The 126,283-nt window shown below is 40.6% G+C and overlaps 15 protein-coding genes, 2 long non-coding RNA genes and 2 pseudogenes across 35 annotated transcripts; 9 read left to right on the top strand and 10 right to left on the bottom strand.

The window, feature by feature from the left end:
* Positions 1-2,657: 2,657 nt before the first annotated feature.
* LOC115737571 (protein WHI4) lies at positions 2,658-5,824 on the top strand. The gene is made up of 10 exons (XM_030669757.2): positions 2,658-3,012; positions 3,474-3,536; positions 3,787-3,868; positions 4,000-4,077; positions 4,242-4,320; positions 4,439-4,481; positions 4,931-5,034; positions 5,158-5,227; positions 5,422-5,504; positions 5,612-5,824. Exons 1-10 carry the CDS (start codon positions 2,797-2,799, stop codon positions 5,640-5,642), a joined length of 849 nt encoding a protein of 282 aa, XP_030525617.2. The 5' UTR covers positions 2,658-2,796; the 3' UTR covers positions 5,643-5,824.
* Positions 5,825-6,922: 1,098 nt separating this feature from the next.
* Positions 6,923-12,650, bottom strand: LOC115737569 (inactive protein kinase SELMODRAFT_444075). The gene is given in 12 exon segments (XM_030669753.2): positions 6,923-7,284; positions 7,286-7,390; positions 7,638-7,787; positions 7,933-8,080; positions 8,160-8,236; positions 8,413-8,573; positions 8,763-9,805; positions 9,935-10,029; positions 10,112-10,266; positions 10,611-11,325; positions 11,416-11,682; positions 11,968-12,650. Coding segments are annotated over 10 exon segments (2,247 nt in total). The 5' UTR covers positions 10,795-11,325; positions 11,416-11,682; positions 11,968-12,650; the 3' UTR covers positions 6,923-7,155.
* An 8,397-nt stretch (positions 12,651-21,047) lies between these two features.
* On the top strand, positions 21,048-36,045 carry LOC125313780. Its single transcript, XR_007197389.1, has 3 exons — positions 21,048-21,061; positions 32,825-32,830; positions 35,915-36,045. It is a non-coding gene; the product is annotated as an uncharacterized LOC125313780 (long non-coding RNA).
* Positions 34,645-63,202, bottom strand: LOC115737303 (inorganic pyrophosphatase 2). 3 transcript variants are annotated; one of them, XM_048274046.1, is made up of 6 exons: positions 63,159-63,202; positions 47,339-47,345; positions 36,407-36,568; positions 35,994-36,115; positions 35,703-35,904; positions 34,645-35,243 (listed from the first exon to the last, which is right to left on the bottom strand). In XM_048274046.1, the coding sequence occupies exons 3-6, from the start codon at positions 36,542-36,544 to the stop codon at positions 34,875-34,877; spliced, it is 831 nt and encodes a 276-aa protein (XP_048130003.1). In that variant the 5' UTR covers positions 36,545-36,568; positions 47,339-47,345; positions 63,159-63,202; the 3' UTR covers positions 34,645-34,874. The 3 variants fall into 3 exon arrangements, with proteins under 3 accessions (XP_048130003.1, XP_048130004.1, XP_048130002.1); XM_048274047.1 differs by lacking the exon at positions 47,339-47,345 and adding an exon at positions 59,010-59,017 and having other exon boundaries at positions 63,158-63,182; XM_048274045.1 differs by lacking the exons at positions 47,339-47,345; positions 63,159-63,202 and adding exons at positions 44,792-44,801; positions 48,327-48,365.
* Positions 50,685-57,101, top strand: LOC115737302 (serine/threonine protein phosphatase 2A 55 kDa regulatory subunit B beta isoform-like). Of its 3 annotated transcripts, none has more exons than XM_030669351.2 (14): positions 50,685-51,236; positions 52,102-52,205; positions 52,290-52,388; positions 52,480-52,599; positions 53,273-53,479; positions 53,660-53,751; positions 54,234-54,352; positions 54,665-54,788; positions 55,033-55,156; positions 55,630-55,698; positions 55,787-55,878; positions 55,962-56,039; positions 56,144-56,211; positions 56,355-57,101. In XM_030669351.2, exons 1-14 carry the CDS (start codon positions 51,134-51,136, stop codon positions 56,489-56,491), a joined length of 1,536 nt encoding a protein of 511 aa, XP_030525211.1. In that variant the 5' UTR covers positions 50,685-51,133; the 3' UTR covers positions 56,492-57,101. The 3 variants fall into 3 exon arrangements, with proteins under 3 accessions (XP_030525211.1, XP_030525212.1, XP_030525210.1); XM_030669352.2 differs by having other exon boundaries at positions 53,273-53,482; positions 56,147-56,211; XM_030669350.2 differs by having other exon boundaries at positions 50,686-51,236; positions 53,273-53,482.
* On the top strand, positions 58,122-60,141 carry LOC115737305. Of its 2 annotated transcripts, XM_048274060.1 has the most exons (4): positions 58,126-58,276; positions 58,423-58,538; positions 58,734-58,921; positions 59,743-60,141. In XM_048274060.1, the coding sequence occupies exons 2-4, from the start codon at positions 58,506-58,508 to the stop codon at positions 59,927-59,929; spliced, it is 408 nt and encodes a 135-aa protein (XP_048130017.1). In that variant the 5' UTR covers positions 58,126-58,276; positions 58,423-58,505; the 3' UTR covers positions 59,930-60,141. The 2 variants fall into 2 exon arrangements, with proteins under 2 accessions (XP_048130018.1, XP_048130017.1); XM_048274061.1 differs by lacking the exon at positions 58,423-58,538 and having other exon boundaries at positions 58,122-58,276.
* An 816-nt stretch (positions 63,203-64,018) lies between the features above and the next one.
* Positions 64,019-64,958, top strand: LOC115737304 (dof zinc finger protein DOF1.7-like; the record flags this gene model as incomplete). The annotated part of the gene is made up of 1 exon (XM_030669354.2): positions 64,019-64,958. A coding segment is annotated over one exon (663 nt), but the record flags the coding sequence as incomplete, so codon positions are not given.
* Positions 64,959-67,082: 2,124 nt separating this feature from the next.
* LOC115737497 (ubiquitin carboxyl-terminal hydrolase 7-like) lies at positions 67,083-83,283 on the bottom strand. 5 transcript variants are annotated; one of them, XM_048274026.1, is made up of 19 exons: positions 83,264-83,283; positions 75,495-75,515; positions 74,306-74,451; positions 74,147-74,182; positions 73,184-73,291; positions 72,662-72,762; positions 72,423-72,549; positions 71,734-71,793; positions 71,580-71,647; positions 70,409-70,459; positions 70,008-70,116; positions 69,137-69,225; positions 68,949-69,018; positions 68,748-68,828; positions 68,566-68,661; positions 68,432-68,480; positions 67,834-67,950; positions 67,652-67,726; positions 67,083-67,471 (listed from the first exon to the last, which is right to left on the bottom strand). In XM_048274026.1, the coding sequence occupies exons 2-19, from the start codon at positions 75,502-75,504 to the stop codon at positions 67,416-67,418; spliced, it is 1,449 nt and encodes a 482-aa protein (XP_048129983.1). In that variant the 5' UTR covers positions 75,505-75,515; positions 83,264-83,283; the 3' UTR covers positions 67,083-67,415. The 5 variants fall into 5 exon arrangements, with proteins under 5 accessions (XP_048129983.1, XP_048129984.1, XP_030525508.1 ...); XM_048274027.1 differs by having other exon boundaries at positions 83,267-83,283; XM_030669648.2 differs by having other exon boundaries at positions 83,270-83,283.
* On the bottom strand, positions 76,476-83,441 carry LOC115737342 (RWD domain-containing protein 1). Its single transcript, XM_030669420.2, has 11 exons — positions 83,309-83,441; positions 82,494-82,559; positions 82,320-82,387; positions 81,740-81,773; positions 81,539-81,608; positions 80,221-80,278; positions 79,482-79,607; positions 78,720-78,811; positions 77,742-77,820; positions 77,075-77,153; positions 76,476-76,970 (listed from the first exon to the last, which is right to left on the bottom strand). The coding sequence occupies exons 1-11, from the start codon at positions 83,313-83,315 to the stop codon at positions 76,891-76,893; spliced, it is 759 nt and encodes a 252-aa protein (XP_030525280.1). The 5' UTR covers positions 83,316-83,441; the 3' UTR covers positions 76,476-76,890.
* Positions 83,442-84,833: 1,392 nt separating this feature from the next.
* LOC115737335 (uncharacterized protein At1g51745) lies at positions 84,834-90,599 on the top strand. Of its 2 annotated transcripts, none has more exons than XM_030669406.2 (4): positions 84,834-85,169; positions 85,349-85,715; positions 87,005-88,041; positions 89,143-90,599. In XM_030669406.2, exons 2-4 carry the CDS (start codon positions 85,522-85,524, stop codon positions 90,228-90,230), a joined length of 2,319 nt encoding a protein of 772 aa, XP_030525266.1. In that variant the 5' UTR covers positions 84,834-85,169; positions 85,349-85,521; the 3' UTR covers positions 90,231-90,599. The 2 variants fall into 2 exon arrangements, with proteins under 2 accessions (XP_030525266.1, XP_048129969.1); XM_048274012.1 differs by having other exon boundaries at positions 84,834-85,177.
* Positions 90,600-91,373: 774 nt separating this feature from the next.
* LOC115737346 lies at positions 91,374-93,031 on the top strand (annotated as a pseudogene).
* On the bottom strand, positions 92,819-93,421 carry LOC125313778. Its single transcript, XR_007197387.1, has 2 exons — positions 93,360-93,421; positions 92,819-93,101 (listed from the first exon to the last, which is right to left on the bottom strand). It is a non-coding gene; the product is annotated as an uncharacterized LOC125313778 (long non-coding RNA).
* A 281-nt stretch (positions 93,422-93,702) lies between these two features.
* On the bottom strand, positions 93,703-99,567 carry LOC115737337 (anoctamin-like protein At1g73020). Of its 3 annotated transcripts, none has more exons than XM_030669408.2 (17): positions 99,067-99,567; positions 98,791-98,966; positions 98,176-98,245; positions 97,975-98,090; positions 97,451-97,577; positions 97,278-97,378; positions 97,115-97,206; positions 96,910-97,014; positions 96,494-96,775; positions 95,548-95,680; positions 95,335-95,448; positions 95,187-95,254; positions 94,952-95,082; positions 94,583-94,665; positions 94,391-94,513; positions 94,136-94,294; positions 93,703-94,047 (listed from the first exon to the last, which is right to left on the bottom strand). In XM_030669408.2, the coding sequence occupies exons 2-17, from the start codon at positions 98,962-98,964 to the stop codon at positions 93,937-93,939; spliced, it is 1,989 nt and encodes a 662-aa protein (XP_030525268.2). In that variant the 5' UTR covers positions 98,965-98,966; positions 99,067-99,567; the 3' UTR covers positions 93,703-93,936. The 3 variants fall into 3 exon arrangements, with proteins under 3 accessions (XP_030525268.2, XP_030525269.2, XP_030525270.2); XM_030669409.2 differs by having other exon boundaries at positions 94,391-94,498; XM_030669410.2 differs by lacking the exon at positions 99,067-99,567 and having other exon boundaries at positions 98,176-98,259; positions 98,791-98,922.
* Positions 99,568-99,820: 253 nt separating this feature from the next.
* LOC115737345 (ESCRT-related protein CHMP1B-like) lies at positions 99,821-101,564 on the top strand. The gene is made up of 2 exons (XM_030669422.2): positions 99,821-100,301; positions 101,045-101,564. Exons 1-2 carry the CDS (start codon positions 99,977-99,979, stop codon positions 101,329-101,331), a joined length of 612 nt encoding a protein of 203 aa, XP_030525282.1. The 5' UTR covers positions 99,821-99,976; the 3' UTR covers positions 101,332-101,564.
* Positions 101,565-101,740: 176 nt separating this feature from the next.
* Positions 101,741-104,045, bottom strand: LOC115737341 (jacalin-related lectin 19). 5 transcript variants are annotated; one of them, XM_030669414.2, is made up of 5 exons: positions 103,382-104,045; positions 102,717-102,944; positions 102,299-102,621; positions 102,100-102,233; positions 101,741-102,053 (listed from the first exon to the last, which is right to left on the bottom strand). In XM_030669414.2, exons 1-5 carry the CDS (start codon positions 103,382-103,384, stop codon positions 101,932-101,934), a joined length of 810 nt encoding a protein of 269 aa, XP_030525274.1. In that variant the 5' UTR covers positions 103,385-104,045; the 3' UTR covers positions 101,741-101,931. The 5 variants fall into 5 exon arrangements, with proteins under 5 accessions (XP_030525274.1, XP_048130001.1, XP_030525277.1 ...); XM_048274044.1 differs by having other exon boundaries at positions 101,886-102,243; positions 102,282-102,621; positions 103,382-104,039; XM_030669417.2 differs by having other exon boundaries at positions 101,956-102,255; positions 103,382-104,035.
* An 11-nt stretch (positions 104,046-104,056) lies between these two features.
* Positions 104,057-107,380, bottom strand: LOC115737336. 2 transcript variants are annotated; one of them, XM_048274016.1, is made up of 4 exons: positions 107,198-107,380; positions 104,920-106,478; positions 104,630-104,803; positions 104,057-104,383 (listed from the first exon to the last, which is right to left on the bottom strand). In XM_048274016.1, exons 2-4 carry the CDS (start codon positions 106,468-106,470, stop codon positions 104,120-104,122), a joined length of 1,989 nt encoding a protein of 662 aa, XP_048129973.1. In that variant the 5' UTR covers positions 106,471-106,478; positions 107,198-107,380; the 3' UTR covers positions 104,057-104,119. The 2 variants fall into 2 exon arrangements, with proteins under 2 accessions (XP_048129973.1, XP_048129974.1); XM_048274017.1 differs by lacking the exon at positions 107,198-107,380 and adding an exon at positions 106,692-107,127.
* A 1,837-nt stretch (positions 107,381-109,217) lies between these two features.
* Positions 109,218-112,060, top strand: LOC115737340 (IAA-amino acid hydrolase ILR1-like 4). The gene is made up of 5 exons (XM_048274031.1): positions 109,218-109,699; positions 110,168-110,293; positions 110,766-111,080; positions 111,276-111,404; positions 111,582-112,060. The coding sequence occupies exons 1-5, from the start codon at positions 109,340-109,342 to the stop codon at positions 111,987-111,989; spliced, it is 1,338 nt and encodes a 445-aa protein (XP_048129988.1). The 5' UTR covers positions 109,218-109,339; the 3' UTR covers positions 111,990-112,060.
* Positions 112,061-112,296: 236 nt separating this feature from the next.
* Positions 112,297-116,225, bottom strand: LOC115737339 (glycosyltransferase BC10-like). Of its 2 annotated transcripts, XM_030669412.2 has the most exons (3): positions 115,962-116,225; positions 115,186-115,879; positions 112,297-113,263 (listed from the first exon to the last, which is right to left on the bottom strand). In XM_030669412.2, exons 2-3 carry the CDS (start codon positions 115,693-115,695, stop codon positions 112,619-112,621), a joined length of 1,155 nt encoding a protein of 384 aa, XP_030525272.1. In that variant the 5' UTR covers positions 115,696-115,879; positions 115,962-116,225; the 3' UTR covers positions 112,297-112,618. The 2 variants fall into 2 exon arrangements, with proteins under 2 accessions (XP_030525272.1, XP_030525271.1); XM_030669411.2 differs by having other exon boundaries at positions 115,186-116,225.
* A 1,019-nt stretch (positions 116,226-117,244) lies between these two features.
* Positions 117,245-120,338, bottom strand: LOC115737343 (annotated as a pseudogene).
* Between the last annotated feature and the right edge of the window lie 5,945 nt (positions 120,339-126,283).

The following is a 126,283-nucleotide window of genomic DNA, read 5'->3' as shown; positions in this document are numbered from 1 at the left end:
GCTGGAGGCAATAATAATTCAAGCATCTTTTGTTGCCTCCGCAGTTTAAAAGGGTCCCCTAAGTATCTCCAACATCATTGACATTTTAAGCTCGGTAGCTTTAAACTCTCGTGAATATATATATATAATATGAAGCATTTAAAAAAAAATTCAAGGTACTCGAATAGAAAAAATATCTCCTTTTTCGTAATTTTGTAAAGCTAAAAGTCTTTTTCTTTTATTATTTTATCTTTCTCTCCGGACCGATCGGAGGAAAGCCGATGAAGTCGAATCTGTATCGAATAACAATGAAGGGTTACGGATTTCATATTTGGTGAAAGATAAAACAAAAGCTAAACCAAACCACGTTCGAACATTTTAACCAAGTGGGAATAAAATCATTAACATGAAGAGGTATTTTAACATGATGCTATAATTTTCTAGAGAGACTTAGCAAATTATTTATTTGGGTTTTTTTTGGCTTTAGTTTTTACTATACACTCTACTCTATAAGTGCTTTTGAAGCATAAATTCGTCAGAATAAAGTAATTTTCAGAGCAAAAATTCGTTAACCACGGATGATGCGGGAGCGAAGCAAAGCCTCCCTCACATGGCTCCTCTAGGGATGGAGGTAGGCCCAACCCATGCTTAGGCCAACGAACCTTTATCGTCTAGCTAGCTAGTACCCTTTTGTAACAAGAAGACCCACGATAAGGACTAATAGTCTAATAGATGTTCCTAGAAAAGCCCAATCAAAGCTATCTCTTGCCGGTCCTTTCCCCAGATAGAAGGATTCGGTTATTGAGGAAAAATCAATATACTTTTAATATCGAATCAAGATCAATTAGGACAGAAGTAAAAGCATTGGATCACTTTTGGAGCATTTATTTACTCTAGAAATAATTGTGGAGCCACTTGAAGAAGTTAAAAAAATGTATTTCCTTCAGGAATAGAAAAATTAACTTGTAACAAAAAATTAATTTCTAGAACAGAAGTGTTGCCATGTGCGCTTTCAACGTTTAGAATGTGAATTTTTGTTACGCATAAGACATGTTAGAATTCAGAGAATGCACAGTTATTTACATGAATAATTGTAAAAGAAACAAAATTTAGTTTTTCTTCGGTAGAAAGATTGAATAAAAGTAGATTGAATGTCATATGAGCTTTGCCCCCAGAGACACATTTGGACTAATTTGATAAATTGGCCCAAAAAAATCGTATTATTCTTCGCGCAATTATTGGGTTTTTTTCCAATTTAATTTTTTTAAAAATATTTACGAAATTATTTTTAAAAAAAAATTATTTACCAATTTGAGCCTCACTCGGCAACCCAACTACCGAGCGGGGCTTCTTCTTCTTTTTTTTTTTTTTTATTTCGTATTTTTTTAACATGTTTATATTTATTTTATTTATAAGTTTTTTTCTTGTGAATTTTATCTTTATAACATAATTAGCAATAATTAATGTAAAAATTTATTAAGATCTATAATTAATAAATAATGTTGTAATTATGTAATTAATTTAAAATATTCATAAAATAAAATTAGTAAAATAAATATAAAAAAAGAGATTTTCATGATATATTCATCTATTGGATAGACATAAATCAATCGAAGGCGAAACGGTGATGTGTCAAGAACCGCGGATCGGGTCGACGACATTGGATAGGGCTCAAATTCGGTCGGTTGAAGCGAAACGCATCCTCTAATCAATAATCACCCCCTTTGGGGGAGAAAAAAAAGATATTTTCATTCGAGATCGTCTAGATGAGTTTTCCTATTTTTTAGTATTTTCGGGAAAAGTCAAAGATTAAAAATCGAGAAAGAGTGGAAACGAGAAAGAAAGGCAAAACTTTGGAAGAGCATATTCATCGCTGGCATCCGTTTGAGACTAATTTTTTTTATTTCACGTAATTTTGAGAGGAATCAAAAGAAACAAAACTTTTCTTTCAATTTTGCATTTTCTCCTCCGTGCCACTTCGATATCGAACGAACCCTCATTTCCCTCTTTCCTCTTTCAATCTTTCCATTCCGACTCATTAAATCACATATTTCGTAGTGGGAAAGGGGTCTAGGCAGTTTTCATGTCCAAATTAAAGAGGAGAGAGGGAAAGGAGGGTTCGTTTGATATCGAGAAGTGCATGGAGGGAGAAAATGCAAAATTGACAAGGAAAACGGCGTTTTGGGAAAAGTCGGGCCAAACCGCCTAATCCTCTTGAAAAATTACGTGAAATAAAAAAATTCAAACGAGCAGCGATAAGATATGCTAAAATTTTGTCATTTCTTTACTCGTTTCCCTCTCGGACTACATTACATTATATCAAACATTATTTATTAATTATATATCTTAATAAATATTTACATTAATTATTGCTAATAATGTTATAAATATAAGCTTCACAAAAAAAATTATAAATAAAATAAATATTCTAAGTATCAATAATTAAAAAATATATAAATTTTTTTAAAAAAAGAATCGGGCCGGATTTACGCCTTGCTCGGCAGGCCCATTGCCGAGCGGGCCTCGCTCAGCAATTCAACCGCCGAGCAAGGCCCAAATCAGTAAATATTTATTTTTAAAAAATAATTTTGTAAATATTTATTTTTAAAAAATTATTTTGGAAAAAAACTCGCAATTATTCCGGTGGAAACTGAAAATATTAAAAAAGGAAAACAACTCTTGAGCAGCTGAGCTCTTACTTCACCGGAACCTCGCGACTCTTTTTCCTCCCCTTCAAAACCCCTCGCCTCCACCGCCACCACTACCACTACCGCCACCGCGGACGGCGTTGCCCAGCCGCGCGATCTCATCACCGGAATGTCGCACCAGCCGTACGATCCCTACTACCTGGCGGTTGCGCCTCCGATGCCGGACTACGGCGCGACCTTCGCCGGGGGCGAAAAGGGGCTGATCAACACGCTCTTCGTCTCCGGACTCCCCGACGACGTGAAGGCGCGCGAGATTCACAACCTCTTCCGCCGTCGCCCTGGGTTCGACTCCTGCCAGCTCAAGTACACCGGCCGTGGCAATCAGGTTGATTTAAGTCTCTATTTAATTCTCGAGGAAAAATTGCGTTCCTTTGTTTTCAGGTGACCATGCGGGAATAAGAGACGACGAAGATGTCTTTAAATAGATGTTTTGTTAGTGGGTATTCTTTGTTCTCGAGATGATTTTGTGTGATTGTCTTCTCGTATGAGGATGGATAGATAAAATGCACTGCACGTGTTTGTGTTAATTCAGCTTCTTATTCACTGTCATCACCCTCTAATTTGACTTAAGACTTACGAGTTTGGTCATTTAGTGATGGAAGATAAAAGAGTGAGTCCGCACGGATACACGATACATATGTGATACATATGTTGTAGTTGCTAATTTGCTTGAGTTGGTTTTTTGTACAGTTATGTTTCTTAAAATCAGATTAGGGAGAAAAATTCACTCTATTGGGGTAATTTGCTATTCGTATGCTGTGGCTAATATTTATTCTTTCCATGCAGGTGGTTGCTTTTGCTACATTCTTCAACCATCAATCAGCAATAGCAGCATTGCACACCTTAAATGTGAGTGCCATTTCCATTTGTTGGATAGTTTTGTATTTGGCAACCTCCAATGGACGGCTGTGTTTGCTGGCTTCATGTTGGATAATGCAATTTCCAATTACCACTTGTCTTTTGTTAGTAAGTAGGAGTAATAATTAACTTGTATTGGATTGCCTTGCTGAAAACTGTTCTCAGTTTTGTTGTCTGTTTAGCAATCAGATTGTTTGATTCCTTGTGTTCTTACTGCAACTCATCTGGATGATGCATATAGGGCGTCAAATTCGATCCTCAAACTGGATCCACTTTGCATATTGAGCTAGCCAGATCAAATTCAAGGCGAAAACGTAAACCAGGCGAGCTTTTGTGTATCGCGTACTGTTTATTGAGCATGGTTTGCTGTTTTTGCTACTTTTCATGGTGATGTTTCTTTCTTCATCGGAGGGTCATTTATCGTTTTTTTTTTTATTTCTTTTTGTCTGCACAGGGAGTGGACCTTATGTCGTTATAGATAATAGAAGTAATGAGGCATCAAATGCGCAGGAACCTTCAAGCAATGATGATGGTAATATGCCCCTTTAGTTTCTTTTTTCCATGTCTCTTTTCCTTCAGGCTGTCCTTTTTAGTCCTTAACATGTAACCTCTTATCCTAATGGGAGGTGGAGGTTCTACTTCTGGAGCTTAATTCTATTGCTCAAAAGATTATCCTGTATATGCTTGTCCGTTCAGGAGACTCTGAATCAGAGGATCCATCTGAGGATGATAATCATGAATCTGGCAACGAGGATGATTCAGAGACTGCAAAAAGGTTGGAAGCCCTCTATCATCACAGTAATTTCCTTTGACATGTTGATCTTTTGATATTTTGTTTTAGGATCTAGCTAGCGCCATATCTCCGCTGCTAAGTCTGGCTTTGTTTCTGGTAGCGGTGAGACACCAGGTGCTGATGGCACTGCAGAAGCTGAGAATGTAAGTGAAAGCATCTGTCTGATCATGTGCATTTTATGTCCTAAGTGGTGACTCTCTTTTTCCTTCGTTGAATGCCCTGGTGTCCTCTGGATGTAAATATGAAATATGTTACTCTTTTTATTCCTATGACTTTCTTCACTTTTTTTTTTTTTCCTTTAAGAAAGTTGTCTGCTTAAATCAAGTCAAGGTGCTTTTAATGTGGTGGTATAATTGTCCAGTGATCTGATATTAGAACTGTTGTAGTCATAGCAATTCGTCACGATTTGAGCCGCAAATTTCCAGTTCACCGTTGAACATTTAATCTTAGCTGTGGTGTCTTCAATTCTGGTTCTTTTAGATAAGCTCAATTAAATGATCTAGCTCATCTAGACCTCATTCTTTTGCCAGCAATGCTTTTTCCTTTATATTTATGAATTTAACTAAGCTCCCTGGTTTGTGCATCATGGCAGTCAGAGAAGCCCGTGGATGGGAATGTCAACCCATGTTCAACTTTGTTTATTGCGAACCTGGGTCCAAATTGCACGGAGGAAGAACTGACGCAGGCTCTCTCCCGGTAAGTTACTGCATGCCCTCTCGATTGATTTTAGCTTTTGGATATTATAATATCTGCAGTTCTTGGGATAGTTGCAACATCTATCTCGTTGCTTTTGTCAAAGACCCATTTCGTTGGTGTCAGATATGCTGGATTCAAGATGGTTAAACTACGTGGCCGAAGCGGAATGCCGGTTGCGTTTGCTGATTTTGAGGTATCCCGTATAAAATTATTTTTGAGTGATAACCATGTGATCAGAAGCATGCTTTTCCATGGCATAGACATATAGCTAGAACTAACAAGCTTATGCGGCAATTCTATTGCTTTTTCCCTAATACGACTAAATATTGGGCACCCAAGAAGGAGGATTGATTTCAGATCTTACCCTGCTCTTCATATTACTGGCAGGAAATCGAGCAAGCTAGTAAGGCGATGGAGGAGCTTCAGGGTAGCGAGTTAGCATCGTCAGACCGAGGCGGCATGAACATGGAGTAACTCAGCTTTCGATTCTTAATCATTTTTCTGTTCACTCATTGGGCATTTCCCAGTTACATAGTGAGTCAGTGACTGAACCATGGCTTATAAATTTCTTTTCAAGATATGCGAGGTCCAAAATGAGGAAGCATTAGAACTTCTGGGAGGATGACGACAAAGCCTTTGGATTCTTCAAAGTTCAGCCAAATGATGCATGAAGCGCAATTGAAAATTTTGCTCGGATTTTCTGCTGCTCTTTTTTTTTCTTAAGGTTGTAATATTTTTTGGCGTTTCTGGTATGATAGAATCATTTTCTGTTTATGCCTGCTTTGGTCAACACTTTCGTCCCATAGCCATTTTGGTATTTCTTGCCATGTTTGCGAAGGCATGAAAGCGGTAGAACTCAGAAGGTTCGAGCTGCCCGTTTGCTATGGTCGATTTCATTTAATTCTGTATAATTTGGCCATAGGAGTCTCTACTAGAAGAGAGATGACGTTGATTATGTGAAACCGCAGTTTCACGAATGTTTAGGATGGGAATGTTTACTATTCTTGCTTGTGGATCATGCGTTTGTCCTGTTGGAGAAGAGTTACGTGCATCCATTAAAGCGGTGTCCCAAGACAAGATTCATGTCACAATGTCTAAGCCCACCTCTCCGATCCAGTCAGAGGGCAAACGACGAATCTAATCCATTGGGTGTTCCATTTGTTTTGCAAATTGCTTGGAGTTGGCATCAAAAACGAAAAAAGAAAACGAAACGAAACGAAACAGATTGAATGGAATCTAATCTTTGTGTCGTGCTAAGACACCTTGGCGGAACATTCAACTAGGCCAGCCCCAACTTGAACAGAGCGACAGCAAAGACGAAATCAAATGAATTGAACTGTTGGGGGGGGGGCGGGGGCGCTCGCTGACAGCATTTTCAATTCCCGCAACAGTGCCTACAATTTAATATGGTCAGAGGACGATATGAGCAGAGACGGTTGGCTACTCCTGCAGATTTAAAAAGGAAAAAAAACAATGGAGAAAAAGATTATTGGGGGTGAACTGGCGGCAATGGCATAAGCTGTACATGTAATAATGACAATGCCCTGCATGTCCTGTTTGCGTCGTGAAACTCGGCCTTGCTTTGTCGTCGTCGAGACAAGGACTCACATTGAATGTCCTGCATGTCCCGGTTCTGTTTTTTGAAAACTCACGGGGCTTTGTCAGTGTCGGTTGAATATTAGTGTCCCATTTTTAAACGTTTGAATTTTACTTGGGACTTTAAAGACGAATCCAAGAAGCAGTCAATGGATGTCAGCTTGCAGTTTCCCTTCGTTCGCTTCTTGAGGTAAAGACAAAAATCATATATTTAGAACCAGAGCACTGGTCAGCCCTCAGCGGCCAACACAGAGAGAGAGAGAGAGAGAGAGAGACAGAGAAATGCGTGTTCTTGATTTAACCATTTAACTAGAGAATTTGATATACTTCAAACATTCACATACTAGCATACGCTATTCAAAGAATTACACCAGCAGGCTATTCCCTGCTCTCCTTAAGAGACTATACACAACCAAAAATTTTAGACGGCTTCTACAGAGAAATTCTTAAGAGCAGACAGGAAAAAAAAAAATCATGCAAAATGGCAAATTACTCCACCATATAAAAACCTGGATCAGCCTTTCCTCATATCTCATCTTCACAAGATATCGTCCCGGCCATCTCCAGCTCCTTAATAGAAAGCCTGTGTGTTTTGCGGCACAGCTGCCCGCTAAATGCTTCGGTTGCCTCGTTCAGTAAGGAACGGCTGCCGTGGCTGCTGCTCTGCCCAAATTCGTCCGCTCCGGCTTCCCGCATCAGACCCCGGAGTCGACATGTAATTGGCGTTGACAAGCATGTCACCTTCAAGAATGCGCAGCACCTTCTCACATAAACAGACGTGAAAACTATCAGTTCGAATGACAACTATCATTACCAATTCAACCATTACATCTTTACATTTATAATGGGACAAATCCACAAAAATTCAAAGCATTTGTTCCTGAAACCATTACGAATTCTCAAGTGCTTAATTTTGATTATCTTCAGACTTCCATACAAATTCCACTCAAGGTCTGAATGCTGTGAGCTTGTTATCTGTCCATCTTTTCTGATGTATTTTTCCTTACCTGTGACATGCGAGGCCTAGAATGAGGATCACGCCGTATACATAGCGATGCAGCATGGAGCATGCAGCAAACCTCTTGCTCGGAATAGTGATTTCCCAATCGTGGATCTATCAGCTGATCAATTGCATATTCTTCCAACAGTGGTCGAGCCTGGTGAATACTAAGATATAAGTTAAGAGCAGAACATGGAAAGTTACCAATGAAGAGAACACAATATCCTGTACGTTGATAATACCGTATCAGATTTGTTTGAAAGACACCAGAAATATAACATCACTATTTTCCAGAGTCATACCCACTCAGTTAAAAACTGCTGACCCTTGGGCCGATCAACGTCCACAGCTTTTCTCCCAGTAACAAGCTCCACCAACACCACCCCGAATGAATATACATCAGCTTTCTCTGTGATTTGTCCACTTTGAGCATATTCAGGAGCTAGATATCTATCGATGAAAGTAGGTGAATGAATATTCCAATCCCGCAGAAGTCAAGAAAACAAAGCAACTGTTAACAAATACACACCCAAAAGTTCCAATTACTCTTGTTTCAACACCAGTGCGTCCATCAGGCTGCCACCGAGCGAGGCCAAAATCCCCTACCTTGTCAAGGAAGCAATCAGTTAAGCATTAACACCCCACATCCTCAAAGTATGAGTACTATATCTAGAAATCAAGAGCAAGAATATCCTCTGGAAGATCACAAAAGGAAAGGCCCGCAGCTTCAATGACAAAGGTGAAAACATCAATAGATCCAAAATAAAAGATCATGACTGTACCAATGGTTCAAAATCATGAGTTATGAGGATGTTATTTGGACGCATATCACGATGGACAATACAACCCACTCTGCACTCTTCATGAAGATATCGCAGACCTCGAGCGGCCCCAACAGCAATCTTTTGCCGTGCTGACCACTCTAATGGCTCTTGATGACGTCCTGAAATAGAAAAATCATCTATTAGTCACATAGGCACATTGAGAATATTAACCTCGACAGTTCATTATTCCAGTCAGCAAACAGGTGGACAAGAGGTTAATGCCAATGTAGCACTTGGAAAGTTAAGAAACAACATCTTCCATTTCGACATTCTTTTGGCCATCCACTGCAATAGTAAAGGAAAATTACCGTAGAGATGTGAATCCAGGGAACTGTTGCAAATATACTCGTACACCAGTAATCTTCTTTGGTCCTCTATACAGAACCCAATCAGCATTACAACGTTTCGGTGCTGAGCACAGCTGAGGACTTCAACCTCTGAGCAGAACTCGTGATCACCCTGAGAACTAGCCAATTTGTGTTGCTTGACAGCAACTATCTGACCGTCTGGAAGTACCCCTCTATGAACAGATCCATAACCACCTTCAGCCAAGAAATTGGCCTGTGAAAAACCACCAGTTGCAAGCTCTAGATCAGCATAGCTGAACCATCTTGGCGGTTTCCCGAAAACAGGAGACTTGTTTTGACATATTGAGCATAGTGGAGGAGGGCCACTGGGCATATTTCTGGAAAGTGAGATTGCTTCTCTCAAATTTCCGCCTATGTCCATATCATCCCCATAATCCGGCAATTGAATCAGATCATCTTCATTGCTTCTAGCAAACTTACTTGGCATATCCTTGGTCATTAATGCTTGCATTGTGTCATTAGATCTCTGAAAGTTTTGTCCAAAATGAACAGAATCGTGACAATTAGAACCAAGCAATTCCGCCATCCATGGTTGAAACCTCAAGCTCGTTGAAGCTAGAGATAAATTTTCACTGTCAGAGTCTGAGCTACTACATTCATCGACATCCCTGGTTTCCTTCACCGCATGAGGCACATTCTTTTTTATGCCTGCATTCACCTCTGAAATGAAAAAGGGTGAAGTTCCTGGGTCAGAGCTCGACACTGATGAAGTTCCAGCTTCAGTAGAAGTGAATGGCGTCCCCAACTCTGGACTACTAGCTGGAGTGACGACTGGTCCACGGACAGAATTCGGGTCTTCATGCTGAATTTTGCAACGTTTATCAGACGCTTCATCCAGCTCAGATGGTGGCGGATGAGCTTCAGTTTCCTTTTTGGGCAATCCTGTCAAGTTCAAGCGAAGAACTTTCGCCTGAGACCGTTTCATTACAACAATGTTGCATTGTAGCTCTTCCATGCATCGCTTTTCCTCAGGTTTTAGCTGTCTGTTAAATGAAAGCAAGAGTAGACCAAACAATGTCAGACTTACGGGGACCACCTGCATCAGTTATCCTGTATTCAAAACCTCCTTAACTTTTTCCTTATTTCTTTTAACAGGGAAAATAGATGATTACTTGTCCAATACAACCCAACTTGCATGAGCTTTCTTTGCCTCCGCAGCCACTGCTCCACACGGTGATCCAGAGATAACTTTTATCTTGACGTTTATCTGTGCAAAAGAGGGGGGACGCGTTATGTGATGAGAAGAAAACAGAAAAATACCATAAACACATTTCACTAATGGCATTGACCTTATTCGGATCGTACACATCATGGAGCTGCAGGATCATTTGGGAGCAGGAATCCGTTAGATCAATCTTCTGCTCTGCACTTGACCCTAAATGGGACTTCCGCTGCCCACTGGCACAGTCCCCTGCAAACCTTGGGAAACCCCATAACTTTCGTCCTGGAAAATTTGCAATGGAATTGCTGTTAGGAAGTGTGGTTGTGACGGGATTTGAGTGGAAACACGGAATGCAGTGATTGAATTCAGTAAGAAATCAGCGCGCAAAACCTATTTGGGGAGAAAATCTCAATCTCATACCGCTGAAAAATCGGTACACACATTGTTCCAGGAATTAAAACCAAGTGTTACGTTACAATGAAAAAATTTAGACAAGCTGCATCCATCAAAATTCATTAGCCGCTCCAACCAATTTCATAAACTATGATGAGCCTGAAGAGAAGTTCACATAATACAACCGAAGAACGGGAAGGAGGGATGTTTGCATCGACATAACAGAAATTTACCTGAACTTTGGGAAGAAACCACAACCAGCAGGGTAATGCAATCCCCAGGTTGAACAACATGAGTCAAAGCCCACTCGAGTGCTGTCTTCGGAATCTCCTTCGATGCCTTAACAGCAACCACGACCTTTTCAGCAACATCCCCGTTGCCCTTTTCCAGCTTCCCTCTCTTCTGTTCTCTACTCATTGCGAAATAAAATCTCAGTTCTCTTCTGCCGCAGGGTCGCTCACTTCCCAAACCAAATTGCACCTCAATAAGCTCGAAATGCACGTATTAGAGGACAAGGGGGAAACTTCCACGTTGGACGCGTCTGATCCAACCTTCTTGTTTGGCAAATCAAGCTTGGAGTAACCAATCGAACCCTTATCGTTATTGCTCTGCCCCCACCATGGCGAGATTCAGTGACATGTACCACCGACAAACAAACTATTCCAATCAAAAACAGCAGATTCTTACAATGACAAGACCCTTTTCACCCGTTGACAAGTAACCTTCAAGAATCACGGAAAAGCCGGCAATGAAAAAAAATTGAAGTGGAAGAGGAACTCCCTTGCTCCTCCTGGTGGTGAAAATCAAGCATGAATATTCCCAATGTGGAAACGGATGAACTGGGAAGCATAGGATTACGGATACCTTTTTCGGTCCTGGTCTTGCCAGAGAAAGGGACGAAATCCTCGAGCTCAATAAGCACTCATCTGGTGTAAACTTTCCCTTTGGCTGGTACACAGTTGTGCAGGCATGAGTTCGAGGGAAAAAGCAAAAAACGACACCATGAGGAGTTAAAACTTCACGGAAGATAAAGGACACCTGCGTTGCTGCTTTCAGCCTTCAAATCACTCCTCAGCAGACAACACCACCCCAACACAGAGCAAAAGAAACACGTGAAAGCGAAACAGCGAGGCGGGAGATGCGATTGGGATCCGGAGCTTCCTCCTCCAATAGAGTCCAAGCACAAGCCCCTCCGCCTGCTAAACGCCGTGCACAGGGGAAGCCGCTATCATATCAAATCTCCATGCGACGCCAAAGGGGACGATCCAACCCACGGACTGGACGAGAGAGATTAAGAGCACCCACCTGCAGAGTGAAAGATCACAGCCCAGTTGGAAAAGAAACCGAAGGAGGCAAATGAAGTTGATTAGACTTTTCGATGTTTTTTGAATGTATGCTTTCGTTTGGATTCCACATCTCAAAGCGCCAAAACCCAGAATCTAAATCAACCCAACCACTTTAAGGAACTCGAGAGAGACTGCCAACTTTAAAAATTTTCCTTTTTCCCTTTCTCTGTTTTTTGGCCTCGATTTTTCTCATCAAACAAGACAGGAAGGAACATCAAAAGTGCACGAAACTGCATCTACCCACCAGACGACTCTATTCAAACCCGAATCCCCATTACTGAAATCACGTGGAAATCCCCCTCACTCCACCGCCCCAAGCAAAATCAGCTCAAACACTCAAACCCCCACCCCAAAAAAAAAAAAAAAATTGACGTTCGCTTTCATCGTTCCTCTTTTCCTTCGTTTGCTTTTTTGGGGTATTATCAGCTCCCGGGGAACAGTACTCACGTTCGATCAGGATCGCACCAGCAACGAAACGCCAAATGGGCACCGAGACGTTACGAAAAGAAGGGACTTCGAGATAAGAAAGAAAGGAAGGAGACGAGACTGAAAGCGAGAGAAGAGCGCGAAAAGTTGAATCGAAAAACCCCTCTTCTCTTTCTCTCTCTCTAGGGCCTGGCCTTCGTCGTCAACGACCAGGCCACCACCACCTCCCCCCATCTCTCCATATATGGCTATGGGGCTCCAGAAAGGGTGTCCTGTAGCGACGCAATCTGTCGGCTTCTGGGCAAAAGCAACCTCACTCTCCAAGTCCAGAGAGAGAGAGAGAGAGAGAGAAAGATGGATCGATCAAGAATCAGCTCCGTTGTCCGTGAAGGAAATCGCGGAGAAGATAGCTCGGATTTCAGCGTTAATGGCGACACATGCAGTAACCCCTCCCCATCAACTCAATCAAAAAACTGGAATTAAACTATTCTTGAAGTGATATGAATCATATGATAATGCGCATCTCTCTTCCCTGTACACTTCCTCTCTCTTTTTCTATTCCTCTCATGAAATAATTTAAACAAAAAAAAAAAGGGGAAAACTTCATATTATAAGGAATCGGAAAATTGACTTCGTTATATATTAAAAATTCGCCGCGACAGGGATCACGAAACACGCGACTAATCACGTCGATTAATTAAGACACGAAATCAAGATTTTACTATGTCCGCATTCGAAATTTGCTTGAAATCAACGTCTTTCGGAAATCAAACTAGCGCGGCGACGTGTCTCAAACATGAGCGATTCGGCCGTGTCGCAAGTCTTTCGATGAAGTTCCTGTTTTTTTTTTTTGCCTTGGAAAAAGTAATTTAGTATCATATCGAGACATTTGGATGGTTATACAAAAGAAGATTAGGACACACCTCAATTTTCACAAACACGGAGCATGAATTGAGGGAGAGGGAGTGTTTTTCCCGCGACGCGGACAGAGATCTCTTACCGTGCGAATCGCCGCTGGGATGGATCGTTACCGTCGATTTTCCGGGTGTAATTTCGAGAGTGGCCTTCGAGTGCGGGTCGGATTTTTTTGTTATAATCGCTGAAAACGAGGGGGAGGTGCGGATGAAAAAGGATTTCAGAGTAGAGTTAGAGTGTGGGAGAAGCATTTGTTTTGATATTTGAATCGGGTCATGGCGCTAACTTTAGGGGAAAAGCGAGGGGTTTGGCTTTGCCTAAACTTATTTTAAAGGCCTTTTTTTTTTGGAATAAAGACAAAGCGTCTCGATCTTCTTGCCGATTGAATTGCGTAAAAATGGATTGCTACTCAGTCGCTAACTTCGATGTTTTTCTCGTAGAAATGATTCTCGTGCATGTCGATGTCGAGGCATTGGGATACCTAGTTTGTTTTTCAACACGACAACGAGAGCGCGATTCGAAACTCATTTAAAGGCGTCGCAGGTATCCAGGGTATTTTATAGAAAAATTTAGGGTATTTTTCGAATTTCCATGCGATTATGCATATCCGTCGTATCATTTTAAATAGTTATTTCATGCTCTTTGTTATAAGAAAACTTCCCAACTTTAAGAGAATACTTCAAATAAAGGCCCGAAGCACCCTAATTTTTTCAAATAAGAGCTCGAAATTAACTTTATTTCGAATAAAGACTCGAAATGACCATGTCGATATCGGAAAAAGAGCATAACCTCAATAGCTGGGCGGGACGAGGGTCGCCACCTTTGGGGGTGAGTATAGCTCCGAAGTAGAATCTAGTGGGGAACCGGTTCGGTTCCAAGTTTCAAGGTATGCATGGTAGGCTCTAAGTTCGAAAATTTAGGAAACTTGTTCCAATTATTAGTGTAACCTGCAACAATTTCTTATGTTTTTCTTGATACGTGTCATTGAGCAATCTTGTGGTATTTCATAGCGTTCGATGATGAATACATAATTTAGAACCACTAGCCTGAGTTTTCATTTTCGGCCATTTTATGACCGAGACTTTTATTTTGTTGATATTTATTCATGTGTCTAAATACGAGTTGTTGTCAATAGATTGTAATAACAAATGGTAGTCATTAAATGTAATAATTTTCAATTAAAAATATAGGCATAACACGTATAGACCCTAGAACCTATGGCAATGTAGGTTCCCGATTTCGAGGTATGCAAGGAAAGTTACATGTTCCAAAAAGTGAAAACTTGTTCCAATGAGTATGTTATAGATTTCAAGTGAAATCTATATAGAACCTAAAACCCGCTCACCCCTTGCGCTGGCTCTTGTCTAGGCCCTTGTCCAGTCCTCTCGGGTGGCTAGCCATCGCCTGAAATCGGCAATCGGAGAAAAGGGATGGAAGTAAACAAAGAAAAAAGGGAAAAGGAAAGAAAATATAAAACAAATTTTATATATATATATAAAAGGAAGATAATGTCCTTTGTTCAGCTGGAAAGGTGAGGCCTTTTTTTGTGCCCGGTGCGGCTACCGCATGCATCACTTCCGATATCTAATTATGTCAATAAATGACACGGAGTAGGTACCCTGAGAGGGAAATTATTAGACGAGACGAAGATTTTGATGTTATAATTCCAAGTGGCTCTAATGAATAATATCCTAGTCCGATTCCAGCACGTGGTACAGTGGCCCGGACTATTCAATGACCATGCCTTGGTCGCGGAGTCTTAAATGAGTAATTAAAACTTCAGCATCAATAAGTAACGTTTAATTCTTTTCTAAGTTTGCATTAGCACCTTCCTCGTACGGTATGCTCGAGATCTCTTGTAGGGTAAATAATTGCCTTTGTCTTTTCGAATCCAGCTCAATTCGTCCACCTAAAAAACGGCTCATGAAAATAAAGAAGGATCCGTATCCGCTTTTGAAAACACGTCCGAGTACACCCCGTAGTCACGTGCTCGATGACGAATTTCGCGGCATCGCGCTGTTAGGGAGGAAAGGATGGGGCCGTAATGTCTTCGGGGCTATAGTCTTAGACTTGGGACTACTGCCTCCGTCACGAGCTGAATTTGAAAAATATGAAGTGCTCTGTTTTATAGGTGTTGATTTAATTGATAGGCATATCAATCTGGGTACCGTATCTTTCTATCGGAGCATCTTGTATTTGTCGTCGAGCTATTAATCCATCGTTTCGTAAAGCGATTAGTCGATTTTTCTTCCGTCATCTCTAAAGTGATCTATGCTTAATGATGCAAATATATCCTATAATAATAATTCAAGTGAACTGTTTAGTTCAAAGCATAGTTTTTTTTTTTTCCTCACAAAATCATGGATATTTTTTACGAGACGATAGCATCTTCAAACTCGGAAATACTCTCCCCATGCACGGAGAAGCATTGAAGAGACGACCCCCACGCCCACGGGCCACAACTCCAGGGCACTATTAAACGGCACCACGACACGGCGTCCAATTGGGTGGGACCCGCATGCTGTCACGTGGGTCGATCCGACGTGTCGTGTCCTTTCCAAGGCTGTAAAACATCTAAACCCCAATGCACGAACTACGTACCCCTCCGACCAAAAAAACAAACTACGTACCCCTCGACCCAAAAAAAAAAAAAACCCTACAATATTCGGCGAATATCGGGAGTGTCAAGGGCGCGCATAATAATACTTCTACTTCAAAAATCAATTTATGATCATAAATTAATTTTTTACTTCTTCTCAGAAGTAGAAGTTGATTTTTTTACTTCTATTTCAGAAGTTGATTTTTGATAATAAAAATTCGTTTGGTAACGGTTAAAAATTTTTACTTCTAAAATATTATTAACAGAAAATCTACTATAAAGAATTATTGTCGACGGTCGAAAAATTTCTACTTCATTTTTAAAATTTTAAAATTTATTTTAAAATAATAAAATTTACATTATCAAAAAATATTATTTACTTTTTAAAAAATTAATATTTATTTTTTACTATGGTGGTCGGAGACAATGGCTCGGGGATGGTAGGTGGCGACGGTGGTGGTCGACAATCACGGCCGGCGGTGGGGTGCGATTGGAGATGGGCGGCAATCACATCAAGCGGTGGGCGGCAATCACGACAAGCGGAGGGCGGTCACGATTGACTACGGGCAATGGGAAGCGACAATCGATGGTCGGCGGTTGGCGATGGTTGCATGCGGCAATGGGTGGTGGGAAGCAACAATCAATGGTCGGCGGTTGGCGATGGGTGCATGTGGCGATGGGCGGTGGCGGTGGCCGCAATGGTTGGCAATAGTGGTGGTCGGCGGTTGTCGGCGACGACGATGGGTATCAATGGTCGGCGATGGCCGGCGACGGAAATCAACGGAGGCGAGCCCGATCGAAAAGAGAGCGATGGCATAATGAAAAGAATGTGAGGTAAGAAGTACTTTGTGAGATCTTTTTTTTTTTTGTCCAAAAAGTATTTCTTGAGTTGAGAAACTACTTTTTTTAACTTCTAAAATTGGAGGAAAAAACAGTTTCATAAGTAAAAATTCACTTTGATAGTAGAAATTTCTTTCAGAAGTAAAAGTTTTTACCAAATGGATTTTTACTTCAGAAGTTACATTACCAAACAAATTTCTACTCCGAAAGCACTTCTAGAGCATAAATCAACTTTTAGAAGTGTTACCATGAGCACCCTAAGTTATTCAAAATTATAAATACGTGACCATCTTTATTTTTATTTTTAATTGGAAGAAAATATTTCATTTCACATGAAAAAAATACATAAGTTCAAGACAAAACAAATCTCAAAGAATTAATTTGAAAAATAAATATAATACGATCTACGGAGACTTGCACATTTCACAAGAACCGATTTGTCATAGCATCATAGCACAATTGGCGATCAATCACAAAAACTCGCATCATTAGCGATAAACACACATCAAGATTTCATTATCAATTATCTACGGCTTTGCTAAATGATAATGCACGCCTAAGTTTGGCATCCTAGTACTATTGCCATATGGAGATAACAACAAAAAAGAGCATAACCTCGATAGCTGGGTAGGACGAGGGTCGCCGGCTTTAGGGGTGAGTATAGCTCCAAGGTAGAATTTAGTGGGGAACTGGTTCGATTCCAAGTTTCAAGGTATGCATGGCAAGCTCCAAGTTCGAAAAATTGGGGAACCTATTCCAATTACTAGTGTAACCTGCAACAATTTCTTGTGTTTTTCTTAGTATGTGTCTTTGAGCAATCTTGTGGTATTTCATAGTGTTCGATGATGAATGCATAATCTAGAACCACTAGCTTGAGTTTTCATTTTTTGTGATATTTATGATCGAGACTTTTATTTTGTTGATATTTATTCATATATCTAAATATGAACTGTTATTAGTAGATTGTATCAGCAAATGGTAATAATTAATTGTAATAATTTTCAATTAAAAATATAGGCATAACATGTATAGACCCTAGAACCTATGATAATGTAGGTTCCCGATTTCAAGATATGCAAGAAAAGTTACATGTTCCAAAAAGTGAAAACTTGTTCCGATGAGTAGATTATAGATTTCAAATGAAATCTATACGGGACCTGAAACCCGCTCACCCCTAGCGCCGACTCTTGTCTAAGCCCTTGTCCAGTCCTCTCGGGTGGCTAGCCATCGCTCGAAATCGGCAGCCTGAGAAAAGGGATGGAAGTAAACAAAGAAAAAAGGGAAAAGGAAAGAAAATATAAAACAAAATTACAAAAAAAAAAAAACATAAAGGATGATAATGTCCTCGGTCGAAAAGGTTAGGCCTTTTTTTAAGATTAATATAATATGACCACTTCAGTATTTTATTTGAAATAATGTCTCAGTCTCCTATTTTCTTCCCGCACACAAAAAAGAAAAAGAAAAAAAGAAGGGACTTTGGAATTTTTCCCCAATTTTAATAGTTATCAACATTTGTGTACCATATACACCACGCAAGTTGTGAGGGGCTATCCTCAAACACCACTTTAATAGGGCATGCGTGTATCAACATATGTGTACCATATGAATTATCTTCAAAGTCAGTTCTTTTTGTGCTGGTGCGGCTACCGCATGCATCACTTCCGATATCTAATTATGTCAATAAGTGGCACGGAGTAGTAGGTACCCTGAGAGGGAAATTATTAAACGAGACGAAGATTTCGATGTTATAATTCCAAGTGGTTCTAATCAATAATGTCCTAGTCCGATTCCAACACGTGGTACAGAGACCCGTACAATTCAATGGCCATGCCTTGGTCTCGCAGTCTTAAATGAGTAATTAAAACTTCAGCATCAATCGGTAACGTTTAATTCTTTTCTAAGCTTGCATTAGCACCTCCCTCGTACGGTATGCTCGAAATCTATTGTAGGGTAAATAATTGCCTTTGTCTTTTCGAATCCTGTTCAATCCGTCCACCTTAAAAACGGCTCATGAAAATAAAGAAGGGTCCGTATCCGCATTTGAAAACACCTTCGAGTACACCCGTGGTCATGTGTTCGATGACGAATTTCGGAGCATCTCGCGTTTGTCGTCGAGCCATTAATCCACCATTTCGTAAAGTGACTAGTTGATTTTTTTCGTCATCTTTGGAGTAATCCATGCTTAATGATGCAAATATATCATATAATAATTCAAGTGAAGTGTTTAGTTAAAAGTATAGTTTTTTTTTTTTTCACAAAATCATGGATGTTTTTGGCGAGACAATCGCATCTTGAAACTTGGAAATGATAAAAGCAGAAAACTCTGTCCATGCACGGAGAAGCATTGAAGAGACGACCCCCCACGCCCACGGGCCACAACTCCAGGGCACTATTAAACGGCACCACGACTCGGCGTCCAATTGGGTGGGACCCGCATGCTGTCACGTGGGCCGATCCGACGTGTCGTGTCCTTTCCAGGCTGTAAAACATCTAATCCCCAATGCACGAACTGCGTACCCCTCCGACCAAAAAAAATACGTACGATATTGGGCGAATATCGCGAGTATCAAGGGCAGGCATTATAACACTTCTATTTCAAAAATCAAATTTATGATTAGAAATCGAATTTTTCATTTATTCTCAAAAGTAGAAATTAATTTTTTTACTTCTACTTCAGAAGTTGATTTCTAATCATAGAAATTTATTTGGTAACTGTTAAAAGTTTCTATTTCTAAAATATTATTAACAGAAAATTTGCTATGAAGAATTTTTATCGAACGATCAAAAAATTTATACTTCATTTTTAAAATTTTAAAATTTATTTAAAAAAATAATTTTTACTATTTAAAAATAATAATTTTTACTTTTTAAAAATTTATTATTTATTTTTTACTTTGGCAATCGGAGACGGCGGCTCTGGGGTGGTAGGTGGCGGCGGTGGTGGTCGGCGATCACGACCGGCGATGGGGGCCGATCTAGCGAGTGGCGATCACGGCAAGTGGAGCACGGTCACGATCGGCTACGGGCGGTGGGAAGCAACAATCGATGGTCGGCGGTTGGCGATGGTTACATGCGGCGATGGGTGGTGGGAAGCAACAATTAATGGTCGGCGGTTGGCGATGGTTGCATGCGGTGATGGGTGGTGGGAAGCGACAATTGATGGTCGGCGGTTGGCGATGGTTGCATGCGGGGATGGGTGGTGGGAAGCAACAATTGATGGTCGGCGGTTGGCGATGGTTGCATGCGGCGATGGGTGGTGGGAAGCGACAATTGATGGTCCGCGGTTGGCGATGGTTGCATGTGGCAATGGGCGGTGGCCGGCGAAGGGTTGGCGATGGTCGTGGTCAACGGTTGTTGGCGACGGCGATGGGTATCAATGGTCAACGGTTGGCGGCGACGGAAGTCGCCGGAGGCAAGCCCGATCGAAAAGAGAGCGAAGGCATAATGAAAAGAATGTGAGGTAAGAAGTACTTTGTGAGTTTTTTTTTTTTTTTGTCCAAAAAGTATTTCTTGAGTTGAGAATCTACTTTTTTTTAATTTCTCAAATTGGAGGAAAAAATAGCTTCATAAATAAAAATTCACTTCAATAGTAGAAATTTCTTTTAGAAGTAAAAGTTTTTACCAAACGAATTTCTACTTCAGAAGTTACATTACAAAACGAATTTCTACTCCAGAAGCACTTTTAGAGCGTAAATCAACTTTTAGAAGTATTACCATGCGCACCCCAACTTATTCAAAATTATAAATACGTGACCATCTTTATTTTTATTTTTAATTGGAAGAAAATATTTCATTTCACATGAAAAAAATACATAAGTTCAAGACAAAAAAAATCTCAAAGAATTAAATTTGAAAAATAAATATAGCACAAGTATGCGAGACTTGCACATTTCACAAGAACCGATTTGTCATAGCATCATAACACAATTGGCGATCAATCACTAAAACTCGCATTATCATCGATGAGCACACATCGAGATTTCCTTATCTATTATCTACGGCTTTGCCAAAGGACAGTGTACGCCTAAGTTTGGCGTCCCAGCACTATCGCCATATAGAGATAACAAAAAAAAAAAAAAAAAGTTGAAAAAAATACAAATAATATCATGTGAATCTAAGATCTATTTCAAGATCAAGATAAAAGAGCACCCAAATCGAGCGAGAGAAGCTGCAAAACAAATACATGCTAAACAAAATCTACACGGATAAGCACACCGTTAAAATCGCGAGAGAGGAGTTTTGTAGATTTGCAGAATGCACGACTTTTAGGAGCGAGCGGACAGAGTCGAAGAGAGCAAATTCTTCATACACCCTCGCCCTTCGATCTTCAGAACCCACGGAGAGTAACTCTCCGCTTCCGTGGAGGAAGTCGACAGCGCGTTCAACTAAATCAACAAAAAGGTTTAAAGGATTATCGAGGATGAAGCGATAAAGAGAGGGAGAGGGAGAGGGAGAGGGAAGGGGAAGGATCACTCTCTCCCCCTCAGAAATGGAACTTCACAGGGCTGGTGGCTGGGTTGGAAAAAGAGAGAAATCCTTGGAAAAGGAGAGAGAGAAAGTCGTCATATTCTACCGTTTTTAATTCGTTGTGAGATTATTAATTTTTTCAAAATTACTAAACAAAAATAATTTATAAATAATTAAAACTTCTTGTGAGTCTAACTCCTTCGAAAAATTCGTGTCTTACGAAGTTTTTATAAGTTTTCTTAAACTCTCCCACCTCATTTAGTTTTTCAAAAAATGTTTCCACAACGCTTAAAGCATAAAAGTTTGCATCCGGTATCGGCACCAACATCCTCATCTTTTCGTCTTTACTAAATGCAGGTCCGAATTATCTTATTTGTGCATTCTTTTTAAGGATCGCTTCGGAAAGCACGGACCCCGTGTGCCTCTCTAGTAATTAGCCTATGCGCGTGCAAATCCCTCGCGAAGCTTATACAAAGTTGTAGAATTACGAGTTAGAAAGCACAGACACTTTTCAAGGGCCTCCGTATCATGTCAAATACCCACATGCATATGACATTCACCGACGGGTATTAGACGTTCGACACATGATCAGAGCTTCGGACAAATTAGCCTCACGCGGCTCCAACATCTTCACATGCATGGAGTCAATTTTAAATATTTTCAATAAATTAGGGATCAAAATATAAATCGTTCATGTAAGTCGTTTAGACAGTTACCCTAAAATTATTATACCCAACCGGAACCAGTCCTAGAAAAATTTTATTGTGAAGAAAAAGAAAAATGAAAAGAAAAAAAAGAAACTCATTATTAAAAATTTTATATATAAGTGATATATCATGTGTGTACATGTTTTTAATATTCAACGTGTCCGAATGTGTTTGAATTCTGTATTTTTTTTAGAAATAACGTGTTTGCGTGTCATGTCACTTCTCGATGTCGGTTCTATTTAGATATTGAATTCTTGTTGTCCGTGAAACATGCTATTTCTGAATTTTGAAGATTCGTTGGTGAGTTTGACAAGAAAATTCGAGCCACGTAAGATTAATTAATAGTGATTATGGACGGAAGGTTGACATTGGTAGATTGGGATAAAAGTAATAGTAGAGGGGTTTTTTATGAGATAAAAAAAATTTAGATATAATTTGGAACGTATGCTACAATTTTTTTTTTTGTGTGCTAGGTAGGTAAAAATCGAAACAAAAGTAAAAGTTGAAATTTTGTATAAGAATTTTTTTAAAAATAATTAAGACATATCTTAAAGTTGAAGAGTTTTTTGAGTACTAGACTGATATTTTTGGGAGACAATGGCATCTCGAAACTCGGGAATAAAATGTTCAAAAAGGAAATACTCTCCATGCACGCGAACGAAACTTATTCAAAGTCGTAGAATTATGAGCTCTATTATTTCTGACGTTGCCCTTTCGGTGGTCATGCACCGTCGCCCATCGGGTCGATCGAGCATCATACAAAGATCATCTCATTTATGTCAACGGCGCGAGCGGGTACGACGGGCCGAGCTGTCGCGTCGCGTCGCGTCGCGTCACGTCGCAGGAAATTAATTGACCCCGCCACTTGGGTTGATGGGGCGTGTTCCCGGAGACGGCGACAGCACGACGGCGCTTCCGCTGATGGAAAGAAATCTGTTTATTGAAGCATAGATCACGATGGTGATTTATTGAGAACCGCAAATCTTTCCCTTTTTTTCTTTTTTTTTTATGGATCACGATGGAAAGAAATCTCCAAGTTTGAATGGCCCGTCAACATCAATCTGGAAATTCGAAGACGATCATACGGCCGCGCGGGGGGGTAGGGAGATGACGCATTGAAGGAGCCATGAACGCCGAGCACGTTCGCAGGCTCCACCGCACGTAACATCCGACGAGCAAATGGCTCTGTGGATCGCCATAAATGGACTGCGGGCGGTGGGAGATTGAATGAATTCTGACAGCTCCACGCCCCCGCTCCTCTCCCCTCTCCCCAAAACAGGGCTTTCATATCTGTCGAAACATACTTGACGAAAACCATGCTGGCTTTCGATTCATTTCAGCCTCTAATTCTGCAATTATCCAAACTCGAAGGTCCAAATCGGCAAATCATTCGAAGGGCGCGCATGCCGGTCCAAGGTGAGTTTTTGTCTTCAGCGCAGGCTAGATGGGGACAGGCAGACCCCCTAATACGGATTGCATGGGGAAATGCACCATCAGATTCACGAGCTTTCGCTGCGGTGGTGGCCGTGGGTATGGGTCCAGGCGTCGTAGCCTCGGCATCGTTGTCGGAAAAGAGCGAGGGAGAAGGAAGCACATGCACGATTCAGTTGGGCAAATTTGGGGACCATTGCGGCACAAGATTGTTAGTACGGTCCCCGAAAAATGAACATGGGGATTGTGCGCGCGCCTGCGGCTAGAACTAGAGACGTTGGGACTTCTCTTGCATCCTCCTCACGGCATCATTAACTTCTCCCGCCAAGTTTGGTTGTTGGCCATCTTCAGATTCTTCACCACCACTCCAATAGCTCATTGGCCAAAAACTACTTCTCGAAACATGGACCTAAGTATGCTGCAAGTGTCAAAATTTGTATACGACGTTCACTTTAATATCAAAACTTTCAAAACGATCATTTAAATGTCAAATTTTTTGAAAAATGCTTACTTCAGTGCCAATTTCAATTCAAATATTCGAGTTGACACTGAAGTGAATGTTTTTAAAAAATTTGGCATTTGGGTGATCGATTTGAAAGTTTTAGCATTAAAGTGAGTATCATACATAAATTTTGACATTTATAATGTACTTAAGATTCGAAATATCCTTGCATTTCTAGTGCCTGGATGGAACTTTCAAGCGTGGGTCCCCGGAAAAGTTTGCCAAATCCAATTCTCGTGATTTGATATTCGCCCTAATCATTCAATTTTTTCCTCCTTCCTTTGCGAGAAACAACCTAATAGTTCGTTAGCGGTACCGGAAACTAAACAAGCCAATCCCTCATTTCACGCAGTCAACATGCACATGGATGTGCCGGTCTTCTCTTGCTCTTTCCCCCCTCAAATGTGGCAACTGCACATGGACGTTGGTTGGGTGGACCAAGATTGATCATTAGTTTTCTTACAGGTTAATAAATTGCACAAGGAATCTGAACAATAGATGCTGCGATCTAGCTGGTATTTCTGCCATATTAAGCCTGAATATACAATGCTGTTCGCACCTTCGTCCGTCTCGGGAGAGGACATATAAGAGGAAGCAAATGGTACGAGGCTTGGGCCAGAACGGTCTGCAAAGTGCATGGATTTCCATAATACGGACTCTGTGCTTAACCAGAGGCTGACAGGTTTCTGCAACAAACCAGTAATTGCAATCCTGCACGAAACTGGTTCGCCAAAAACAGAAGAACCGTGACCATCTCGCATCAGTTGCAACTGATTCTAGTGAAGTGGGATTATTTCCTAGGAGCGTTGGCTGGTTAACCATAGTTATCGTCTCGCCCTTCGCTCGTGGAGAGATCTTTCGACGGCCTGTCGGGGCGAGGAAGCAACGGCGGGCGGTCTCCAGGATCATAATCATGGCGAGGGTCGTTCTGGCAAGACAGCGACAGAGCAGCATCTCGAGGGATCTTCCTAATCGTTAGTTTTTTTCTCAAGGGTATGAATGGGGCCGACCAGCCCCGTTAGACTTTTCACCGAAACAAACACAGCCATGTTCTTGAACTCGACGTGGCGACAAAGTTCCCCGATAATGCACAAACAGATATTACACGAGAATGGGAAAGAGGCAGCACACCCTAGCAGGAAAAATAATTGGAGTGGGGTTGGTTGGTCCGGATGGTGATTGGGTCGCGAAATTTTTCCGGGTTCGTACACAATCATGAACGACCGGAGTTATACATGTTGGGAAGGGAGATGAGGTTCTTCTCGCAGCTTCTTTTGCACGAGCTTTTTGTGTTTTGTCCTGATCTCGAGCGGATCCGGGATGCTTTTGAACGGGGAAGAGGGACGTGTGGTCGTTCGTGGTCACGTTCCATCTTCTTTGGGCCTGATTGGTTCTGCGTTAAGCCATTCGAAGCCCGACCGGTTGGTGGTTTGCGCTACGATAAGGCCTCGGTAGCCATCTTATTAGCATTAGTAATCGGTCCAGTCCGAGTCCATCATGACGGGAATGGATAGTAAACCGCTCGAATAAAGGTCGGTACTTTCATGATAGTTTAAAACGTTGCGGGTGTTGATTTGGCTAAGCCTAACAGCTAGAGGGGGTAAATAGATATTTGTAAATTAACTCGGATAAATAATGCAGAATTAAAATAATCAAGTTTAAAGGGAGCAAAGGTGATAAGCAGAATCGGGCAATGCTTTTACTAAATAATAAATAGAGGCGGGTAGAGAATAGAAGACAATGCACTAATAGGTTCAGCTTTTGAGAAGTCTTCGTCTACTCCCCCACACTAATAGCCTACCGGCTAGATTCCACTAAGCGATCAAATGAGAGATTGCAGAAAGATGTGACTGCTTGACTACAAGTACTTCCAACAAAAGCGAGTTGTGCCTTTATCAAGGTCGTCTTACTATACTCACTTGACTCTATATTATAAGTCTCACAAGACTTCAAGTAAACACTCAAGTAGACAATTTTATAAATAAAAAAAAAGCTGTCTTAGAATAAGGACAATGAACTCTTGATCTATCTTATTGGTCTTCGAACTTAGTGCTCTTTATACTCCTCGTCTTCTACGCTTCTCGCCGAACATAACCACTTCGAGGATCAATCTCCAAAAACTAGCCGTTGGTTGATTGATGAATAAAGATCATGAGCCGTTAAGGTAAGAACAATCATAATTTTGAGAGGATTTGTTCGCCCACATAATCAAATCCTAGAATCCTTAAACTAAGCATCTAACAAAGATAATTATCTAAAGAGTGATTGCCAATCAATCAAGACTCTTTGTATGGAAAGTCTCAAACATATCTTTGAGATTGATTAGTCAATCAATTTAACTTAGCAACGCAATCCTAAACAGATAATTGACCATTATTGGGGAAATTAAATTTGCTAAAATAAGCAAGAGAATGAAATTGATTAAACAATGAGGATAAATTAAAGATCAAAATATATCTCGTCATGATTCTCGTATCGATCCGCCTCTACCACGAATCGTGCTTTCTATCAAAATAAAAGCATTAAGTATATTTGAAAGGCATAGAGATATATTTCGTAGTGGATCCTCAAAGTATAAATCAAAGTACTTTTCAACAAAGTATGGTAATTTTATTTCATTCAAAATCAAACATAATTTCCTAACAGCGGGAAGGTAGATGGATTTTGTCAAGAAGATGGTACGTTTGTTTTCTATTGGAGAGAGAAGTTGGTAATTGTAGAAAGACCAAATGGATGACCGGTAGCTTACTTAAATAAAAGTCTGTAGCGCAGAACTAGTTGGTAACCTTGCACTGCGACAACTTGGTTATTACTCTAGTTGAGCTTTATAATTTCTGAAAAGAGTTGGTAAATTTTGACGAAATGGGTAAGCAAGACAAATAAAAGTTGGTTACTCGATAGACAAGTTGGTAATTTACGTCGATAAGCAATTCAAAGGACAGCTGCTCAACCCAAAATTAGTTAGTAAAATATTCGAAGAAAAGTTGACAAGTCGCTCAAATGAAAATGGGTAATTTCATAGAATAGTTGGTGAATTTGAAGCGTTGTCAATAAAGGTTAAAAAAAAAAAGTTCGTAAAGAATAAGAGAAAAAAAATAGCAGAGATAAGAGAATTTTAAAGGCAAATAAATGTCGGTAACAAATTCAAATAATAGCTGGTGAGCTCCTTAAATGGGGGCTGATAACCCAAAATTAGTTGGCTGACTAGGTTGGTAACTATTGAAGTTAAATGTGATAATAATTAAAAAAAAAGTTGGTAAATCTAATAGGTTGGCAAGCGAGGCAATAGTAATCCGATTGAAAAGCTAGTAAATTAAAAAAATATGCTGGTAAGAAAATCAAATAAAAGTTGAAAACTCAAAACTAGTTGGTAACCTAATGAAAGAAGGTAAATCACACAAGTATAGGTTGGTAAACTCGTATAGGAGTTGTTCGACACAAAAAAATAAAATAAAACTCATATAGGAGTTGATAAATCAAAGGCATTTGTGAGGAAAGATGAATAAAAGTTGGTACATGATAACAAAAACCGATTTAATTCCAAATGAACGCTGGCAAGTAACTCGAACAAGATTTACTAACCCACTAGCCGGTAATTTCATCGAACAAATAAAGTTGGTGGCCACTCCAATAAGGATTGACATATAAAAAGTTCACGAATTCAAGGCGCCGTAAGAAAGACAAATAAAAACTGGTAAAAATAAGAAAAATTTGGTAATCGACATGATGTCAAAAATAAGAAAAAAAAATCATCCAGATGAATTGAAACTCTTCTGTGGCATTAAACTTGACTTTACCAAATCGACATATTCAATTTTGAAGAATCTCAAGCCACCCTCATTTCGATTAGGAGACCCCAAGGATACCATCAAACACGTAGAGTATTGTACCGCCACATAGTCTCAGTTGGCCTTTCCATTCAGATCCTCAGCCATAAGCACTTGCCTACTCAGATACGTACATGGGGTTTCTGATCTCCCGCCAAACTCCCGTGTCGGCAGTGGCATCGGAGACAGGGTCGCGTTAAGGTTGGACCAAGCCGATGCCGTGTGCCCGCACCCTTGCCCGTTTCGATGTGAACGGAAACTTGCGGAATTGATAAGGGAAGTTCATGATGCTCGTCGCGTCATGATCGATTAGGCATACCATCACGTAGAGCTATGAAAGAAACTAAAATTGCTGTAGAGAGTGGAGACTGATTAAGCTGCCGCAAACTTTAGCCTGACCCGAAAAAGGAAAAGATTACGAGTTTGCGCCATTTTTATCCATTAGAAAGAAACGAGGGCATAAGAATCAACGCTCTAGGCGGATTTTTCCCACTAAGTGCATGAATGACGGTGATGCATCATGTTCCTAGAAATGACAAGATCATAATCATTACGTTATAGAAACAGAATCGCATCGATCGGGAAGGTTTAGAAAACGCAACTTTGAGCATTTGAACAAACTAATTAGGACTACTAACGCGAAACAATACGAGTTTTACATACGTTTGGTGTACGCGTCATAGAGCAAATACTCGAAAAAGACCGGTAAATATTGAGGGGAGTGGATCTATTGTGCTCTGATTATGCTTGGGGATTAAGTGTACTAGAAGACTTAAAAATTTGCTATAAAATTACGATTGAGCCCTAAAATTTTTAAAAAATACAGTTAAGTCCTAAAACTTGTTAAATTAGTACCATCTACTCTTTTAGTTTGCTCCGTCCAATTAGGCTAACCGAAAATGATGACTTGTCCAAATTATAAATTTTTACCCCAAATCTTAGTTAAATTAGATTAAAAATAAATAAAATAGGTTAAAATTTTTTCTTTTTTCTTGGAAAAAAAAACACTAAAAATAGAAAGAACAAAAATACAGAACGAGGGCATGTTGGCCCTCACCTGGTGGAACAATGCTGCCACCCCATCATCACTGGAGACATTTGGTGCCCGAAGTGACTTAGGATGGCCTGCGTCGTGCTTCCGCCAAAGCGTGACTGCAAGAATGGAAGGGATAGAGACCGATGTGATCGAAGTGGACCAAAGGGAAACTTAGAATTGGTCGGTGGTTGGATTTGGGCTAGTCCGCTTTTGTTAACATTAGGGCCACGTTCTATAGAGGAAATAAAAAGAAAAAATCATATCATTATTTTTCGTTAGTCAAATTAGAACGAAGTTAATGAAATGACTCGATTGTGTAGTTTTAACTAGTTTTATGACTTGATTGTACTTTTTGAACAAGATAAAGTAGTGATCAAACGAAATGGTAGCTGGAAAAATCAGCTAGAAGGCTAACGGGCCGAGTCAGATTTGCTTGAGTGTTAGCATGTACATGCCGAACAAATATGCGATTATTTATCCGCACACCCGGTGCCGACCTCGCGAAAATTAAGTACTGGACCGAGGTACATGTATAACTGACGAGAGAATATTAGGTCCTCCCGAAAGGCCACGACACCGTGCTACCCAACCAATCAAGAAGCGACATGTGGAGCAACGTGTCTCTGTGATACCAGTTAGTTTTTTCCAAAAAAAAAAATATATATATTCACTTTCCCTTTTTTATATGAAAATTTGCTTTGCTTAATAGACTTGCTGCTTCTGAACGACCCTTTTCTCTTCTCTGTTTTATCACTGTTCATTTGAGTAGCCTACTGCTTTTCTGTACGCAGTAATGGCAATTTCTCTCTCCCCTTCAAGAAACTCACGCCACCTCTTCCTTGTTCAAAAATTTGGATCTATCTTTTCTCTCTACCAACCTCTTTCCTCTTCAAAAATTTGGGTCGATTTCTCTCTCCTCTGTTCCTCAAAGCTCGTTGCGTTGCTTTTCTAGCTTGCTTCGGCGCTAGACTGTGGCTTCAAGAGGATGCTTTCTCTCACATTTTGTTGCTCCGCGCTTGATGCTACTCCGACTTTCGTCAAGCGACTGTTGCCTTGCCATCACCAAACAAAGCAGAGGCCGAGGGGATGGTGAAGCTAAATGGGGCAGCAACCCCGAAAGGGAGTGAGGCAAAGGCCGAGGAGCCGGGTGACCATCGTTGACAAGAGCTTTGGGTTCTTAAAGTTCATCAGGAGTAAGTATGAGATTGGGTATACATTCAAGATTGCACAAGGCTACGTCACGCCATTTCCTCACAGGTTCTTTCTCATGCATGCATAAACTCGTATGTCAAATAACTTGGAACACATCCTCTCGAAGAACAAAAATGAAAAGGGATTTATTTACGTATGTGTTTCATCTCCTGGAATTGCCATCAAATTGATATTTTAATATGTGTGATTGGTTCCGCCGTAACATTAATAGTATTTGACAATTCCTTGTTAACTGATGATGGGGAATGAGAATGGTAGAACTTAACTAGAATTTGATGTTGTTCCAATTTTGTAAAAATAAAGTGTGGGTGACTATAAAGAACGTTTTCCCAAGTGATTTTAGCTTTTCTTTCGAAAAAGAAGGGTTGTATTTCCACGGTTGGTTTTGGTTCAGTTAGTATTTATAATATAATGGTCTGTTGATTGAAGGTTAAAAAAGTCCATGCTAATCAAACCATTGCTCGCACGGATCCATAATTCAAAGTGTAGTTCTAATTGAATCAGCCAGTAAGTGGCTTTTCTTTTAAGAAAGCACCTTGTTTGGGTCGCACCCTCAATCGGCGATGCTGCATTCTTCGTTTGCTCGTCAGTTAATTCGCATGTATAAGATTATCTCATGGCTGAATTAGAGCTAATCTATATCTCATATTATTTGAAAGATATTTGCTTTCTCAAAATATTAGAGATGTTTTGGTTATAAAAGCACTACATTAAATATTTTTTGTTTTTTACTTGCAGCATGAAACTACCCATCTAGCACATGTAACTCGTGATTTGGGAAAAGATTTTGAGTTTGCAATAGGAATGGTTTTTGCAAGTGTATAGAATACCCCTCACAATTTCACACAAAAGTTCGTCGAGTTATTTATCCTTTACCTTTTTTCTAGTCTTATCCTTCCTCATTCCAAATCATTTGTCTATAGCATAGGTCACATATTTATGATATGTTTCAAGTTCACTTTAAAAAACCATTCCTAATACAAACTCAAAATCTTTTTCCAAATCACGGGTTACATGTGCTAGATCGGCAGTTTCATGATGCAAGCAAAGAACAAAAAATATCTAACATAGTGCTTTTATAAGCAAAATACCTCCAATATTTTGAGAAACAAATATCTCTCACATAGTATGAGATCAAGATTACCTCAAATAATCATATATTTGCAAATTAATTGGCGAGTAAACCTTTGTTAGCCAAAGTTTTTGCAGGCGAATCGAGGAGAGACTTCACAAGATGAAGAATGTAGCATCGGTGATTGAGGGCCCGGCCCAAATGAGGACCAACCTTTTTAAAAGAAAAGTCACTTACTATCCAATTCAATCGGCACTATACTCTAAATTACGAATCCGTGCGAGCAATGGTCTGACTAGTATAGAGTCTTTTAGCCTTCAATCAGCAATGACAAAACGAAAACCAACCATGGCAATACAACCCTTCTTTTCCAAAAGAAAAGCCAAAATCAGTCGAGAAAATGTTCTTTATAGCCAACCCCACTTCATTCTTGCAAAATTGAAACAACATTGAATTCCAGTCAAGTTCTACCATTCCCATTCCCCATCATCAGTTAACAAGGAATCTTCAAATACTATTAAGGCTACAACAGAACCAATCATACATATTAGAATATCAATTTGATGGCAATTTCAAGAGATGAAACACAAGCGTTGATAAATCCCTTTTCATTTTTCCTATTTGAGGGGTGTGCTCAAGTTATTTATCATACCAGTTTATGCATGCACAAGAGAGAATCTGTGAGGAAATGGCATGGCGTGGCCTTGCGCAATCTTGAACGTATACCCAATCTCATGCTTGCTCCTGATGAACTTCAAGAACTCGAAGCTCATGACGATGGCGGTTACCGGCCCCTCGGCCTCTACCTCATTCCCTTTCGGGGTTGCCACCCCATTCAACTTCACTGTCCCCTCAGTCTCTACTTTGATGGCTACGGCGAGGCAACGGTCGCTCGATGAAAGCTAGAGCAGCAACAAGCGCAGAGCAACAAAATGTGAGAGAAAGCGTTCTCTTGAAACCACACTCTAGCGCCAAAGCAGGCCGGAGAAGCAAAGCAACGCGGAGAGAAATCAACCCAAAATTTTGAAGAGGGAAGAGGTAGAGTGAGTTTCTTGAAGAGGGAAGAGAAATCGCCATTAACGCGTGCAGAAAAGCAACATGCTACTCAAACGAACAGTGATGGAACAAAGGAGAGAGAAAGGATCCTTCAGAAGCGTCTATTCAGGGAGGCAAATTTGGGAAAATACCAATTAATGGTCAATGGTATTTTTCAAAAATCTTAATTTTTAAAAAAGGAAATTTTCTTTACTCTTTTTACAATTTTTTTCTGCTTTCCTTTCCTTTTCATTTTTCCTTTCCTTTCGCTTTTCCCACCCCTCCCTCCCCTCACCCGGCCACGGTCCACCGTTGACGTCCACCTGCAATCCTCCCAAAAAGAAGAGCACGGCTCGAGACAACACCCTCCTCCGAGGAAGAGCATGACGTCCACCTTTTTTCTCAGAAGCAATGCCGTGAGCTGGTCAAGAGCAACCACGAGAGGTTCCAGAAACCTCGATTTTCATCTTGATGCTTCAACTCAAGCTGAGATTTTTCCCACGTTGATCAGTGGCAGAAGACTATTACCAATTGTTCGACGATATAAGGGACTAAAGAACCGTGTTGAGTCGAACTAAAAACCAGAGTGATAATTTCTTTAAAACACGTGGACCCGCAACGTTGAAGACGACCAAACTGCTCAGACGAACGTACGTTGAGCCTCGTCTCGTGACGACGATCAATGGGTAGGCGACCAATCGGATGGAGGAGGAAAGAGTAAGCAGAAGAAAAAAAAAGGAAGGCTTTGAGATGAGTTGGAAGTTGGGGGAGAGAGAGAGGTGGTGGGAAGTAAACAGTAAGAGGAAGAATGTAGATATACAAGCTCTGCAAGCAAACCAGGGCCATCTCGGATGGGCGCGTAGTCTTCTGCACGTGACGAACATTCTCACCTCATGTGCGTGTCCTGCTCCGCTCCTCCCGGTTCGGCACGAGCAGGTGCGGGCCGCATATCAGGTAGTACGCCACTAGCATGACAGACCGCGACCATGCGCAGAGCACGAGCATGAGCATGGCCATCAGATCCGAGAGCAGTTTCCAGTAGCGTGAGTCGCCGTGGCCATCTGTCATAGGCGTTGCGGTGGATGTACGCAGCGAACGCTTCTGAGCTCGGCCAGGTTCTCGGCGTGGCCTCCGGCTAGCTGAGGAGGGTGGTGTCCTTGTTGGCGGGGTGGTGGGGAAGAGGTCTTGAGCTCGCTTTATGGCGAAGGGGATTTGCGACGCGGCGGGGGGTTTCATGGAATGGACACCAGTGGCGGCGGTGCATGGAGAGGAAGAGAGGAGTGCTGTCAATGGTGGACCGTGGCTGGGTGAGAGGAGAGGAGGAAAAACAAAGGAAAATGAAAAGAAAAGGAAAGCAAAAAAGAATAAAATTATAAAAGATAAAGACATAAATACCTTCGATCAGCCATTTTTAAACAAAAAACTTAGTATAAAACAAATTCTATTTAGGGCCCTTATTTGAAAAAATCAGGCTACTTGAGACCCTTAATTGGAATTTTCCCGACAAATTTTCAAATAAAAAGGGGAAAGTAAAATATTTTTTGGAAAAGCCAGCTTGTATCGCAGAGGCACGTTGCTCCACGTGTTGTGTCTTGATTAGTTGGGGAGCAGGGTGATGTGGCCCACGGGAGGACCTAATATTTTCTCATAACTGATCCAACCAGCCTATCCTGACATTTGTAAAATCTGGATAGACTAGATTGTGCTACGTTTCCACAAGTTATGTTCTCTTTTGAAACAACTACGTCAAAACAATAATAACATGATGAGTCGTAGCCTGCCCCCGAAACTTAGAGATCTCGGGTTGTATTCGGAGGGCGTGAAGCCTGGAAACAACCGGTTGGGAGGATCACGACCTCGACCGGAGGACATCCAGCAAGACTCGGAGCCCTAGATTGGGTCCCTTCTCTTTGTAATGACTCTAGCAAATCCATATTGTAAGTACAAAAACAATTCGTAATCAAAGGGAACCTATCGATGAAGGAGGAACCTGTCACGAAGGTGTGAGCAATACGATCTTACAGAGCAATGATGAAGACGGCACGTTTGAATTCATATGATCTGGACCGTTTGAATTAGCTACAATAGCATGTTGAACTGGCAATTATGTAGAAACGAAGCACTGTCCCCGAGGAATACAGAGAGTAAAAGCGGGCTTATCAGCTTCCGCTTTCCAGGGGTATGTTGCAGACCGGACCCCATGCTTGTCTGCCTGTAAAAATGGATTTCCTTAAGGTGACAATCACTTTCGGAGGTCAACTCTAGATATGACTTCATTTCCGTCTCTCTTAGAAAACCTTTTGGTCGCTGTATAAGGTCGGCCATCTACTCCATTACCCTTTGTTCTCAAAGATCACTTGCAACCTTCCCACATTGCGAATCTTCTTCTTTATGAAATGTTCCATTGGAATATTCCTCTTTTCGTTAAAAAAAAGATTTGCTTTTCACTCCCAGGAACCCAAAATAGGCCACAATTTACCCTCGAGACTGCTGTTTTTAGTTGGGTGCTGTTGAAGAAAGAATATCCTCAGAATCTCCCAATTTTGTCTTGTGTGCTAGTTCACTGTTTATCTGGCTTTCTGTTCTTGCGTCGATCAGATCAAGAAAAGATCTTGATCCCAGCCATAACTCATTTTATTGGAATTCCTCTGTGAAAGGTATGCATGTTGGTGAATCAGTACAAGAAATTTAAGTCTTGAACTCGTTTTCACATGTACTCCTGTGTGACAGTCCCATCAAGATGGTTCAGCCTCGACCTCCCCAACAAAAGAAGCTCCAACTCACTCAAAAAAATTAGGACATTGCTTAGGAATTGCCAATTTTTCACGTCAACAGCAGAAGCAGAAGCAGAACCAAGATGGTGTATTAGTAGTCGTCTCAATCAGTTCTTGACCATTGACAGAATCATAAACATCCAAAGCTCTACAGAGGTTCCAAAATTATTTTTCTCCACTTTCACCTCTGGCTGAATCACATCCCAAAGGAGCTGCCCCCAAAGAAAGTGCAGCTGTACAAAAACTAAGTCAAACTAAGTTATCCAATAAATTTTCTTTCCTCATTTTGCCATCGATTTTAGAAGTTCCTATTGAGGAACACGGAGAGCTGGAAGGCGGGCTTCATGGGCAGACAAAGCAATGTTCTGCAACTTGCAGTCTGACGAAATCAACTGGCCAGATTTGATCTTCTCTTCGGTGATTATCGTGTTAATCAATCGAAGCAGGACTCGCTCCAGCTCTTCGCCGTCGGTCCACTCGTGAATCCCCGCCTTCAACAGCATGGGATTCCTGCAGATCAAGTCCCAGACAGGGTAATTCTTCCTAGGCATCACGAAGTCACCCTCCAAGAGCTTCAGGCTCGGGCAGTAGTCACCGCTCCCATCTCCCAGATAGATGAACCGCTTTTTCTTGCCCTCGGCAGATACAGAGGCTTGTATTCTTTCAATCACCACTCCCTGTGAAAAAATACACATGATATAAGTTTATCATTATGATCGCCCCCCAAATGATCCAATCCTTCTGTCATCATCTTTTTTGTGTCTTTCCATAGATGGGAAGATCGAGGATTGAAGTGGGGTCAGAGAAGAAAACGCTGAAACCAATCATGGATGGTGTGGTCAGAGTTAGACTAAGTTTGGAGACTCCATTGACAGATTGACCAGTCGACCTCCTGATATATTTCTGTTTTAAAATGGTCCCGAATGTGCGGTTATTGTTTTCTGAGGTTTCATGCGACTTGATAGAATACTGTTCTAAATGGTCCCTGTCAAAGTGTCCGGATTTCATCCTTAATTCTTTCAAAGCTGGTGTGAATTTTGAAGAACCTTCTCTTCTCAAAAGCAGGCAACAATCGAAGATGGAAAGAATGGAAAACGTGAATTCGCTTGCATGTTGTACGTGTTTCATTATATTACCTTGCACATGTTTGGAGGGCAGAGACCGCATCCATGAGAAGAGGACTTGAAGTCGTGGAAAGGCAAGATCCTGAGCCTCCCTTCTTCATCGACAAAGCCCGGGTTTGTGTTGATCTCGGAGAAACACTCCCGGATGCCCAGATGGTTCAGGATCGTCTCGATGAAGAAGAGATTGGCGTCACTCACAACCCTCAAATCACACCTGAGTAGAGAGAGAGAGAACCCACTTAAATTTCGTTGTTCCAAGACAACGCTCTGAGCAGAGAGACAGATTGCTTGGTAATAATTTACCCCAAAGCATGGATTGATTTGATGGCGGGGACGATCCTGGGATGGACTGGAGCTCTTTTGAGTACGTCTGCAATCTCTTCGATCGTTCTTCCTCTTGCATGAAGCTCTCCCATCATCTTGTCCTGCAAGGTTGTGTCCAACAATAGCGTTAGGCCTCTGATTTCAAAAGCTTCATAAGAAGCAGAGCGCGAACATCAAAACAAGCACTGGAGGGAGGGGAAAAAAAAAGCGGAACAATTTGTGCTGCACAAGATTTTGTCAAGGAAACAAAGAGACTGTTTACGAAAGTGGGATGTTTTACAGTGCTCAAAATCCAGGAAAACCCAATGAGCAGAGGCAGATTCAGATGAACTCAATATGCCAAAAGAAAATCACCCAGAAAAAAGATTTAAAAAAAAAAAAAGAGTACTGACTATGAGAGAGTTCCAGGGCATTGTAGGAAGGAGCTCGTTGAACAGATCGGTGAAGCCCAACTCGTCGACGACCCAATTGTCGCTGTCGCAGTCGATGATCGTCTTGTCGAAGTCGAACAGCACCACGATGTCGGCCATTCTTCCTCGCAACAACAAGGACAATGCACGAGGAAGAGAGAGAGATTGGGAGGTGGCGATTCTGAATAATTCTAGTGAACAGGAGAGGATTTCTGTGCGTGGAGACACGAGAAGGGGAGGAGAGGAGAGAGGGTATTTATAGCGCGGGGGGAAGGGGCGCTCGGCGCCCTGAATCGCTATCGCTGGTGTATTGCCGAAGAGTCGCGGGCACTTAGGGTGGTGCCATGGGTAGATTCCATGGAATATTACGCGAATCTGTTCGATACGTGCGCGTGTTCCTCCTCTCCTTGTGCGTGCTGTTAAAAAGAGAGAGAGAGAGAGCCGCCGTACGCTTGAAAGGAGTCCGACGGTGATGACGACCCTTAGACCAACACCCAATAGAAACAACATTCAAATTAAGTGCAACCAACGTGCGATCATGTTCTAATCACGAAAGTTTATAATTATCCTCCTGGTGTCGCGCTATCCGACCCAACTTCTCGATCCAAATCAAGATCCCCGATCCAAGTTTCGGAATTAAAAGTCGAGACACGAAGCCCCCTTTTTTTTCATTTCAATACGTCCGATCGATCGCCGCTGTGGGTGCAGCGTAGTTTGGTCTCATGTGATAATTCCTATTATTATTATTTATTTTTTTTTTGTCATACGTTTGGGAGTTGAACAATCTCGTGCAAAGGATCCACGGTCACGTGACCCGCTTTTAAGAGATTCCGACGGGGGACAAGCAACCCGGGCCGTTGGATGGGATGACCATGGGGCGCAACGGTCCGAGACAAACAAAGCTTGGTCGGAAGATATCGAGCGGTTAAGGATCGTGTGGTTCGCGATTCGACGAGATTAATGAAAGTGGGATTTGTGGGAATATGAGGAGGGAATATTCGCGGGGGAAGGGAACGGAGAGTCGGATTTGTTGGGTGGGCTGCACCTTTTGAAGTGCACCCACCACTAACCCATAATAGCCGACGAATATTCCAAATCCTTTGTTCTTCCAAAGTTTCCTACGCTTATCTAGTCATCTTTATGCCTAAAGCTGTCATCACTTGTTTTGCTTTCTAAACAAAGGATAAGTTTCCCGCACCGAGTGTTTTTCGTTAACCCAAGAGGAAAATTCGAACTACTCCCGTCCGGCAAATTCGTCGGTATCGTTTTGCAACCCCGTCGCGACGGCACGAGAAGTCGAGCCCTTGAGAATTGAGAATGAGACGATGAAATCGGGCAAGAATCGTGGCCTTTGGGAGAGAGAGAGGTGAGTTCTTTTGGTGCTTATTTGGCGTTCTTCCTCCCTCTTGCAATAAAAAATTTCAATATAAATTGATCATTGTGACATATGTACATATCATTATGTACTACGATTGATTTCGAATTTATTTATTTATTTATCATATGGTGAGATGATATAAAAGCCGAACGGCATTATGACAAATTTTTATTGAGCAATGAATGTGGCTCCTTCTTTTTCTATTTAAAGAACGTTTGCCATCTATTATGTATTTCAATATGCTAATTCTTATAGATCGATCTTGACAGACCTACCTTAGCTTACATTGTCGTAACTCACTGCTGCATGACAACCGTACCCATTCGCCCACTACTGAAAGTGTAATCGCATGTATCGAAAGAACTTCCAACAACGAAATCATTCCCTTCAAAAATAATTCTAAATAAAATGAAAATTCGATAGTTTATATATATATATATCTTTGATCAGCAATGACACCACTCGTGTTTGCTTTTGGTCAATTATTTTTCTAATGCAGGAAGAGAACAATTCCATATGGCTAACCAGGAATCGGCACCTTCGTGGATCTTACGAGCTCCCAACATGCGGGGCGTCATCGTATCCTGTCATCCACGATTGTCCCCGTCGAATCAATTCGGATTACGTACCAATCAACGCCCCACTTTGGATTTTGTTATTATTTTGCTCCCCTTAAAAAAAATAATAAATAATGCACGTGCATCAAACCATGTGCATTCTTAAACAGTTTGCGGCTAAATGGTGTCCCCATGCCATGGATGTCCACTTTACGAAAAGAGGGGGTGGTGCTCGATGAAATTTTTGACCAGTTCACATTGGTATGACTTTCGAAATACTTTGTTAGACTTACTTAATAGGAGGTTATTTTAATTGTCCCAACGTCGGTCGCGTACTATATGAGAGTAATGAAATTTTTGACCAGTTCCAATTGGTATGACTTTCAAAATACTTTGTTAGACTTACTTAACAAGAGGTTATTTTAATTGTCCCAATGTCGGTCGCGTACTATATGAGAGTAGATAGTTACAAAACAAATGCCTAATCAAATCCCGAGATTTTGTAGATCCGTCTATTAATTCTCCCTACGATCAATTGAACTTCAAATGACTTGAAACCGGAAAAAGTACCAAAAAAAGTCATAAACCCATTGAATTGATACTATTTCAGTCATAAACCTTTTAATTTGATCAATTCAGTCGTAAACCTTTTTGAATTTATATCAATTCAGTCCATCGGGACAATTTAGGCAAGAAATTACCGACGTGGACACCGGTCATCCTATGTGATACCAACGACAATGACGTTGATATTTTTAATAATTTTTTTGAATTTTTGTATGCTTTTCCCTATTTTTTTTCTTTCCCATTTCTTTTTGTCGGTGGCCTGTGATGGTTGGCCTTGCCTACACAAGCGTCGGCGAGGCCCCTCTTACCAAATTTGGTGAGGCTTACCCTCGTCGAGCCTCACCCGGGCGAGGGTCAACCTCCTCGAAGGCGAGGCCAACCCTTGCCGGCCGGCCATAGACATATAGAAATAGAAAAAGAAAGGGAAAAAAATAAACAATTTTTTTTAAAAAAATATTAAACATATATCCACGTTAGAGACAGCGGTGCATCGGCATCCACAACAGCCCTTTTTGGCCTAAATTGGCGGAAGGACTAAATTGGTACCAACACACAAAAGTCTAGAACTAAATTGGTTCAACCGAAAATTTTATGACTTTTTATGTACTTTTCCTCTTGAATCCGATATTTTCCAAAAAGTTGAACTCAAAACCATCTTTTATTACTCATTTCATGTATATATTATGCGATCATTCACCCGCATAACATCTATTTTTCAGATTAAATATCACACATAGCATGATTTTTCCTTCATTTAAATGGTTCCCGAACTTTTAATCCAATATGTAATATGGTCATTTAACTTTTAATATATTCAACATGGTCTCAAACATTTACCCCAATGCAATGTGATTTTTAAAATTTTAAATTATTCAATGTGGTGATTGAACTTTTGGTATAAGTTCAATTTAGTCCCTAGACTATATGAATGAAAATGATCAATGTTCGCTCGGGGACTAAACTGTATATGTACAAAAAGTCCATGGATTACATTAAACAAATTAAAAGTTCAAAGACTACATTGTGAGACCATTTGTATCATTTTTCCTTGAATTTTCTTCAAGCTATTGAATATATCTAAATATAAATAGACAACTATTTGGAATAGCTGATTTAGGAAGAACCAAATTGAACTCGTGATGAACTGTTTGGTTTCGGAAGTTGGCGAGTTTCGTATACTTTCCAGCTTGAACGGGATCTCAAAATGATGATGCGAGTAATTTGGCTTGAAAGTCTCCATCTCTCTCCTCGTCAACGTCGATCGTTAGGCTGGTTGGGGTCCACGTTAGCAATTTTCAGTCAAATTTGGCTGGAATGACTACATTCACACATCATCAAAAAGTGAGAAAAGTTCTAAACTTATTGCATTGCTATCAATTAAATCTATCCCGTCAATTGTGATCAGAAATCGTTGACTTGGACGTCAACCGTTTTATATGGCACGATCGATGTTGATGTAGATAATTTTTTACATCATTTCATTTCGTTTTTCTTTTTATTATTTATTTTTATTTTGCAAAACATGGTCGCCCCATAGCCAGAAGTGTCAAGCCAAGCGAGGGCGAATCTCGCTAGAGGCCACGAGGGCTCGGTGCTCGCTGGTTGAGGACTTGACCGTTGCGGCCGACAATGGCTTGGTAGCCCTCGCACGGGTGGATCGCCAGCCCAAATGCAAAAAAAAAAAAAAAGGTCAAATTGGTCCATGTCAACGCCGGTTGTGCCCGTGGGACAATAGACATTCATGTTAGTAATTTCCAATCAAAATTGGCCCGATGGACTCATTTGGTACTAATGCAGTAGGTTTATAACTAAATTAATCAAATTGAAAAGATTATGACTAAATTGAAGCCAACCCAAATTCAGTTCATACTATTCTATGCTGACATTGCCGACACCCTTAGAGTACCCAGATGATTGTTTGAGGTCACATACACACCCCACGGCATTCCCCAGCACGTCGGGTTGGGACTCTATAAGAATCCATGCCCCTCCACGATACTTTCAACTTGGAAGTTCTCGGTGTTGGGTAATGGGGGGTGCCTTCAGGCATTATACCACGATGCATGTCAAACTGATGATTTTTCAATGGTCAAAGACTCAAAATCATAATAATTGCCATCTTTTCAATTAGCCAGATTAGTAAACGACAGAGATTAAGCGTGGGATCCTGTGGCATCATTGCCCATCGTTCTTGTCACGTCGCGATTAGTGCATCCTAAAGGCGAGACCTTAGCGTTGCGGAGCGAAATGGGTTCCTTTAGCTAGAAACTTTCCACTTTTTTTTTTTCTTCAATGCTTTCCTTCAGCGAAATATGAACTCTCTCTAAGAAATGTTTGCACATTTGCTAGAGTGTTGGCATTTAAGATTGGGCGGTAGGCATTGGATCGTAAAAGCAGGTAAAGCGGCTCGTCTGCCTACGTGAAAATGAAAATGTCGAATCGCCGGCTAAACTGAGTGAAAGTAAATTTAAAACTTAAAAGAGAATGAGAGTATACTCACTTTTGGTTGGATTTTCAAAAATCCATCGTCATTATACCATGAAAATATTGCGATGACCCTTCTTTAATGTATGCTTTCCATTCACAAGGGAAATGATTTTTTTTTCATTTTTGCATGAGAGTGTCGCCCCCCGGCCAGAAGCGGCGAGCATCAAGCCAGGTGAGGGCAAATCTCGCCAGAGGCCACTAGGGCTCAATGCTCGTTGGGCGAGGACTTGACCCTCGCGGCTGACGATGGCTTGGTAGCCCTTGCCTAGGTGAATCGCCAGCCCAAATGCAATATATATCTAATTTGTCCATATCGGCGTCGGTTGTGCCACGTGAGACAACCGACATCCATGTTAGTGATTTTTAGTTAAAATTGGCCGGATGGACTCAATCAGTATTAATGTAGTAGGTTTATGAATAAATTGATCTAGTTAAAAAGACTAGGACCGAATTGGTGCTAATACAATAGGTTTAAGACTTTTCCGAGACTTTTTCCTAAAAAAAATATATATTAAAATAAACACATTTAAGATGGTGGTGGACATGATAAAAGCGTCACAGGAAAATGAAAGTTGAATGTTGGTGATAAAGTAAATTTAAAATTGAAAGAGAATGAGGATGCTCACTTATTGGACTTGAAATCCACGTCATTCTTAATGATCTTAGTAAAAATAAAATCAACCGTCCATCCCAAAATCTTTGTCAGCAATCTGTCCTTCTATTCCATCAATTCTTTTTTTTTTTTCTTTTTTTCCGTTTTTTGACCCATTTAAAATTGAGGACCAATTAGTATCAATGTAGTAGGTTTAGGAATAAATTGATCTAGTTAAAAAGACTAGGACTGAATTGGTGCTAATACAACAAGTTTAAGACTTTTCCAAGACTTTTCCTAAAAAAAATTATGGCTAAATTTACAAAATTAAAAGGTTTAGGACCGAGTTAATAGTATAGTTATGATTTTTTAGATACTTTTTCCATATATTTTTCCATCCTGGTCACCAAATAAGAAAAGCTCTACGTAGAGACATTGAGACCCAAATTAGGTTCATGCTATTCTATGCTGATGTGGCCAACACCCTTAAACTTAAAGTACCCAAATGATTGTTTAAGGTCACATACACACCCCACAATATTTCATAGCATGTAGAGTTAGGACTCTGGATATGATTGGATATAATAGGAGATGAAATTTCGAGATTTTGCCATATCCTATAAATTGTTTGATGAAACACAGTAATAAAGTTGGATATACTCATATCATATGATATTTATTGTGTGGTATTTACACATATCATGTAAATGAACTTGAAAATGCACAAACATTTGACTATAAAAATACCTCATAATTCATTGCCAACTCTAATAAGAGAGAGAAAATATGATCATTCACACTTGTAATTACAAAAAAATTTGCCTCTCTTGCTACTTTAGTTAACCTTCAACCACAAAATTACGAAGGAAAGTGAGTTTTGACTCTCTTTTTGCTTTCATACTTTTGACGTGAACCAGAAACCTACGAAAGAGAATAAATTTCAACTCTTTCACCGTTTTGTAGAGTTTTGATGAGAACTAAAAAATTAAAAAGGAGTTGTGAAACTTTAACATGCACCATAAATACATAAGACAAGGAGATGGAGATTTCTAGATTTTTTTTGAGAAATTTCATTATCCCACGTTCTTGGAGAATTAGAAAGCTCATTTTCAAGTTCAAATTTATTTTTTTAAAATCTAGGTTCTGCTACTTCATTTTTTATGCACTTGTTTTTTTACTTTCATATCTCTTTTTTTTCATTATTTTTATTCCGTTCCATTATTCTTTAATAAAACTTTTACTAAATAGTAACTATACTACCATACCTAAAATACATAATGATATAGATATCAAGCGTGTTATAAACATATATACTCAAAATATATTTTATAAAGTAGAAAGAAACTAAAATTTGTAAGTACATATAGGAATAAATTTAAAAAATTAATTTTTGTTTTATTTTTAATAGCAGAATTCATATATTATTCATATTTAAATTTAATTTTTATTTTTATTATTTAGTAGTTTTGTTATTCGAGAAAAAATTGCTACTTCCCTATAGGATAATTTTATTCAAGTTATATTTCTCTATATCCCATTTTATCCTTTATCAGAGCCAAATAAAAAGTATGATAAATTTTATCATATCTTAATTTTTGTCCCGCTGATCAAATATAATCTATAGGAATCCATGTCCCTCCACGTTCTCCACGCTGGGTGACGTGGGATGCCTTTAGGCATCACAGCACGATGCATGTCGAATTGATGATTTTTCAAATGGACAAGATCATAATAATTGCCACCTTTTCAATATGCCAGATTAGTAAACGACATAGATTGAGCGTGGATTTAGTGGCATCATTGCCCACCGTTCTTGTCACGTTGCGGTTTGTGCATCCTAAAGGCGAGATCCTAGCGTCGTGGAGCGAAATGGGTTCCTTTAGCTAGAAACTTTTCCGCTCACTTTTTTCTTCAATCTTTCCTTCAGCGAAATATATGATCTCTCGAAGAAACGTTTGCACATCTGTTAGACCGTCGACATTTAAGATTGGATGGTGGACATTGGATCGTAAAAGCCGGTAACGCGGCTCGTCTCCCTGAGGAAAATTGAAAACATCGAGTCGCCGGTTGGATCGAGTAAAAGTAAATTTAAAATTTGAAAGAGAATGAGAGCATGCTCACTTTTGGTTGGACTTTCGAAAATTCATCGCCATTCTTTAATGTATGCTTTCAGTTCATGAGGGGGAATGATACGAGATGGTTCAACAACTCCAGTTCGAAGTGTAGCCCCATTTTTGAATTTTTTATTCATTTTCATAGAGTCTAGCGATTGTATTGAACATTTATTGAGAGTTCAAAGACCACATTGAATAAATTAAAATATAGGAACATGTGACGGCATTGTATATTGGATCAAAGTTCAGAAATCATTTGTGCCGATTCGCACACGATTACATATGCGCGCATGCGTACACCGAATTGCTCCCCAACCCTGCTTTCAACTGCACGTCGTCGTATAGGGTAAAATTCCTCGCTTTCTTGTGGCTTGTGGTGCCTAATTTCCAACTTTTAATGACCACTATTCTCGGCACATCCCCATCGATGTGGTCGGCATATGTACGCACGTTCCTTTCGCAGTTTGGTTCGATCCCAGAGACATTCGAGATTCTTGAAGAGAGGTGTTGCTTCATCCTTTAGTGCCACGTCGGACGTAACTTCAATTTTGTTCTGTCCATGAATATACTCGCAACTCGACACGGATATATCTACGTGGCGCGCAAAGCAAGTGGAATATTCTTTCATGTCGTCTCGATAATTCATTTAATATTCTAATAGAAAAAAACTCAATGCAAACAAATTCCCTTCCGGGTATCGCTCAATTTCGTGATAAGGTTCGTTTCATTCCATGATAGGCAGTCTTTGTACCCGAGCAATCTTGTCCTTCTATTCTCATCAATTGTTGTTTTGTTGCCAAAAACAAAAAAAAATGGAGCTTCAACGAGAGAATACTTCTCATCGGTGACGGTGGATGGCGAAGTTCCGTGAGTGGCGGCTGTTGGTTTTCGACAGTGGCGGCAATCGGCAACAAAGCCCGCCGGTGAAGCCTATATTCGGCAACTAGCGGCGGAGTCCAGCGGCAAAATATAAGAATCTGCGATTGCCAATTGGCAATAGAGGCCTGAGCGTGATGGTGGCGGTGGTGGCCCTAAACCCTAAACAATCAGCGGTGGTACTGAGTTTTTAATAGTTTTGTGGTTATAAAAGATATGGAATGAAATTTCACACGATGGTCCTTAAATATTAGTCCAATGTGCGATATGATCACTAAACTTTAAATTTGACAATTATGGCCCATAAACTTTAGCCCAATGTGCATTGCAATCCTTGAACTTTTAAATTGTGTTATGTAGTCATTGGACTTTTAGTACCTGTTCAATTTAGTTTCCGGACTATATGAAAATATTCAACGATGTCCTTGTCCATGAACTTGAATTAATAGAAAGACGACAACGAACATTTTCATATAGTCGGGGACTAAATTATCTTGTACCAAAAGTTTTAGGGATCACATTATATACTGGGGTAAAGTTCATGGACCACATTGCACATTGATCAAAAGTTCGGAGATCATTTCTGTCATTATCCTTTTGAGAAATGTGATTCCAGCAGCGGTTTCCTAACAAAATTGGCCGAAATGACTAAATCGAAAAATCGTCAAAATGTTTATGACTAAATTGGCCAAATTAAAAGGTATATGCTTGAATTGACACAAATGCGGTACGTTTTGGATTTTTTTGGTATTTTTCTTTTGCTATGCTAGACTGAAGGCCTTAAATCCGTCATGTCAGTTTTTAGATGAGTTTTTTGTTTCCCTTTTTTTTTGTTAATGAATGCTATATATCTTGTTAAACATATGCAATAACTGCAATCAAACAAAATTTGGATATTGTGAGTAATTTGATAAGACACAACACAAACGGCTGTTAAAAGAATATTTTCAGGAAATATTAAAGTTTGAGGATTTCCAGGAAGTCTTGATGGGAGTGGGCATTATGAAAATAGTTTGACCTTACATCTCTTTGTTTCTCGAAAAATAAATATTTTGAAAAATATTGTATCACTTGCAATAATTAACTAGTGAGAGATATTTTTATTATTGATAACAATTCACGTTCAACCATATTCGTCGACGATGCAAATATTTTTTGTCCATTTATTTTTGTAAGCCATACGAATAATTATTTTTAGAAAATATTATACAAATAATTTATTTTTCACGAAATAAATTATGCTTATATCTTTCTCCCAACTTTTTAAACTTTTACTGATTGAAGTCATTGAAAGTGAGATTAAACTCACTTTTGACCATGATTAATAGGGAATGAAGAATATATAAGTTACATAGTAGTATATAGGGAAAATTCCAAATAAAGGTATGAAGTACTCTCATTTTCTCAAATAAAAGCCCGACCAAAGGTATTTTCGTAATCGATATTTTCTATTTTTTCCTTTTTATTTCCCTTCCTCCTCGCCGGTGGTCATGGCAACACTTGCTTGCGGTAGTTGAGGGCGGCCCTCGCCGGATCGAGCGAGGGCTCGCCACGCCTTGCCCGTGCAAGGCTACCCTCGCCAATGCCTAGGATTAGCCTTGTGGCATAGATAGCGATTCCTACAGAGAGTGGGGCATTTGGCATCGCTCGAGATCGGCCATCGGCGAAAAGGAAGAGAGAAAAAAAAAGAAAAAAAAAGAAAAGGAAAAAAGGAAAAAAAATAGAAATTATAAATGGTGAAAATACCCATGGGCATGCCTTTCCTTGGAACAACAAACACATTTCATGCCTTTATTTAAAACAAAGTCTGCTTTAGGCCTTTATGTGAGAAAAAAGATGGTACTTCAGGCCCTTATTGGAATTTCTAGATGTATTTATCACTTTCTATGTCACGGCTTTGTATCGACAAAACTGGGCCGTGGAGAGTAAAAAGAGTTTGGGTTAGCCCGGGCCAATTGGACATTCTGATTTGCACTTTCTCTTCGTTCCAATGTGTATGAATTTGTCCAAGCCTTCAAGGGTCAATTAAAAGGCTCAGATTGAAGATTGGGCTGTTTTCCGGATCAGATTCGCGCGGCCCCAGCGAAGAAGCTAGTGATACTACGTTTGCCGTTTGATCTTCGCTTTAGACCCGAAGCGCGTGTTCCGATCCGAAAAGACGACGGTAAAATGTGTAATCCGAGACGCGCGGGTTAAAAAATTTAACAGTACGACCTAGGCCCTTGTCATTTGAGTATAGATCGCCGGACGGCTCTTTTCCCGCGTAATCCGACAATAGCTGCGAGCCTCGAGTCCTCGTGAGCGATCAGAACAGACCACGTGCCGTTGCGCACCCGCTGGGTGATGCAAAGTCTAACCTGCGATGGCAGGAGGACACTCTGCATGGACTAGTAATACAGCGAACATGGCATTTGGTCCAAAACCGGAACCGAACCCCGTCTTTAAGAATCAGTTCCACGACATCCTATACGTGTCGTTGGAAACACGTACACACTAACTAAACCCATTTCCATGTCGTTGGGCTTTAATTCCAACTGGGCTTTCTACGGGCTAAAGGCTCACGGCCAATCCGGTTGAGCGTGGATGGGCCTTCGGATACGATGTGTTCGAATTCCAAGTCGCGTGAATATTTCTAAGCCGAAGGGACGCTGCTTGGACTTTAGTGTATCTTGTAGCCCATCGACTGCCGAAGCCGTAATCCCACGAGAGCGATCGAGTTGCGAAGTCCGTAGCTTTATGTCTTTAATATTTGCAATCCGGCGTTTGGTTTCGTCTCGGCGTTATGTTCCAGACCGCTCGATCGTGACATAAAAATTCGACATGTTAAATTAATTTTTCAATCTCAATCAATTGGGCCAAACACAATTGCAAGTAGTCTTTAGGAATCAATTTGGTAACAATTGCTTCCTAAGACACGATTAGATCCTGAACCATTAATCAATTCAATTAACCTAGATTACCTATACTCTCTCTCTCCCTCTCTCGTAACCCTGGCACACTCGATTAGGGGTGATTGGTTCCAGGGTGGGAACTGCTCACCCTGGAACCAAAAATTATTCATTAAGGACTAATTCCAAAAAATTGTTCCCATTAGTTCCATAGATCTACTTGAAAATTGGTCCGCTTCTTTCTCTCTCTCTCTCTTTAAGCAAAAAAGAATGCCCTGTTGTTTGTGAAAAAACTTCAAACAAGTGCAGTGAATATTTCACTTTTCTATCAATACTCTGAACAGTAAGAAGATTGAAGAAGCTAAAGAGGGGCAAATTGTAGCAATTAGGGTTTCTAAATTACATCAAATGGAGGTGATAAAGAGGGAGAGAGGAAGACGGCTGAGAGAAAGAGAGAGAGAGAGAGAGGCAAGGTCACGAGTCATGTTTGCGAGGAACGGCCGGAGGCGCAGCCGTGAGTCAATCAGAGTTGAGAGTCGAGAGACGGAGAGATCAAATAAATGCTTAAGAGAACCGAGATGAGACAAGATGACTGACGAGTGAGATTACGAATTTAAGGTTTTAATTACATATTTTTTTATCGGGCCGGGTGAGCGGTTCCACACTTTAAACCAAAAACCGGTTTGTTGCCGGTTCTAGTTATGGGAACCGTTGGGACCCACCGGTTCTAGGCCGATCCGATCTGATTCTGGATGGTTCGGGCAGTTTTCGATTCCTTTGCGCACCTGTACGTGCATCGCTGCACGACAACCCGAAGCGAGGCGTGCAGATTCCCGTCCCTTTATGGCCGTCCGATCGTATTGACCTCTGACCACCTCCCCCCTCCAATTTAACGTAATCGATCTCGACGCCCAAAATCAAGACCATTATGCCTCACCAGAAGGGCAGAAGTTGAAGAGGCTCGAGGGGCATCCTCATCATTCCACCCCTGATGCTCGGACACGACCCGATCGTGCTTTGTGAAAATTTCGTTCCGTACATGGCCGCTGGCCAAGCGCGATAGCCGTGTGGGCGAGGAGGATGCGAGCTTTTCTTTCTCGAAGTCGCGAATTTGATGCTCGATGGGTATACTACACGGACAGTCGAGTCTGGGAGCGCCGAACCTAGAATCCGAAATCCTTTCTCAATGTTAGAATCATCTTGACGGAATCGATCGAGTTTGGGCGCGTCAAGATACCGGTCCATTTCGCCAGTCGAGCTTAACTGAAATCGGCTTTTAGTACGTGGGGTTTGTAAGCCCGACCTTCCTCATAAAGAGCTTTTCCACACTTCGCATTGGCAGTGTGGCGAGGATGGTGTGGGCCCTGCGAAGTCGGGGAGATGGAAATCCTCCGAGGATCGAGACTTTGCACCAAGAATCCACTGTAGGACTCGAGTAGTCGCAAGAGCTTAGATTAACAAGATATAGCGTGTCTTAATGAGTTCTCTGTTCGATCGCGTCGTGTCTTGATAAGTTCTCTATTCTCGATTTCTCTATCGATCATAAAGCTCGATCCTTCAGCAAAGATTGCTTCTTCCAAATAGGAGTTAATTAACGTAAGAAGCCAGCTCAACCCGAGTTCTTCAAACATCAGGCATAAATGCTGCGAAACGAGAAACTAATTATGACCCACGAAATTGATTAGAGCCCCACCTCCAATAGAAGAAGAAGGAAAGGCTTGCATCCACCATATTCACGCCACAGTTTTGCAAGTATAGATATTATACAGTCCAGAGAGGTGATTAGGGTTTGCCTCCAATGAGCTGCTGATTCGTGCGTGAAAGAGGGCCGAGCCGTCGAGGCGTGAGAAAGTAGAGGGAAAGAAGAGGCGTGTGTCGTGGGCGTAGAGATTTCTTGGCTGCGGAATAGCCCGTGGAGCGCCTGGCGAGGCGTTTAGGTCAGGCCAACCCTTTTACTTTAGTCGTTCATGGAATACTCAAGCAAAATGTCTATCTCATATCGAGTCATACCATGTCCGGTTTAGCTCTAGCATCCTTTGTATCGAGCGATAGAATACTACTTTAGGCACGACAATTGATTTCGGCTTGCCATGACCTCATCGGGAGAGCGACATCAGCTTCAAAAAATTCAATTTGTACACGGGAGGCGAACCCCGCCTTTAGAATTCCTAACGGATGTATTTTATCTAATCCTATAACTTCTAGCACAAACCGCCCTGACATCACTCCCATAGACTCGATTGTCCGTTATCCTTTGCATCGCTCATTTATTATGTTTGACACAAACAATCATCACTTCAAGGTTTACGAGTGTGGGAGGGCCTAATGACACCGGTCATTTGATCCCTCGCATTGTTCGAGGGATACAAAATTCCCAACTCATGTCACGTGCATGTGAGATTGCTTGGGAAAAAAGATGAAAATTATTCGATCCAATTTGATTCGAGCGGTCCGATCAGTCCGATTTCCCCTTCGAATGGAGAATCGGATCGAAAATCACTAGTTTTAATTTAATGAATCCGGAAGGCGATCCGAGCAGGTTCCCAATTTGATCGGTCCGTCTTGCTCACCCTGAATGTATGAAATGTATATGGGTATGAAACACAGGTCACCACACGAATTATTCATAAGGAAAATGCAATTACGTGAGGAGGGGAGCTAAATATACTAGGTAAGAATAAAAAATTTTTTAAAATAAAGCAAAATAAAACGATGATACTACATGATTGAGATGAGAGCAGGAAGGGGAACTACCGGACAAAAGAGGAAAAAAAAAAAAAGGAAAAAAAAAAAGAGCAGAAGAAGGGGAAGAAATTAGACAAGTCCATTGGTGTTTTTAAGCTTCTCTTCCCCACCCTTAAGAGCGGTTCGCTCTCAGTCATTTCGTTTCATCTCGATCCTCACCTCCTCTTCGCGACGCGAGGAAAAGAAGAAGTGAAATCCCAAATCTACGCACATAGTCGAAGTTCCCCGGAGGTTCATTTTTGTCTGGGCGATTGATTGGGTCGTCCGTCCAATGGTTGAATCGGAAGCTTCGGAATCACTTCTCTGAAGTTCGCCTCCTCTCCCTCTCTCTGTGCGCGCGCGTGTGGGTGGGTTCCGAGTGGTTACGGGAAGCGGAGCTTGTTGGTTATGGTGGGTCGGAGTGGATCTCCGATGCGGAAGTGATTTTCGGCGTCGCTTCGGTCCGGGCTTCGATTCTGTTGACCGTCGGTTCCGGCGATTCCAGGCCTGTGTGTGTGTCGGGGAAATGAACGGTGGCGATGAGGTCGTGGCGGGCCCACCGCAGCCTCTCGAGTGGAAATTCTCTCAGGTCTTCGGCGAGCGCACCGCCGGCGAGGAAATCCAAGAAGGTAAGGAGAGAAGGGAAGAGAGGAAAATCGGGGTGAATGTGGCCTGTGCTGTGCTGTGTGGATAGGGCGTGCCATAGGTTTTGCGCACTTGGATCCGATCTGTGCGGTGTGTCTTGCAGTGCGATTGCTGCTTTGTTTCGAGCAATTTCGATCTGTTTTGTTGAGTTTTGAGGACTGTCGGATTCGATTCGCGTGACACGTATGGGTAGTAGTGGGTTTCTGAGGTGTAATTGATTCAGGACTGCGCATGCTATGCTTCAATGAAGGCTGATTTAGTTCAGTGTACTAGTTTGATTCAGATGGGGATGTTAGATAAAGCTGGGGAAGTCAGTGAGTTGCATGCGTTTCTTTTGCAGTCAGAATTGGTTCTTCTCAGCTCCAAAAATTCTGCCTTTTTACATAGTTTCCGTATCTTCTAATCCAGCGCCATGTACTTAAATTGGTCAAGTTTGCTTCCTCAGTGCATCAGAAGTTGTACAGTTTTTAACTTTGTACTGGTGTATCTCTACTTGGTCTTGATGTGGTGTGGCTGGATATTAGTATATGGCGTGGTCAAACAGGGGAATGAGAGTGGAGTAGCTGAGGAGTGAGGCATAGCTATTTGTTTGGGAATTTAAGATTTTCTTTATCTATTACCTTTTGTAATGATCACTACGCATACCATTTAAATTCCCTAAGTTTTCATCTATGCATTGAAACAAATGAAACCACTGTGCAGAAAATAATGTATTTTGACTAGCATTTAGAGAAGAATGATTGATGACTGCATTGATGAAGGATTACTCTATTGTCCTATGCTCACCAGTAAACATTTATCTCGTCAATGCATGTGATGATCATCATGAACTTCGTGATACGTTTGCAGTTGATATAATATCAGCAATCGAGTTTGATAAAACTGGTGATCATCTCGCCACGGGTGACCGGGGTGGTCGGGTTGTTCTTTTTGAAAGGACTGACACAAAAGATGTGAGTATCTGTGTCCTAGTGGGTTTTGCCGCTTAATTTCATCTCTGTCCTACACCACAGTCTAATTAATGCCATCAATTTTAGGTTGGTGGATCCAGAAGGGATCTGGAAAGAATCGACCATGCTGTTAGTAGACATCCCGAGTTTCGCTACAAGACAGAGTTTCAGAGCCATGAGCCTGAGGTAGCAGGCTTTAGTACATCCTTTGTCTCATAATCGGTTTTGTCTGCCTTTTTGTGTCCTGATCTGTATGTGTCTTGATTTGTCTTGTCAGTTTGACTATCTGAAGAGCTTGGAGATAGAGGAGAAAATAAATAAAATCAGATGGTGCCAAACAGCCAATAGTGCTCTATTTCTCCTATCTACCAATGATAAAACTATTAAGTTCTGGAAGGTAGGAATATGGCTTATTTCTGCTGTTTCCTTTTTTATTTTTAGAATTATAGTAGATGAGTGTGCAATGACTTGCGCCGGCATGTTGTTTAAAGTTCTTGATGAAGTGAGAGTTTTTTGTGGGATTTGTTACTTGCTAATGATCTGTATGCTGACTTGTATATTCTCATTTTTAAGTGTCATACAATTTTAGAGAGTCAACGAGCTCTCTTTGTCTCTTTCTCTCTCTCGCATTAGCACTAGGGAAAGATATCTCGTCTATTGATCCTCCAATAAAGTTAAACTTGTAAACTGTAATCATGATGCTCTTTTCGAAGTTGTATATTATGCTTTCATGTAGGATAGCTTCTCATGTATAGTGTAAAGGATCTTCTACATGTATTAAGATAACTACAGGACTGTGCTTCCTCTTGTACTCTTCGTTTCACAGAGTTATGACTCACTAACATTCTATTGTTTTGTGATGGTAAGGAGGCTGTTGAAGACAAACCCCTGTTTTTAATGCAGGCAGTATATACTGTTCATAAGTTAGGGAAGACATGATTGTCCAAATTGTTATATTATTGGCTGTAATGTTTTGAGCTTTCATCATCTTAGTTTTTTCGTCTGAAGTTGTTTTTCTGCCGGCATTTTTTGGAATTGGCTTTTTGTAATTCCTATTGAGAATTGACTAGGTCCAGGAGAAGAAGATCAAAAAAATTTCTGAAATGAATGTGGACCCTTCTAAAGCTGTAACCAATGGTACTATTGCGAGCTCCAGCAGTTCAAACAGCCACAGAACATGTCTGGCAAATGGGGGATCCCCAGAGAGATCACCCAATTCTCTTAGCATTGATTTCTCATTTCCTCCAGGAGGCATCCCTTCACTACACTTACCTGTGGTAGTTGTGCTCAACCCGCTCTATTCATGTTTCTGTAATTTCTGGAAAATTTTCACCTTATTTGTTTAGTTTCTCGTTTGGGTGAGCATGTATATTGTTTGCTCTTGGTTGTCTCTTTGTGGTCCTGTTGTTTGGAATGTTTGAACCACATGTGGTTTGACCCTGGAAGTCTTTTTACAGGTGAACAGCCATGAGACTAGTCTGGTTGCCAGATGTCGAAGGGTGTATGCTCATGCTCATGATTATCATATCAATTCCATTTCAAATAACAGGTATATTTTTTTAAGGTGGTACCTAGACTTTTGTTGTCATGTATATTAACTCATGCTTTTTTCCACAACTCAAGCTTCGTGGCCTTGGCACTCAGCTTCACTAGGGCAGAAAAATAAGAGATGAAAAATTATGCCCTAGTACTTCCAATTTGAGTTCTTTTCTTGACTGAAGTTGACATGGTGGAAGTGCAATGTGGATCTCATACTTATAGCAAACCTTTTAAAATTCTTAGGCTGGTGAAATGCTGTTTTGCTATAAAATAAATGATGACAGACCATTCTCCTTTACTTAAGGTGTGAACAATCGATTTTTTTTTTTTTTTTACGGCTTTAGATCAAAGAGAATCTTTCTATAGGCATCTCTTATTATTTCACTGAAGCATAATTTATGTTTGTGCCGATATTTTCTTTAATGTTATGCAGATTGTCTATTTTTGGTTTTTAGCTGGTTTTATTGATACACCTCTTCTCATGTTGGTCAGTGACGGTGAAACGTTCATCTCTGCTGATGATCTGCGTGTAAACTTATGGAACTTAGAAATTAGCAATCAAAGTTTCAACATCATTGATGTAAAGCCAGCAAATATGGAGGACTTAACTGGTGAGCTTGATTTAATATCTCTCCAGATCCTTTTTTTCTTGGTCACCTTCGAGAATTGAGATACTAGCAATTAGTAAGGGTTTTTCCAATGATAAAGCTTATTGTGGTGCTCTTACTGTACATTACTATTGTGAGTTTTCTAGAGGTTGGCTGCAAAAATCTTTTTGGCATAGAACTGTCTCTGGATTCTGATTGGGTAGGTTGAGCTGTGAATATTTCAGCTTAGCCATGAGATACCGCTTGATGCTTATTTTGTTCTTTTCCCTTTGCTTACTTTCACTGAACTTTTGGATCTATACATGAACTTCACAGAGGTGATAACATCAGCTGAATTCCACCCTACACATTGCAATCTGTTGGCTTATAGCAGTTCAAAGGGCTGCATCCGCCTCATTGATTTGCGACAATCAGCTCTGTTGGATTCTCATGCCAAAATGTGAGTAATGCCATTAGTTTGCTTTGATCTATGTCCTGTTGCATGCATAGAGCTTTTGTTACGGAAAACTGCAAACAACAACTTTTGAACTACTTAAGATGACCTGTTAGAGTAGTTTCCATTTTCATTTCTTTAGTTTATCCAGTTGTTAATTTGTCTCCTTGTGGGATCATTGCTTAGTGAGGAAAATTTGAAGAATTTCATGGTCGGTCATTGTGGACTTAACGGATTTCTGTCCCTACAGATATGAGGAGCCGGAACAACCAGGATCTAAATCATTTTTCACAGAGATTATTGCTTCAATTTCAGATATTAAGTTTGGAAGGGATGGGAGATATATACTTAGTCGTGATTATATGACTCTAAAGGTTGGATATCTGTTTTTTTCTGCACGTTCATGTTTGGCACGAAGTTTTCTTTGATTCAGCAGCTAGAGATTAAAACTCTAAATGTGATAAAAGTATCCCTTTATGTTACCTTGTGTAGTTAACTCCCCTGGTAATCTATATTAAGTATATAATAAGCCCGCATGCTGAAGCTAAATTTTGATCAAAGTATGGAGTTCCAGAGTGTGTCTTTTTCCACTAGAAAACAAAGGATCCTGAGATGACCTGCTCTAAAGGTCAGCTGAATGCAGCAGTTGAATTTTTCTGAATAGGTTCAAGCTGTGTCCCTTCTTAAGTGAGGAGAAAGTGAATAGGTTTACCTACATCTCTTTTTTAACGACCCTAACACCATAACACTGTTGTCTGCATGCTGCTGGTCAATTGATCAATTTGCAACTTGTATCGTAAACTGATCTTCTCGCACTTCTGAATAAGTCGCTCTTTTTTTTCCCCAGTTATGGGATATCAACATGGATTCAGGTCCGGTGGCAACCTTCCAGGTCCATGAATATTTGAGACCCAAGGTGACATTTTCTCTTTAAGAAAAACTACTCAGGAAGTGATCGTTACATTGTGCTGTTTAGTTTCTAACTTACTATTTTGTTTTTTCAGTTGTGTGATTTGTACGAAAATGATTCAATATTTGATAAATTTGAGTGTTGTCTAAGCGGTGATGGGTTACGAGTGGCAACAGGTTCATACAGGTTTGTGCGACTCTGCTTATCTCTTTCCGTATGAACTGCATACATGATTTCTGGTTCTCAGATGGATATTTCTTCATGTCCAGTAATCTCTTCCGGGTCTTTGGTTGTGTGCCGGGGAGTACTGAGGCAACAACTTTGGAAGCCAGCAAAAATCCAATGAGGTAAATTAAAATTCACTTGATGAAGAAGAAGAATATTGATGGTTTCTTTGATGGTGGCACATGGAGATGCATTTCAATTTAATGACGATGTATTTTGTTCCCAGAAAACAAGTTCAGACTCCTTCACGGCCTTCAAGATCCCTCAGCAGTATCACACGAGTAGTCCGACGAGGTCTGTTGTTTTCACTTACTTTCTTCCTTTACTTTCAGCTAATCGTTCCATCTCTTCTAGTAAGTAGCTGCTGTCGTTTGTTGTTGTTGCTTTTGTTTCTTCATGACAATGAGGTTAACATTGTTTTGGGGGATCAAAACCAGGAGCGGAAGCCCCCGCAGTTGATGCCAACGGAAATTCATTCGATTCCACAATGAAGTTGTTGCACCTTGCATGGCACCCGTCTGAAAACTCGATTGCCTGTGCTGCTGCAAATAGTTTGTACATGTATTACGCATAATGATGGGACAGCGACAGATAATCTTGATGGTATTGGCTCGGGTTGCTCTTGGAGAAGAAGGCTGCGTTGCCGATGTGCTATTCTGGGGACCGAATTGCATCTCGCCTCCCAAGTGCCAGTTAGATTTGTAGCATGTGGTTTCAAAAAAGTTAAAAGCTGTATCACAGGGTCTTTGCCCCGGAAATCAGTGAGAGGAAGCAACTCATTTTTGCTCCTGCTGTGGCAGTTTGCTTCGCATGTTTCTCCACCCACTGCTCTTTAACCCTCTCTGGAATTTCCTTTTTCTTTTCTTTCCCCAATTATTTGTTCTTTCTTTTTGGGCACCTTTCTCTTAAAGGGAGGGTGCCGTGTTCTGTTCTAAATTTGTTTCTGGGTTGGAGTCGGAAAAGGGATGTGATTGTAGCTCTCCTACAACCGAAAAAAAAGAAGAAAGAAAGATAGAAAAAGAACTGAAGAATGTTCTATAACTTCCACTAGGTTTAAGATTATAATTGTAGCTTTATTCAAATTCTGGTGGGGGAAGGAGCTGTTTGATACAGTCGCTGCATCGATTTTTTAATTGATTCTTTTTGTCTTGGCTAAAGATTTCATAAAAGGGTGGTTCTTGACATTTTGATGTTGTATTTTGTCTCTGTTCTTGGCAGTCCCACAGTTGGAAGCTTTCTCCTCCATTTGATTAATTTCTATTTTTGTCGGGCCAAAGTTTCTAGTGCATCAGAGTTCTATCCTACCCAAATTGCTCAAACGTTAAGGCATAAATACAAACGTTGTCTGGTTATTAAGGATTCTGTGCTGAAATACAGAGTTCTATGTCTGAAGAAGCGTGGTTTTCTTTGGGTTATTTTTGATAAATTATTATTCGGCCTACTTGAATTAGGATCTAAACTAACTTCGGGTGGATCTCATCTGAAAAGACCGGTAAAATCAAACTCAATATTTGCACTAGCTCAACTCGACTTAGGATGACACTAACCTATCGAATCGGGAAAGTTATCAAAATGATTTTAAAATTAAAGCATTTGTGCCAATTTAATTCTATAAACAAGTTTTATGCTTTTTAATTGGTTAATTTAGTATTAAATCTTTTAACGATTTGCCAATTTAACATGTAAGATAGCTGACCCTGTGGATAATTTAAAAAAAAAATCTTTAATTTTTCTTAATTTATACACATTTTATTTTTCTTTCTTTTTTTCTTTTCTTTTGCTTTTTCTACAATGTTTGACTAGGATTGTCGGCTGACCCTCACCAACCTCAAGCTAGGTTTGTTGACCCTAGCTGGCTCTTGCCTATGGTTGACGAGGGTTAGTCGGTCATCGCTTGTGATCGACAAGTGTTGGCTAGCGATGTTTTTTAGGCTTAGGAAAATAAAGAAAAGGAAAAAAAGAAAAGAAAAAGAGAAGAAAAAATAAAATCGGCATGTAGGAATGCTAACCGGCGTTTTCAAGTAAAAAATTGATCGGAATAATTAAATTGAGAAATAGTCAAGAGATTTTAGAATAAATTGTCACAATAGATGAGATGATTGGAGCACGAGCGGGTTCGAATTAGTGACGTTACTTTTGACAAATCTTGGATTTTGTTAATGCACACATCGAAGTCTTATACGACGCTAAAGTCGTTAAAAACGATACAGAAGTGTCCATACACACACCGGAGCGCCGGCGTTTCGTGCAGCGAAAGTCAACAGTCAAAACCCCTAACCCCTTTGTCGTTGGGTCTAGCTGCGTCTCTCTTTCACGTAGGAAGGAGAAAAAGAACGCAAGTCCCCCAAAGTGATCGGAGGTAATGTCGATCTCACTTCTTTTTTATTCTCCTCTCCAATTCCAATTCGCTTCTTCCCATTGTCGCGATTCTGTTTCTGACGATAATCTGGTGAAAATCGCCACTCGTTTTGATACTTGAGTTTATGGAATTCCGACCGATTACAGCCTCGGAGCTGCAGAAGTTGCTGCTCTCTGTTTCGATGGTCGCCACATGATGGCGGAATTCGGTTTTCGAGCTTAAAATTCTGATGGGGTTTTTAGTGACGGGACTGCGAGTTCTGGGGTTGCGGCAATTCTCGCGATTTGTCCATCTCGTCTTGAATTTTTTTCTTTTTTTTGTCGTTGTTGTTTGTAATCGGGTGTCTTCTTGTTGCGATTTCGAGATGTATGGAAGTGATATTAGGCACCTCAATGTGTGCATGACTTTTGGGAAGGAAGGTTTATCTAAACGGTCTGCGTATGCCGGGAAAATGTAGGAAGCCATGGCATCGAAGTTGCTTCAATTGCAGAAGATGGCAGCTCAGGCGACTCAATATGCTTCGAAGCATGGGAATGCCTACTACAAGCAGTTGATGGAGCAGAACAAGCAATATGTTCAGGAGCCGCCCAGTGTGGAAAAGTGCCAACTGTTATCCAACCAATTGCTTTACACTCGTCTTGCCAGGTCCTTTACAAGCTTTAAACAAGTTCTTACATATGCACTTTTTTTGGCTCGTTATTTGGATTTTTACACGATCGAATTGGGCTTTGTGATGCAAACCTCGTTTTAAACCTTAGTTTGACATCAAAAGTGATCAATTTCGATTTCCATCTAGGGTGTGTTTCTCAAGATTCTTGGGGAACAAATCCTCAATCCCTTGGTGGTCTTTTAATAAAGGAAGAGTAAATCTCTCCGGTCGAGCTTAAAAATTTCAGGTTCTTGTGCATTATGGCATTCCGTATCGGAGTGATGAAAACACGTAGGATCTAGGACAAGTTACAGCCGAGGGATACATCCCCCTGGGGACCATAGAGCTTCCCTTTCAGCTGATCTTGAGAGCCTGAGACATTGATATTGAATTGCAAATTTTACATTTTGGCTCTTTCAAATAGTCTGATCTGCCGCACCTGTCATCTATGAATAGTTTACACATGTCACAGGACATACACAGAGTACTTCAGCCTTCATCTTATATTCATGATGGTTTTGTGAAGGCTCTGATGGTGTGCATAGGATAGGATGAATTTCGAATTGTCAAGATTGGAGGTATAACATCCTAGGGGTTATCATGGTTTTAACAAGTGAGTGTTTTTGTTAAAAAATTTCAATTACGACATGGCAGAACTCCACGTACAAATTCATAGTGGTAAATTCATTCGAACAGCTAAAGTCATTGAACATTTGGATTTGTAGTGCATATTTTCAGAAATGCATTCTGCTTAGAGTGCTTGTCAGTGATGGTATTTTATAATGTTGAAATTTGTTTCTCTCTATGTTGCCTACAGCATCCCTGGGAGACGTGAGGCATTTTGGAAGGAAGTAGATTACCTCAAGCAACTATGGAAGAACAAGCAGGAGCTGAACATTGAGAAAGCTGGCATAGCTGCTTTGTTTGGTTTTGAGTGTTTTGCCTGGTACTGTGCTGGTGAGATTATTGGAAGAGGGTTTACAATCACAGGGTATTATGTCTGAGAGAAATTGCTTTGGTAATAAAGGATCCACTACTTCCTGTTTAGATTTCCATAAGTGGGTGAGTGAGGTCACCGTAAGGGTCCCCAGTGCGAGATTTTTCCTTTATGTACTTTGAGCTTCAGTATAGACGAATCTTTGCTGTGGCACTAACCCATAACTGCAGTCTTATGTACTTCCCATCTCAAATTCAGTTGATTCATTTCTTTGTTTTCTGTGCGGCTCCAATGACTCTAAAGAAGTAACTAGTTCGGTGCCTAAATACCTGGATGTACTTTTACCGGACACCACGCCAGGCGCAACAAAAGCCATATCTATCATGGGTGAACACCAGATGTAGATAATTCGCACCAATACCCGTCTGATTGTTATTAGCTACCTATTCTCTATTTCCTTAATTTCCTTGAAGTCTCACTGGCTGATCTGTGGAAACAGAAACCCAGCTCAACTTGACTGATTTCATGCCAAACCAGTTCAACTCAACTCTGTAAATCGGCTCGTTTTCCAGGTACCTCTCTCTGATTTCTGTTGTCTGAGTGAAGGTTGCCTTGTCATTAGCTGTTGCTCTGAACTCCTCGACTTTGATTATGGCCTAATCACCAGAAGCTTAGTTTATATTATTAAGGGAAAATACCACTTAAAATCCTAAACTATGCCCGCTATAATACCAATACTGCAAACTCTTTTTTTGTTGTTGCCAACACTCCCAAATTTGTACTGGTGTGACAAAAATGCTGTCCGTACGACCAAAAACCCTAAATTTTTTTCTTTGATGTGACAAATACCCCAAACTTGTACAAGTATCACAAAAGTTTGGGGTAGTGGGTTGCAAAGAGCACAATTTAGGGGTTTTTGTGAGAAAAAACAGGTATTGGTGTCACAGTGGCGTACTTTAGGATTTTTTGTGATAGAAAAAAGTTTGAATTATCGTTGTCACGGTGGGTATAATTTAAAGTTTTTAACGATATTAACCCCTTTTTTTATCTACCCTGTGGCAACAACATCTTGAGGATAAAATAAAAGGCGAAAAGGAAGTGATCCTGCCGATCTCCTGTGTCACCCACCAAAAGCAACAGAAAGCTTTAGAATTGTTGGGATTCATAGTCATGGAACTTTAGCGAAGTTCGGCCGGTGCTTTCTCGGAATATAAAATGGGGACTCTCTCTCTCTCTCTCTCTTCACTGTCAACATGTCATTTTTACACCATGGGAGATGGTTTGTGGCTCTGGTACTGCGACCTGCAAAATGTTGTGGTTTCATCCGTAGATTATGTCCATGTACAAGGCTACTAAGTTCACTTCACCAATCCAATCGCTGTTCGAAAGACCCATCCGTGTTAGAGACTAAGAGAGTTTGTTGCAATTCCTTCCCCTCGGCCTTGATCTGGAGATGTGAATGCCGAGTCGGTAATGGAACTCAACAGCTCAAAGCTCGAAATCCTAATCTTTTGATTAGCTCGACCAACCCTGAAGGGAGTTTCTCCAGCACAATGACAACATATGCTTCCTTGGGAAGAACAATTCTAGACTTAACCAGGAGTGTTCTCCATCTGCAGAACCTGGAGAAGTGAATCTCAGCACAATCTTGTGCCAAGCAAATCCAGAAGCTAAACAGAGTTTGGAACGATTAGTTCCATTTCGGTTTTGCTTTCTTTATCTTTTTCCTGTGCCCTCTCTTAATACGTGCAGGTATTTGATTAATCCTTCCAGAAATAGGCCTTCGTTTATTAAATAAAACCCATCCCGATGTATCACGACCTGATTTTTTTCATGCCGTTCGAATCTCGAATCGATGAATGATTTAGCCTCAAATTGTGCACATTAATATTTTTTATCCTAGCGTAACGAATTCGGTTTTGTCGAAGTTATCGAATAATTCATACAAACCATTTCATCAGGTTATCCCTCTCCTAGGGTCCGGCCCCTCACCCCCCACATGATGTTTACATTACTCTTATCCTATTTGTTCTTTCCTATCGACAATATCACATTATTTTTCATTTCTTATTTATATCATTAATATTTATGTTTTTCCTTGCTTGCCTCCAAGAAATTTGAATAAATGATCAAACGAAAGCAAGTTTATGCTGGTTATAAGAGTGGGCATGCATTCAATAATGGACAACGAATTTGAAAAGTTTAGGAGGATTTGGATTCTGTGATGGATTTAACCGACCATGGAGATATAGTCCAATCTTTTGGGACAATAATCCGTTAGTTCATTGGTGTTTGTAACATGATAAAGAAGTACTGTGCAGTTTTGAGTGCATATCGGTTCTTGTAAATATGTAATGTAAGATCATAGCGATGAAACATGACGTTCGAAATGAAAATCTTATATTATCTATACAGGTAAATTTTCGAGAAGAGAGGGTATTCAGAATTAGTTGGCATAAAATCACTGGTAATACATCTCCTCTTCTCTTCCGAGTCTTGCATTTAGTGAACTTTTCGATCTGTATAGAGCATCATCAACTCGAACTAGGGAACTGTTAGCGCTCGGGCCTAAGCTCCCGAATCGGCGGGGACGGAGAAGCGTGGCCACACCCGGCACTAGCGACCGATTTTAACTTTGGGTTTTGGCTTCTTCCTGCTGTACCTCTCTCTCTCTCTCTCTCTCTCTGGGGTATCAGGTTCTTTCGGTCAACATTGGTCGGCGACAATCTTGATCGAACAGTGAGAGGAGAAGTGTTTTTAACAACTCCGTTCGTTGCTAACATCTGGGGTATCAGGTTCTTTCGGTCAACATTGGTAGGCGACAATCTTGATCGAACAGTGAGAGGAGAAGTGTTTTTAACAACTCCGTTCGTTGCTGACGACATGTTTGAGGATTCGTCCAGTAATTAGGGGCCTTGAATAAAGTCTGAGGGGAGTCCTCAACAAACCCTGGCTTTCCTCCTCTAGATTTGATTGATATTACTATCTTACAGAAGTCACGTTTTCGTCTGAGTGCTAAGCATCATCGAGTTGAACTCTTCAATAATTATTGATGACAAAATCATCTGATCAAGACTTAAAAAAAAAATCAAGCCCATGACATCGGCTCACGCCAGGCATCCTGTTCTCGTCTGCCTGACCAGAGGAGTGCTCTTTATCAAGTCAACTTGGCAGACATAGACCAGGTTGCGCTTTTTAAGTGGGGTTCCTAAATCAACATGATTTAAGTAAATACCAGTAACTTAAAGCAAAGTATGTTTGGTCTGGTCTATGTCCTTTTCGATGAGGAGAAGCAGAGAGAGAGAGAGAGAGAGAGAGAGAGAGAGGGCCCCAGCCCACAGGGGAGACTTTCTCTCTCTACTTGAAGACAGATCGCAAGAGTCTTAAAAACTAGAGGGAGGGAACAGTCGTTTGGACTCTTTTTAGGACACGGAAAAGGATGGTGAGGATGATAATGACGGTGACGATAGTAATGGGATGCACGGAGCACCGCTCATCGAGACCGCAAGTACCTTGTACTATAGACCTGCTATAAAAGATCGTTTCACCATAGACGAATCGTATTTCAAGAGTTCAGACCCCATTGACTTCTTCCCCTCCTTAGCTCAAACTGTCATGGCATCTCACCTCCTAGATCAAAACAGCATCTTTGAGCTCTCTCTCTCTGTTCGTTCTTGAATGGAATTTGAAGAAGGTGATATGGGTCCAGATCACTCAGAAAGTCCAGCTTCATCTACGTTTCGACCAGAAGAGTTTCTTTAAATGTTTTGGGACCAAACCGGTTCTCTCTCTCTGTCTCTCTCTCTGCAGCTTGGAGCTCTTCAATTGTCCGTGGTTGTGCTGAAATGGTGTTCCATTTCCATAACTTGTACCGATAAACCAGCCACGCCTCTTTCTGTTTTTGCTACTTTGATCGTGCGTCTCTCTCTCTTCTTTGCCGAAAAGCTCCTTAAAATTGACGTGTTGCTGGCTGAATTTTGATCTGCTCATCTTAACCAGTTCTCCAAATTCCCATCTTTAACTCCACGAGTTTCTTCTCCAGCCACCAATTCTTGACTTGACCATTCTCAATCTATCTTTTCTGGGTCTCTAAACTTGGCTGATCGTCAGGATCTTCACTCCTACCACTTCAAACCTCAATCACCCATGACTCCCTTGTGATCTCAAAACCGATATCGTCATTACCATCCATCACAAAGTCCCAGACTTTGGTGGCGCTATCACTATCAATATCACAAAGAAAAAGAGAGTGCAAGAGACGACAACGTTTCAGAGCACGAAGCTACAGTTCCTAGAGCAAGAGAGGCTGACCTGCCCACGTTGCGATTCGACCAACACCAAGTTCTGCTACTACAACAACTACAACCTCTCTCAGCCCCGCCATTTCTGCAAGGACTGCAAGCGCTACTGGACCAAAGGCGGCTCTCTCCGCAACATCCCCGTCGGCGGCGGAACCCGCAAGAGCTCCTCCACCAAACGGGGCTCCAAACCGAAACGCCAGAACCCGGATCCGGATCCCGACCCGAGACCCAGTAAGCATGGTCTGCAGCTCCAGGAGTCAACCCCAGCTGACTCCTCGCAGTGGAATGCCACAGAAGGGGCCCTGTTGGAGGGTCCGCACCGATCGGGGGCGGGATCCGGTGAATGTGGAGGTAGCCTGAACCCGGGCTGGAGCTTGGGTTGGGGTTCTGCCATGAGGCCTGAACCGGAACTCGACTCTCGACAAGGCGGCAGTGGGCGGGAGGATCATTTTGATCATGCAAGTTGGTCTTGCTATCTGGAGTACGCTTGCTTCAGATACAACTCCAGGGGAGGATAGATGGTAACTTGTGGATGTCATTCAGCAAGCTTTGAACAGGAGTTCAGTGAAATTGCTTTTGAGGGGAACAGCAGAGATTGTGAAGGAAGATGAGAGCATCATCATCAGCAGCAGCTTGCATTCTTCGCATATCAAAGGCTAAAACACCAGCAACCAACTAAGGGATGATGATAATTCCTAGCGTAATTTTGCGATTTTACTACGTAGGTTCTCTTTTCTTTTCTAGCCTAGAGTGTAATTTTACCTAAGGTTGTGAGGTGATTAATACACGCCCGCGCGATTTCGAACATTGCCTGAGAGAGTTAATTCCGAAAATAAGAAAACCCGCTGGATAAAAACAAAAAATTAAGTACAATTTGTAATCTACATGCTACTTTATAATCTCGAGTCCTACAAAGTCCATCTTTATCTAAATCTAAATAATCGTGCAGCAAAACCTTCTCCATTGCTGAGACACGGAGTCGGTTCTCGGGTCGGGTGCGAAGCATGCACGCCCGGTTTTTTTTTATGTTCTCTGTAAGCACGGGAACACACGTTTAAGGGTTGGACAAGTTGTCGCTTTTGGGACAATTGAAAAGAATTGAATCTGTTTGGTTTGAGGCTTTGAACGAGAGAGAGCAGCCACTCTTCCAATGCAATCTTGCCTCGCCACTTGCTGACAAGGACAAGACAGGTTCCCTTGTTCCTTTTATTTATTTATTTATTGGAATTTCTAGTGTCTCGACAAGTTGTTTTACGAAATTGGTCAATCTAGCACTCGATGTTGAATCTTTGGATAAGATAAGGAAAAGGCATGGTTCGTCAGACATGCTTGCAAACCCGATTTTCTGTCCGCGAGTTACCGAGGAAGAAAACGACCAATTCGATTATTGCTAACAATAACACGAAAAGATATTTTACAAATTAACTTAAGTTACATTACTGTTCTTGTGTAATCTTACCGACAACAAGACTCGGAGAAGATACGACCTTTGTAGTGAGAAAAAGAAAAAGGAAGTTACAATCCATTTTGTTGTCTACTCACATTAGGAAAATGTGATGACTATTTTTCTTTTTGGGACGCCACGAACTATAAGAGCCACAGAGTTACGACGGCAAAAGAGAAATTATGACCCGTGAAAAAAAATTGGGAAAGCGATATGTAGCCGACGAATCACTGTTGCAAATGTCAGAGGAAAGTTAGAATCTATTAGGTGTGTTTTGGTCCCGTTTTTCTCTTGTGGGACTGTGGAAGCCCCCCCATGTTTTTTCAAAGTTTTGGTCAATCTCTTTGCATCTAGTGTGGGGTCGATTGGAGTTGCCTCTTGTCCAAAGACTTGTTTTGGTATCTCTTTTACGCAACAACTTGGAAATTTGAATGATGGGCCTGCCATTTTAGTTAACCATCAAATCAATGCCCCGCGAGAGGCAGAAAATAAACCTTTGACAGAATTGACTTTTTTCTTCACCTAGAAGGCTAGAACTTCTTAGAGGGTTGTTCAATCGGTTGGTCATGCATTGGATTGGAAATCCACGTTCGGTCCCGATTGATGTGTTGTTATTCAGCTTAGAGGGGAAGAACTTGCCCCTCTCTGTATCTCGCGATAGTTGTGAATTGGACCACTTCAATAGTCTCATCATAATCAACTGCCAACCTAACAAGTTTGTGGGGTTATCTATTTAGCACGAGGGAACAATAGATTTGGAGGGCTAAAAGATGAATGGCCGAAAGAAGAAAGAGGCTCGTGATTGGCAATCTCGAAAGATTGCTTCATTCATTTCTAAAGATTGTTGGAAGATGGAATACAGTCTGCACTCTCTGGTAATAGAATAGCACAACGAGGACAAAACTTGTTTCCGTGGAATCTACCAAAGGTTGGGGTTTGGACTTCGATCTCGATTCGATTCCTGACTTAGTTATTATATTGGGTCAAGTCGCGTCTGTTATTCTATAAATCAAAGCCGCATCGCTCTCCTCCAGGGTATTGTTAACTTTTGACTCTGCTGCAACATACCCATTTCCTGCTACTTGAAAAGAAGGAAGGTACTGGGAAATTGGAAAGCAGAACAACCATATCAGACTGCTTCCCCCAATAAAAGAGGCATACTAGTGCTAGTAGATCAAGGCGACCGCATCTGACCTCGCTAGAAATGACTACATACAATTTCATCTGAATCTTAGCTTCGAGAGACGGACAAACAAGTACCAAGACAAAGGGATGCAAGAAACTATTGCTGGTGTCGGCCGACTCTAGTTGCTAGTACGAAAAAGTTGGATCTAGTTTGGTGGGTAGTACGACTCGAATCATGTAGAAGCGAGACTTGTTCCTTAGTTGGCTAGGATCGTCCTTGGGCTAGGCTAGCCCTTAGTAGTAGACCTCCCTCGTTTTCTATGGTTCTACGAATCGGGGCAGAGAAAATGGCAGCCTGATTGTCCTGTTGCGTTTGACAAGTAGAGTTTGAAGTCCCTATCAAAGTTCGACGTCGGAAACCCTCCACCCATTCAAGATTCGAAACGTCTGGATGACTTGGTGTCCAACATTTCCAACATCCCCTCTCTAACTAGTAGTGTGGACGCTACATGGCCAAACAGAGCCACACTTCATAAGGTACAAATAGACACGACTGTCCGTCAGAGACTTTCTACAGCTATTTTCACAGTTCCCGAGAACTACCGCGGAGCTTTTCTAGCCAATAATATAAATCCAAAGATGCCCGGAATCAAGCATTGGACGGCGGAAAATAAACGAAAGAATCACACGGGAACAACTCGAGCCTTGTACATGCATATGTACGCCATATGCCAATCACCTGAAAAGGAAGAACAAAAAAACACCAATGAAAGTAAGATTTTTAATAATCTGGAAAAGAGGACAGGCCACAAGCACCCCGGTTCTCCTTGCAATCGCGCAGATGCGGCGTACAAATTTAAAGACTGTGGACCAGGTCCATAGTAAGATGGAATTTCATAACAAATCTGGATGAGCTTACCTCCTCCAGATAGTTTCGTGATGTCCTCCTCCCGCTGAGGAATAGGATTATCATCATCAAACTCAATCCATTTACCTACAACCGACATCAACTCTTGGTTCAAAATCACATTGAACAGAAAGAATACCAGAATGAAATAGCAGATTTTCCTTGGCTGGAAAGTAGAATAGCGGATAACTAACCACTTTCTTGCTTGACCCAAGCAACATAATGTCCTGAATCAGCACTCCGGCCCTTGTGAGTTAATACAGCAACCAAATCATAAATTCCTGTCAACTGTTTCTCCTCAACTGGCGCATCTAAAGGTAAGATTGAGAATAGAGAGGGTCATCACCAGCCGGAGCTAGTCCCACGGAAACAGGAAGAGGGAGCACGCGTATGCAATCACATGGTAGATCACATCTTTTCTTAGTATTACGAGGCAATTTGGAATCACAAAAGCATTTTTCTTTTGGCTGAACAAATTATAGCAATAGCAGTCTTTAATAGGGAGAAAACCACAAAAAGCCTGATATCAACGTATTGCAAATAGTCTGACCAAACAAAATAAATAAATAAATAAACATATTGCAAATAGACTCTGACATAGGAGCTACGACCATCACTTTCCATAAACAAAATTCCCTCAAGAGGCAAAGAAGTAACTAGGGAATCAGCATTAGCATAACTTCATCCCCAAAATACAAAACGATGTTGCAAGCAACCAAATAAGGAGACAAGCATCAAGTGTGTCAGGTACTAAAAGCTTATAAAGATATTTGAAGTGTTGGAAAGGCTTACCATCCTGTGCAGCAGCTAAAGATGATTCCACAGCTACATTTGATGAACCCTGTCCAGCAGTAGATACATCAGACATCCAAATGTAAAACTTCATTTATATACATTTATTTGCATGAGTATAATCATTCACTCACCTCGGCATCAGACATCTTCACGTCATTCTCTTTTGAAGTAGAACTCTTCTTTGTTGCTTTCAGACCAAGCTTTTTCCCTTCTTCATCCCTAAGAAGCTGGTGCTCCAATAACAAATGAATGATCAGCATAAGAAAGAGTAGAACTTAAAAGGATTATCGCTGAGACCAGTAATAGACAAAACCTGGCGAGGAGCTTCCAGCTTTTTCTGTAGCTCATCTGAACAAAAATCATAAACATCCAACTCCAATGGATAATCTACTTTCTGAGAGCAGGTGAAATTTAGTTAGTCAACTTACGTTAGAGATCTTATACACCCCCTCAATAAAGGGAAAGGCTCTAACACTGATGAATCCCTTAAAAGAAAGCTTGCAGAACATCTTACCCGCAAAATTTTGGCCTTCTGATTTGACTCCCTCTTCCAGAAAAAACGAACAAATTGAATGGTCAAGTATCTGCAAGAAGACGTTGAATGAGAACTGTAAATATCTCAAAGGGCACGTTTCAGTATAGTACATAGTGAAAACCCAGAAATCCATTACAATCATATATAAGAAAATCAAGCCAAGCTACCTCGGTAAGCCATTGATACGAGACTCTTTCAAATAGATTGCACTCCGCCCCAGGGATGGGGAAGCCTTCTCCAATTCTGATTTCAACCCCTACATGAATTGAAATAATTGTAAAAAGATGCTGGTATCTACCGTCTCACTACTGGAAAAGAGAGCACAGATAACTCATTCAACATGTTAAAAAAAATACAACGAACAATTCATACCTCTACTCATGAGCATTTGACAAATTAGCAAAGATCATTCTCTGATTTGGTTAGAAATGTAAACTGTAGCTACTCCATAAAAGCTCAGGCCATCTACCAAATTCTGCTTATCTTTTACAACATATCAAGGGAAGTTTTCAGAAGATAGAAAAAACAACCGAAGTTCTTCCAATTTCTTCAGAAAAATGGAGCAACATTTTCAGCTAATCTTGTTTAGACATTGTGTTCACAGAGTAGGCAACTAACTACGCAATCTATTCTCTTTAGCTTGCAATTTATAAGAAGTCAAAGCATTCGAAACTCATGAATTTTCATCCTAGCTAAGTTACATACTGACGGCCGCAGTTATTTTCGAATGGAGCCAACTGTGAATAGTAACATGAAGCAGGGGAGCAAGAGACTCAAACCCAGGAACGGGCCTGCTAACAGACTGGGCCGACCCTTGGTCTCAATGCCATACACATAGCCTTGGTAACTATTGCCTCACCAACTACATAATCAGACACAAGCCCCTCCTTGGTATTGGAAGTGTCTACTAATTACCAATTAACAACCATTACATAAGGATGATTTCAAACAGTAAATGTTACAGTTAATAACAAAATCCTTGAAACACTGGCATCCAGTGATCTACCAGAACAATTTACTAGGGGGGAGACAACTTACATGTCTTAGACCTTCATGCAAATGGTTCACTTCATGTGATATATGGCATTTAAGTGAATAAACTGTCTCTGATTCTGAGCTTTCTTCACCACTTTCTTGGCAATGCATCCTAGATATCCAACATTATGAATACATATTTGAGTTCAGAATTTAGGGTTAAAAAAACTGGAACAGAGAAAGATTTGCCAAGCATTGAAATGTAGCCATTTTGGAAGAGAATATTGATGTCCGAATGACATGACATTTGCAGGGGAATTCCAAATTGAAATCCTAATTAAAGTAAAAGCTAAAATGAAATATGCGAAGTCCATAAATTAATATTGCCCAACAAGGTGACCCAATGAACATGCTAATCACGGAATAACTCCACAAATATAGCTTTAAAAACGTTGATTGCACACCTGCTAATGAGTTGAACTCCAAAAAGTTCCTTCACAGTCTCTGGATTTTCGCTGCAGTTAACAATTAACATGTATAACTACCATGAGTTGAAACGGAAGAATGACTAATAAACATGTAAACCAGCACATAATGATAAAAAAGACAAAGTGAGAGTGATAAATCATCTGAATATACATGCACATAAGAAGCAGCCTAGAAGTTGTCGAGGATGGTTTTATGAAAACAACTATCATATTTTTCGTTTCCCAACTTGTAATGTTCCAATAATAATGGTACATAAATACTTTAAATACTCAAGAAACATTAATACCGGACTCTTTGTAGTGACTCCTATTTTTTACTATTTTACCCTTTTCTTTGCCCAAATCTCACAGCTCTCACAATTTGACGTTTATTGAATGCAAACCATTAATATTTCAAAACATAAAAATATTGACATTTATGATCATATATACTTTCAAAACTCAATTACATGTTTTTTCCTCTTTGTTGCAACTTTAGGGGGGAAAGTAAATGTAGGAAAAAGAAATTAAAGTATAGACCAACAGACCCTAAAGTCTTATGCCAATGATTCAAAAGCTCTATTTCTAAACGACATTGACATGAATATGAATGGACACTTATCGTCAGTTAAGTGATCGCAAATTTGACTAAAAAAAACTGCCCAATGCTACCCCTGTATAATCTATTCACTCTTAACAATATCATACGATAAAACTCCCTCAACTCAAAGCCAAAAAACTTCTTACCTCAAAGCCTACAATAATAACTTGCAGCAATGTGAATCAGAAGCTAGAATCTTCAGATAGAGGAGGAGAAATAATCTTCTGATCGGCTCATCCCAAACCATTCTAAAAAATGCCTTTTTAAGATGTCCTGTAATTTTTCTTTGCCATTCAAGAAATTTACAAATACCCATGCTCAACCAACTCTAGTTGGAAGATATTAACACAAGTTAAATATGCCCAAAACTGAAATTAATTTGCCCTTGTCAAATTCAAATTCATAGTCAATCAAATGGATAGCTTTTAGTAGAAAACACCTTCAAGTTGTTTTTCTTTCAATCTCAAAAACAGCTTATAAGACCAAATTATCAGGGAATACTTCCAATGATCACTAAGAACCTTGCTTATGGCCAATTAAGATGACAAGCTGAAACAAGCTACATACTTGGCACCTGGTGATCTAAGGGACTGAGAAAGAGTATATAATATTTGAGTCCAGCATTCTTCAGCATCCTGTTCAGAAAAACAAAAAAAAAAAATTCTATAATCACTAATACATTTAACAATGAGACGCATTTAAATTCTTGCTGCGAGAGAACCTGCTGCATGAAGACACCATTATGTAGCTGGCCGAATTGAGGATACTTTTTGCGCAACAACTGCAAATATGAAAAAAAGAGATGATAATGCCTGTTTCCTTATCCTAAGCACTGTGAAGATGTACCAGCTAAATAAAAGAGTTTGTAACGTTCATATAAAATCAACTTTGCCTATAGAACAGCAAATCGAAAAAGTACGAAAACTTTGTGATAATCTGATTCATGGATACAATCTCTGTTTATACCTATAAGTTTAGCTGTTGTAAAATCAAAGCAGAGATTCCAAGAATCCTCTATCAGCATTCGAATCACTAGTTACAGCTCGTTTTATTTCATAAAGCATGGCATGCTTAATGGTATAAAACTCAACCTTGTCTATAAACCACAAACTTAAAAGAGTGAAAACATTTTTATCATAGTATTATACAAGAATACATCACAGTAGGCATATATTACTTTCAGTTCCCTGTTAACTGCCTACAACCTACAAAATATCACGAAGCAATTTCTTTCCTGAAGAAACAAATCAACTTATATCTCACCCAACAATGAATAACACTGCTTTGTTTCTGTAAAAGTATGTACCCATTGCAAAACATGACAGATGGCGATACTCAAAAGAGCCAGCAAAGTAAAAGGGCCAAAGAAAGATGATATTAAAATAAACCACAGAGGATCAAAGCCCAAACCATCCAAAATTGCATTGGTGCAACTGGTTTGGCAGTTTTATCGAGTTCATTGAACAGATCGCGGGTTGCAACAGTTAACATGTGAGAAGGGTGATCCAAATCACTCCTCCTTTCAGATTGGGGATACCTAGTCAAGATTTACAGCATGAAGAAGAAAATATCAGTCATGGTCAGTGGTTAAAAAATAAATAAAAATGAATGAAGGGTAAAAAGAGAAGTCAGAAGAGTAGATGACTAACTGATGCAAAGCAAACTTCAATTCTGGAACTGAATGCAAGCATTGAATGGTAGAGTTCATGTAGCAGGTGTTTCCTAAGTTCAATAATCCTGCACTATGACCCTGAAGAAAAAGCATTGGTCAAAAAAGCAGAAAGGCAAAAAATTTATGCTTATAACAGAGGGGAAAAAACACTCACTAATATCGCTACAGCTACCATGGAAAAAGTTTTGATAGTTCCTCATAGGTCACAATGGATGCATTATAAATTCCAAGACATGGGATGTAATATTAAAATAATTGAAAGTAAACCAACGAGCAATGACAAGAAATGTGCGCCATGGTGGAAAAATATGGGTACATATACTTCCAGACAAACCAGTTATGGTAAGACCTACGGAAACACGTATGGGTTCAGGTAAAGGATTTACCGAATATTGGGTAGCTGTCGTTAAACCAGGTAGAATACTTTATCAAATGGGTGGAGTAAATTATCATTTTGCTTAATTGCAACTAGAAGTATGCCACCAAGCTAAACAATTACCAATGTGACAGCTTGTTCTTCCTCTGGAAGATCTTCCATGAATACAGGACCCTTTTCTGGGGCCTTCACTATCTCATCTGCAGTTCCCATCATCATCAATTTTTGGCCCTATACAAGTTCATTTCGATGAATTAATATTTAGAAAACTAATTACACAACAAAGGATTGCTAAAGTTCATCGACATGGTTTGGGTCTTCAAACCAAGAAACTGAAAGTTACGAGTGAAACAGAAATATTATAAGGATAGTGAATAAGAGAGGTGCTAAATCCATAGTCAAACAAAAGAACAAACAGACTTCAGTGCACCTGCTATTTCTCAGAGGATACACAGTCACACAAACTTGACCATAACACGGCCCTTTTTTTTTCTGTTGAATGATGTCGATACTTTATTTTCCAATTTCCCATATAATTTTGGCTCATTTGCTCCCTTGATCCAATCCATCCCTATATTTCTTCCGACCACATTTATGAACAAGCCGATAAGAAGAAAAAAGGATACTTGGCTGAATAAATCTATTCTAACAGAATTGATAGACCAAGAAAATAAGTTTCTCCATTTCTGAAACAGTGAAACAACATTGACAAGGTACAATTGTTTACTTCTACTAAAAAAAAGTAGGTAAATAGTAAATCTAGGATAAGAAAGAGTACATCAAAACAGAAAAAAAAATGAGCCTCAAAATGGAGAAAACAATATGCCTCCATATAAGGAAACCTAATGCTTTGACCTAGATGTGCGTCAATAGATAGTTGTATATTTTCTAAACGTTCACATAAGTGAAAATGGAAACATCTTTCACCTTCTGATCCAGTTTTCACCATCTACCCTTATCTAAAAAAGTAAAGTAACTAGGTAGCACACACTATCCACAAGCACAAGGAAAAAAAAAAAGGAAATTTATGAGAAATTCTCATGTGAAAAGCAAATCCAGAAGGAAAAATGCAATTAAGCTTATTACCTGCTTGACTCCTAATGTACTCCAGTCAGCATCATCCTGTGTAACAGAGTAAAATACTTTCAACCATATGTAGTGTAGGGAACGAAACTCAACAGTAAGGACAATATACAAGAATAAGGAGTGGATCTACTAAAAGTGTATGCAAGGAAAAGTAAGTACCTTTAGTAAACCACCCTTAACCATGATCTTCTGCCTCTCCGGTGGGACTCCTGTTAGATCATATAACTGGCACTTGAAAAGATAAGGTGGCTGGCTAGTGTCAATTTCGACATCTGGAAAGACCTCCTTTTGCCATTTAACACTCACTATAGATGGCAGAAAAATTCAATCGTCAGAACAGAGAGATGCATTATGTAGATCAGAAACATGGTGAAAGAGGCAATTAGGCGCCAAGTATTATTAGCAGGTAGGTGACAAAAAAGGGAACCATTAACAGGCAAGCTTTTGAACAAAGACAAATCTGAAACCATGGTCATCTGAACACAATCCACCCACTCCAACTATTACTTTGTATTTCTCATAGATACTAGACAAAGGTTATTACTTACACACGGAACCCAAGTATACATCTGCATATGATGGACTGCTTCACTAATGAGTCATTTCAGTTTCTGCTAGAATCATACCTTAACCATATGCCTCTTAAATATTGAAGTGAAGGATGGAGAATACGCTTCACTCTTCTCGAAGTTCTGTCGGAAATTATTTGTGTTTTATTGATTAACCAAAGTCTCTCAGACAGTTTAAGATGATCTCAGAATGAAGTTTTTGCATTGACTCGTTATGTAAAGTACAGTAGTTGACAGGGCGCAAACATCCTATACCATGATCAGTGTTCCAGGAGGTATCAAATGGCCAACATCAACTGAGCTGCACTATATACATGATTGTGCAAATCACTGAAAGAAGAACTGATGAAGTGAACAGAAGCCTAGATTCTCCACGAGCATACATAGAACATCTTGCCGATTCAAACAAGCATTCAAGAAAATCACCAAAGCAGAAGGAGATTCACCAGTCGCCCACAATTAAACTAGTTCACATCAGAGCGACTACAAATCATACGGAAGCGTATAGCTTCCAAATTCCCACGCACTCAAATCGCAGTACAAGGATCCGAACCATATGAGCGTGAATCAGTCGCTCAAACATCACAGAAAGAGTTCGTTCACGAATCGATGATTGCCCAAATTATTAGCGAACACAACGCATGGAGCTCAGCGGTTGCATCAAGCCTCTCGGCAAACAACGTGCTCGTAATTGTGCAAAGTAAAACAGGAAATAAAAAAGAAGAAGAAGAAAGAAGAAGAAGAGATTTCGATGAGAACGAGCGTTGAAAGAAGCTAACCTCTAAGCATGGTTGAAGAAGCAGACGTAGAGCCCCGAGCTACGCTTGATTGATTGAAGAAAACACAGAGAGAGGGGAGAGAGAGAGAGAGAGAGAGAGATTGAAGGAAATGAGAAGGGACGCGGAAGTTTTGCTTTGCGATGTAAGATTTGGGTTTAGCTTGAAGAAAGGGCAAGCTCTTCGGGCTTGGTATGGGCCTTTGTAAAGAACAAGGCCCAGCCCAATTTGACTAAAGATTAAGCACGGGAACACATGATTTGGCCCCAACGTTAATGTTTGAAAAGAATCCCAATTTCATTTTTTTAGCAGCATATTTATTAGGACATAGTTCATGCTCTCCATCGATAACAGAAAAATGCCAGAGAGCTTCTATAATTTGAGCTCATAATTTTTAATTAGTAGTTTAGGCTTGAGCCCATGAATATGTATTGCCCTATATACTCTTTTTTGTTTGTAATTGAGTGATATAACATGTTTTAATTATAATGAAATCTTCTGCTGGACATAACCCGCATACTTAATTTAAGGGCGAATCAAGATAAAATCTCATCACTCAATTTTTTGTGCTTTACTTCTTTGTAATTGTGTGCCGAATCCTAATAATATTAACATCGAAGAATCAAAACAGGATGTTTTTTGCACTTTGAATGTCTTTTTCTAATTTTTCTAATTCGCTCGGCAGAAAAAGTGCGGTTTTGAGTTTCCTTTTTTCATGTGCTGTAATAAATAACAGATTCGGTGAAAATCATGAGAAACAGAAGTAGGAGAGTCAAAGGTCTCTCCAACAGGCGCCCTCTCACTTTGGAAAGATAAATGCATTCTTCGGTTCAATATCAAAGTCAATCTATGATCTCTCTCATTAACCCTGATATGAAACGACGGACACGATCGTAAGCTAAATGTATCGCCACAAATCCTGCACATTTTGGAATCGAGTACCCCGTTATGACTTGCATTACCACCGACTCCGGCACGAATTCGCCTTGAAGAAATTTTTTTTAAGTGAAAGAATGACCACTGACCCACGGCACTGTTGATCCACATATTTGTCCCCAAATCCAAGGAATAATCTCAAGGCCGGATGCAACAAGCTTCCAATACTAATGACCCCCCCGAGTACAGCGAAAAAGATTATGGTTCCCCGTTACAACACAAACTGCTCTGGCTTTGTAATTCTTACCAGTTTGCAGAGAGGAGAAATGAAAAAGGAACCCATCATCTGCATAGTCTCGCTCTATCCGCTACCATGTTTCTTCTCATGTCACAACTTAATGCCGAGCAGTCGAATCGTGTGGCTAGCCTCGAGAAATAACTAATGCCGAATGAGCAAGTTACAAGGTCGTGCACATAGGTCCTTCCGTCCAGATAATTCACGACTCCCCCCGCAACTTTTGGTTTAGCTCATTCTCCTAGATGAATGAGCGGATGAATCTGATTTCTCGGCCAGATAGTGCTCCAGCATGTCTTCTTCGTCATCTGCCATTATAATTCAGAGAGAATTACAACCATGACCATCCAAATATAAATCGATCCACAGCAACAAAAATGCTTGTCCAAGAAAAAAGACAAATACAGATTACCTTCAAAATCATCGTCATCAAAGTCAATTTCTTCCTCATCCTCCTCATCAGATTCCTCCGCAACCGTGGCTGTACCTTTCTGTTAAAAGTGGAGATTAACTATAATTTTAAGGCTTTTTTTTCACACGGAAATGCTATTTATGCAAGATGACGGCCCACGTCTTATTTAAATGCAATTCTACTATTCTCAGCAGATAAGCACATAAACACTGACAAACTAAATATATCACAGGCTAATCCACAAGTTCTATCATTTCAAATTTTAGTACTGGCATGCAGCGAGATTCAAGAGTGACTGATGCTGCTCATAGTTTTTCTTCCTGTGACCCCACTGGCCCACTGTGGACTGCCCACTGGTCAGTCCAGCATCTCTTTTCTCTCAGAGATCAAAAATCTTCGATTTTATAATTTCTTTCCTTCCTCTTTCACATGAGTATTACTGATAGGGAAAAACTTTCTCAGTATTTGAAGAAACATCAGTCCATCCTCAGAATTTACTACCTCATAGGCTATTTTTGTTGGACCACATGAACCAACTTCAGGAATCATTTTAGGCAGCCTATGCATTTTTCGCACCGTTTGCAGGCCATTATTCAGTTCAATAATAAAAGACGAAAATCAGGCATAAAATAGAACGATATATGAGAACCGTGAAGAAGTCAGTTACCGCTCTTCCACTTTCAAACCACTGTCTTCCAGTGAGCCTTTTTTCCTTGGTTGCTGTGAGTACAGACTCGGGCATTAGCCTGAAATACATGTTGCCATTATCTGTCAAGAATACTAGGACAAGGGCTGAACTGAAAAGCATAGGCTCATAACTGTGAGAAATGATGACCCAGAAACTACTTCAGGTTCTATGTGAACACGTTGCTTTCAGTCTAACTTCCATTGTGACAATATACAGAGGTATTGAGAAACTAATCTTGGATAATAAGTAAGAGTCTTTCCCAGGATGGAGTAGCTCTATCTCTCATAACCAAGGCACCCAGCCATTGCTGTCATTAATTGAAGATGAAACATTTGCCCCCACAGGGAATTTCCGCATTAGTAGGCTAGAAAGTTCCCACTTTTTACCGATCTTCTATTGCCCTATCATCATATCATCACACAAAATTGGTTACACTAGCAGGTGAAACAAAGATCTAAAATTGTTCTACGGATTTGCCTGCTCACAACTAGAAAATCCTATAATAGCAAATCAGTCACAAATAGGAGAACTATTTTAAGTTCCTGGACAGCATCGGAGTAAAATGGAATCTCGTTCTTCTCTTCAGGAAACCCAAGCGAAAAGGAAGGTACTGAAAATAAAAGAATTCTTTCTATTGGGCCCTCCATCGACCCAAAATACCAACGAGCTCCTAAGCCCTACAACCATAACTACCCATTGGGCTCTTCCATTGGTCGTTGAAGGATGTCGTAGTCAGTTTACATTGGAATTTTTCCTTTCTTCAATTTCTATTTTCTCCCAAACAAAAGTAAACGAAATGCGATTAAGAGCAGTTCAAATCAGCTCTTTCCGCATAACAGTAAATCATCAACTATGACTACAATTGGCAAAAGGAAATGATGCAAGATAAGAATCTATCCCTAGATAATGCAAAGCTGACAGTAGGAGAAATGGACAAAATATTGTGTTGAAGCTTACTTTGCTCGCTCTAGTGCCAACTCTGCTTCAAACCTTTCTCTCCATGCAAGAAACGTATCCACAGTGACTGGTTCTCCATGGGGCACAACTATCTGAGAGGCAACAAAAAGTAAGAAAAACTCTGCCACCATCTACTGAATGACAATCCCAAATATTTGACCAAGATGTGCATTCACTTAGCCATAACTGAAAATATCAACAGTATAAAAACTGCAGTGTCTTTCGAGGTTTTGTGATGCATGGATTGAATAAGACAAGACAAGAATGTGATCCTTTCACAAACTCCTGAAGAAATTCTGCTATCATCTTTCCACACATTCTCAAGCTAGACAGTCTGCAGAAAAAAAAAAAAAAAGTTTGCAAACAATAGGTCCACGTTCACTCCGAACCATTAACAAAAGGAATGCTCTTTCTAAGAACTTACAACTGGAAGATTTTATATACATAATAAGCAGTCAATCCTTCTTCATCAATATATAGCAATATAACGAGGGAAACAGGAGTCAAATATCTAATCTCATGCTAGATTCAGCCAGCCTATTTTCCCTTGATGTCAGTACCAAGGGTCATTATAAAAAACCAAGCTTTTCCTTGCAGAATCATGATTCACACTATAGCTGCAGCAATCCAGAGAGACTCAATTTCCAAGACAAGGGAAGGTTCAAAATATCAGTAGCACTTTCACTTAATTCCCACACGTATGGTCTTACTATAGGATATTAGCCAAGGGCCGTGGATTCTGAAAGATGGAAATATAGTTACCTCATCCTTTGCTGCCTCTTCTTCAAGGTCCTCAGTGCTGTCGTTTTGACAAAATCTTTCAGACAACCAGTCTTTTGCAGATGTAACAAGAGTGTATACCATAGCCATTCCCAGGTTTTCAGCTGCCTGAACAAACAAAAGCATTTTGATCGAGTCATACAAACTCATGTTGACGCTGGTCATTGAGTTACACTTAAAACAAGTGGATTAACAGTACCACATAAAGGAAAGAAACTATAATTTCCAAAAGAAATGTAAATTTTACTCTTTATAGGGTGTTATGGCAATTGGGAAAAACGTAATGCATACTTTGCTCCTATCTTGCAAGGTATGACACACAATATTTACCCAAAAGTGTTACTGTTCGTATTTAAGCTACATCATCTAAACCAATACCTTATTCGTTCAGCCATTGCACACATATTGGACATGTTCATGCAGACAGATCTCTTAGAATCAGGCTAATTCGGAGGAAGAAGGTGCAGAACTGCAGAACATCTCAAACATGTTTGTAAATCCCCAAGCAGGCAAGCATCAAAAGATTTGACAAAGATACATAATATGACTATAGTTTCTTGACGCAATAAGATGGGCTTAAGAGGGCGGGAATTAGGCCCTCTCACGGATAAATTCATAGTGCCCTCCTTATCTCACTCTCTCAGAAGTAGTGACACAACCAAAGCTGATTACGCGTATCAATGTCCAAGCAGTGTAGCCATACATAAGGAAAATTATTTACCTCTTGTTGGAGCTTTTCTTTCAATGTCCTAAGATCTTCACTTGGTATTCCACGTAAACTGCAGGATTCAAACAACGTTTCCAATTTTACAATCAAATATCGCGCATTTATGTCAAAGGACATAGTAATGTTACTTATGATGATCCACATAAATAAGAATGGTGCAGCAGATAAATATTGACCAAGTAAAATAATGTCATTTCAATTCAGAGAAATCCAGAAAGAACCTACATTAGCAAGACACGAGGGATTTTTAGGCCACCAACCAGGAACAATTTTTACAAGCAAACTCAGTTTTGCTATATCATATCATTGTGATAAAAAGCAAAGTTATAGTATCAGCAACGTCTGAATAGAATTCTCTATGAATTTCCTGAACTTATGACAACATGAATCATAGTCTCCTGCACAGTGCAAAGGCTAAAAACCTCTTAATGTCTCGATACTCCATGTAAGCAGACAAATGAGCTACATCACATTGACCATTTGCATGACAGAACCAACAAGCCAAATAGAAGCTGATACTGACGTTGTTTGAAATTTATGAAGTTAACATTCAAACTAAACAACAGAAACTTCATGGAAACGCATGCGGAAATAGAATAACATACTGGATCAAACAGTATTGTCAGCTGATACTCTTCAATTTTGACACAAGAATTAAGCCAAGAATTTATAAAAGTGAAAAATTCATAGAACTAGTGAATAAAAGGCAAAACTTACGGGAATTCAATTGCTGTAAACAATCAACGAGTAAACTACTCAAAGTTTTATTTTCCAATACTGATTCACATTCACAAGATATAACTATATAGTTTGCAGAAATATGATAATCTTAAAAAGGGGGCTTTTTTATGCTGAGATTTTGTTTACATCACATTGCAATAACAAGTAAAGCATTGTGCAAACCCAGCAGAAAATTAAAATCATTAGAGGACAAACCAAACAGAGAACTGCTATGAAACAGACCACACATGTAGAATCCATGACACTTGAAAGAAGATTAAGCTAGGAAGCCATTATCAATTTGAAGTTGCACATCACGGGACAGGAGTATTACTCAGAAAGGTGCACCTTTAATGCCATCCAGCGAACAAAAACCAAGAAGGCAAAAAAAAATACCCTTCGAGGACTTACTTTCACTGTTTCCTACTATTGCAAAAGCCCAAATTAAAGAAGCGTTCTTCTAAATAATGTGAAAAATTACATGTCAAGGACAGAGCTAGCTCCACTAAAAAATGTGAGAACAATTTTATCCCAGTTTATGGATAAACAAGAAAAGAAAAGCAACTCTTCCTTCCATGGAAGTATCATTAACCTTTTGGTACTTAAAAGTGGAGGTTCATCTGGATATCTTTCTGTGTGGGAGAATATCAAGGCCAGTTCAACTGCATATGATGTCAGAGAAACATATTAGCTCCACGCGAACTAGATTCTGAGCTCCAAAAAAGCTCATTGCTCTCAGTTTCAAACATCAAATCAAGCAAACTGAAAAAAAAAATTATAAATAATCAATCACCAGGTGTAGTTGTTGACTCGTCTAAATCGTCTTCCTGACAAATAAAATATGATAAACAAATTAGCGAAATAATGATTAAAAAGAAGGGCAAAAAGGACAGTGCCGGTAGAAGACGAATAGCATGTAGTTGCAAAGTGAGATGTCCCAGCAATGTCTTCTGATGACAAAAGCAAAATCTGATAATGCTTTCCTTTTTGCCATGGGATTGCAAAAGCTTAAAACTAAAATGTTCATGCCCGTTAGTCGAAGCCTTTAAGAGAAGACAAATTGGGATTATATTGTTGTATGATTTTTCACAACACTAGCTAGAACCTCAGCTTGTTTTTAGCTAATGCACTTATCCGCGTAAGTCTTGCATTAACCTCAAACCCTGAAAATCAAGCATCGTAGTATAGCTATCTGAACCCCCCATAAACCCATGTCTTAGCTATTAAATGCTAAGCCTCTCTGAGCATATCAAATCTGGAAAATAAGACCATGTTTAACACCCAATGTGAAGCATTCATAACTTCCTCAGAATTCTCTAGCTGATAATCACAACATATGGTGCGAGATGTATGATGGGGAGAATAGTGGGTACCTGTGGAGATATATTGATTTGGAAGCATTTATTGGATGTATTTAACCCACTTTCGCTGGGATGAATCTCTGGCATTAAAAGGAAAACAGCAAATAGCATCCCTCACAGGTCGAAACAAGCAAAAAAAACAAAATAAAAAGCATGACAATGAAAATAGATGTTGGAAAAATATACCTTTAAAATCATCCATAAGTATAGCTTCCAATGCTTCAATTTCCATTGACTGCTCCAGCTCATACTCTTCATCCACAATTCAAGATTGCCATAAATACAAAAGGTGACTTCAGCTAAACAAAAAGCCAAAATCCATCTATGTGCCAGCGATGGCCCTTCACATTACATCGTGTAATCTTCTTTTGGTTAGTTTTTTCATCTCAGGATTCAATATCCACAAAAGCATAAGCTTTTTAACGAAACCATCCATCGCAGGAATGAGAAAGAAAAAAATCAGAACTTTTGCAGAGTGCCAGCAATGAATTGTCCTAATTGAATACATCTAGCAATCCACATTCAGTATACTATATAATTGACGCGAATTCAAAAAGAGAACGTAATTTTGCGGCTTTCGTGCCCAGCAATTTCCTCTCACGTGAGCTTTAACTGCACACGGTGTGCAGCGATCATAATACTACGCATCTAGCTTCTTTGACACTTCAAAACTTGTGTACACTATTCAAGAAAAGCAACCAAGGTTCTAAGTTCTGTGCCCCCGTGATTTTCAAACAAGCTAAAGTTGGATCAAAGCTGCGCTTAACAGCATCAGAATCGAAAGCGGCAATCCACCTGCGAGCAGAAAATACCACCGCCCGGGCAACTGGAGAAGATGAACGAATAGCAGCCGAAATCAAGTGGAAGGAACACCAGCAACAACAACCAACAGAAATCAGCGGATGATCATGCAATCGCGATTGTGAAGTAACTTTTCAACAGCCGATGACAAAAAGAAGAAGAAGAAGAAGAAGAAGAAGATTTTCAAGTCGATTGATTACCGGTCATCGTCGCGATTTCTTGGGTTCTCGCTGTAGCAAGACGCCGGAGAGGGAGCAAATTGAGCTCGAGCTGCGAAACGCCTTAACACTCCGAAACAGAGACCTGGGACCGATAAAAGACCCTTGAGCGGCGTCGTATCTGGGAGACATAATACTTGAGCATTTTATCATTTACATGATTTACGTTTCCTTTTTAATAAGTATTATTATCATAAGAAATTAATATCAGTAATTTATAGGTGTGATTTACTTAGCCCACTCGAGCCACATGGCTCGAAGGGTTCTTTTGGGCAAGCTTATTCATCAAATTATATTTGACTACTAATCGATTGATCCGTCTATGATTATAAAAAGCAACAACGATTTCGATTATGATAGGAATTACGATTTGACAACTATTACTAAAGCAAAATTTGCATCATAAAAAAGATGCAATAAATCCATAACGTGGTTATATATATTACAACCAAACATGTAACTAATAAATACTTTTGAAAATCGTGTTTAAATTTCTTGTAAATCTTTTGTATTGTAATTTAGTGCCCTACCTATGTTTCTAGGGTCGATAGTACCTCGCATTCGTGATAAGTAATGACTGTGATTTTAGTGCCTTGGGAGGTTCATACCTTGTGAACTCACCATAAAATCTCTTTTGATTGGGTGGGGATTCACGGGATGCAGAAAATCCATGCATGTTATATTTATTCTTAGTTAATATGCGATGCATATTAAATTTTAGTTTTTTCATAAAATTATAAAAAACACTTAGAATATTCAGGATAGGGGAAAAAGAAAGTTTAAACTTGGATTGCATTTATTAGAAAGTGCTTCTATTTTCTATTAGTATTAGGTTATCTCTAAAACTAGTCAAAATTCCGATTTAAAAGATACTTTTCAGTGTAAGTGCCTTTCTTGCTATTTTAAAGTCGACAAATTCTCGAGGACCGGCGGTCATGTTTAATGTCAATCCGTTTATTCGACGAATCGGAGTAGAAAGAGATGAATTTATTCATTTTCAAAGGAGAAAAAGCTAAATAAAAAATGTCTTTTCGATTATTTTGTGAAAGAAAAAGAGAATTTTTGACATTTTCACTTCGTTTCGATTGAATTATGGTGTCGTACTTTATCTTGAATGTAAAATAAGAGGCTAAATCATGAAGTACAAAATGCGACTTTAGAAAAGGAAAAAAATATACAAAAAAAGAGGTAAAAATTGAAAACAAAACAGATGGACGAGCGAAATGATTTCTGCTATTGTCTTTTTGTTTTTCTTTTTTGAGGGGGGAGGGGCGAAAATGGAAATTGGAATCCACGACCGCATCGGATGAACTGTCCGAACCGTATAAATCATATATATGTATAATATATATATTTATTTATTTACATTTCTTGCTAAAGAGAAGAAACATTTTTTTTTTTTCTTTCATATTTATTTTCGAAAACGTACGTCCGATCGAAACAAACGTAACAAACCTATTTTTTCCACTTCTCTCCGACTGACCTCACCACCATCCCCACCTCTCTCTCTCTCTCTCTCTCTCTCTCTCTGCCGTTCTTCTTCCTCTACCTCTCACTGCGAGCTCCGCACGCGCGCAGCAGGGTTCTACAGACCTCTCTAGCTCAACACATTTTCCTGGAAAAATTATAAAAAAAAAGACAGCAAGGGGAAAGAGAGAATCCGCATGGCGTGGCACCTCTAAATCTGCAAAAGAAACTAGAAACCAGAGGCTCTGAAAGCCGTTTCTGAAGCAACGCTGAGTTAAAAAAAGAGAGCAAAATAAAGGAGGGAAAGGGAAGGATTTTCTCGGCTGGCCGTTTCTCTGTGGTCTTCGCGATCCTTCTGCAAGCTTCTCCAATCTAGGTTTATTGGTCTTTTTGCAGTTTCGTGTTTTTTTTCCACCGATTTTTATATTTTCTTTACGATTTTCAATCTACCCCGCTTCAAATTTTTTCTGCGTGCCAGATTGTGCCTTTGTTCATCTGGGTTTTTTTGATTTCGTGGAATCTTGATTCCTTTTCCTTCTCCGGGTTTTTGGGCAGGTTTTGGGGGGTTTCGCGTTTTGGCGTGAAGCGCATGTGCGCTGCACCCCACGCGGAATTACTTGGTCGAGTATTTTGGGAGCCTGGGAGGTTCGCGGATGAATGGTTGAAGCAGATTTGTATCAGAACCTGGTTGTTGTTATTGTCGGCGGCGGTGGTGGAGATTTGGTGGCATGAGCAGTTCTACTGGTGAGCCCTGCAACAAGGGCATTGACGGGAGCGTAGGAGGGTTGGTTTGGGTTAGGCGGCGGAACGGTTCATGGTGGCCCGGTCGGATTATGGGCCATGACGAGCTGCCCGAGAGCTGTCTGGTCTCACCGAGATCGGGTACTCCAGTGAAGCTCCTTGGTCGCAAGGATGCTAGCGTGTGAGTCCCTTAGCTTGCCCTGATTATGTGGAGTCTATATGTTGGTTTTCCTTCTCATCGGTTGGCGATTTGTTTTTTTTTCATTCTTATTTACCCGAAACACTTCTGTTTCCATAATCGCATGAAGAATGTGAACCTATGGAGATGCTGTTTTTGTTTTTCTTCTGTTTTTTTGTCGAGGTTGATGGATAGATGTGCTTCGGATAGCTTGATTTAATTTAAATTCCTTAAGGTTCTTCAGACTGTTGCTCGAACACCACTGTTTATCAACAGCAGTATGGATGTGTTTTGATGTCAATGTTATTTAATGTGTGGAACATGGTTGTTGGAGCATTTGACATGGTGAAACACTTCACTAAACTTGAAAGCCCTAAGCATTAGGCAAACACTTGCATTTCTGATTTCAGCAGTGACTTGATTTTGCTCGTCACAACATCTGCCTGCTTCTGCTTGGTTGTAGTGTTTGATTATGGCTCATTACTTCATGGGCTGTAGAATGTGACTTCAAAATACTGGACCTTAGCTTGCATTGTGTTAATTCATGCAAAACTGGAGAGGTTGGATCCAGTTAATGTTTTTTTTTTTTTTTCAAATACCCTGAGTGGATGTACACTCCAAAATGGTTTACATGCTTTTCATAGACATAAACCAGAACTTACCTTTGCTGTTTGCAGCCGCATTTGAGCTGATTTTGTCCTTTATGTTCTACATAATTAAGCAAAATATCTAACATCATCTTTTACCTTTGGTATGTGGATCAGAAATCAGGTTGCATTTCAACTAAGAGATTCTTGATAGCAGTTTAATTCTTGTGAAATAATCCTAAACTGGTCTATTCTGCCTTATGTTGCCTCAGAATGCAGTATCATGTTGATGGTATCTGTTCATGAAATATGCATGGAATGTTTTCAGGAAATTTGGTTAAGAATTACCCAACCATAGTTCTGATTGAGATATTTATGGGTAACCCCATAAATCTTGATTTGTGATTCGTTGAAGGAAGATGTGCCAAAGTTTTGTTTGTAATTGTTCATGTTTGCATGCAATGAATGACTATTTTGCTCTTTGAGATTCTTTATTGTCTGGTAGCTTGCTCATAGAAACTTGCTTTGGAATATTTTTCTTGACAATGTTGCAAGATTGAGCTCTGGGTATCGTTTCTTGATTATGTTTTCCCCGTCATCATTGTCGTTATCAAAGGACCATGAAGTTGATGTTTAAAACATTCTCTCTGGTGAAACCACTCAACTTATCAAGTATTCTCATTTTCTTGACCGAATGTGATGCAGGGACTGGTATAACCTCGAAAAATCCAAGAGAGTGAAGGCGTTTCGTTGTGGTGAGTATGATGATTGCATTGAAAAGGCAAAGGCAGCTGCCGCCACTTTAAGTAAGAAAGTGGTGAAATATGCAAGGAGAGAGGATGCAATCTTACATGCTCTTGAGCTTGAGAGTTCTCGATTGGGGAAGGACCATCCAGATTTTTATTGTGGAAATTATTCATCAGGGAGAGATGGTGCTTTGGCTATGGAGTCTCCTACAATCTCAGATTCTGGTAGAGGAAGTGATGAAATTTTTGGAGATGAGAGTGACTGTGATACTGATTCACATACGGGGCCTGAGTTATCTCAGTCTGTCATATCTTTTGAAGAACCAAATCATGTCTGTTCTTCTAAGCTGCAATCTGCACAGGGAAGAAGGAAAACCCCAAATGATTCGGAAGACGATGGAATTGAAGGAAGCAAGCGCATGAGAGGGCTTGAGGATCTAGGCATGGGTGTGGTGTCTAACAAAATGGTTCAGGTTGTTGCCGTTGACGAGTCGGTTCACCAAGATATAGCTCCTGGCACAAGTATTGTCAATTTTGTGCCAAATGGAAGTCCTGTTAATGGTTGCAAAGGCTATTCTTCATCTCTGAAGAGAAAGAGATCTCAAGTGACAATAGTGCATGACTTCCTTAAAAAGAAAAATAGGCGTCGCCCTTTGACCAAAGTTTTGGAGAGTACAGCGATGGTGTCCGTTCCAGTTACTTGTGACCAGTCAGCCTCTTCAAGTGGTAATTGTCTTGGCACTGCATCTGACTGCAAGGGATCTGGCTTGGAACATCTTGATTCAAAGAAACCGTCTCCCATGGTCCCAGCGAACTCAGAAAGCCCTGCAGTTTCACATGACAATGAGCCAATGGTAAATGATTGCAAGCATGCTCAGAAAACCAACGATTTCTCGAAGACAAAGGAAACTTCCTGCTTGTTGGGGCTACACGAGAATGAATTATCTGATGTGTTATTTGATGTGCCATTTGTTGGAGATGATAGAGACTCTACAGGTAAGCTGTGTTATGAAGTTGGTTTTTGTATGTTTCCTTCTTATCTAGTGTATTTATCCTCATTGTTTCGATCTTGCTTAAGATCTGTTGGCTTTCTATCATAAGCTGGGAAGTACTAGTATTTTTAATGTCGTAGTATTCAATCTCGTTGGTGCAGTGGGCATTTTCCCTAAAGATACTTGGCACTTTCCTGTGCTTCATGGTAGATTAAGGAGCTAACGTGCTTAATCCTAGCTGGGGAAGCATGCATCGTGTGACATATAAGGATGAGATTCTGGACGGTGTATCAATGCGGTCTTGCTGTGAGCTTTTTGATTAGACCAAGAAAGTCTCAGGGCTTTTCTGTTACACAACTTAAGTTTAATCAATAAGTGCTTAATGAGTTTTCTTTACAAAATTTACGAAAATTTTCTCCATGATTGCAAACGGCTCTAAATCTCTATATTTCTTAGGATTGTAAAGATTTCGAGTGGTCAACATCTCAAGCTTCAAGAGGCAAAATATCATAATCACCCCACACACATGCGTAGTATCATCTGGGGGGACATTTGCTCCTGATGTTTGCTTTGGCCCTTGGCTTTCGACATTCAAATTGATCTTTGGAATCAAAATGCGGCTAGATTTCTACTTATAAATTTTACAGGGGTAAAATCCTCTTATACAAGTCGGAGATTGACAAAACTACTTTAATAAGCATTTTTTCGATAAGTACTTCTATAAAGCGTTGCATGGCATTTTGCAACCAGAGTGGAAGGTTATCCAGTCCTTTGACGTTCAGCATTTTCCTTTCGTGGCATTTTAATTTTTCAAAACAATGCTTCTCTCATGCTGTATATTGTCTCGTCTGGTGGTAAAAGGTAAAATATAAAAATGCGAGATGAAAATAGGAAGTTTTTTGCTTTGTATATGTCTGTATAGAAGTAAGTTTTCAGGTTTGCAACCTGAGTTTGGTGATGCAGAGATTAGTCTTTGACCAGATCCTCCATCCTTGCATTGTCTATGCCAATCCCATCTACCTAGTGCTAGTGTTGTCTTATCATTATACTGTATCATGCCATGAATGAAAGGGGCCGAGTAATGATGTTTTAGAGGACTTCACAGGTTATCCTCCAATGCTAGCCAGGGCTCAACTAAGCAGCTTAGGAAGGCATTCAAGTCAAAGCGGTCAACTAGAAGCTGCATCTTTGCCATGCAACCATGTTAATGAATCTGGTCCCAACAGTTTGGCTGCTGTTCATGGAGATCAAGTTGACCAAAGGATAGACAAGAGTACTTCCAAGTGGCAGTCAAAAGGAAAGAGGAATTCCAGGCAGTTAAGTAAAAACAGGAAACAGCACCCGGGAAGGTATCTGGAAATGGACAAGGAATCTAATACATATCTGGCAGGTCTACATAAGCCAGATGGTTGCTTGCCAGCTTCTGATCGGGGACCTGGCACCACTTGTGTTGATGGGTTCCCTACTATGAATGCTAAACTGAAATCAGTTAGCGAAGGTCAGTTGGATGGCGTACCTGATTGGGGCTCGCGAGTGTTCCCAGGAGAATCTCAAATGAAAAGGCAAGCTGAGCTGAAGCCACCACCCAATGGTTCTCCAACTTCTCAAAGATCGCTCCCTCATCGTCAGTCTCGCTTTACTGTGCACTCTAGGCATAAGACAGATGAGTATCCTATCGGGGACTTGTACTCCAATTCACCCTTGTATGATGTTGAGCTGGAAGTCAAGGCTAGCTATCGTCCAACTCATGTTCCTTTGGTTTCGCTCATGAGTAAATTAAATGGTAAAGCCATTGTTGGACACCCTCTCTCAGTCGAGGTCCTAGATGGTGGGTACTGTGATAATCTGGTAAATACGGTCAGCTGTGATGCACATAAGCTCTCTATTTGGGGAGGTTCTGACATGGGTCGTGTGGTTCATAGAAGCTCAGGGCATGTCCGACGTACTGCTAAGTCCCATTCACGAAAAAAGTCGTCGAAGGCGAGGAAATCGGGTCAGTTGTCTAAAAAGATGCGGAAGTTGTCCTCATTGACCGGACATAAGCGAGGTGAGGACATGGGGAAATTCGCGGTAGAGAAGCCTGCTGGTCCTGTTATAGCTTGCATACCATTGAAAGTAGTGTTCAGTCGAATAAATGAAGCAGTGAACGGTTCAGTGAGACCGACTCATCGGGCTTTGACATCCAACAGTTAATGAACTTTTTCTTGCTCTGGAAGTCGATGCACGGCTCAATCTTCTTGCTGTATGTAGTGCATTTTCAGTTGCGGATTTTGTTTCGGTTTTACTCTTAGCCATAGGACTCTCTGCTTTGTATATCAGCGAGCTCCTTTCTGTATAATTTGATCTCGGAACCCAACCTCGTAGGGAAGCTACTACCAGATACCGTACATATTTAACATTAGTTGAGGTGTAAAGTGGAAGTCTCTGGTAATAGGCAAAATTGCTTTACTTGCTAGTGGTAGTAGACCTTTGGTAGGTCAAATATATCAGGTTTGATTCTGTGAGTTAATAACTCTTCTGTATCTGTTGCTGGTCATGGAGCATGTTTATTGATTTTATCAACTCTCTCTCTCTCTCTCTCTCTCTCTCTCCCCAGGATCTGGTGGTTTTTGCTTGGGGCGAGATACTCCAGGATTCCCATATATTTCTTGGGTCAGGAACTCCCATGTTTGTAAGTGAGTGTAAAAAGGAAACTGGTACGCATCGGTGATATCACGTGCCTTAGTGTCTTTCTAGGATCAGCATCAGGGTCATCTTTCCAGGATCAGTATCGATGAGGGTCATCTTTCCAGGATCAGCAAATCTTTCCCGGGATGACGTGGGGTTGTGCTCTTTTGCACTCTGGATGAATACAACCATGCATCAGAGTATAATTCGCCATGAAAGGCCAACTCTTTGTCAGGTCGAAAACGGTCTATCGAAACTCGCTGTATAACGTGAACCGTCAGGACGTTCTGTAGTGTGAGGTAAAAATTACGACTTTAATTGATTAAACTGGTGGATCTACCTCCGTTCTCTGATTATCGGAAGCAGAGGGTCTATCGGAGAATTTAATTTCGAATACCCCCTCCTCGCCTCTTTCAGTCTGGAGCGATACAACGAAGCGTTTACAGAACAGGGTAGAGCAGAGACTGGGCCAATGAATGGGCTACACCAAAACCGGGGCATGCTCGTAAAAATGACAATGAAGCCGTGGCGTTTATCGTCCCGAAATCTGTCAAAACTAACTCCTGGTGCTGGTGCTAAGGGTTTTTGATGCTCATCTATCGTAATAGCAGCAACTCTGTCCATTTTGCAGCCTCCCACTCGCGCTGCTAAACCCCATCTGGCACGATCACATCCATCTCTAAGCAACACATCATAACATCAAGCTCGCGCTTCGATTTGATCCGAGACTGGTTCGCTGAAACACGATTTCTTTTCTGTGTCTCTGTTGTTTTGTGGAATGCAGGTGGAGGAAAGGAGGAGATGGCGACGGTGCCGGGGCAGCTGATTTGGGAGATTGTGGAGAGGAACAACTCTTATCTCGTGAAGGAGTTCGGGAGGGGGAACGCGAGCGTTCAGTTCAGCAAGGAGCCGAACAACCTCTTCAACCTCAACTCCTACAAGCACTCTGGTATTGTCCCCTTTTTCCGATGTCCGCGGGTTTCGCGGTTCTGTTGGTTTCCAGCTTGTTGATCTGGAAATGAGGTGGGATGCGGAAATTTAAGATTGAATTGGCAAAATTGTAACGGGATTAGAACTTTTTGGACAATTGTTGTGACCAGTGAGGGTTTAGGCAAACTGATACAGGCCCTGTAAGCTAATCTTTAAAGAAAGCTTTGTTTAGCTGAAGATAGGATTCATTCTTCAGTTATGTTTGGCTTTAGATGTTACGGAATCAACTTTTTTGTAGTTGTTAGGAGTTATATGTGTGTCCATATATTGAAAGTTGCATGATCGTAACCTGTCACTTTATTTGATAGGAAAGATGTGGATGAGTTCTGTGATGAGAATGTCGATCTGTTGCAAATCACCTGGACCTTTTCCTTGTGCTAGAATGGTTTGAGAATCTTTTTGCAAAGTTGCAGCTTTTTTTCACACGGGAAATGATTGAGTTGAGATTGCTTGAAAATGGGTATTTTGGTTTATTGATGTGGTTCAATTGGTTAGTGTTTCCTTCGGTTGTCTTCTCTCTATTTGAAATTTCGATCATTTAACACAATAGAGGCTTTTTTTTTTTTTCGCTAGAACACAGGAGAGGCTCGTTTGAGCTAAAAGTTGACATCTTTGTTGGTGCATGGTAGGCTTCGCAAATCAGAAGACAGTCACATCCAACCAGTTGGTAAGGAGCAATCCGTGTTGCTTGCTACGACTAAGAGCAAGTAACAAAACAAACCCACAACATTGCTCCACAAATCTTTGATGAAGAAGGAGTTCAAAAGTATGGCCAAGGCGGTGACAAAACATGTAGCCCTTCATTTACGTGGTCTTTGCAAAGTAGTTTGATATCTAGTAGTTAAAAGGTGTTTTCTTCCCACCTCGTCAAGTTTCTTGGGTACTTCCCAGTCTTAGATTAATGAGTGTCTCGCGGTTACCTAGGATCATTGTTTGTTCTTCCACACGATTAAGCAGCATCTTCGTGATAGCAGTGCATGAACTGTTGAATTCGCTTTCTAGAGATACTACTACATCATGTGATCAGTGAGATTGTCCTAGAGCCTGTGAATGGATTGTGTCGTGCGCATGACGGTATTGGTTTGTTTCTTAAACAGCTATCGACATATTCGCCATGTCTATCCTTTTCCTTCTTGGCCCCTTGTTATGGGATATCTGTTGCACATTCCCGCATAACTATGGCAATTTAACTGCAGGTTGCAGATAACTATTTCAGGCCTGATTTGAAGGATGCTGCCCTAGCAAGGTTGAGTGCTGTGCACAGGATTCTCGAAGTAGCCAAATCTGGTGTCAAGAAAGGGAACAGGCAGGCTATTAAAGTCCGCGGCAGGAAATGAAATTGGAGAACTATGATAGAAATCCAACTTGCTTTTTGCCCTTGTGCTATGGAATACTAGATTTGAGTTCCTTCTTATAGAGGGGTTCAATGGAACCGCCGGTTCAGAAAGGTTCCGGTTCCAAAGGTGGACCGAACCGGCCCTCGGGTTTGGAACCGCCGGTTCGACCGCCGGTTCTAAAGCCCATTTTATTTTTTTTTATCAAACCTACCTCTTTTTTTTTTTTTTTTTTTTAAAACCGTTAGGAACCGGCCCAGGGCCGGTTCCAGGCCGGTTCACGGGGGCCGGTCAAAGGTTTCGGGCCGGTTCGCCATTTGGCACCCCCTACCTTCTTATCTTGTCTTTCCTATTAGGAACATGGAAAGTAACGTTTTTGTCAAAGACGAGACCCTTTTTTTTTTTTTTGGGTCCAAAGACGAGACCTTGCAGAGGGTGCTTAGCGTTTGTTTTGTTTCCATTTTTTCGTTCTTTGCTGTTAACTATCATATATATCAGCTCTCTGGGGAACTTGCATCTGAATACAACCAATATATCTCCGCATATTCTCCAAATCTGCTTTGAAAGGAAACCAAATGGCAACCGGATTCCTTGTAGAGTTTGGCTGGGACATTGAAAACAAGAGGGACATTTTAGCCGGAACGCTTCATTTCCAAATTCAGAACCCAAATTCCTTTACTAAACGCTCATTTCATTGAGAAAAATCCTCTGGCTCTTGTGGGAGAGATTCCTCGCTGGCTTTCAGTTCACAAAGCCCAAAGCTAAAAAGCACCCTACAAAACGGTTTGCCAAGCTAAAGGTGACGCAACAGTGAGAGGAAACTTGCTGTATACACAAATTTGGGAAGCCGGTGAGTCCGAAAGCGTAGCAAGCCCTGGCAAAATCTCAAACGGATGAAACAGCCTCCCTCAATCATCCTTGGTAGCTTTGGCCGATATTGTTCTCAACAACTGTTTGGAGCACACGTCCTGCGCCTGAGTTGCATTCTTCACACGGTTTGCCCTCACCCACGCGGGTTCCTATAGCAAATAGAAGCATCAAAAGCTACTCACACAACACACCGTGGGAACTGTATATACGAGGAACGAAGGGAAAAAAAGGGGTCACCTCAGGAACAAAACGAGAAACTCCAAACTTGATGAGCAGGAGCACATGTTCCATGACTAGGATTGCTGCAAGTCCAGGTTCAATTTTCCATTTTCCTTCCTGATCGTATAAACACACCAGGAGAGCGGAATTTGTGCATATGGACATCACTATTAGAAACTGAAACCCCAAACAGATTTTCCAATATTACTACCATTGTTCACTTGTAGCAGATTCCGATGAATAAGATAGTGCCATGTTGAGGTCTGGGAGTACCTGAAATATATTCAACCAAGCTCCAATGGTCACAGAAGTACGAGGTTCGGGTCTCTTCATGATAACTAACAGCTTCAGTGCATCTGTCCTAATCTCGGTGATGTTGTTCTGCACAGGACAGACCTTGAACATCAGTTTCTCACTATAGTAGGTACCACAAGTAGATAATGAACCAGAAAAAACATCATTTACCAAGGCAGCAAAGGCAAATGCAAGAGGGAATACGCAAGCGAACATCATGATCATTCCGAATTGTAATGCCAACTCCAAGAAATCTGCGAATTCAAGTATAACCAGAAGTTTTGGAAGGATAACTCAAGGTTCAATCAGAAGTTTCTCCGTCATCAACATGGTATCAACAAAATGAAAGATGTAAATACCACCAATTGCGATGTCTATTCTATGATAAGAATGTTGAATTATGTCATTGACAATATTTTTGCATTAAAACAAGAGAGCTTGCAGTAACTTGCAAGTTTTATTTTGCTACGGATCGATTGCAAGTTGGGAGAACCACCAAGAAATACTGGAGAAAATAACACATTCCACATTACTTAATACCATCAAACAGCCCATCCTCGAGCTCCTCCCCAATGCTTGCAGAGTAGGACGGTTTCAGATATTCCTTTTCTACCCTTGATGCAAATTGAATTTTGCCCCTTGTTGATCCTTTTTCATGCCTTTTATTCTTTCTAAGAATAGAAAAAGGATCTGCCAGTTGGTCATTCAGGTTTCTCGAAATATAATATACTAACAAATAGATCAAGAGACCAATAAGTATATAAAGGTAGCATACCTAACTTTGTGTTTCTTATAACTGTACTTCAGATAGGGGAAAGAGTTCTCCCACAGGTTTTCCAAAACCTGAGATAAGTCAGGCAGAAGAAGATTAGCTAAACTGTGTAAGACACGTGAAATCTATTATTGTGATTGTGATACTCCACCTCTGAGATGATGAGGCGCTGAATCAAGACTTGACGGAGAGTCTTGAAGTTCCGGTGCAGGAGGGCGTGGTAGAAAAGTCCAATATATGATTGCATAAAATAGAGACCGAAAACCTGCAAGACAAAGTTAATAGAAAAAGCTTACACACAAGGCCAGAAAAAAAAAAATGAAGGCTCCTTCATAAGAAAACAATAATAAAACGTTACAAACACCTTATAGACCAAGCTATCAGCCCGGTATTCTCTGCTAACATTTTTCTCATGGTTAATCAGCTGAACCGATACTTTACCCCCAATCCTTGTGAAGTGCTGAATGAGGAAGAGATAGATGGCTGTCAGCCCAAACCTGATGAAAAGTCAAATCAGAATTATGTCATTAAACTCTCAAGCGGAACCTTGAAAGACCAAGAAAACTGACTATAACGAGGGATGCATTTCTTCAAGCTTGAACTGTTTACATAGCGGGTTCAAGAATTGGTAGCTTAAAATTTGTCTGTCATGATGTTTGAGCAATGGTTTGATTTTGCCCAATGTACTTTACAATGTGTAGTTGTTAATTAGCTTCTGCGCCATAAATTTTGAGTGGGTGGAATGTGTGACAAAGTAAGATGACAACCTAGAAAACCACTTCTTATGGGAAATACCTACTGCAGTAGTAAATGGCTGGCTCTGAAACCATCACAAGGGGTACAACAAAGAAGAGCCATCGATTGAAAAGAAATTATGGAATTTTCTTTATGGGCTTTCATATGCAACAGAGGCTATATAACATTTCACACACAAGGATCTTTATTTGAATACTTACTTAATTGCTAACAATATTACTACCTATATCAATGGTGATGGAGGTGGCGTGCGTTGGAATAAAAAGGTTACATGGCTTCATGTATCATGCTTACAGAAAAAATATGTTTTGGTATCTTAGGGAAAAAACCAAAGCTAACCGACAAACTGCTACATAACATGAACATGTTTTGCATGTACGTAGAGTGGTTTCACATTGCTGTTAAGCATGAGATATATATGAGTGTTGAACAAAAAGTCCAGACAACAGACTGAAGGAAGGTGACCACACAACAGAATGTCAAACAACGGAAATTAGTATAATTCTAGCAAAGAGAAAACTCCCGGGAAACTTCAGTGATCCGATTATTCTTACTTTATAACATCAGATCCAACGACCTCGTAAAGATGTGCATAGGCCAATTCAAATGGCAGCTGGAGGCATATGATACACAGGATAACAATTGCATCGTTCCTGACCCTCAGAAAAGCTCCGAACCATTCTTCTCTTTGAAACTTTTCCTTATCCTTCCTTCTATCTTGCCCTTCTTTACCAGCCAGTTCCACAGTTGACTGTACCAAGCTCCATTCTTTGCCAGAGAGCTTATAGCCCAGGTCATAACCAGGGTCAGCTTCAACTGAATAACTGATCTGCCACCTACACCATCAGAGGTCCAGAGAAGGTGGAGAAGTTTCCGACAGTGGGAAGACATTATACAATACAACAATGTCCAATAATGATAAATCAATCTAACATTGCCACCGAAACATTTGTAAACTACACCCACATACCTGGTTAGAAGGGCAGAGTTTTTACGCTTCCAGAACTGGAAAAACATTACAGCCCATAATGTGATGCTTACAAAGAAAATTGGGAGGACTAGCAGTTGGAATGGCCTAAAGAAACATACAAAATAGTTGAAGCCAAAATAATCAGTGCAAAACTGCACATAGTAAAGCAAAACTGCACTCAATAGAAGGGGCAGGTAGAACTCACCCAAAATCAATCAACTGTGAAATGAGCCCAAGTCCTGCAGGAAACAGCATCCACCGAGTATACATTCCAAGAAAAGCGAAGTAGACTGCAATCTGGAAATGACAATCTATTGATGATGACAGAATGTGAATTATACTGCACTGGTCGATGTCACTGCAGTTACCTTTGTGCCAAAGTACGAGTAAATATCATCAATTGGCTGTTTTGTGAAGTCCAACCAATTCAATGCCCAACTTCTCAGAAGCTCTTTCCTCTTTGTTTCAACTGCACATCAGACGTCATAAAACTGCAGTAATAACGAGCGAATTGACTTGCTGGTGATTTCAAACAGCTTACTATGCATAGGAAACACTTGTTTGACAATGCTCTCTGACTCCAATCTTTGTAGTAAAGGTTCACCACGTTCCCAGTGGATTTCTTCCATATCCCACTTTAGAATGATATCTGACTGGCTCTTATTCACCTATATATATACAAGTCTAAATTAATAAGTATGACGTTAATGTTGCAATCATGAACCTCAGGATCTATCTCTATAGGACTTGATCCACTTCTTAGTGCTCTTAAGGCCACAGAAAACAACTGACTGCGCTATTCGCACACATTCAAATTTTCAAAAGGAAAAAAGCTATAGGTACAGAAGCAAGAGCAATACAGAAGAACAGCTATCTTTATAAAATCTGCATATTCCTTCATTATATGTCTAGTGAGAGTGATTATGACTTGGCAGAATGATTACAAATGCAGTCATATGAGAAATGTAATCTAATCCTTAAGCAGCATGAAGCATATCATATATGAGAGTCTAATGACTAATTAAAAAGTGCAATTCATAGGGATGATAAAGTAAAATAACTTACTATCCCATATATCAAGTGGCGGTAGAAATGAAAACGCTCACACCAGCTGAACAATGAACCGTCCGGCTGACGCACAAAAGCATTGACGTCCTCCCACTCAAATTGCAAGTCCATCCCTGACATCAAGACCGGAGTCTCACATTTAATACCAACCCATATGACAGTCAAGCAAAGGCAGAAGCGGTAAGGACCGGTGCTTACCAATATGTGTTGGTTTCCTCATACGTAACTTAGCGGCTGTCCTTCCTAAAGTTTCCAAAGGAGCTGCCAGCTAAGGAAAAGTAGCTGCATTTTAGAGGAAATCTAAGAGAGAAGCATAAAACATTACTAAAGACATATAGCGAGCATAATCCAAAATTCAGCTAGTATACAAAGGATCTACGTGCCCTGTCGAGCCTGTCCGCCACACTATGTCTGCTGATGCCAGGGTACTTAACTTCAGAAAATGCACCAGCATTGTACAAAAGGCTACTCTCCAACACAGCCTCGCATGTAAACAAAATCTTGTGTATGTAATATGCGGACATAAGAACACTTAACAGGGCAAGCAACACCAAACAGCAATAATGGGTATAACTATCAATTGACATGAGAGTAGAAATAAAGATAGCATTGCAACAGAAGCCCTCATAGGAATTCACATTCAGAATACACGCATTCCAAGCTACTCCATGAATCTTCTAATAGACGCGTAGAGCTAACAAATAGCTAATCAGACCTAAAAGCAGATAATGCAGTTTCCTGAACGTATGATGCACAATTACGGCTATGGAGCGACGCGTAATGAAGAAGTTCAAATCCATCGATAGACCACACCTTGATGAACTCATCTGCAATGCCAACAACTCTGTCAGTTATCAACCCCGCTTTCCTGAATTCATCCACGAGAACCTCCACACAATCCTCGCTCTCATCTCCTTCTTTCACTCTCCTCTTGGGCACTGCCACCGCAATCTCATAAACGGGTTCTTCCTCTCTATGCCCAACCATTTCTGTTTCGGAAACGTCGCGAAGACAGGATTCAGCACAGCCCTCGTATTTGAGGGAACAAAAGAAAATCGTCATTAACTACGGAAAATATGACTCGCTCACCAGACACTGGATCCACTTCAGTAGATCAATAACGAAAAGCTGGTGCCATATTAGTGATCCGAGTGAGCTTGTCTCGGGAAAATGTCTGAGTCCATTTCCTTCTTGAACGACGGCAAAGCTGAGAATTTTTTGCAAGATTGTTTTCAAAATGAAAATGGAGTTGAAGCAAAAACGATCTCCTCTCGGATCAAACACGGCCTAAAAATCAGTAGAGGTAAGATCTAAATGGAGATTTCGTTTGGGGACTAAAAAAGGCAAGATCAAGAAAACAAGACTTGGGAACAGAAAAACCCAAGATTTATTCTTGGAAGCTAACGAGAGAAAATGACAAATCGCTTCTCGAGAAGATAACCTAGTGAGGAGACGATTAGAGCGGAGAGAGAGAGCAAGGAGAAGAAAACGTCCGAACGAACGGGAGGTCGGGTCAGTGAGGAGGAGCTGTTGCGTTCCAGGTGGACGCATGCACCGAGGAACAAAAAGGAAGGGGGAACGTGACACGTGGCGCCGGTGCTCGCGCCTGCAGCTTTCGGTGTGTTTTTTGAAAACTGCTCGAAACTTTTCAAATCATCGTCATCGGCATCATCGTTCCTTTTCAATTCATTCGGGTACGACTGTGGGTTTATCGTCAGATGGGCTATCCGTCGGTTCAGGCCCATGTGTATTTCAGGCCCGACAATTTCGATCAGTTCAGGCCCATATTGACTTCAGGCCCACCCAATTTCCAGAACGAAGTCCCCACGCGTCCTCGACGCTGACGCTCGAAGGCATACGCGCAGAAACCCAGCTTTCCTTCAAATAGAAGAAACGCAGCCACGCGCTTCATCAATCCACATTCAATCCGTCAACAATCTTCCGAGCTGAGCTTCGAATCGAACCGTTTTGGTCCTTGGGAGTTCCGATCTCGCGAGCCATGGGGAACACGGAGAAGCTGCTGAACCAGATCATGGACCTGAAGTTCACGTCCAAGTCGCTGCAGAGGCAGGCCCGGAAGTGCGACAAGGAGGAGAAGGCCGAGAAGCTCAAGGTCAAGAAGGCAATCGAGAAGGGCAACATGGACGGCGCCCGCATCTACGCCGAGAACGCCATCCGCAAGCGCACCGAGCAGATGAACTACCTCCGCCTCGCCTCCCGCCTCGACGCCGTCGTCGCCAGGCTCGACACCCAGGCCAAGATGACCACCATCAACAAGTCCATGGCCTCCATCGTCAAGTCGCTCGAGTCCTCTCTCGCCACCGGTAAGTTTAGGTTTCGATCGCGGCGGATTTTGCCTTTTTTTTTCCCCTGATGGCCTTTAATTGTTGATTGATGGTGGGTGACTTGACCTGGAAGTATCGACTTCCCGTTCGTATGTTGTCGGTGCTGAACATGTTGGCGCTGCTTGTAATGCTTGGCTTGCATCACAATGGTGAATTTTTGCCTCGGGCTAAGGACGTTTGGCGATTGTAGGTTGCGTAGACTGTAGAGCTCCTTAACACACTAAGCACCTTTCTCTGTGATTGAAAGTTGAAGCGTTAGCAAGATTGAAGTACCACGATGATTCCAGAGAGCCGGAGGTGCTGTAGGGGATCGAGTAGTGGTTTCTTGTGTTGCCAATGTGTGGTGAGATGAAAGTGAAACTCCATGCGTTGCATTAGTTGTTTAGGTACCTATCATCTTTGTTTAAGATACTGGAGGTAAAACTGAAATAATTACGTATACTATATTCGATCGGTTCAATTTATTTCATATGAAGCTGAAGTTCAGAGTCTCAGAATGTTCACAAACCTGTCTTTGTCCTGCCTCAAGTTGCATACAAGAGCTTTTGGAGTGCAATGTATCCCATCCATTTAGTTTACACTTGCAAGTGTCGTCACGTAATTCTATTATGGCGTGGCTGGTTTGAATCACCTCATATGTTTGAAGTGTGTTAATGCCCAGTGAGTGGACAGTGGGATCTCTTGTCCTAATGTCAATCTTATTGGATGTTTTCCTGCTCCAGGTAATTTGCAGAAGATGTCCGAGACGATGGACCAGTTCGAGAAGCAGTTCGTAAACATGGAGGTCCAGGCAGAGTTCATGGAAAGTGCAATGGCGGGATCGACCTCGCTCTCCACTCCAGAAGGAGAGGTGACCAGCTTGATGCAACAGGTGGCAGACGATTATGGGTTGGAGGTGTCGGTTGGTTTGCCCCAGGCAGCCACACACGCCGTGCCAACCAAAGCATCTGAAAAGGTCGAAGAGGATGACCTGTCCCGGCGTCTTGCCGAGCTCAAAGCTCGAGGGTGAGAATATTTTTAGGAAGAGATGCGAGGTGTACTGTATTTGGGCTTGTTGTGATCTAATAGAGACTTCTTGCCACGTAAATTCATCTGAATGGGAGCATAGATGCGACTTCTTTGCTATATTGGCCATAGGTAACGTACCTCCAAGTGTTTGCTTCCATCCACCTTTGTTTGTAGAGCAGTGGAGATTCGTAATTTGGTCTACTGGTTGAGCATGTTTGATGGTTTTACTTGATTGGCTGCTTTGGGTCTCTGTCTTCTGGCGTCTTCTTTCAGCTAAGCTGAAAATCCGGGTGGCTTGTATTCTGCGGTCCTCGGGCATGTCGAGGAAATAAAACAGCTGAGCCAGGTAGTGACCCATTAGCTCTCCAACGTAAAATGACCTCTCGAGTATAATTTTTCTGCGAACCGCGTTTCAGAGAACAGCGTTTGAGTACTTTATTGCAACATCTAGTAGCATCTTCATCCCCTAGCAATCGTCCTTTTGCTAAATGAGCCCGTCCACATTAATAAAAAAAGATATTTGCTTATGGGAGTGAAAGAAAGCTCTACTTTTAGGCGAAAACAGTAGCTGAAGTGAAGTTTGTCTTGGGAGGGGCCACTTCTATAGTCCCAGGGAGCTCTGTTGTGCATCAGAAAAGCAAGGCTGGTTAGATATCCATAGATATGTGGGATGTAACACCTTATGTTTTCTAAACATATATAGTCTGATAGATGTCTTTCGAACTGGAACACAATAAACGGTGCGTCGGATATATCAGTCTCTCTCAAACTGGAACATGATTAACGGACGACTCTAACAACTCCATATTCTTTACTACAGCCAGAGGAAAAAGGAGAGTCTGAATAGCCAGCTTATTGATCGCATCTATGTATTGGCAAACTTCTCGGGCCTCCACCCTCTCCCTCCTTCGATGTCGACTCCACCCTCTCCGTCCTTCGACGTCGACAGAGGTTCTCCGTCCTTCGACGTCGACAGAGGTTTCGAAACAGCGGTGCTAGCAAGTCTCCGAAATGTCTTGTGAACCCTCTGAAGTAGCTTAGCCGGTTGAGCTTGGGACACGTGGAACCCAATAGAATCGAGGTACCAGCCGCTTCGTCCCTTGAACCCGACTATCCGGCCACCGTCCACTGGGAAAAAGAATGGCGTGCCGTGTTCCATCCCGAATGGCCCGAAAGATCTTTTGTTGCTCTTGAAGGCGAGCGATCTAATGACCGGGCTGCCTCCATGAACCACGGGGCAGTAGTAGCCGCTTACGCTGACCAAATACTCGTCGGGAAACTGCAGTTTAATCTGCCATCCAAAATAGTTCGTGTCATGTTCTCTTCTATAGCTTGTTTCTTAAAAAAATCGTTGGCGGTGGTTTAGTTCTTGAATGGAGAACTAACCTCAGCTGTTTGATTGCCTCCGACACCTCCATGCTTCTCTCCTGCCACAGGCTTTCCATTCTTATCGTACATTACGCGGATCGAGTCGATGCAATGGCCAAAAACAAGAGTGATCTCCCTCACGCCATGGTAACTCCCATCGTCCCAGCTAGTTCCACCATTTCCTCCCCATGGTCCGACTTCTATGCCCTTCTTCTTCTTCTCACTTCTGTTCTCTTTCCCTTCGTCCTGCAACACCAGTCATCCGCTTTCATGCCTCTTTGCGAAAATCTTATTTTATGGTCGAAAGGTTATTCCTAGTAATCCAATGGGCAAGTTCATGACTTTAGCGCAAGAGGACGATAGGTTGTTCTTATATCATTCCATCAATCTTCAATCATACTAGTTCTTAGAGCCTAACAGTATACTTTGACGGTTATTCGCAAAACACCTGACCGAGTATATATATTATCAACGATCGAGTTTGGCGAGATCTGCTTGATGTTGAGCCCGAGTAGGCATCTTGAAGGATGATCCTTGTCGAGTGATAACACCTACTTTTATAAGGATATAAACCGTCTATCCAACTTGTGTTTTTTTTGTGAGAAACTTGTGGAAAACAAAGACATGCCAAAATCAAACCAGAAAAGAGAATTGGAGAAGGCGATGATGTTGGTCTTTCTTACCATGAAGAAGACTGCTAACTTGATGCAGAGAAGCAGGATATAGAAGAACAAGATGCAAAGCTCAGAGGGTGAAAGATATTTGTTGCTTGTGGGTGGTAAGTGATGATGGACACACAATGACCTATATAGGGATCGAGTGGACGGCTTAGTGCAGTATCAGATTCCACCTTGGAAACCAAGAATCTTAACTCTTTCGCCTTTTAGCATAAGAATTGGACCTCCCAAATTCAACGGTAAGCAAGGATGACACTTGTAAGCCGAAAAGCTAAATCGAACAAATGGCTTGATTTACCGCCATGGGTGCTTACCGGACGTCTCCGGCTGGCAATGACGTCCCAAGTGCAGACGCCGTGGTTCGACAATTCATCTTCTCTCTTCTCTTCTTCGCCCGCTTTTCATCCAATTAGGCAAGGACTAAGCCACAAAAATGGATGCACGCGCGCATGGCACGGAAAGGATAATCTGCTTTCCCCTCTTGCCCATCCGGAAAAAGAAAGCATAAAGCTTCCATGAGGATTCTAGACATTAGTCTAACAAATAGGGGATGAGCTAACTCTTTCTTTCTTCTCTGCTTTTTGCACATATGCGCTACACAAGAACCACAATCAGTAGCAATCTCTAACTTCATCAGTAAGTCAACTATGAACAACCGGCATTCGCATAATATCCTAATCCAATTGTCAATCGTGCATGTTTTCCACAAAATTAAAAACAAAAAAAAAACTATGGAATAAGCAATCACTGATCAGATTCACCCGGTGGATTCACTTTGTGGGTACGTTTTCTGGACTTCCAATCCAGTGTAAATCCAGTTGATTTCAGCAGTAACGCTGGAGATGACTTGAATAAGGACATCCAGCTACTAGTCCTTTCATCTCCAGCCAATCCGATGTCTAAAGTGTTGACATTTTCTAGGAAGTGCCTCCAACATTTGTTCTCAAACGAGACAAATCCGCAGCAACTCAGATGATTATCTCGTTCCATCAGCAAACCATGTGCTAGCTGCATCAGATGTTAAGAGAATTTCATAAATGTAAACAGATGTAGATAAGAGCATGCATAGAAAAAGAACCCGTGTGCAATGCCTGAATAATCTATTGAAAGTATCAGCTGCAGAAGCCATGGCAAAAGCCAGAGGAGTAGTCAAGTTACTCACCATAGAAACACATAAACAGGGACAGAAATTCAATTCAAACACCGTACCAGTTCCGACAGTCGTATCTATGCCAACAGTGTAAGAAACCAAACCTTTGGTAATGTGCTACCAGGAGATGATACCACGATGACAGTCTTGGGATGCCAAGTCCGTAAAGAACTCTCTAGTACGTTTTTGAACCCTCTAGACGAGTCAACAATCTCAAGATCAAGATTCTTCATTGGAGGAGGCGAGAAGTATCTGAGGTCCTCATGAATGATGACATTCTACTCAAAACAACAGAGTTGATTCAAGGAAGACCAGAAAATAGGAATACATAATTATCAGATTGTAATTCCTGCACATAGAACATTAAGCAAAGACAAAGTTACTGAGACTATACCTCCTCACAGTGGAGGACCAACTTCATTCCTCTTGAATGATTGATCTTTCCCAGAAATAAACGCCAGTTATGAGACCAGAGAAGGTCCTCAATACCAAATAGCAGGTTCCACACGTTTTTCCTTAAAGTAATTTTCACCTCCTTCAGATCAGAAGGTAATAATGACAAGGAGGGCATCTTATTTCCTTCAAACTTTAAGGAACAAAGGTTCGGCGCATTAATCTCAGCATCATTTAATATTCTGCACTGTCTCAAGACTAAACGCCTCAGTACCTTACTTAATATTGCGACACTCTCCAAGGAATTGCACTTGCTTAGTTCCAAGGTTTCCAGTAAGGGACAATTGTTGAGCAATGCTTGGAACATTTCATCTGTCAATTCAGCATTCTTTAGGGCTATCGACTTTAAAGATCTACAAGTAGCCGAAGACAAATCGAAGGGCCAGGACCCAGGCTTATGTCGCTCTATACAATAGAAGAATGTCTGAAGATTCGGCGCTTCAACTTGGATACTCTTCAATTTAGGGCAGCAATGCACCTCAAGCTTATCAAGTTTAGCAAGGCCAGAGACATGTAGTTTCTTCAACCCGATGCAGTGTATGAGCCTCAAATCCTTGATCAAGGGGCAACAACGGATCAGATCCCGAACGCGACTGTCACTAATATAGAGCTTGCCAAGGCAAAGTCCTCGCAAATTAGGTAGCTTTATCTCCTCAAGCGTTCCTAGCTTGCAATTGAACAATTTTAATCTAGTTATCGCCGAGGAAGTGAAGAGACTCTGAGGCAGATTATAAGGTCCATTATCCATGTGTGGAAAGTGAAGATCCAGTTCTCGGACATTGCTTTTGGCCACAAGGCTTAACCAATTATCAATCCTACTACTATAATCAAAATCACAGTATGTCATATGGAACTGAATTTTCTCCATATGATATCCACCCTGAAGACGAGTTTGCAAGGAGCGAAAGGCGAAATCCATGAAGACTTCTGTTTTCTCCCTAAACTCCTGCCGCTTACTACTTCCAGTATGTTTCTCTGCTTTTGTGAACTTCCGTTGGTCGAACATCAGAATGGTGTAAGAGGAGCAGATTTCTCTCCATTGCTTGGACAAGGTGGTAGCTCGTGCAACTTCTTTCGGACTACGCAACAGTGACAGAATATGATGAATTAATTGTTCTGGCAATGTTGAGATCCAATCACTTGAATTAGTTGTCTCATTACTAGTGCATGCATCCATCTTCAGTGTCTTCCTATTACAACCAAAAGTCTCTCTGTCATCAACATCGTCTTCCCTGTTTTGCTTTAATTGACCTCGTGATGCTTGTGAACTGGAATCACCGTTGTCAGTTATCTCCTTGCTTGTCCCACTTTGGGTCCCTAATTCATCATCATCTGCAGTCTCCAAACATTCTAAATCTTCCTCTCCACGAAGTAAGACTGCTTCTGATATCCCATCTTCAGGGTCCTTGATCACCTGGTTGGCTTTCGATCGAACTTTACCACAGTGGGCTTTTCGCCGCGAAAGTTGCTGGACAGCTAAGGTTGAGGACATTTATATTACTTCATGAAAGAAAGCAACCAATACCCACAATCAGATTGGATCACATGACAATTTATGGGAACTTTGCAAACTAATGTGATAATAAGCACGTCAGAATTTAGAATCAAAATTCTCTGTCGACAACACAAATAAAAGAAGTTCGACGAGCATCAGGTAATCAAAAAGGCGAAAGCACAATCGACAACTAACTGAACTAGGGTTCGAGCGATAACCTAGAAGCTGAAATTGAGGTGCATCCAAACGAAGCCGCACTGCCACAGGTTCATTCGATAAACACAAGGAGAATAAGAACAAATCAAGACGCAAAACCCAACAAAGTCCCAATTCGGTGCGCGGCTTTTCACGAGATGAGACGCACAACTCACAAGTACCACAATAAAGTCTTAAACCGACATAACTCTTACGTGAACCGAGATGCTTAACCAACAAGAACACAACAAAAAGCTCCCCTCTTTATACGACTTCTCATGAGATGAGATGCTCAACCAACATGCCCAACACTGATACGGTAAGAAGAACAGAGGAATTTACAGAACCCCGACGGCAAATGCCAAAAGGAAGTCAACGAATAGGGCGCATTGTAAAAACACATCAAAAGAACAGAGAAAACAACACAGTGAGGACACAACGAAACGGCCACAAAAAAAAAAAAAAACACACACACACACACACAAAGTGCCTTTCAGTGAGAAGCATACAAGAAAGAAGACTTGAACACCTGCGACTGCCTATGAATCAGACAGTAGAGGCAGAATTTCTGTAATGGCGAAAAGGGTTGTCTTCGATATTTATGCATGTGCAGCGCTTGTGTTCTTGATTTCTGATTTTTTCAGAGAGAGTTGCCACGCTGATTACCAAAAGAAGAGGGTGCTTGCTTATAGAGCAATCAAAACTAATCGTGAGTCTCACGGGTCTCATAGCCCATGGGCCTGTCCCCGCCAGCTTTACAGAGCAAACAGGCATGCAGCCCATGAAGAGATAATCTTCTTTCCAGGCTAAAATCATGGTTGTTTGTTTGTTTGTTTGTTTGTTTTGACCTTTAGAAAATGTAACAAACAACTTTTTCTGTGATTGCTCTATCGAGTTCCCTACCATAGAAATTGACGGTTACACATACTTGTTCAGCGCCATTATGACACGTTTACCCTGAATTTTTTTTATTACATAAAAAATTCCAAGCTACCTATCGTGACATGTTTGCATTTGCGACATAAAAAATCGTAAACTTGCAATGACGCATTTACCCTTTGTGAAGACACCATCAATTGATATTCTATCCAAAACGGTGTCATCTTTATTTTTACTAAAGCCATGTGAGCGTCATATCAATACCGTTTGCCTTACGTCGTTCATGTAAATAGATTTTCAACGGTATTCATTGGCGAAATTTTGATTGTGGGTAAATGTGTTGATGCCTATACGAGTTTGAGAATTTTAGTCTCATGGGAAAAAAAAAATTTTAAATGAATGTGTCATGGTGAATATAATCTAAGGTTTTCTAGCGATTCTTTTCAAAAAACAAAAAAAGATAAGAACTCTCGGCCTCACATCGAATCGGGCCCGCCCAAACTAGTTATAAGGTGTATTTACTAACATGTAGGAATCCGAATGAACGCAATCATTGTAGCATACCGTTCAATGTAGCATCGATATCCTTTCGTTTTGTACGTCTTTTTTTTTTTCCATATTTTCCAAACAAAAGACAAAATTCCATACTTTAATCCCAATGCAGCGTCAACTAAGGACCGCTTTCCTTTTAAAAAAAAATTTAAACCTTATGCGCATGCTCTATCGTGTTTTATTAAATAATCGCAGAATGCAAAAGGACAATTCATGGTGGACTCAAAGTCACCATCCACATGAAGGCGTACAGATCCTCGAAACTTAATTGCGATTTTGCGAAAGTGCTTATGAATAAATTTACGTCACTGAGAAGATTGGGTTTGACTTGAATAGGTGGTGTCGATTCTTGATCGGAAACACCATGCCAGCCAGTCGTGTCCCGTCGAGCCATCACTGGCTCTTCTCTTGGCTTCCCTTTCCCCCACTTTCCCGACAGGGCCGTGGGCGGTTTCGCTTTGTACTTGTAGTACCACGTTTCGTTTTTGGTTGGTCTTTCAACGACACGTGCTAAAATGAAATCCAGCACGTTTGTGATTGAAGACTTCCGCAAGTCCTGAGACGATAGAATATCTTGGGTTCGAATGCATGGTGGACGTGAGTTGAGGACGTGGAAAACACGAGTTCGTGAGTTCATCGAGAAAAATAAAATCGTCTTCCGAAGGTTTTTGGATGACTTGCGATTATGGTAATATGTATCATGGCACGGTTCCTTTCACATATATCAATCAACTACAGAAAAATACTCATTTTTTACTATGCGACGTGCCGTTCTAAGTAGAACGTGCAAAATATTTTATCGATTTTATTGACTAAGTAAGACATGCGCCGAAATGCGAGTGAGTGACCAAATCAACGTTGCGCACCTAATCTAGGCATTCGGCTCCGTTCCTTATGAAGAGATCAGTTTCTGTAATTTTGGTGATGATCATGCACTTCTTTTTGTTCGCACTAGAAAACCTACTCTCCTTCGGGGTTCGTGTTCGATTTCATCACGTCTCATATACAATTCGCTCTCTCTCTCTCTCTCTTCTTCAATTGCTTCAATATCACTGGTCCAAACGCCCAAAAGAGTGAAAAAAATTGAAAACAAAAGTCTTTAAATGCAGACTTGTCCGCTTGTCCTGATCCTTCTTCGAAAGCTCAACTCTCTTCTCATTTGATTCCTCCACTTCCTTCCAACGCTCTCACCTCTCTGGAAGGGGGAAAAAAGGAAAGACTCTTCTTTTTTACAACAACCATGGATATTCCAAGGTGGGTCTGCTTGGTTATTCTTCTTGCCCAGTTGTGCGCGACTTGCCACTCATCCGATTCTTCGGTGAGCTCAAATGGATCGCCGGAACAATCCCAAAAGTTGCTCGATTTCGCCAAAAGCCGAGATTTTTCCGAGTGGATGATTGGCATTAGGAGGAAGATACACGAGAACCCTGAATTGGGCTACGAAGAGTTTGAGACCAGCAAGCTGATAAGATCTGAATTAGACAAAATGGGGATTCGATACAAGCACCCGCTTGCTGTAACTGGAGTTGTTGGCTTCATTGGGACTGGCAAGCCTCCTTTCGTCGCTTTAAGGGCTGACATGGACGCTCTTCTCTTGCAGGTTCAGTTAACCGTGTTTCCTTCTGCTCCTTCTGCTACGCTGTGCTCTTCTTTTTTAGTTTGGCTATTGGTGTTCTTGTGGATTTACACTTGGTCATTAGAAAGGCTAGAGGTTGCATTTTTTGTGTGTGTGTGTGTGTGGGGGGGGCCGCCCCCGGGGGGAGGTGGTGGTGGTGGTGGTGGTGGTGGTGGTGGTGGTGGGGTGGTTGGGTGGGGTGGGTGTGTGTGTGTGTGTGTGTGTGTGTGTGTGTGTGTGTGTGTGTTAGAAATGGTTGAGAAAGAAAACTTTATGAAAGTTGGTCCTACTTTGGGTCTCTGTCAAGCACCTTTTCTTTTCTATGAGCAGCTGAAGTTTTGAGGACATAAAAATTTGCACACAGCGCGTGAATTCTGTTTGCTTAGAGCAATGATTGGATGGCTTATGATGGTTATTGGTTAAATTTGCACCGGTGCTTTTGTCCTTGAATAGGAAATGGTGGAGTGGGAGCACAAGAGCAAAGTTCCTGGGAAAATGCATGCTTGTGGGCATGATGCTCACGTCGCAATGCTTCTTGGTGCTGCGAAGATCCTTCGAGAGCATCAGGAAGAGATACGAGTAAGTTTTACACACTTCTTTTGTGATAGGGCACCCTGGCTTCGTTGCTTAAAAAGATCAGTGTTCAGTGAGTTAGGATGATACTGAATTGACCTGACTCGTAAGTTGGCTCATAATCTATGTTCGATGGTTTCATTGAGAAACAGCAAGCAAAATGGTTCCGTCTTGGGGCTGGCCACAGAGAGATTTCTTGCAGTGTCAACCCATCAAACGTATTTAAGTCATCTCTTTTTCAGATTTGCAACACCAACAACAACAAAAACGAATTTAGACTTATTGCCCTAAATGGGGTCGACTGTTTGAATTTTTCTAATCAAGTATTCTAGAGCTCCGAGGGCTCCATAGTTCATCTTTTACATCTTTTTAGGCCTTCATTTTATTTACTCGTATCATTACAGTTGAATCATGTAGATCGGTGCCTCTGTCTTAGTTAATCTTAACACTATATCATGCGTACATTTTACGTTACCAGGGCACGGTGGTACTTGTCTTTCAGCCGGCGGAAGAGGGTGGTGGAGGAGCCAAAAAGATGATTGAGGCCGGGGCGCTCGAGAATGTAGATGCTATTTTTGGGCTACATGTTGCACCTCATTTGCCTGTTGGTGTAGTGGCTTCAAGGCCTGGCCCTCTTTTGGCCGGGAGCGGTTTCTTCGAAGCGGTCATAAGTGGAAAAGGTGGTCACGCTGCAATTCCTCAGCACTCGATAGATCCTATACTTGCAGCATCTAGTGTGGTTGTTAGCTTACAACATCTCATTTCGCGGGAAGCCGATCCTCTGGACTCTCAGGTACTTCAACGAATCTATTTGTGAAGATGTTGTCCTGTTTAATGTTGACGAACGACTTTCAATTGACTTCTGTCTACTTAAAAAAGTAGAAGGAAATTCTGGATATTTTTCTTGGAATTAACCGAAAGCATGGCTGATCCGATTCTCAGTTCTAGATATTCAAACTTTCGTGTGATGCTATCGGCGCATTTCCAGGTTGTGACAGTTGCAAAATTCCAAGGCGGAGGAGCATATAATGTCATTCCGGATTCTGTTACCATTGGCGGCACCTTTCGAGCCTTCTCAAAAGAGAGCTTTACGCATCTAAAGCAGCGAATTGAAGAGGTATAGCACCCCACACCCTATTTAGCAATGCAACTGACATCTTCAGTCTTCTAAATTTCAGAAGCATGCTGCTCCTACTTTTTCAACTGAGGCGTTAATGACTGTTTTTTTGCCATATTTACTCCAATTCTTGCATCGATCATACTGCGACAAAATTGATCTGTTTGGCCTTTCCAGGTTGTAACCAGGCAAGCCGCTGTTCAGAGGTGCCATGCCACCGTTCATTTCTTTTCAGAAGAAAAGCCCTTCTTCCCAACGACCATAAACGACGAACACTTGCATAAGCACTTCGAGAAAGTCGCCGGCGAATTGCTTGGCTCTCATAAAATCAACGATATGCAGCCATTGATGGGATCAGAGGACTTCTCCTTTTACCAGGAGGTGATACCCGGATACTTCTTCTTCCTCGGAGTAGGGGACAATAAAAGCGAACGCTACGAGTGGGTGCACTCACCCCTGTTCCAGATAAATGAAGACGGACTTCCATATGGTTCTGCGCTTCATGCATCTATGGCTATTAGTTATCTTCTTGATCAACATCGAAAGTTCCTGTCTGCTGAGGGAGGGGGCCACGATGAATTGTAAGGATGATCACTGGATTATATGAACAATTGATGAAGAATACTATTCCCAAATTTCACGTCCGCAATTTCTCCGTGGACAGCCATGTATATATGGAAATATTCACTTGCAGATCTTCTGGAAGTTCATTCTGGATTTCCAAAGAGAATCATAATCGGAGGAAAATCTCCCATCAACATTATACAACAGTTTTCCTCGAGCATTCCAGCTAATTCAGTCTTAACAAACTGTAAATCAAATGCAGATTCCGAAATGTATTCCCTCAACCACTGATTGTTCCAGGAGCCTTTTGGTTAATCCAATTGACCTGTAAGATTAAGGAACAACATTGCCGTACCCAGAAGATGCAAACAATCCTATTCTGTATCATCAAGATCTCATTGCACATTGTGTTTCCTCCAACATGAGGGTCGTGAATATAAATCTGATATAGAACCAAAATCCAAGGTAAGCCAAGATGCTACCTTCTTTCTAACCTATGTACATCAAGAATACTTGCAACATACAAAACAGCCTCTCAATTTTGATACTAATACAATGGACTTGTAGCCATCAATGACTCAGCTTATAAAGTATAGAACTTCTACTGGTAGACAAATTTCTATATCTGTCTCGTTAGTCTAGAGCATCCATCAAAAGCCAAAAACTTTTGATGCTGCGAGATCAAGAAGGGGTTCTAAAGCACTGGGAGCAAACTTTCTGGCGAAGAGAAAACACAGTGAAGAAGGTTGGTTATTGTAAAAGCATGTGCCACGCTCAGTAATTTTCTTCTTGAAGAACTCTTCGGTTATATCGGCCTTCCCGAATGTAGCAGGGTGAGCGCCACCCCTCGACCAGTCCACCCAAGTGAGGGTCCGATTTGCCAAAAGATGAGGGGACTGAATTGACAACATCGTGGGAAAGTAATGTTCATCCACATAACAAGCCGGTCTACAGAAATCTCTGAACTTGGGGTAGTACTTGGTGTCTACAACTATGTCTAAAGCAAGTTTTCTGTTTACTTCGAACCACTGAGCGCCTTTACGCCACTGAGTGAGGTTGACCTCAGGGGCCATATGTTCGTCATAGCGACCTCTTCCATAAGGCCCAGGTTCGTCGAACGAGCCCACGAAGCTGTACCTGGACCTCAATAGGTAAAGATAGATGATGCTGAAGTTTTGTAGAGGAATGCAGGATTCAGACAGCAGGACAAACCATTCGTTAGATATATCGAGAAGCGCATTAGCCAAGAGTCTCCTCTCAGCATCGCACATACTCATCATCCCCCACTCTGCTACCTGCGCGGTAAATATTTAAGGTGATAAGAATATGAGAACTCCCCATTCAAAAAGGTCGAGAATTTCATCCTACATGTGGTTATCAGCTGGCAAGAACAATATAAAAAAAAAAAGACAGCGAGTTTCTTGAGAATGGCTTCGGCACATGGCACCATATTCAATTTTTTAGGATAACCATATGTCATGGAGCAACCTTTCAACGAAGCTTCAAAAGTCATAATCTTGAATGATGAAGATAATTACACTTAAAAGTAGGAGGAGCTTAACAAAAAAATGTAAATAACCCACGAGATAACTTGATAATCTAAATATATATTGACATGTTTGGTTTAACAGTCAGAAGGCAGCTCAAGATAAGGGAGAAAATCATCTTCTTGTATTTGCTATGCCAGATTACGATTACAAAAAAGGTGAAAAAGGTACTTAAACTGAGAAATACAAAAGAAACCAGCAAGTGAAGCGATCTATCATTGCACATGAGCCATCTTAAACCAAAGTATATAGGGGTAAAAACAGATTATTCTTCTATTTTATTAAATAATATCGTCAAGAATCATTATAAACCAAAGACAAGCGGCGCATCCCTTGCCAAGATATATGCTATTATACTGCCAGTATCAATAAAAATAATCTTAGTCATACCATCTATGTCTCAATAGACCTGTATGCAGAGTCATTTCAGAGGTTCAAATGAAAATGAGATACCTACGGCAGTTCATTAACCTTTCTCATGATAAAAAAATGAGACTCATCTTGATTATTGTGAATTATTTGCCTATTGCAACCAAGTTTGTGTAACTTGAAAAAGAAAGACTTGAGAAAAGTAATCTCGACGCTGTTAAGCAGGAGCAATTCTAAGACAACTTACAAGAGGTGGTCATGCACCAAGTGCAAGCGCTTTTCGAGCAGACAAAATGCTTTGTGATACTAGAACTAAAATTTCTTATCCGTATTCAAAAGTACATCCACCCATCCCTTGATATTACGTGAACTACGATGCAACTATGAACGACACAATCCTTCTAGATATAATGAAGAATTATTTTTTGAGGGCTTCTCTTCTCCACTCCTGTCTTCTGACAAAGTAACTGCTTTTACTTTCTTAGCAAGTGTTACCAAGAATGTATCTACAAGCAAATCAAGGATAAAGCCTTTAACAGCCAAAATTCTAAGGGACGCTTGACTTGTGCTTTTCAGTCATGAGCATAAAAAATAAGGCAGAATATCTCCCAAAGTGGGAAATAACCCAACCATATTCCAGTTCAGCTTTTACCTTTACTCCTTATTCGATTTTACCACTTTTAAGAGAATTCTACCAAGAGCAGCAGAAGACTGGCGATATTTTATTTTTCTATTTGGAAAATGGTCTCTTGTAATTAAAAACGAATCAAAAGTTAGGCACTGCATTTTCAGATGCACAAATCCTTCAGATAAAGATCCAACAGGGCCAGGGAAACAAGTCAAGCATTAGCTACTGATTGAAATGGTCCACAATCAGATGATCCAAAATGCAGGTTAGTGACCGTCGAACTGGTATAAGCTAATAGCACGAAGACAAGGGAGGTCCCAGGAAGCAGACGAGCCCCAGTAACATGGACTACCGACTGCATCTCCCAACTATATAAACCACAATTCCCATGAATCCACAAGAAAGGCTAAAATTGAAACACCCTTAAGGAAATAGGAAACTAAACAGCATTTTGCAATAGTCCTAGTGTCAACACATTGTTAGAACTTACGCAACCAAATATACTGAAAAAGACTTCAACGGCCTTTGCATTGTCAACTGCAGGAGGGAGAATTCATATTCTTTCTTATGGTGGACAGGAGAAGAATGCTAAAAACTCACTGTGCTTGTTGGTGAGAAAGAAACTTCAACTCAACGGAGAAACATGAACTCTGATATCAAAGCTTGCTGGTACCTGGCTTGGGATTTGTCTCCGGTGGAAGACTGATGTTGGTGGAAAATCGGCACGGTAAGATGGATGGGAGTGGATGTAGATGGAATACTTGTCCTCATTCCCCTTGAAGAACCTCTCCCAGAGGGGTGCCAGTGGCAGCGGACCCTTCGTCAGGAACATAAATGCAATCTTCGGTTTTCTCTTGAATGGGTAAGTTTTTACCCGTGGCACGAAGGATGCCCGCCAAAATAGCTCAGAATCGTTCATGTTATGCAACAAATCCGAAGGTGGCCTAATCCAACTCCACAACCGACCGGACTCTTCAAAGCAAGGTCTTACGTTGGACTCTGCCACCGGAGCAACGAGGATTCGACCTTGAACATTGAAATATTTCGCAGCGTACATGCTAACAACGGAGAATCCGAGAGCGACGAATAGAAACAACACGAAGAACTGGAGAACCCGCAATGGCAAAACCCTAGAGTTAGATTGGGTTGCTCTAACAGCAATGGCTTCCTTCCCTTCCTCCATCGCCACTACCCAGGAAAGGCGATATTGCGTGGCGCCTGGACAAGATCAGGAGGACCAAGATCACCTTCTTAAACGGGCAACAAAAGAGATCAGCTCTTTTACCAGATGGGCATTAGCTGAAAAGCAAGTTCTCCCAAACAAGGAGTGATGTTCTCAAGAATCAAGACAGCCCTCGCGGAGATTCCTGGATTTAGCACCAATCAAGACATTAGAAATGAACACCACACGCGCACGCAGTCGCACAGAGAGAGAGAGAATATGTTTACCATGTGGTCTGCTTTATGTAATGGGGCGCCCAGATTCCAAGGCGTCACTCAATTGCATACCCACCAAATTTTGAAATGGCGTGATTAAACGAATTTCGGACTGTTTGACACGTTATTTAATACCCCGGCAGTTTCTTGAATGGCCAGCTGCTGACGAATCTGGATGTCTGCTGCTGCATCCGAGAAGGAGGAGAGCAGAAGGGTTTAAGGAGGTATTCTCGTTTGTCCCCTTCAACACGTGGCGCCGCTTTGAAACTTCAGCAACAAAGAACTCGTCTTGGTTTTGAATTTGGACGGATTTTTTTTCCAAAATAATTCAAAAATATATATTTACCAAATTAGGTTTTTAAAAAAAAATTTACAACTTTGCGTCTCGCTCGACAGTTGGGCTGCCGAGTGAGCCCAAGAGTCCTCCTTCCACCTCTTTTTTTTTTAATTTCGTTTTTTTACTTTTTTTTAATTATTAATATTTTGGACATTTATTATATATCTATTTTTTTTTTTTTTGAAGCTTATTTTTATAAACATGATGTATAATTTTTTTCTTTTGAAGATTTATGAAAAACATTATTAAAATTGGTAAAAATTTCTTATTTTATGAATATTTTTAATTAATTATATAAATACAATAATTAAAAAAAATTATTTATCATTGGTAAGAAAATTACCAATGATATATTAATTTTCTTACCAATTTTGTATTTTATAACATTTATTTTATTTATAAAAATTATATCATCGAAATTACGTTTTTTAATTATTGATAGTTATAACATTTATTTTATTTATAATTTTTTTATTTTGAAGCTTATTTTGATAACATAATTATCAATAATTAATTAAATAATTTACTAAGATATAAAATTAATAAATAATTTTGTATTTTTGTAATTAAATTAAAATTATTCATAAAAATAAAATTGGTAATAAAATTATCATTAATTATATATCATTGAAATAAAAAATTATTTATTAATTATTTATCATGGATAAGAAAATTACAAATTTTATTTTATTTAATTAATAATTTATACAAAATTATTTATTAATTATATATCATTGGTAATTTTTTCACCAAGTTTATTTTAGAATAATTTTAATTAAAGCGGTAATTTTTAAAAATATGTCTCAGCATGACAACTACCGCAAAATCCAATCAGAAAGTTTTATCGAACATCCAAATACGTCTTAGCATGGCCGATCTCATCTAAATCCCAGAAACAGAAACATCCAAATACGACTCGGCATCACAGCTACAGAAAAATCAAATCAGAAAGACAGAAAATCCAATCAGAAAGTTTTATATGACTCTTTTCAAGCTAATCTCATCTATGTCTGCACCTGGACACACTCCTCCCTCCACTCAAAAAACCGAGTATTAACCACATTTAGCATGATTTACCTACTTTCACCATCTTTATTACCATTTGAGTGGGTTTGACCAATTTCTCTGAGGAGTTTTTATGTACATTACCCAATGAATGGGGAAATTAATGAATGCAATGAGACCAAGATCAACTTGAGCCAGCATCATCTCCTGCTCAGTGAGGGAGTGACAGAAGCGGTACCCGTGGCCGTAGGGACTTGTGTAGCTGGCTAGGAAAATCTTGAAATTCTCGTAATGTGGGTGCCTGATGGGTGCCTGATCACTGCATGCAGCTCGGCAATGCCATGGGCGAACCGACAGTGGTCATCGTAGGGACATGTGCCTGTCTCTTTCCACTTGTTCCCCAGCTCTGTCTTGAACATCCCCTGGCTATACATTTCAAACTCCGATGCCTCCTGCTCTTTCTTCCCACCTGGTCGGTTAAGTTGGTCCCTGTACCTCAACCAACCATTCATAGGTCAATAACATGCTAAATCCCAGTAATAGAAACACCAAACATGTCTAAACATGACAGCTACAGTACAATGCACTCAGAAATTTTTATCCAGACTCTCTTCAGGCTAATCTCATCTATATAAGCACGTGGATGCACTCCTCCCTACAGAGTATTAGCCACATTTATTTCGATTCACTTCCTTTTGCCATTTTTATCATCCTTTGGATAGTTATTATGGGGTTTGATGAATTTCTTTGAAGAGTGTTTATGTACATTGCCAAATGAATGTGGAAATTAATGAATACAATGAGGGAAATTAATGAATACGATGAGACCAGGATCAACATTGAGCCAGCATCATCCTGCTCGCTGAGGGAGTGACGGAAGTGGTACCTGTGGCCGTTGGGACCCATGTACCCGGCTAGGAACATCCTGCGGGCCTCAGTCTCAGAACATGGGTGTCTGATCACCGGTCGCAGCTCGGCAGTGGCATGGGCAAACTGGTAGTGGTCGCCGTAGGGACATGTGCCTGGCTCTATCCACTTGTTGCGCAGCTCCATCTTTAACATCCCCTGAGTGTAAACTTCGAACTCCAATGCCTCCTGCTCGTCCTTCCCACATGGCAAACAGTCGCTCTGCTGCACCTGCACACATCGAACTCTTCTTCCTGAGATAATGCCATGGTCGAAGACAATTTTAACTAAGGAGACGGCGGTTCAATTCAATCGACAGAGACTGGTCAATAAAACTCCTTCGGCAAACTGTTACCAGAATATAATACAGAGAAGCACCACAACAAATCATGATTGAAAGAAGAAATCCAGATAGTGCCAAAAGTGAAATATAAGACGCCGGTTCAGCCAATAAAAATTGAGACCGACCGATCAAACAAGGAAGCACAATTCCACACATCATTTGACAGAATGCGAAGAATCTGTGGAATCCAGATGACAAACTCACCTTTGCAGGCTCCAGTACTCTTGGCATGCAGAGTATCGGGCTCAAAGTATCACCACTCAAAGTTACCACATTCAAGGGCCTAGGCATATAGGTTACACTATTAAGTTAGAACGGGGAGCTTGAGTGTAGCAAGAATCAGATCACTTGTCATCTAAGATCACTCTGTTTTACAGTACTGATCTTGTCAGCAGGTCCTTTGATGAAATGATGATGCTACCCAACTTAACAATGAATTGTATGTTCTCCCTTTCAAATCCTTCAGTTAGTAGAACAAAAGCTTATAAGTGCAAAGCATAAGCTTGCTTTGTTTAAATTTGCAATTACAGAATATTTTTCTCAACCATCATGTGGAGCATCACTTTAGAGCGATGAGGACATCCGACTCAACTCACCGGTTGACTAGGGAGAAGAAAACCAAGATTTTTCCGAGGGAAACAACATTGAAATCGTGACTGAGTTTCAATCCAAACACTAAAAGGCAAATGACTAGGAGACGCCTGTTCAATTCAATCGACAGAGACTGGTCAATCAAAATCCTTCAGCAAAATGTTATGGGAAGCTTGAGTGTTACGAGAATCAGATCACTTATCATCTCAGATCACTCTATTTTACACTACCAATCTTGTCAGCAGGTCTTTTGACGAAATGATGACCCTGCCCAACTTAACAAATGAACTGTATGTTCTCCCTTTCAAATCCTTCAGTTAGTCTAACGAAAGACTATGAGTGCAGAGCATAAGCTTGCTTTGTTTAAATTTGCAATTACAGAACATATTTCTCAACCATCATTTGGAGCATCACTTTAGGGCGACAAGGTCAATTCAATCGACAGAGACTGGTTAATCAAAATCCTTCAGCAAAATGTCACGAGACAGAGAAGCAACGCAAATTGAAAGAAGAAATCCAGATAGAGCCGCAAGTGAAATTATTATAGGCCGGTTCAGTCAATAGAAACTGAGATCGACCGATCAAACAAGGAAGCACAATTTCATGCGAAGAATCCATGGAATCGAGAGAAGAAACTCACAATTGCAAGCTTCTGTGCTCCTGGCAGGCGGAGTAGCCTGGTTCCTGTGCTCACTGGTCGGCTCGAGCAGCTGTAGTTAGCAGCAGCCTGGTTCAACTTAAGGTAGCCACTGGACCCAATCTTCGGCAGCCAAACTCTCTTAGGGTTACTCGTCTCGGATCCGCTCTGCTCCCCAACGATCGACGGACTGTAATTGCAGACGCTCTCGCTGGAGAAATCTGGTCCCGTGGAATTAGCATCGGGGAGACCGAGACGGCAGAAGCAGCTCTGCATCGCGAGGTCGGAGCTTGCCAAGCGAAGCTGCGCCAGCAAGTCGATCTCCTCCGTGAGGTCGTGACCGAGGTGGCGATCGTAGGGATCGCGCAGCTGCTGGTACTCCAGAACGAGGCGAGCTCGGCGCTCCTTGCAGTTGTGCTGCGATGGTCGTCGGAGGAAGCGGAGGAGTACAGCGGCGGAGAATGAGGCGATTTTGGTGAGAAAATGGAGCGGTAAAGAGCGCTGAAATTGGCGGCGAACTGATGCATAAGCGGAGAGATGGAGGACTGAGCGGAGGCGTCGTTTTCCATGTTGCAGCCGTCGAAGGATGTACCGACACAAACGAGAGAGAAATCTCACTGAATTATCATTAGACAAAAGTTTAGAGAGACGAGTTTTTCCCGCCAGCGCCTGGAGTCCCCCGAAGCCGTTTGTAGACAGAGAAGCCAGCTGGCCTAGAGAGAGAGAGAGAGAGAGAGACGCTGTTCATTGCATGGGGGATCCATTTGGTGACGTGGCAGATAACGTGTCTTGATCATAAGACCAGGTCGTGCTTGATGTCCGGCGTGAAAATTAAGAGTGAGATTTCATGTCGATGGGCATATGAGTTCTGACATCGTTCGTGGATGAACTAAAATTGTAGTCCCTTTAATCATTTCCCACTGATTTACACGGGACGTGACCACGGACAAATTTTGTTTTGCTCGTATCGATTGGTTAACCGACTTGCTTTGCGGGACTATCCATTCGCACTTATAGACCTTTGATAGAATTTTAGATCCCTTTTTGTTTTTAGCCTCCATGGGCTCAAGTGGGCTTTTGTGCGCCCAAAAATCACCATTGTTTGGTCACTTGGGCTTTTTGGCCACGCACTCCACAGTTAATGCACCGCACTTATATACGGTAAAACTTTCCAAGTGCTTTTGAACGAGGGTCCATAAGATCTTGCCAATCAGTTTAATCGTAGTTTACATTAGAGCGATCTAGAGTTCAAGTTTCCAGAGACTTCGTGGGATTGTATGGTAGATCTAGCCGCAAAGATTTTTACTTCAAAATATTACGAAGGGTTTTATGGGATTATCGTTTATAGTTTCGTTCATAGCATAACGAGACGGAACTATAGTTCATTTCCCGCCATTTTGCACTAATGTTCATGATACTCTTTGAAAAAAGGAAAATAATCTGATAATTTAAGGATAAAATTCACATAAGCGTCTGTCATTCTTCTTCCACTGCACCCCCTATGTATTTGACATTTCTTTCGACCTTCGCCGCCCTTTCTACTTCACCAAAAGCCAAAAGCCTAATGGTGGAACCAAATAAGTCAACACTCGCTCGCGATTTAAAAATGCAAAAACAATGACATTATTAATAATACCTGATTTTTCAACTTTCAAGCAAGCGGTTAGTTTTCCTTCCCTATGCGACGTCGTAAGGCAATGATAAAATTCGCAACTTTAATTGTTCAAAGAGATTAGAATAAAAAAAACTTGGACATTATTCATTTCCTTTACTACTATATGAATTCTTTTTTAAGAAGAAAGCATTAGATAAACATTTTGCTATTTTTTAAATAACTGAAAATGGACATGCATTTACAGTTCAAAGTATAAAAGAAGATAAGAGAAGTATTTTAAAATTCTCATAAAGAGGGCAAGGAAGAGTTTAATTACCCTTTAAGAATAATTAAGTAATTTTATGAAGTATACTTTATTAGTAGAAAGGAAAATCCCAAATAAGGGTCTGACCAAGAGCATTGTCGTTATTTCCTATTTAGATTTTTTTTTCCTTTTTTTCCTTTTTTTTTTTTATTTTTTTTTTTTAAATTTTTTCCCTTTTTTTTTCCACTAGCTTCACGCTCACCATAGGTGAGGGCTGACCCCGCTTGGACAGGTGAGCGAGGCCGCCCTCGCCAACTTCGAGGACGGCTTCACCAAGGCAAGGTGGCCCTTGCCTATGGTCAACAAGAAGTTGAGGTGTAAAAAAAAAAGAGAAAGGGAAAAAAGAAGAGAAAAAGGAAATGACGAAAATCCCCTTAGTCATCGGGCTCTTATTTGAAATAAGATTTACTTTGAATTTTCTTTAATAAAGCGAGGGCAATTCATAAGCTTATTTTGATTTTTTCCTTAACAAAACTTGGATAATAAATTTCCTCGTTTTTTTAACTCTTTATTATTTTTTTGTCCAACTTTACGGATATGAGTTACATTAAAAACAGTGAATTTATAAGGGCTGTAAGGGAAGCGAGAGAAGCGAACATCTTTTCTTGAGTATGTCGACGATAATTGTAATAAAAAATTATTATATTTTCTGGTCAACCCATTGTTCCATTTTTTTCCCCTGCCGAGACTTTCTTTTTTCTCCATGGAAACTCCCAAAATGCAATTCTCTTGACATAATTTATTACAATATAATATTCTATAAATCACAATATAATACGACATTGCAACTTTTCCATGTGGTAAACTATTGCTAAACATTCACTATAGTCATTCCATTTGTGACATTTTCACATAAACGAGAAATTCAGCAATCTATCAAACCTTTTCACAATGAGCAATCAAGAACATCGGTATAGACCTGGCCATTATCCTTCTTTCACATGTGAACCTAACTTCATCGTAACTGTTTCTTAAGAGCTGAATTTATCATCCTAGAGTTTCAATACAAAGTTCAAATTTTTGTGAAACAATGGATGGATGCCTAGTGCCAAATAATCCCGATAAAGTCAAGGTCATTTTGATGCCTATCGCCATCAGCTCGGTAAACAAATATGCGAAAACATATGGTACTGCAATGGCTTCCATCCCTTTGCTCGTCTGGCATGAGCGATAGCAAGCCTTTTTAGAAGCCCTGACCGACTGGAGCCCTCCATACTCCTCGCCTATAGGCCTTTGTGGCGGGACAAACTCCGTAGCAAGGATGCTCTTACAAAGGGAGCATACATCAGTAATATGGTAAGCGAAACACACAAGTACCCTATTGTGCAATAGAAATGTCGTCTCGTATGCAAGCAAGGAATCTCGCTCCATCTTCCCAAATCGGATGCCTCTCCATGTCTTTTCTCCTTCGATAGGCTGGCGTGTAATACGATCTATTGGTCCAGTGGAGCGAACCTGCAAATTGGAGAGTAGAAATCCTTTTTGTTTAGCCCCAAAAAGGGAAAAAGAAACATTACTATTAATTCTTGCCGCCACAGTTATGCATGAAAATGAATGGCAGCTCAGGATGACAATATGACTGACAATATGACAATGAGAATTAAATGCCGCTTTAACAACTTTTTCAAACAGATTTGCGCTCCAAATAGGCTCATCCGTAGATCAGGAATTGCATTTCATGGATCTTAAGTGCAAAGTTTTGATACTAAAAAATGCATACTATTTCTTGTGACAGTTAAGAAGAACTTTTATCATATCAATAAGGATTTTCAAAATTTTGGTTGCACTCGATTATCTCATCCCCTCAACCAAACCACCCCGACCCCCACTCACACCCCCCCAAACAAAAAAAAAATGCAAGATAAAAAAAAATGAGAAAGGGGGAGTGAGTACAGATTTGCAATTTTCAATGTGGAGTTACTAAATGGTTAACATGAATCAGTAGTGCCTTGCATAGTTAATGGGGAATAAAATTCTTAACTTCACATGCGCACGCCACCAGATGAACAATTTCTTCTGTAATGCCGGAAAAGCGACTCTCCTTCAAAAATTAAAAAGGAAAAGAAATTTTTGGACAGGAATTTACAGGTTTTCCTTTCAATAAAGTAATGGTGTCATGAAATTAGTCGTGTGCACAAAGGAAATAGAGAGAGTTATTTGCATGAACCTTGTCTGAGACCATGGGCCTTAGGCATTGATAATACAAAGGTCCAATAAACATCTCACACGTGAGTTCTGTTCCATAGACACCACTGTACAGTACTTCCTTCCCATGGTAATTGAACCCTTTCTTTACTTAACCTGGTCCCAAGTTGATCAACAAGCGATTCAGATTTAGATTCAAATTTATTTTCTCCGTTAGTTTTCTTAAAGGAGCTAGCAAATGGAGTTGCATCCACGAATTCACCATCTAAGCTGCCCAATTGCAACACGAAGTTATTTTCCTCTTAAGGTGCATCTGTTTCACAGAAAATCAAAGATTTGAAAAATATTTTCCAAAAAATAAACGCTTATATCTTTTAGAAAAAAGAGTCAGCGGAAAATATTTTCATTATTTTTAACACTTTATGCCTAACTATTTTTGTGATAATGAAAATAATTTGCATTCATTTTTATGAGAAGCTTTTATTTTTTGAAAAATGTTTTCCAAATATTTGAGTTTCCATGAAACAAATGCACCCTAATTCTATATATATTTCTATACATATCCTGAACCTTACCCTACTAAGCAATAAACATAGCAACACAAAGACAACTTCAGTTCAATCATGAAGAGAAAATGTTGCATTCATGATAAAAAGTCCATCGAAGCTATTCTAGTATTAGTGGCACCTTAGCAGCAACCAACTCCACAAGCATAGCAATTGCCATCCCGGAAGGAACTACATGGGGATTAATTATCAAGTCTGGACGCATTCCTGTTACTCCTAAAAAAGGCATACCCACCTCTGGCCACAAGTGTGAGCAAGCACCTTTCTGCCCATGCCTAGTGCTAAATTTGTCGCCAACTACGGGATTCCTTGGCTACCGAAAACATAAATTTGCCTGCTCAAAAGCGGATAATAAGAAAAGGTAAAATATGCAATTACACTACAAAAAAACACGGATTTAGCCATGAAAATTTTGTGACGGAAAAAATTCGTTGCTAATTTCCGACGAAAATAGCGACGAAACCATTAGTCGCTAATTAGCGACTAAAATAGCCACGAACAAAAATACGTTGCCAATTAGCGACGAATATAGCCACGAAAAATAATTTAGTCGCTAATTAGCGACGCATATAGCCACCAAAACTAATTCATCACTAATTTGCGACTAAAATAGCCACGAAAGACATTTCTCCCCAATCTCCTTTGCGACGGCAATAGGATTCGTCGCTAATTAGCGACGAATATCTTTTTTTGTCACAAATTCTTCTCTTAAATTTGGCGACGAAAAGCAATGTTTGTCACCGATTAGTGACGACAATTTATTTTCGTCGCAAAATTAGCAATTTGAATAAAAATAACAAAGAAAATATTAACATTACCGACGAATCATTAATTTTGTTGCTAATATTAGTGACAAAATTTATTATTTGTCACTAATAGTAGCGATAAACTTTATTATTCGTGGCTAATATGAAAAAAATTAAAAAAAGAAAATGGCCAATTTAGCGACGAAATAGATTTGTTGTCGCTAATACGATACAAAATAAAAATACAATAAAAATAAAAAATAATTAGCGACGAGCAATCTTTTTGGTCGCTAATTAGCGACAAAAACTAAGTGTCGTCACAAATTTGTAGATATCATTTAGCGACGAACATTTATTTCGTCACTAATTAGCGACGAATTTCGTTTTTGTCACTAATTTGTTGCAAATTCTCTTCTTAATTATTAGCGACGAGCAATGCTTTTGGTCGCTAATTGGCGATGAAAAAAGAATGTCGTCACAAATTTTGTTTCCATCATTTAGCGACGAACATTATTTCGTCACTAATTAGCGACGAACATTGGTTTCGTCGCAAAATTAGCGCTATGCATAAAAATAAGGAGGAAAATATTAAAATTAGCGACGAATCAACTTTTTCATCGCTAATTTAGCGATGAACAATTTTGGTCGTCGCAAATATAGCACTTAAATAAAAAAAAAGAAAAATATTTCAATTTAGCGACGAAATATATTATTCGTCGCTAAATTAGCGACGAATAATATATTTCGTCGCTAATATGATATAAATAAAAATAAAAAAATATTAGCGACGAACATTTTTTTGTCGCTAATTAGTGAAGAATATAAATTTCGTCGCTAATTAGGGACCAAAAAAAATATTCGTCGCTAATCGTAGACAAATAACTGTTTTGTCGCAGATTTCGTCACTCATTAATGACGAATCGAAGGTTTCGTTGCTATTTAGCAACAAAATTTGTCGTCGCTAAGATTGGTCGCTAAAGTCCACCGACACTTTTTCATATGCAACTTCATGTTTCGTCGCTAAATTCCTAGGCCTTTTAAAACCACATTACCTTCTCGCTCCGCACTCTTCTCTTTCGCCCGCTCTCTTCTCTCTTCTCTTGTGCTTCTGTCTTCTCTCCTTTCTATTCTTATTTATA

This window comes from Rhodamnia argentea, chromosome 2, assembly GCF_020921035.1.
Source record: "Rhodamnia argentea isolate NSW1041297 chromosome 2, ASM2092103v1, whole genome shotgun sequence".
NCBI classification, from domain to species: domain Eukaryota; kingdom Viridiplantae; phylum Streptophyta; class Magnoliopsida; order Myrtales; family Myrtaceae; genus Rhodamnia; species Rhodamnia argentea.
Note: the sequence above shows the minus strand (reverse complement) of the source record. Positions and strands in the feature narration are given on the sequence as shown.

Coding starts and splice junctions, on each gene's coding strand:
- LOC115737303 (XM_048274046.1), bottom strand. CDS start 36,544: ATGGCCGACATCGTGGTGCTGTTCGACTTCGACAAGACGATCATCGAC. Junction 35,905..35,993: donor AAATCAATCCATGCTTTGGG/GTAAATTATTAC, acceptor CTCTCTACTCAG/GTGTGATTTGAGGGTTGTGA. Junction 35,244..35,702: donor GCCCTCCAAACATGTGCAAG/GTAATATAATGA, acceptor ATTTTTTCACAG/GGAGTGGTGATTGAAAGAAT.
- LOC115737337 (XM_030669408.2), bottom strand. CDS start 98,964: ATGGTTGGGCATAGAGAGGAAGAACCCGTTTATGAGATTGCGGTGGCA. Junction 98,091..98,175: donor GAGGAAACCAACACATATTG/GTAAGCACCGGT, acceptor TCTTGATGTCAG/GGATGGACTTGCAATTTGAG. Junction 95,083..95,186: donor TATAAGAAACACAAAGTTAG/GTATGCTACCTT, acceptor TTCTATTCTTAG/AAAGAATAAAAGGCATGAAA.
- LOC115737497 (XM_048274026.1), bottom strand. Junction 67,951..68,431: donor TTTAGCTGCTGCACAGGATG/GTAAGCCTTTCC, acceptor TCTTACCTTTAG/ATGCGCCAGTTGAGGAGAAA. Junction 67,472..67,651: donor CACGAAACTATCTGGAGGAG/GTAAGCTCATCC, acceptor CTTCCTTTTCAG/GTGATTGGCATATGGCGTAC.
- LOC115737305 (XM_048274060.1), top strand. CDS start 58,506: ATGGGGTTTTTAGTGACGGGACTGCGAGTTCTG. Junction 58,539..58,733: donor TGACGGGACTGCGAGTTCTG/GGGTTGCGGCAA, acceptor GGGAAAATGTAG/GAAGCCATGGCATCGAAGTT. Junction 58,922..59,742: donor CTTTACACTCGTCTTGCCAG/GTCCTTTACAAG, acceptor TGTTGCCTACAG/CATCCCTGGGAGACGTGAGG.
- LOC115737345 (XM_030669422.2), top strand. CDS start 99,977: ATGGGGAACACGGAGAAGCTGCTGAACCAGATCATGGACCTGAAGTTC. Junction 100,302..101,044: donor CGAGTCCTCTCTCGCCACCG/GTAAGTTTAGGT, acceptor TTCCTGCTCCAG/GTAATTTGCAGAAGATGTCC.
- LOC115737335 (XM_030669406.2), top strand. CDS start 85,522: ATGAGCAGTTCTACTGGTGAGCCCTGCAACAAGGGCATTGACGGGAGC. Junction 85,716..87,004: donor GGTCGCAAGGATGCTAGCGT/GTGAGTCCCTTA, acceptor AATGTGATGCAG/GGACTGGTATAACCTCGAAA. Junction 88,042..89,142: donor AGATGATAGAGACTCTACAG/GTAAGCTGTGTT, acceptor AGGACTTCACAG/GTTATCCTCCAATGCTAGCC.
- LOC115737336 (XM_048274016.1), bottom strand. CDS start 106,470: ATGTCCTCAACCTTAGCTGTCCAGCAACTTTCGCGGCGAAAAGCCCAC. Junction 104,804..104,919: donor TGGTCCTCCACTGTGAGGAG/GTATAGTCTCAG, acceptor TGTTTTGAGTAG/AATGTCATCATTCATGAGGA. Junction 104,384..104,629: donor CTGGTAGCACATTACCAAAG/GTTTGGTTTCTT, acceptor CATCTGATGCAG/CTAGCACATGGTTTGCTGAT.
- LOC115737342 (XM_030669420.2), bottom strand. Junction 80,279..81,538: donor CCACTTTTAAGTACCAAAAG/GTTAATGATACT, acceptor TGAATCCTGCAG/TTTACGTGGAATACCAAGTG. Junction 76,971..77,074: donor TGATGACGATGATTTTGAAG/GTAATCTGTATT, acceptor TTATAATGGCAG/ATGACGAAGAAGACATGCTG.
- LOC115737340 (XM_048274031.1), top strand. CDS start 109,340: ATGGATATTCCAAGGTGGGTCTGCTTGGTTATTCTTCTTGCCCAGTTG. Junction 110,294..110,765: donor AGCATCAGGAAGAGATACGA/GTAAGTTTTACA, acceptor TTACGTTACCAG/GGCACGGTGGTACTTGTCTT. Junction 111,405..111,581: donor TAAAGCAGCGAATTGAAGAG/GTATAGCACCCC, acceptor TGGCCTTTCCAG/GTTGTAACCAGGCAAGCCGC.
- LOC115737302 (XM_030669350.2), top strand. CDS start 51,134: ATGAACGGTGGCGATGAGGTCGTGGCGGGCCCACCGCAGCCTCTCGAG. Junction 52,600..53,272: donor AAACTATTAAGTTCTGGAAG/GTAGGAATATGG, acceptor AGAATTGACTAG/GTCCAGGAGAAGAAGATCAA. Junction 54,353..54,664: donor AAATATGGAGGACTTAACTG/GTGAGCTTGATT, acceptor TGAACTTCACAG/AGGTGATAACATCAGCTGAA.
- LOC115737339 (XM_030669411.2), bottom strand. CDS start 115,695: ATGGAGGAAGGGAAGGAAGCCATTGCTGTTAGAGCAACCCAATCTAAC. Junction 113,264..115,185: donor GGAGACAAATCCCAAGCCAG/GTACCAGCAAGC, acceptor TTTACCGCGCAG/GTAGCAGAGTGGGGGATGAT.
- LOC115737341 (XM_030669414.2), bottom strand. Junction 102,622..102,716: donor GAGGCAATCAAACAGCTGAG/GTTAGTTCTCCA, acceptor TTTGGATGGCAG/ATTAAACTGCAGTTTCCCGA. Junction 102,234..102,298: donor GTTTCGAAACCTCTGTCGAC/GTCGAAGGACGG, acceptor ACATCGAAGGAG/GGAGAGGGTGGAGGCCCGAG.
- LOC115737571 (XM_030669757.2), top strand. CDS start 2,797: ATGTCGCACCAGCCGTACGATCCCTACTACCTGGCGGTTGCGCCTCCG. Junction 3,869..3,999: donor AAGGCGAAAACGTAAACCAG/GCGAGCTTTTGT, acceptor TTGTCTGCACAG/GGAGTGGACCTTATGTCGTT. Junction 4,078..4,241: donor ACCTTCAAGCAATGATGATG/GTAATATGCCCC, acceptor TTGTCCGTTCAG/GAGACTCTGAATCAGAGGAT.